This window comes from Plecotus auritus, assembly GCF_963455305.1.
Source record: "Plecotus auritus genome assembly, chromosome: 1".
NCBI lineage: Eukaryota > Metazoa > Chordata > Mammalia > Chiroptera > Vespertilionidae > Plecotus > Plecotus auritus.
Window position 1 is genome coordinate 174,097,167 of NC_137770.1, and position 144,179 is coordinate 174,241,345.

A 144,179-nucleotide genomic window follows, 5' to 3' on the forward strand; every position below is an offset into this window, starting at 1 on the left:
TCAAAAATGAAAGAGGGGGCAATGCTAGTACTTTTGAGAAAAGGAAAAGATTATAAGGGAAGACTATGAACAACTGTATACATACTAATAAAATTAGATAACTGAGATGAAATGAGCAACTTTCTAAAGAGAAATGACCCAAAAAACACTAAAACATTTGAATAGAAGTGTACAAATAGAGACTGAATTACTAATTTAAAAACCATCTCATAAAGTTGAGTCCAAACCTGATAATTTCAGTGAATTCTACCAAATACTTAATTAAGAATGAATGCCAATTTTTGAGAATTACTTCCAGAAAACATACTGATAGGGTTCACTTCACCACTCATTTGATGAGGCTAATATCATCCTGAAGCCAAAACTAGACAACAAATCTATCTACACTAATAAAAGAGAAACATGCAAATTGACCATTACTCCGCTACACCCACCAGCCAATCAGGAGTGAGTATGCAAATTAACCCAACAAAGATGGCGGTGGCCACGGAACTGGAGTGAGCAGGAAGCTTGGGTTGCCCCCAGTGATGGAGGAAGCCAAGCTTCCTGCCCGCCCTGACCAGCCCTGGCCTCTGCTCAAGGCTACAAAGTTTCAATTATAGAAGATTAAAAAATCCCAGATACCTGCTTCCAGCTGGCACTGGCCTCCACTCAAGGAGGTGCTTAAAAAAAAAAGAAAAAGAAAAAAAGGAGGGGCTGGGAGCTTGGGTCACTGGTGGGTGTGGCCAGCCTGCAAACAGCCCTCAGCCCCTCACCCAGGCTGGCCAGGCACCCCAGTGGAACCCCCCCACCCTGAAGGGGGTGTGGCCAGCCTGAAAACAGCCATCAGCCCCTCACCCAGGCTGGCTACACCCCCATGGCTCAATCCATGTAAACATGCAGTCAAACATCCCTCAAGGGGGTCCCAGGTTGGAGAGGGTGCAGGCTGGGCTGAGGAACACCCCCCTCCCCCCGTCCATGCATGAATTTCATGCACCGGGCCTCTAGTATATATATAAAGAGCCAGGGTCTGTAACGTCCAAAACGACCGAATACACAACCAAACACCAGAAGTCAGTGGCTGCTGACCCAGCACTGACTGCTGCCACTGCACTGACTGCCAAGGGGGCTGCGGATCAGGCATGGAGAAAGGCCCGGAGAGAGAAGCAGGGTCTGATCCGCAGCCTCCGTGGCAGCTGTTGATCAGTCCTTGACTCTCTTTCTCTCTGGGCCTCGCCAGCAGCTGGGGAGCTGCTGATCAGCCCCGCCTCTCTGATCAGGCCCAGAGATAGGCCCAGAGGTACTGACTGTCATAAAAACTGACTAATCAGAATCAAATCTGGGTGAACTGTGAGGAGCCAGTGGCTGCCTAGGAGGTGGAGCTTTTGACACTGACTGGTATAGAAACTGACCAATCAGAACCTAATCTGGGTGAACTGCGAAGGCAGAACCTAAGGTGGATTCAGAGGAGGGCTTTTAAGGGCAACAGCTGTTTGATGTAAGGTGTAAAAAAGTGGTTCAGTTTTTTAATGACTGGTTTGGCAGTATAGTGCATATGGCTGGCTATCAATCCAGATATAGGGATCATGCATTTTTGTCTGCCAAGAGCATCTCCTTCTGCTGGAAAAGGCTTCCCCTCACCCCAGTTTAAGCAATCCTATCCTATATAATCTAACTATACTAATAAAAGGATAATATGCTAATTAGACCAGGTCAACTGGCCATCTTCCAGACGTCCAAATTCCTTCTGGACAAAGCCATGGTGGTGGGGGCCAAGGCAGAGGCAGTTAGGGGCAATCAGGCTGGCAGGGGAGGGCAGTTGGGGGTGAGATCAAGCTGGCAGGGGAGGGCAGTTAGGGATGATCAGGCAGGCAGGCAGAGGCAGTTAGGGGCGATCGGGCAGGCAGGAAGGTGAGCAGTTAGGATCCAGGGGTCCCCAATTGGAGAGGGTGCAGGCTGGGCTGAGGGAACCCCCCCTCCTTGCATGAATTTCATGCACCAGGCCTCTATTCTATAATAATAAAAGCAAAATATGCTGATTAGATCAGACCAAGCTGGGGCTGCAGCTGCCTGGGCTGCAAGGGAGGGATCCAGGCAGCCTCCATGGCTGCAAATGCCTACTCTTACATGAATTTCATGCATTGGGCCTCTAGTCAGATATAACATACTATAAAGCAGTGGTTCTCAACCTTTCTAATGCCGCGACCCTTTAATACAGTTCCTCATATTGTGGTGACCCCGAACCATAAAATTATTTTCGTTGCTACTTCATAACTGTAATTTTGCTACTGTTATGAATCATAATGTAAATATCTGTGTTTTCCGATGGTCTTAGGGCCTAAGACTTAGGCAACCCTGTTGCTGTAGAGCCTAAGACCATCGGAAAACACAGATATTTACATTATGATTCATAACAGTAGCAAAATTACAGTTATGAAGTAGCAACGAAAATAATTTTATGGTTGGGGTCACCACAATATGAGGAACTGTATTAAAGGGTCACGGCATTAGAAAGGTTGAGAACCACTGTTATAAAGCATAATTTATGAATTTCATGATATTAAATCAAAATAAAATTCTTAGAGTGAAATCAAAATGGAAACTTACCTTGTAGAAAAGAGCCTTTGTAACAGGAACAAAATTATGATAAAACCAATTGAAATGGTTTATGAATCTCATGAAGTATCTTTTAGAAAAAAATTCTGCCTTTGTGCATTGTAAGTTATGCTAAGAATATGATAATGTCAGTTCATGTTTTATTTGTAATTCTGACACTGTATTATGGCATTTAAATAACCCAAAGTTTAAAATATCCTGTTTTCTGTTAAAAATTTTTTGAAAAGAATTTTCCCTAAAATCTTTGCCAAGAGTTGTGATATCATGGGATTCGTTTTACCTGCTGAGGGAGTCATAGACTGTCCCTCTATTCAACCTTACATGACACTATAATAATTCTCCCAATTGTGACTATCTGCTGGATGCTTGTCTTTGCTATGCCTTGTTCACCACTGTATCTCTACCACACCACATAGGAGACATTTAATAAATACCACCTGAATTAATGCAATGATTCAATGAATGAATGCATTGTAAGACTCACTCTGAATTGATACAATTGAATAAAACTAATTTCTTCATTATTACCTTTTGAAAATTTTGACTATTTTAGGAACAATAAAATCTTTCTGTCAAGAAGTCTTAGATTTGTAGAACTACCACTGTCAGAACATTGTAGTTATTTAAATTATATTCAATGTCTGTAAAAAAAAAAAGAGTAATTATGCAAATAACTTCATTGTAAATAATTATAAAGTTCCTAAATCAGCAGTACTTAAGAAAACATTAACAAGAGCTTTATTACATTTTTAAGTTCTTTAAATGATGATTTAGTTAGACTAAATTATGATTTTGCTTATTCACTATTATCAATAGACCAATCTTATGTTACACCAGAAGGCCAAAGACATGTTACCCAGGTTATCATTTGGAATCCTTTCACTGCCCTGGCCCTCTTTGTCTTTCACCAGTTATCTCTAATGATTAATAGTAATAATCCTTTGTGTTCATACTATTAGTCCATATTCAACACTAAAGAATAATTTTGTTCTTCCCTTTTAGATTAGTATATATAAAAACTTACTGGAAATGCTTTATTATAATGAGTTATTAATGCAAATGGAGAGAAAATTATAGTTTAGAGAGCATCCTATATAATAAAGAGGTAATATGCACAGTGACCATCACACCCTCGCATAAGATGGCCACCCCCATGTGGTCACAAGATGGCCACCCCCATGTGGTCACAAAATGGATGCCACAAGATGGCTGGCAGGGGAGGGCAGTTGTGGGTGATCAGGCCAGCAGAGAAGGGCAGTTAGGGGTGACCAGGCCAGCAGGGGAGGGTAGTGGGGGATGACCAGCCCGGCAGGGGAGGGGAGTTGGGGGCGACCTGGTTGGCAGCGGAGGGCAATTGGGGATGACTGGGCTGGCAGGGGAGGGAAGTTGGGGGCAATCAGGCTGGCAGGGGAGAAGTTAGGCATCGATCAGGCAGCAGGGGAATGGTTAGGGGGTGATCAGGCTGGCAGGCAGAAGCAGTTAGTGGCAATCAGGCAGGCAGGCAGGTTGGGAGCCAGCAGTCCCGAATTGTGAGAGGGATGTCCAACTGCCTGTGGGATCAGGCCTAAACTGACAGTCGGACATCCCCTGAGGGGTCCCAGATTGGAGAGGGTGCAGGCTGGGCTGAGGGACACCTTCCCCCAGTGCACAAATTTCATACACCGGGGCTCTAGTTAAGGAAATAAAGTTTCATTGCAGTGGGAAGAGTCTGGGGAAGACTGATGGGAAAGAGTAGTCTGGTTTAATTGTCCAAACGCAGTGGGAATAAAGCTTTCCACTTCAAAAGTAAGACAATTGTCATATGCATGCCAAGTGGTGAAATCATTTCTGCCTCATCCACCACCTTTAACTTAAAGTCCAAATGATATCCCTAATATCAGTTCTAGAGAAAATGGGAACAGAGCAGCTGATTTAAAACTGGTTATTCAGACAAATGTTCTTGTTGAAACTTCACAACTATGGATATCCAGTATCTTCATTTACTGCATCTCTGGTGGGAATGTAAATCAGTAATATCTTTCAATTTATGGATTTTTAAAATTTCTTACAGATGTAAAACTTAAAAAAAAGAAATTAAAATGAAGTAAATGTAAGCTAATTTCTCACTCTATCAAAAATATGTAATTGTGTGTCCTGGTTTTTATTATGAAATGTATATCAACATTCTTCTGAAACTTTGCCTTTGAACATTTTTTATATGTAATTTTATTTTTCTCTCTAGGCACCTATTAAGTATTTGAATTGATGTTAACAATAAAGTTTTTTACTAATAATATTTCTCCTTGTATATGCAATAATCATTTGTCATTTTTTTCTAGAAATCCTGTTATATATTAACAATAAGTCTATTAGGAATACAAATAGACAAAAATATAGAGAAAACTTGTAAGCATATCCATGTTGTACAGAAATAATACCAAAGTCTCTCAAAGTCTCTGACAGAATATTGCTTAATGCTCAGTGACAATTTTAAATGAGTTTATGAGACAAATAAAGTAACTACAGGACATAAAGCAGCCTCTATAATAAAAAAAATATATAACCACATGATATGTTTTCTTTGGCACTTCAGTTTCATCTATCAGAAATTTTATCAGGGCTAACTGTATTGTTGTGGTGGATGACTATGCATTTGATGTAGTTATCACCTGTCTCCAATTCACCTCATTTCTATGTTCTGTGTCCAAATTCCCTTACCTTTATGCTTGGAACATATGAATACATATTACCCTATCTAATAATCCTATCTATTAGGATTGTAATATGCAAATTGTAATATGCAAATTGACCGTCACTCCAACACACAAGATGGATGCCGTCAAAGATATCCGTCCCCATGTGGACACAAGATGGCTGCCACAAGATGGCCAGCAGGGGAGGGCTGTTGTGGGTGATCAGGCCAGCAGGGGAGGGCAGTTGGGGGCAACCAGGCTGGCAGGGGAGGGCAGTTGAGGGAGACCAGGCCTGCAGGGGAGGGCAGTTGGGGGGGACCAGGCCTCCAGGGGAGGGCATTTGGGGGGGACCAGGCTGGCAAGGGAGGGCAGTTAGGGGCAATCGGGCAGCCAGGGGATTAGTTAGGCTTAGGTCAGGCTGGCAGGGGAGTGGTTAGGGGGTGATCAGGCTGGCAGGTAGAAGCAGTTAGGGGCAATCAGGCAAGCAGGCAGGTGAGCGGTTGGGAGCCAGCAGTCCTGGATTTTGAGAGGGATGTCTGACTGCCCATTTAGGCCTAATCCCACAGGGCCTAAATTGGCAGTTGGGCATCCCTCGAGGGGTCCCAGATTGGAGATGGTGCAGGCTGGGCTGAGGGACACCCCCCCCCCCATGCACAAATTTCTTCCACCGGGCCTCTAGTCCTATATAATAAAGAGGTGATATGCAAATTAACCCTCAAGCCATCACAAGATAGCTGTGCCCACAGCAGAGGCAGGGTTCCCGTAACGAGCGATCAGCAGGGGACCTGAGGCTGCGCCCCCCATCTAGCAGGGCTTGACTGGAGATCTGAGGCCATGACCCCCAGTTCTGGGCCAGGGGACCTGAGACCGTGCCCCCAGCCTGGGGAGCTTGACTGGGGGCCTCAAGGCATGCCACCCACATCAATGCCAGGTCAGGAGACCTCAAGCTGCACCCCCCTCCCTGGCGCAGGGCCAGGGACCTAAGGGTGTGCTGGGAGACCTGAAGCTGCGCCCCCTGCCCGGTGTGAATCAGGAGACCTGAAGCTGCATGCTCCCATCCAGTGGGGCTTGACGGGGCCCTGAGGCTGCATCCCCCGCCCAGTGGGGCTAGGTGGGGGTGGGACTGACCAGGTCTGGATCTCGCCCACTGCGGGTGGGGCCAGCTGGGTCTGGGTCTCACGTGATTTCGAGGTGCATGCAGGTGGATAGGGACTTGACTCTGGGTCCCGGGGCATGCCCCAGACTCTGACAGGACAACAATTTTCATATACATTTTATTAATTTTCTTTCATCTCTGACATTCTATTATAGAGAAAGGACAAATAGCAATATTAAAATATTTCCTCTAATTAATTCCCTTTTAATGTGCACAAATTTTATGCACTGGGCCACTAGTCCTTATAATAAGGTTAGGTTAACAACAAATCTTGTTGCTAGGTCAATCAAAGGTAATAATACCTGTGAAATGAAATATCAGCTCACTACCACAAGACATAATAAACTAAAGGATAAAAAAATTGGACTTATACTTAAAAATGGTTTTATGTATAGTCTTGTCTAAGTAAATACCCTATGTGATAAAATTCTGTATACACTTTGCACTGAAATTTTTAAATCTGAGCTTTCAGTAATAAAAGTACTTCATAAATGAAAATTTTTTCTTACTCTATGATTTAGTCTTCCAGTGGGATAAGACTCTAGTCACCATGAATGTGCTTGAAAAGTAAATTAAAAAAGCACATAAATCTTCCTAATCTACTTCCAGTTTCAACAGCAAGTAGGTGGAGGAAGTAATTTCTTCTGGCCACATACCCTGGGTTTATCCTGGTACTGCTGTTCACTCTCTGTGTGACCTAAAACAAATTATTGTTCCTTCATTTTCTCATGTACAAAATAGAAACATTCCCTCTGAAATATTATCTAATATTTACCTCACAGTCTGAAGAGCTAATAAAAGACGGAACACATGCAAAAGAATTAGAAAGAGATTGGCACATAGTAAGTTTTCTATCATTCCAGGTGTTATTATTTTGTCATTATTATTATCATTAACAATTTTTTGATGATCAGCTACCCAGCATTTTGTGAGTTTTCCTATCTGAAGTTAATGGATCCTCTTTACCTACCCTTGGAAATTAGAATGAGTAAGTATATGCTCATATACTTACATATATCAATGCTCCTTAGACTGGCACTCAAGAGAGGGAGTCGAAAGCACAGGATGAAAGACAAAAGAAAATAGAGCACAATCTAGTTGGATTTGAGCATCAAATCCCAATCTTAGGGATAATGTAGATATGGACTTGAGTACTGGCCTAAATAGGAGATTTAAGGAACTTCTCTCCCTTCTTGGCCTTGAACTGAATTTTTGAAATTTGCCAGAATCTTGTTAGTAACTCTGAAGAAGAGAGTAGAAGATAAATAAGATGGCCGGGGATTGTCCTATGTGGAAACAGCCTGGGCACTTTACATAAAAGAAAGCTCCACGCCTTTGAGCATGACCTAACTGAGCAGCTCCACCAACTTGCAATCACGGCCTAATCAGAGGCTTCACATCTAAACAATTTGTAAAAAATTATCTTTAGTTAGCAGAAGGGCTTTGAATTGGGTAGAGCAAATATCCTCTCTCATCTGCTACAGAAGACTACATAGGAATAAAAGAATTGTAATACATTTCCCTTTCCTTTCACAGTGTATTATATAACTTAAAATTGTTCAAATTACTGGTATTGTATAACAAAGTCCCTCAAAATTTAGTTATTTAAAAAATTAATTTTTATTCTCATAGATTCTATGGATGAGGAATTTGTATAGGGCATAGTAATTGTTGCTTGCTTCTTCTTGGAAGCCGGGGCTGGAATCAACCAAAGGCTTATATACTCATGTCTAGTAGTTGATTCTGGCTCTCGGGGGGGGGGGGGGGGGGGGGGGCGGGCTCAGCTGAGACATCCAAAGGGCCCTTTTTCAAAAATTTAATTTATTTGGGTTACATTGGTTAATAAAATTATATAGGTTTCAAGTGTACAATTCTATAATGCATTATCTATATACTGTACTGTGTGTTCACCATCCAAAATCTAGTCTCTTTCATCACCATTTATCCCCCATTTACCTTCTTCTACCCACCCACCCCCATTCCCTTTTTCCTTTGGTAATCACCATACTGATGTCTGTGTCTATGAGGTTTTCTTCCCCTTTGCTTAATCCTTTCACCTGTTTCTCTCAGCCCATTAATCCCCATCTCCTCTGATAGCTGTCAGTCTGTTCTCTGTATCTATGACTCTGTTTCTATTTCATTTGCTTATTTTGTTCATTGGATTCCACATAAAAATGAAATTATATGGTATTTATCTTTCTCTGTTTGGGTTATTTCACTTAGCATAATACCCTCTATCAGGGGTCCTCAAACTTTTTAAACAGGGGGCCAGTTCACTGTCCTCAGACCGTTGGAGGGCTGGACTATAGTTTTAAAAAAAAAACTACGAACAAATTCCTATGCGCACTGCGGGCCCGGGATGAGTCGGCTGCTAAGCAGGACAGGCAGTGGCACCCGGCGGGCCGAATAAATGTCCTCAGCCGTTTGAGGACGCCTGCATCTAGGTCCATCCATGCTATCTCAAAAGGTAAGATTTCCTTCTTTTTTTATGGCCGAGTAGTATTTAATTGCATAAATGTACCACAGCTTTTTACCCATTCATCTACTGATAGGCACTTAGGCTGCTTCCAAATCTTGGTTATTGTAAATAATGCTGCAATAAACATAGGGGTGAATATATTCTTTTTAATTAGTGTTTCAGATTTTTTGTATATACTCCCAGAAGTGGAATCACTAGGTCATAAAGCAGTTTCATTTTTAATATTTTGAGGTGACTCCATACTGCTTTCCACAGTGGCTGCACCAGTCTGCATTCCCACCAACAGTGCACAAGGGTTCCCTTTTCTCCACATCCTCGTTAGCACTTGTTTGTGGATTTATTGATAGCCATTCTGACAGATGTGAAGTTCTATCTCATTTGGTTTTTAATTTGTATCTCTCTGATGATTAGTGCTGTTGATCATCTTTTCATATATCTATTGGCCATCTGTATATCCTCTCTAGAGAAGAGTCTAATCAGGTCCTTTGCCCATTTTTTACTAGGATTATTTATTTTTGTTGTTGAGTTTTATAAATTCTTTATAAATTTTGGATGTTAACCCCTTATCAGATGTATTGGTGAGTATGTTCTCTCATTCAATGGGTTGTCTTTTCATTTTGTTGATGGTTTCCTTTGCTGTGCAGAAGCTTTTTAGTTTGATGTAGTCCCATTTGTTTATTTTTCCTTTTGTTTCCCTTGCCTCAGGAGATATATCAGAAAAAAATATGGCTTCTTCATGAGACCTCAACATCCTCACAACATGGCTGCCTCAGAATGATCAAACTTGTTAAGTACTGGTAGTATTTCAGTGCTCCAAAAGCAAGTGTCCCAGTGATGAGTTCATCACCTCTTCTGATGTAGACTTTGTAGTCATGCAGCATTACTTCCACTGCATTCTATTGGTTGTAATTGACCCATAAGCCTACCTGAAATGCAAGAGGAGGAAATAAGTAGAGTACCAAAATCATATTGTCATAAAACATATAAGATAAGAAATATTACTGCAGCCATCATGGTAAAATATAATCTGCCACAAACATATAACATTAAAATCTACATATATAAAAGCTAAGTGACCGGAATGGCAGAACAACCAGAAGACCAGAACGACTGGTCACTATGATGTGCACTGCGGTGGCCAACCAGCCCGATGGGGGCCCTTATTGGTCCTCCCCAACCATCCATGGCCCCTCCCCCAAGATGGCCAAACGCCTGCAGCCCCTCCCCCTGACTGGCCCCACCCTCAATCAACCTTCCCCACCCTGATCAAGGACGGGGCCAGCCAGCCAACCTCCCACTTCCCCTCACCTCCAGCAGCCCACCTGATTGGCCCCATTGGGATGGCCAGCTGGATCCCATCCATGCACAAATTTGTGCACCAGACCTCTAGTGTAACAATAATAGGGATCATATTAAAAAACAAACGAATTCATTGTCAAATTTTGGTGAATATACTCTATGCATAAATAAACTTAAGGAATTGAAGATATTAGTGAAAGCTACTCTAGCAATAAATAACCTATGGAAGAGACTGGACCTGAATTGACCCTTAAAATATATGTAATATGCTTTAACAATCCCTATATCCTTAAGAAAAAAACATATTGATGCCTAGCTAATCTCCATTTCCCATGAAGAACCAATTATGGTCTGCCAATTTCTTATTAGAGTTAATGTTTAAAAGCAGAAGAAACTTTGATAATATTGACAATGACAAATATAAAGTAAAAACTTTTAAAACAGGCTGGGACATAGCTATTAAATTAAAAAGCAATTAATTAATTGCTTTCTTGTGCAATTATATCTTTCAACTATATCTTTCCTAATATAGCTAGTGCAAATTTTTGTTTAATTATGAAAAGAAACAAGATTATAGGTAGTTACAAAATCCTAAGTTTAAAAAAAGGTGGAAATTATAAAGACGCCTCATTGAAAAACATCAATAAATGTATTTTTCTATTAAATACATTTTGAACAATACCTTTGAGCATCTTTAAACATCTTGGAAAGTAAGAGAAAAATGTCTTGCCTACCTAGCCTGATTTTAAAAAAATTCACTTAAAAAAGGTATTTTCTGGCCCTAACCGGTTTGGCTCAGTGCATAGAGCATCAGCCTGCAGACTGAAAGGTCCCAAGGTCAATTCCGGTCAAGGGCATATACCTTGGTTGCAGGCATATCCCCAGAAGGAGGTGTGCAGGAGGCAGCTGATCGATGTTTCTCTCTCATCGATGTTTCTTACTCTCTATCTTTCCCTCTTTCTTCCTCTCTGTAAAAAATCAATAAAATATATATTTTTTAAAAAGTATTTTCTGGATATCGGTTGGTAAAAATAGCATTCTTTCTCTGAAAAACTAATTTTACTTTCAAAGATTAAGTTAGTTTCAAAAACCAATTTATAATAAACTACTGTGAAAATTATGAATATACTCAGTTCAATGGCTAAGAGTATTATTAATTAGAAGATTAGTAGCAATCCTATATAATAAAGAGGTAATATGCAAATTGACCGTCACTACAACACACAAGATGGCCACCCCCATGTGGTCAAAGATGGCTGCCCCCATCTGGACACAAGATGGCCACCACAAGATGGCCAGCTGGGGAGGGCAGTTGGGAGGGACAAGGCCTGCAGGGGAAGGCAGTTGGGAGGGACAAGGCCTGCAGGGGAGGGCATTTGGGAGGGACCAGGCCTGCAGGGGAGGGCAGTTAGGGGCAACCAGGTTGGCAGGGCAGTTAGGGGTGACTAGGCTGGCAAGGGAGGGCAGTTAGGGGTAATTGGGCTGGCAGGGGAGGGCAATTAGGGGCAACCAGGCTGGCAAGGGAGGGAAGTTAGGGATGACTGGGCCAGCAAGGGAGGGCAGTTGGGGGTGACCAGGCCTGCAGGGGAGGGCAGTTAGGGGCAATAGGGCTGGCAGGGGAGCAGTTAGGCATCAATCAGGCTGGCAGGGGAGTGGTTAGGGGATGATCAGGCTGGCAGGCAGAAGTGGTTAGAGGCAATCAGGCAGGCAGGCAGGTGAGCGGTTGGGAGCCAGCAGTCCTGGATTGTGAGAGGGATGTCCGACTGCCCGTTTAGGCCCAATCCTCAAGGGGTCCCTGACTGGAGAGGGTGCAGGCTGGGCTGAGGGACACACACACCCCATGCACAAATTTCGTGCACCAGGCTGCTAGTATACATATAAAAATTGAAATTATATTAAACCTTTTACAAATAAGAATGCCTTACATTAAAAATTGATATTTGTGTACTGAATAGTTTTGTTGCTTGCTGAACATATCTAAGCCACAGATATGATGGTTTTGGCAACAGGCCGTTTTTGAAACATTGAATCTTCAACAGTGTGGACTTTATCCATCAAAATCTAATATAATTTTCTCTTAACCATTACAGTCTTTGTTTATAACCTTCTTGCTTCTAACCTTCTTGCTTCTAACCTTCTTGCTTTCTTGTGCAATTATATCTTGCATTCTTCTACCTGGCATAGTCTTGTCAAAATGTTACCCAAATAATAGAACCTCATTTACTACCTCTGGACTACCACATCTGCAAACTCTCCTTATATTTCTCACTGAGCAACAATTTCTTATTTCCTTCCTTGCCTGGCAAATACAACAAAATGTTAAAACACCCAGTGCCTTTGCAATTTCCATTCCAAAGTTCTACATAAGCTTTCTGGAAGCTATTTCTTGATTTTTAATAATCCTATATGAAATGTAGTCTATTCCAGTTTCACTTAATCATTTAATGCATGACAATATTTTATTGAATAGATAATAAAATACTTCAATATTGATATTTTGCATTCCTTTAAAGACAATACATAGTGAGAATCATTATTTTGACAGCACACAAAAATATGGAAGAAATATATGAAATATACATTCTAAAAATTCATTAGAAAGCTTCTAGTCTTAGCTCTGTCATATAAAGATCTTAGACGTCTTTATTCCTATCTTTACAATGGAAAAAAAAATTGGACAAACTGAAAATCCATGACTTTGGTTAGACTCATTATAGAATTGAGGTCCTAGGGAAATAGCCACCCCAAAATTTGAAGACAGAGGCACATTTAGAGAGACACAACAACCAAGATTTGTTTACCTGGAGTAGAAGCCTATAGAACCATAAAGTTGAAGAAATATATAGTAATTCTGATGAATTTTTAGAAACTGGGGATGGGCTAGCATGAGAATAAGCGTATAGTCTTAGAGGAACTTATTCTTTCATGGGCTTCCCCTCCAAAGAATCCTATCAGGAATTTGTTACGAGGACCCAGGAAAGATCCCCTTGTGGCTCTGTCTGGTGAGAGGAAGAATAACCACTGTGAAACACCACTCCTAACCCTTTTCCCATACAAAAGCCAGCTCATGGGGGGGGGGGGGGGGGGCAGGGGGGCGGGGAGGGACGACTCTGCCTGAGCACAATTTTGAAACCTGTCTCATCTGGGAGAAAGGGATTCCTGCCCACTCCAATCTCTTCTACCTTCCTGTCTCACTTACAGAGGAAAACGGCAGCATTGAGGACTTTAAGGATACAAGTTAGAAATGCTGCAGACAGAGAAGTGAGTGGGGGACAAGGTAAAAAAAATAAAAATACAAAAGGCTATATAAACTGAAAGAAGGCTGTGAAGGCCACAGCCTGAGGCAAAATCCCACTAAAAGACTGAGATTTAATCAAAACGTAATAGAAGTTTTTCCCTCTCCTACAGTTTACCACCACAGCACATGGGCTCCAGTATAATAATAGTGGTTACAATTGAAAGAGCTGCAAGGCACTGAAACAATACCTGGAGACGCCTTTAGGACCAGGAAAAAGGCATAAATAAGGGCAATAAGGAATTTGAAGCCTCTGGTACTTATAGCTACAAACACTAAAGACAGTCCAACTTCAAGGCAGGGGAACATAAATCCTCACACTAAAGGCTGATTAATTTTATTTCCTATTACCTAATATAACATGTACAGCTTTCAACAAACAACCCCAGGTATTCAAAAAGGCAAAAACAAACAGCTGACAAAGACAACACAATTATCTGAACTAGATTCAAATATGACACACATGTTGGAGTTATCAGAAAGGAAATACTAAATAATTATGATTAATAGGTTAAGGGCATGTGACAGTGTCCCCTTGACCATCGCCAGGCTCAATGATTCACCAGGACTCACAGACCTCAGAAAAAGCTGTCATACTCATGATTAAGGTTTACTACAGTGAAAGAACACAGGCTAAATCAGCAAAAGAAAAAGTACATGAGGCAAAGTTCAGGAAAAAATACAAATATGCTTCTAGGTGTATGTCCTAAGGGAGTCACACAGAAATGATAGGTGAGAGCACATGACTGTATTGCCAACCAGGAATCTCACCTGAGCCTTAATGTCTACAGTTTTTATTGGAGATAAGTCACATACCCACATGACCTACCTACTCAGACTTCAGATCCTCCTTCCCCAAAACGAACCACTATATATAGATTAGAACAACTATAATGTAAAAATTAACAATACAAATTGCTGGCAAGGGTGCAGAACAACAAAAACTTTCATGGCTGGTAGGAATGTAAAATGGTACAGCCATTTTGAGAGAGAGTTTGGCAATTTCTTACAAAGCTAAACATAGTAATACCATGATCCACCAATGACATTCCTAGGTACTTACATAACTGATTTGAAAACTCATGGTCACATAAAACCAGCACATAGAGATTTATAGCAGCTTTATTCATAATCACCAAATACTTGAAGCAACCAAGATGCCCTTTTATAAGAAAATGAATAAGCAAGTTGTAAAACATTCACACAATTGAATAATATTTATAATAATAAAAGCATAATATGCTAATTAGACCAGACAGCTGAACGACCTTTCAGCCGTCATTCTGGACATCCTTCCAGATGAAGCCTCTGTGGCAGGGGCTGAGGCAGAGGCAATTAGGGGCGATCAGGAAGGCAAGCAGAGTGGTTAGGGGTGATCAGGCAGGCAAGTGGTTAGGGGCAATCAGGAAGGCAGGCAGAGGTGGTTAGGGAGGATCAGGCAGGCAAGCAGGTGAGCGATTAGGAGCCAGCGGTCCCAGATTGTGAGAGGGTGCAGGCTGGTCTAAGGGACCTACATGTGTGAACTTTGTGCACTGGGCCTCTAGTTCAAAGATAAAAAGGAATAAGCTATAAAGCCCCACAAAAACATGAATGAATGTAAATTCATATTGCTAAATAAAAAAAGTCAGTCAGAAACTGTCATGGAATTCAATTGCTGTGATATTCTGGAAAAAGTAAACTATAGAGGTGGTAAAAAGATCAGTGGTTGCTAGAGTTTTGTGGAAGGGGTATATTTTTATAGTGGTTAAGCTCTTATATATAATACATAATGCTGAGCCCATGACACTTTGCATTTGTCAAAACCTATGGTAATTTACAGCCATAGAGTAAACCTTAATATATGTAAGATTAAATTTAAAAATCATTTACAAGGTTGGGTGGATCCCAGAATGGAATACAGACTGTGACAAAAAGAAATCTAACTATATTAAAAATATATTAAACTAGAGGCCCAGTGCACGAATTCATGCACCAGTGGGGTCCCTCGGCCTGGCCTGCAGGATCAGGCCGAAACGAGCTCTCCAACATCCTCTGAGGGGTCCCAGATTGAGAGAGGGTGGAAGCCAGGCCAAGGGACCCCACTAGTGCATGATCGGGGATGGGGAGGGACGTGGGAGATTGGCCAGTCAGGGAGGGACTGTGGGAGGGCTCCAGGGCCTGTCTGGCCCATCTCACTCAGTCCCAATCGGCCGGACCCCAGCAATAAGCTAACCTACCGGTCGAAGCATCTGCCCCCTGGTGATCAGTGCATGTCATAGCGAGCAGTTGAGCGGCATTAGCATATTACACTTTGATTGATTGAACTGCAGACTGGTTGACCAGACACTTAGCATATTAGGCTTTTATTATATAGGATAGCCTCATTTATGAGGGTAGAAGAGAAAGTTCTAAGCTAAGTAACTTTGGAAATGATTGGAGATTGTAGATTTAAAAGCAAAAGGAACTACATGTAAGTACTGTACTCTGGTACATTTTCTCTTGGAGGTACAAGTTATCATGGCTAAAATCATTATACATGTATAATGGAATCAAACAGTTGAGTAAATTTGTGGCTGATGGTGAGATCCAGTTTTATCACAGTTGGAATGGAACATTATAAATGAGCAAAGAAAAAGCTAGAAAGATCTATGTAGTATTAGATTAAAGACATTAATATTAACGCATGTTAAGCCTAATAGAGAGTAAGATGGATACACATAAAAATATTTGCATATGTGAGTATTTACATAGGCTAGTACAGCTGTGGGCAAACTACGGCCCGCGGGCCGGATCCGGCTGTTTTATCCGGTTCTCTTGCTCTCCCCTCCGCTCCTTTACTTTGAATTTATATTAGTTCACACAAACACTCCATCCATGCTTTTGTTCCGGCCCTCCGGTCCAGTTTAAGAACCCATTGTGGCCCTCGAGTCAAAAAGTTTGCCCACCACTGTGCTAGTATATACATATGCTTCCTTGTTCTTTCCTTTGAGAGGTCCTAGAAGTAAGAACAGCCCAATAGCAATGAGAACACTTAGAGTCCAGATTTTGGTTTCTAATACCACCCTCCAATCAAAGAAAACAAGGCTCCTTGGATAAATGTCTAATTCTTGAGCTGGGGCAGGAAATACCTTAGATGAAGATGAGGCTACAGTATCTTATAGTGCTAGAAAGTAAAAGCAAAAAACAAACTAACAAAAAAAGCTAAAAATAATAACACAACAATGGCAATTTGTCAAAGGGACACAGAAGCCAACTGAAAGAACTCCCAAGAGCTGATGCTGGAATTATTTGAGCAAGAAAATAAAAATAAAGTAGTATTAAATTATAACTCAAAGTACAAAATAAATATCCCTGAGTCTATATTGATATAAATAAATGAGTAATTTTAAAGGTTTTAAACTTGACAAACAGTACTTTAGTCAAATGATCAAGGCCAACATCAATAGTGATAAGTCATATTGATAGCTTGTACTTTGAGACTATGTGATAAGAATAGCACTTTATTTTTGTGGTCTTTTCTCCCAAAATACATAACTTCAGTCTAATCATGAGAGGAGTATCCAGTAAACCCTATTGGACGTTTGCATTTATAAATGTTATTTTATAAAATAACCTGATCAATAGCTCTTAAAACCATCATGGGGTCATCAAAAAAAAGCAAAGTCTGAAAGACTGTTACAGCCTAGAGAAGCCTAAATAATATAATTAAATGTATTATGGTAGTCTGGATGGCATTCTGGAACAGAAAAAATGACATTAGGTAAAAACTAAGGAGACAAGTAAAATATATACTTTAGTTTATAATAATGTATCAATACTGCTTGATTAGTTTTGATAAATGTATCATTATTATGTAAGATTCTAACAGGAGGAAAACTGGTTATGAGATACATGTGAAAACTCTATATTATCTTTACAGCTTTTCAGCTAATTTAAAACTATTCTAGAAAAATATATTATTTTTAAATCGTTATAATCATGAATTGATTATACTCTTAGGGAAAAATAGGCAAATTATTAAATTTTAAATAAATATATTTTTCTAGAGAGTGTCCTAAGAATAATCAGTATTTACATTGATTATCAATATAGTTATTGCCAACTGTATTAATTGCCAAAATGTACATTCTTTATATTTTCCTGAACTTACATATAGATGTAGATAAATTTAGGTACTAAAACTCCATCTTTGCTTCAATAATTCAGTGCATGTCATTGATCCCATTATTAATTCATTTTACCTTTGTTCGTGATGAGTGGTAGCATATTTACATATTATTCAGACTATCTATATTTAAAACTAAAACAACTGATATCACAGCATGTGACATTACTTAAAGTTACATAAATATAGATAAGATTACATAAAATTAAAATTGCATAAAGTTATACTTAATTTGGTTAGGAACACATTTCTGTTTTATAAAAATATAGTAGTAGTCCTTACAAATTTGGGTTTCATATAAACTGATAGTAGCATCAGCATTAATAGAATGAATCTTCTGCATCTTGCAATCTATTTTTAATGTATTTTGAGCCAATCACTAGATTATAACAAGAAAGAGAAAGAGAAGTCATAAAAATTCATGAGAGGAAAATAGAATAGATGAACAGACAGCAACCAATTGTTGAAAGAGAAAATGTACCTCAACCTAAGATTCAGGTTACAGTAGATTCTTTTTTTAAATCCATTTTCCACTCTTTCTCATCTTTTACACCTATATTAAGTGACGAATATATAATATTGACTCCTAAATATATTTCCAACATGAAATTTATGTGATATAAATATAGTAAGTATCAACTCTAACCCAACAATCCTAGCGAGCAGGTCATAGTACTAGCTCCTTTATATAAATTAAGAAATTTAAGCAAAAAGAGATTGAGTGATTTACCCAGAGGTATACAACTAATAAATAAGAATATCAAAATACAACCGAGGAAGATCATATCAAAGACTTTGTACCTCTAAACAACTGTGGGAAAATTGCTACTGCTTGTTATCTCTGTCTTCTTCAAATATTTTTTTTAATCTGTTCCCTACACACTGTCTCCAACACTGTCTAACCACTGCCTAAATTTACTGAGTTCAGAGCCCAACACCTTGCATCCAGATTCATAGTAGCTTGTCATCAGCCCTTCCCCAATTATCTCAGCCTTATTAAAATAATTTGTTTATAAATATGATTAAAAATTGCATGAATTATTTCTTTTTATCTATTAAATATAATGTCCTTCAAAATGTATTTTATTGCAACAATAAACAATGGTTGCAATTTAAACAATAATTATTTAAAAAATTAACTATAGCTTTCAATATTTTAACTTAATGCTCAGTTAACTTGGTTACTGGCTCGCTTATTTAAAATTTCAGTGAGTTTATATAATACAAAAAGGACTTAAAGTTAATTGACATATTACTTAAATAAAAACGATTTGTTCTATAAAATGTCTAAACTATCTTTCTGCTTCATAAATTGTAGCTCTATCCAAGGCTCCTTCCTTTTGAAATAAATAAATGCAATATAAGAGAATATAACTGTCACATTTCATTAGGCAATTTGACAATAATCATTTTGTGGGGGTTTTTGGGTTTTTTTTTTTTTTTTGAGGTTGAATGTAGCTATTGTCCTGGTCTACCACAGCTCTCCACAGAAGCTGAATAGTCATTAAATAACACCTCTCTCAAATCAAGTAGCTCATAAGGAATCAATTATATGATAAAGTAAACAGAAAATGCCCTAAATATAAGAAATTACTATTGTTGTTGTTGTTTTCATTTATCTTTATTGTTGAAAGCAGCTCTCATATTATTCATTTCTGAGTCTTAGTCTCAAGCTTTTCCATTAATGTTGTGAACCCAATAGGCTTTTAAAATAAACATATAAGGCAAAACAAAACAAAAAACCTTGCTTAACTTAGAAAGAATTGGTTTTGTTGTAACAAAAGAATCTGAGTCAAGTTGATAAAAACCAAGTATCCATAAAAAGACCAGTTAATATTCCCTAGTTACTCACATGCTTTTTTGTTGTCCTACTCACACATGCTATTTCCTCCATCATAAATTTCTTTCTCTGAAATAACAACAGACCCCACAAAAATACAAAGGATTGTAAAAAAAATAATAATAATACTAAGAAACTCTATTCCAACAAACTGGTCAACCTAGAAAAAATGGACGTATTCCTAAAAAAAAAAAAAAAAAAAAAAAAAAAGAACCTTCCACAATTCAATCAGAAGAAAAAAAAATCTGAATAGAATGATAACTATGGAGAAAATCGAAACAGTAATCATAAAACTTCCAGCAAACAAAAGCCCTGGGCCAGACGGCTTCACGGGGGAGCTTTACCAAACATTCAAAGAAGAACTAAAACTAATCCTCCTCAGACTATTCCAAAAATTCAAGAGGAAGGCACACTTCCAAGCTCTTTCTATGAAGACAGCATTACCCTAATCCTAAAACCAGATAAAGACAACACAATGAAAGAGAATTACAGGCCAATATCTCTGATGGACATAAATGCCAAAATCCTCAACAAAATTCTAGCAAATCGAATCCAGCATTATATTAGAAGATCATACACCATGACCAAGCGGGATTTATGCCAGGGATGCAAGGATGTACAATATTCGCAAATCAATAAATATGATACATCACATAAACAAATTGAGAGAAAAAAATCACATACTCATATCAATAGATACAGAAAAAGCATATGACAAAAAAAAAAAACAACCTTTTTTTATAAAAACTCTCAGCAAAGTGGGAATAGAGGGATCATACCTCAACATAATAAAAGCCTTATATGACAAACCTACAACCAACTTCATACTCAATGGGAAAAAACTAAAACCATTTCCCCTAAGAACAGGAACAAGATATGGATGCCCACTATCACCACTCCTATTTGACATAGTACTGGAAGTGCTAGCCATAGCAATCAGACAAAAAGAAGAAATAAAAGGCATCCAAATTGGAAAAGAAGTAAAACTGTTCTTATTTGCAGATGACATGGTATTGTACATAGAAAACCCTAAAAACTCTATCAAAAAACTACTAGGTTTAATAAATGAATAAGGCAATGTAGCAGAATACAAAATTGACACCCAGAAATCTATGGCTTTTTTATACACCAATAATGAACTCACAGAAAGAGAAACAACAAAAACAAACCCACTTACCATTGCACCAAAAAAATTAAGATAACTAGAAATAAACTTAACTTAAGGAGGTAAAAGACCTGTACTCGGAAAAGTACAGGACATTGAAAAAAGAGATAGAGGAAGACATAAACAAATGAAAGAATATACTATGTTCATGGATTGGTAGAATCAATATCATTAAAATGTCCATACTACCCAAAGCAATATATAGATTTAATGCAATAACCATTAAAATACCAACGGCATATTTCACAGACCTAGAACAAACTCTCCAAAAGTTCATATGGAATAAAAAAAGACCCTGAATAGCCACAGCAATCTTGAGAAAGAAGAACAAAGTTGGAGGGATCACAATGCCAGATATCAAGCTATATTACAAAGCCACTGTTCTCAAAACTGCCTGATACTGGCACAAGAACAGACATATAAACCAATGGAACAGAACAGAGAACCCAAAAATCAACCCAAGACATTATGCTCAATTAATATTTGACAAAGGAGACATGAACATACAATGGAGTCAAGACAGTCTCTTCAATAGATGGTGTTAGGAAATTTGGACAGATATATGCAAAAAAAAATGAAACTAGACCACCAATTTACACCATACACAAAAACAAACTCAAAATGGATAAAGGACTTAATATAATATGGGAAGCCATAAAAATCTTAGAAGAATCCATAGGCAGCAAAATATCAGACATACGTCGTAGCAATATCTTTACTGATACAGCTCCTAGGGCAATGGAAACTAAGGAGAAAATAAACAAATGGGACTACATCAAAATAAAAAGCTTCTGCACAGCAAAAGAAACCATCAACAAAACAACAAGAAAGCCCACTGCATGGGAGTATATATTTGCCAATGTTATATTCGATAAGAGCCTAATATCCAAAATTTATAAGGAACTCATACATCTTAACAAAAGGAAGATAAACAATCCAATAAAAAAAAAATTGGCAAAGGACTTAAATAGACTCTTTTTGAAAGTGGACATACAGAAGGCTAAGAGACATATGAAAACAAGCTCAAAATCACTGAACATCTGAGAGATGCAAATCTAAATAACCATGAGGTACCATCTCACACCTGTCCGAATGGCTATCACCAACAAATAGACAAATGACAAGTGCTGGCGAGGATGTAGAGAAAAAGAAACCCTCTTGCACTGGTGGGAATGCAGACTGGTGCAGCCATGGTGGAAAACAGTATGGAGTTTCCTCAAAAAATTAAAAATGGAACTTCCATTTGACTAATTAGTCCCACTTCTAGGAGTATATCCCATGAAATCAGAAACAACAATCAGAAAGGATATATGCACCCCTATATTCATAGCAGCACAATTTATAATAGCTAATGTTTGGAAACAACCTAAGTGCCCATCAGCAGATGAGTGGATTAAAAAACTGTGGTACATCTACACAATGGAATACTACGCTGCAGTAAAAAAGAAGGAGTTCTTACCATTTGCAATAACATGGATGTAGCTGGAGAGCATTATGCTAAGTGAAATAAGCCAGGCAATGAAAGAAAAATATCACATGATCTCACTCATTTGTGGAATATAATGAACAACATAAACTGATGAACATAAATAGATCCAGAGACAGAGAAGCATTGAACAGACCACCAAACTTCAGAGGGAAGGCAGGGGACTGGGTGGGAGGTGGATAAGAGATCAACAAAACTTGTATGCATGCATATAAGCATAATCAATGGACACAGACATTAGGGGGGCGAGGGAATGTGCTGGGGGTGGGGGTGGCTGGGGAGAGGTCAATGGGGGGAAAAGGAGACATATTTAATACTATATGTAATACGTTAAACAATAAAGAACTTACAAAATTTATTTCTCCCAATGTCCAAAGTTAAATGTATGGTTGCTGAAGCCAGACTGCTGAGTTTGGATTCTTTTGCATCCAACTAAATAGCTATGAGTTATGTCACTGTCACCTATACTCTTTTATCCTGAATTTTCTCATCCTATCTAATAAAAGAGTAATATGCAAATTGACCGTACCTCTGCTACACCAATAAGCCACACCCACAAGCCACGCCCACCAGCCAATCAGGAGCAAGTATGCAAATTAACCCCAAACCAAGATGGCTACGGCCACAGAGAGCAGGAGGGAGGCTTGGGTTTCCCCAGCAATGGAGGAAGCCAAGCTTTCCGCCTGCCCTTGCCGGCCCAGGCCTCCACTCAATGCTACAAAGTTTCAATGATAGAAGATACATAAACCCAAACAGAAATGGCGGCAGTCACGGAGCTGGAGAGAGCAGGAGGCTAGGGTTGCCGTCAGCAATGGAGGAAGCCAAGCTTTCCGCACACCCTGGCCAGCCCAGGCCTCCACTTAAGGCTACAAAGTTTCAATTATAGAAGATAAATAAATCCCAACAGAAATGGCTGCCACCAGGGAGCGAGCAGAAGGCTTGGCTCCGCTCCAGGCTACAAAGTTTCAATTGTAGAAGATAAATAAATCCCAGATCCCAAGGCCTCCGCTTGGGTTGCCGGGGGGGCGTGGCCTGCCTGCAAACCACCACAGGCCCCTCGCCCAGGCCACCCCATGCCCCAAGGGAACCCCCAGCCTGATCCGGGACACCCTTCAGGGCAAACCAGCTGGCCCCCACCCATGCACCAGGCCTCTATGCTATCTAATAAAAGAGTAATATGCAGATTGACCATCACTCCAACACACAAAATGGCTGCCCCCATGTGGTCAAAGATGACTGCCCCCATGTTGACACAAGATGGCCACCACAAGATGGCCTGCAGGGGAGGGCAGTTGTGGGAAGTTAGGGGTGACCAGGCCAGCAGAGGAGGGCAGTTGGGAGCCAGCAGTCCTGGATTGTGAGAGGGATGTCCGACCGTCTGTTTAGGCCCACTGGGATCGGGCTTAAAAGGGCGGTCGGACATCCCTCAAAGGGTCCCAGATTGGAGACCCCTTGAGGGACACCCCCCCATGCACGAATTTCGTGCACCGGGCCTCTAGCTTGTTAATAAATGTAAAGCCTTGGAATAGTACTTGACATGCAGTAACTGCTTCATGAATGCCACGAAGTGTAATAAACCAAAATGCACGTGAGTTTCTGCTTCCCTGACTCCTGTTGAGATCTCTCTTAGCGTATAATATATTTGGCCTTTTAATATTATACTAAAGGCCCGGTGTTTGTGCACCAGTGGGGTCCCTAGGCCTGGCCTCTGGCTCTCTGACATCCCCCGAGGGGTTCTGGATTGCGAGAGGGCTCAGGCCATGCCGAGAGCCCCCACCGATGCACGATCCAGGCTGGGGAGGGACCATAGCAGGGCTCCAGGTCATTTCCGGCCCATCTGGCCCAGTTCCGATCAGCCAGACCCCAGCAGCAAGGTAACCTAGCGGTCGGAGCATCTGCCCCTTCGTGGACAGTGCATGTCATAGTTACCAGTCGAATGGTCAAACAGACAAACAGTCACTTAGGCTTTCATATATATAGATTTTCTAACACAGTGCCACACAGTGCAGATGCTCAAAAAATATATATCATAAAAATGAATTCATTGTGTATTTGATACAGTATTTAATTTTTACTTCCTTGAAGGAAAGAGTTTGTGTAATATGCATAATTATTTTCAACAATACTGTTAAATTTAATTAATAACTAGAGACACAACAGTGCTGTATATTGCTCTGGTGTTAGCCATTAATATTTTGTATCCTTGTAAACAGAAAGGATTTTGTCATTTTGGCAAAAATCTCAGAGTAGATTGCTCATATCATTTAGTCCATTCTAGGCCTGAAAATTTTGGCTCTAATAATCAAGTAGAGTTCACTCAGTTCAATATCTGAAAGATGTCTTATATGGAGAGGATTAAAAATAGCATAATATTTGTTGAAAATGACTGAACCAAATTCTAGTGTTTGAGTTATACAGTTTCTTATGTGTGTATAAAAATTAATTATGAGTGGATTCTTGCATACCCTTTTTCTAGTCCCACAAACAGATAGTAATCAATTACCAACATGTCCTTATTGTTTCTATATGTAATCAATATAAAAATATCAAGGAGACATTTTTACTTACTTTCGCATAGTAAGTGTTTGAAGTCTGGTGTGTATTTTACACTTACTGCACATTTCAAGGACTCACCAGCCACATGTGAGTAGTGGTTACTATGTTGAACAATGCAGACTTGAGTCCTAATATTTGCTTAACTTTTTGCTCAAAGTTAAGCAAGTACTGTTTTTATTTGTTTGCTTGTTCTACCCATTTATATCTACTGAATTTTGCTTTAAACTAAGAAACTCTTCAATTCAAGATGGCCAACTTCTTGGCAATTAATGAAATTATGTTTGCTGAAGTTCTCTGCCTATCTAACTCTGAGAGTTCTGTCTTATATATGGACTACTCTTCAGTGGATGTGGCATTCTCTGTAATTTGTGTGTGTTTTTTACCTACATGTTTTGGAAAGAAATGACAATTTTAGTGGGAAAAAAAATGGCTCAATCCTATAATGATCCCAAGAAGCACTTCTAAATAACAATGTTTATTCTCCTAGAAGAAAGAGTTAATTAGTATAACCTTGTAATAATTTTCTAGGATGAATAATATAATCCAATTTGAGTTCATGTAACTTCAACTTTATAATTTAGCTTTGTAGTGTATTCAGGCCAATTAATGTGTACTTCTGACCCGCGGGTTTTGTTATTTACTCAACACAATCAGGACAGTCTCTTACTGGAATTGGTCATCATGGCTTCTCTAATTTGAGACTACCAGGCCCTCTTAAGCAGTTGTTTTTAAACTTTTTAATGATGATTTTTCTTTAAATAAAATCTCTAAATATTAAATATGGTTTTATTTAAGAGAGAAAATAAAACCTCAATTTAGTTTCTCCTATTTTGTCCTCTGAGACCTCAAAGCATTTCTCTATGGCATCCCTATGGTGGTTGAAAATCACAGTGAGAAAACAAATGGAGCAATTAAGAATGTAATTACAGTCAAATTATGAGTTAGGTTTCACTCTTACTTCATCAACCGTAGACATCCATGTACACAAAGGGAGAATATCCATCTTATCCCAAATCCCCCAATAGAAATGTAACTTACATAAGGTATCCAAAATTAGAACCTAGCCAATTAAATATAAGTATAATCTGTAGTGCTATACTTACATTTTATCATGTAATGTAGCCACAAAAATTCACATGGAATATCCTGAGTCTTTACAGAAATAGAGGAAGTCCACATGGCATTACCACAAGTTTCTTCTTGCTTTTTGTGGTATAGCTCTTGTTATATTGCTTTTCTGTGATGTGCTTCTGAAAACTAATGAGAAAATACCTCTTCACTATAAGCAAGCTATGTTCAGACTCTTTGGTGGCTACTAACTACAATGGGAGCCATCTCACACAAATGGTTTGTAAAATACTGTACAAAATCGGGAGATAAAGTTGGCTATAACTAATGCCAAGGATAGCATGCATTCTGAGATCACAGACTCTAGTTCCAAGGACATTGAATACTATTTCTTTCCTCCACTATTTGACAGATGACTCCCTTCAGTACAGCTATTGTAGTAAGTTAGCAGAAATATGACTTTGTTCAAAATATTGTTTATTTCCAATTCCATGGATCAAAAGTATCTTTACAGAATTAACAGATTTTTTAAAAGTCATTGGAATTAGTATATTTTAAATATCCAGTTCATTTTCCTAAGAAAATATAGAAGACTATTTCTTTTTATTCACATCACTAGAGGCCTGGTGCATGAATTCGTAAAAAGGTGGGTTCCCTCAGCCTGGTTGACAATCGAGGCCTATTGGGGGATGGCCAGCCGGGGGGAGGGACCACAGGAGGTTGGCTAGCCAGCGCCCCTGATCAGGGCTAATCAGGGGAGCCAGCCAGATGAGGTGGGGAGGGGCTGTGGGAGATTGGCTGGCGGGAAGGGGTCATGGGAGGTTGGCTGTGGGAGCACACTGACCACCAGGGAGCAGCTCCTGTGTTGAGCACCTGCCCCCTGGTCAGTGCACGTCATAGCGATTGGTCGACTGGTTGTTCTGGTCATTCCAGTTGTTTGCTTATAATGGTCACTTTAGGCTTTTATACAGTATATATGGAATAGAGATGGTATGAATTTAAACCCCCAAAATACATTTTAAATACATTTTTTTCTTGTACTTTTTGTTGTGCTTTGGAGCAAAAAATTAGACTACAAGTTCTCTATGTATAAATAGTTGTTTATATGTACAAGTTTCTTTGAAATTGTTAATCTCTCATAAAAAAAGAAAAGCAAAATTAAAGGGATATACATTATATGAGAACAAAATTTATATGGGGTAGCAGAGGCTTAACAAACAAGTTTTTAAATGATAAAACACAATGATGTTTTGATAAGCTGGCCTCTGCAATCAATTGAATGTTTAGCTCTTACATTGTACACTGTATATCGCCTACATTCCCTGCTGAAGAGACTTAAAAATAGTACGAAGCTCAGTCTCTGCCCTCTAGAATATTATCAGCATATTCTCAATTTTATATTTTACATTTCATAATAATCATACAAGTTTACAAATAGAAATAAAAACCTTACCCATCAAAAAATCAACTTTATAATTAGAATTCATCATTTATAATACTGGCAGCTAAAAACAATAGAACAGTATCTACACACATTTATTCAGTAATGCAGCCATCTTTTTAGTTCCTTATCACTTCTCAATATAGTTAGTAGTTGTTTCCATTGCCCATTCCAAATTTTAATTTTACACTATTTTGAGGGTAAGATGTGTGTTTTTTCAGGGCATTGTTTCACTGCACCTGCAGTCAAATCATGAATAGGTTCCTTGATCAAATGCTATGTAAACAGTAGGTCCAAATGGAGCTATTTTCTGCTTTAGGCATTAAATAGTGTACGAGGTATTTTTTCAGTTAGTGGATAAATAAATCCAACTATAGAATAAGTGTCTAACCTGATCAAGGTTTTTTGGTATCCATCCAAAGTCACGGGTAATAAGCCAATGTGATCTGTAAACTATGGGTCTGCCTGGATCTGCTCAATATTCAGCCCATGGGTTCTTTCAGCTTCTGATGTTCCAGTTGACAAACAAGCAAATGCTGTAAGATTCACATGGTTCCTCAGGTTGCATGTTCTTGAATATGCCATTTCCACTTACTGGGGAAAGTCTCTTAGTGAAAGGAGTGTTTAGGGGTAAAATAGGCAGGTTTAGGGAGTTTTAGGAATTAGAGGGCCCATGGGGGAGGAAGGCATAGTTGGTTGGGGGCTTGGAGCTGCCAAAAGGCATACATTCACAGAGAACAAAAAGCGCCACAGGATAAGGGGAGAGGAAGACATCCATTCACAGAAGATAGGGAAAAGACACAGGGTATGGGAGAAAGAGGGAAACGGATTTTCACAGGAGTTAGAAAATTCTTCCACCAAAAGGGGAGAAAGAGATGGGGCACCACGTCTCTGGCACCAGGCCAGGGGACCTGAGGCCATGCCCCCTGCCTGGTGGGGCTTGACAGGGGACCTCAAGGTGTGCTTCCCATCCTGGTGCTGGGCCAGGGGACCTCAGGCTGCGCCCCCACCAGGTGGGGCTTGACAGGGGACTTCAGGCCCCGCCCCCCATGCCGGCATCAGACCAGGGGACCTCAAACCGCACGCCCCACCCAGCAGGGCTTGACGAAGGACCTCAGGCCGCGCCCCTGCGCCTCAGCACCAGGCCAGGGGACCTGAGGCTGCGCCTCCCTGCCTGGCTGGGCTTGACAGGGGACCTCAGGCCATGCCCCCCACCCAGCAGGGCTTGACAGGGGACCTCAGGCTGTACCACCACCCAGTGGGGCTTGACAGGGGACCTCAAGGTGCACCCCCAGTGCTGGGTCGGGGGAACTCAGGCCATGCCCCCCCACCCAGTGGAGCTTGACAGGGGACTTCAGGCCGTGCCCCCCACCTCAGCACCAGGCCGGGGAACCTCAGACTGTACCCCCCGCCCGGCGGGGCTTGATGGGGGACCTCAGGCCATGGCTCCCGCCCCAGCACTGGGTCAGGGGACCTGAGGCTGCACCCCCTGCCTTGCTGGGCTTGACAGGATACTTCAGGCCGTTCCTCCCATCCAGCGGGGCTTGACAGGGGACCACAGGCTGTGCCCCTCACCCAACGGGGCTTGACAGGGGACCTCAAGGTGCACCCCCAGTGCTGGGTCAGGGGAACTCAGGCCGCGGCCCCCCACCCAGCAGGACTTGACGGGAGACCTGAGGCTGTGCCCCCCTGCCAGTGGGGCTTGATGGGGGACCTGAGGCTACGCCCCCCTCCCAGTGCTGGGCCAGGGGACCTGAGGCTGCGCCCCTCCCTCCCCCCGCCTGGCAGGGCTTGATGGGGGACCTCAGGCCATGCCCCCCACCCAGCGGGGCTTGATGGGGGACCTCAAGACATGTCCCCCGTCCTGGTCTGGGCTGGGGGACCTCAGGCCATGCCCCCTGTCCTGGCGCTGGACCAGGAGACCTGAGGCTACGTCCCCTGTCCGGTGGGGCTTGACAAGGGTGAAACTTGCCGGGCCTGGATCTAGCCCAATGCGGGGGGGGGGGGGGGTGGGCGGCTGGGTCTGGGTCTCACGCAATTTTGAGGCACATGTGGGTGGGTGGGGACTTGACTCTGGGTCCCGTGGTGCGCCCCAGACTCTGACAGGAGGAAGGTTTTCATATACATTTTACTAATTTTCTTTCATCTCTGACACTTCTATTATAGAGAAAGGGCAAATAGCAATATTAAATTATTTTCTCCAATTAATCCCCTTTTAATGTGCATGAATTTCATGCACCAAGCCACTAGTTTAACCATAAATGATTTGTAACTCCTGGTGACTTAATTGCTCCATCTCTAAGGAATTTAGATTAAGTGATCTCTACAGTCCCTCAAAAATAAGAGGCTTCTGAATATCTTGAGATAGTTTTTCCCTCCTTTAATTTTATTTCCTTAGCCATCCAAGGAAATTATTTATGTAGATGAAGCAATCGACCAGTTTCTTTCTAAAACCATGGAGAACAATCAGTTCTACAAAAATTTGTCTGAAGAGTTAGTTCTACAAATAAATTGCATTGTTTTATGTTTACTTTATGAGATTTCAGAAACATAGTTTTAGTTACAGCTCAGCAGATAACATTTTTATTGCCAAATAACAAATCATGCCATCAAAAAGAGCAGTGGTAATTATTGCAAAGCTAGGATCAGAACGTTCCCATTTTAAGAATGATTTACTCATGTCCCCACCCTCCCCCAAAATATTACTCCTGATCTCTCCAACACAATAAGATAGAAAAATATCAGTAAGTCTATTAATCTAGTATTTCCAGAAAAATAAGTTTAAATCTCTGGATAAAGATTAATATCTGCTGAGTAAAATGCAAGACCTTAGGTTGAATTAAAAGTCTGCCATGTAGAGTGGAAATTATAAGCACAATCTCCTAAGATTAGAAAAAATCCGTATGTAACCCCACTTTTCACACCACTACTGGGATTCAGGAGGAAGGCAAAAGCAGAGAGCAAATGTGGTCTTCTGCTACCCCAGCATTTTTATAGTCCTGCCAGCAGTTTCTGACAACAGGTGGGGGAGGGGAGAGGAAGAGGGAGAGAGAGAGAAATATCGATTGGCTGCCTCCTGCATGCCCCCTACTGGGATCAAGCTCCCTACCTGAGCATGTGCCCCGACTGGGAATCAAACTGGTGACCTCTGGGTGCATGAGATGACAAGCAACCAACTGAGCCACAATGGCCTGGCAAAACCTTCCCCTTTTTTAAGAAAAGTTGACAGAATCCAGAATCCAGCAAGTACAGCATCCTTCCACTCAGTCACACACTCCATTTTTCTCTTTTCTTCCCTATTTACTACTCATAATACTTGCTTGAATGTCAAAAATGCTAATAGACTGTGGGCTCTAGGACAACAGGATTCATATCTGACTGTTTCATTGCCACATTCTTAGTACTTGGCACAGCTCCTGGAAAGAACTCTGCTCAATGCATACCTGAGGAATGACTGAAACAATGAATGAACAATGGCTACCCCTCACTACCACCCTGGGATACAGAGAGAGTCTCACCATGTAAGGCAGATATAGAAGGAAAAGCATGACCTGGGTTCCTCTCTTCTTCTGAAAGGAAAGATCTCTTTAATTCCCTTGCATTGTAACTACAATTTCATAATGATCATGTATTTTTTTGTCATATCATTTCCACCCACCTGTAAGTCCAAGGAAAACAGAATCACAGACTTATGATACTCTATATGGATAAGTAAAGCAACAGTGTAAACTGAATGAATTTCTATACAACCAAGTAATTTTACAACTTAAAACATTTGATCAAAAGATACATAATTACCAAACCACATCCCAGGAATGTGCCCTGACCAGGAATCGAACCATGACCTCCTGGTTCATAGGTGACACTCAACCGGCTGGGCAATCCATTTTATAATTTTAATAAATGGTGTTTACCATACAAAGAAATTTTTAAAAATTTGTGATTTGATTAGGGAAGAAAGGCTTTCATTTGTAACTCAAGTAATTTCTAGATGATAAATTGGCAGAAAGAAGTAATTTGCCTTTAAAATCTGTTTAATTTAGAATTAGTAAGCAGGAAATCTGAAATCTCTGTTAACTTATAATTTATCATATATTTTCACAGGCCTCTCTGGGAAATAATAACCCTTGATAATTATCACTTTCAGCATGCATTTACCTTGAAGCAGGATTTTGTCGATGTAATTATCAGGTTGCCTCGAACTTATTTCTATACACTACTGTTTTCATCATAAAAAATATGAAATGGAAAACACTCCATTAGTCATTACCAGTCACCCTATGTTTGTTTGTGCAATAATCATTGCAGGATTTTTTTTTAAATATATTTTATTGATATTTTACAGAGAGGAAGGGAGAGGGATAGAGAGTTAGAAACATCGATGAGAGAGAAACATCGATCAGCTGCCTCCTGCACACCCCCCACTGGGGATATGCCCGCAACCAAGGTACGTGCCCTTGACCGGAATCGAACCTGGGACCCTTCAGTCCACAGGCTGACGCTCTATCCACTGAGCCAAACCGGTTTCGGCCATTGCAGGATTTTTAAAGAACATATTCTGAACTGGGAAATTAAACAATACAGAATAGTCACAAATTACAAGGTACCTCCTCTTGAAGTAAAGCAAACTTCCTAAGATTCATTTTACCTGAAAACATTTAGATGAAATGCACAACAATAACAAGAGGGAAATAGCTAACACTTCCTGAGGCCTCAATCTTGCCTGGTGTTGTTGAAGGAATCTGTTGAAACCACTCATCCTTATAATTACCCTGTAACATTTTCATTTTCATTTGAGAATTTTTCATTTTCAAATGAGAAAACTGAGGTTGAAAGATTTCAAATGTTTTCAGGAGATTGCTAAGTTATGTTTAACATGAAATCCCTGCACACCTACCCCAAGAAACTAATGAAGGAGAGCATAGCCTCTGGAACATACTGATACATTGTCTATAAAATCTATCTAATCACAGACTATTTCTCCAGCTCGCCTTCTACAGAGCACTCCAGCTCATCTGCTCCAGCCAAAGCTCAGGAGTCAGGCCTGCCCACCTGCTCAGGAGACTAAGGATATTGCTGTTCATCTTCATCACTTGTGTCCTCACAGTCAGGCCTTGAAAACCCAAGGGCCAAATGTGCAAAACTGTATAACCAAGTGTATGCATTTAGATTGCTTACAGGATATGTTTATACCAGAGAAATAAAGAAATCCAATTCTTGTCGTGTTGTTTCCCCCCCCCCCCCAAGAAAATACAGCTCGGGGGGTTCTGGTTTAATCTCTGTGCCATCATGGCATTCCACCCTGGGCAGAATCCTCCAGGGGAAACCATAGTCTGTTGTGGCAATAGAGATTAGAGGAAGAGGGGGACTGGATTTAAAAGTGGGAGCTAGAGGAAAGGGGATCTGAGAAGTGATAACATAAACACACGTGCAGAAAGTTGAGTGAAATTCCAAAAGCCAGTAACACAACACACAGGGCATGGCTAGCTGTGCCCACAGCCCACAGCCCTCAGCAGCTACCGCCTCCCCGCCCCCCCCCAACACACACACACACACACACACACACACACACACTCTCTCTCTCTCTCTCTCTCTCTCTCTCTCTCTCAGAAAAAAAAAAAAAAACAAAAACACCCTGAGGTGTGCTTTTGATTTACCGGTGAACGGTTTAATTGGTTTAGAAAAGGAACAGTAAATGTCTAAGAGCAGGGACCTCAGCAAAATATCTTGAAATTAAAAGTGGAGAAACAATCTTGGAGAGATTTTAATTACATCTGAGACAGTGCAGCCCCTCCTGGAGCCCATCCTCCTGCCAAGCTCCAGCTGCTTGGGGACCAGTAGCGAGTGAATGAACTCTGAAGGGCGGGTGGAGGAAAGCAGTGCATCCAAGGGGTTGGTGAGCTTCGCAGCCCCCACGACGTCACCAAAGAGGGGGACCAGGAGACTATAAAGCGCGCCAGGCGCCGGAACCTCCGTGCTCTAGCCGGTGCGCGAAGCTCCCGCCGGGGCGAATCCCGAGATCCCGGCTGGTGACAGCCCTAACATCTCCCCAAGATCTCAATCCTGCCAAAGTCCCAAACTCCTTGGAGGAAGTGGCGCCCGTCCTCCCCATCACTTGCTGGCTCATAGCATCCCTTCACCAGCAAGGGGAGCCGTACCTTCCCTGCGGTGCTTCCAGCGACCAGGAGGCAAAGAACTTCAGGAGGCGCGGCTCGGGCTGGCCGCGGGTGAGTGGGCAGGTCCTGGGCTCCAGACCCGCGGCGATGGCCTCTCTCCCCGCAGCCTGGAACTGGACGGTAGGCGCGGGAGGAGCTGGCGCCGGCGCCCGGAACCTGAGCGAGGCGCTGGCGGCGGGGGCAGCCGCCGGGGTGGCTGAGGCTGAGTGGCTGCAGCTGCTGGCCCAGGCCGGCAACCTCTCCAACGCGTCCTCCCCCGAGCCTTCGCAGTCCCGGGCCAACCTCACCAACCAGTTCGTGCAGCCGACCTGGCGAATCGTACTCTGGTCCCTCGCCTACAGCGTGGTGGTGGCCGTGGCGGTCTTCGGGAATCTCATCGTCATCTGGATCATCCTGGCCCACAAGCGCATGAGGACCGTCACCAACTACTTCCTCGTCAACCTGGCTTTCTCCGACGCCTCCATGGCCGCTTTCAACACCTTGATCAACTTCATCTACGCGCTTCACAGTGAGTGGTACTTCGGCGCCAACTACTGTCGCTTCCAGAATTTCTTTCCCATCACAGCGGTGTTCGCCAGCATCTACTCTATGACGGCCATTGCGGTGGACAGGTGAGGAGATAACAGGAAGGAAGGAAGGACAAGGGAGAGAGGAGAGCGGGGCTGGGGGACAAGGTTACAAAGGAAAATGGTGACAAGATGGGTTTGATAAAAGGAACGAGTCTGGGAAGGAGTTCTTGGAGAAGGGAGGTCAGGGACTCATCTGTAGTCAGCCCTCCAGGGGTGAACCAGTTTCTGTTTCTATGGCCGCCCCCACGCCACCCAACCCCTTGATCCCCAAGAAGGGCATCCAGAGGGACTGAAAGGAGGCCGATGAGGGAGATGAGAAAATCTGCCATTCCAAGTAAGACAAAATCAGCTAGAAACAATACTAGCGACTTTATCAAATGGCTTCAAACTACTGCAGCAAAACTTATATCCCTGTGAAGTGAACTTTTGGGCCTTCCATCTCTCTGTTAGAGAAATGGACAAAGAGTCAACCTCTACTCTTCTTTCTGCTCTCTGGTTTGCTGTCCACATCCCTACCCACCCATTCCCTATCTTTATGCCCGGGCTATCACCGATTTGGCCTCCCAGTCATGGAGCATCCATCCATCAGAGGAAAGAAACTCCTTCCCACAGATTGCCACCAGCCAATGTCTCGGGTAACATGTTGCTTCCAGCAGTCTGTGAGACTATGAGCTGGGTAAATCCTGCCACAAACATCACATCCAAATCTTTCAGATAAGGAGTAACAACAAGTTCAAGGAATAAACGGTTAGAGAACAGACTGGCAGCTGTCAGAGGGAAGGGGAGTTGGGTTGGGTAAAAAAGGGGAAGGGATTGGGCAAAGGAAAAACAAAACAAAACTCATAGACACAGACAGCAGTGTGATGATTATGAGGGGTTAAGGGAGCTAGACGAGGGTGAAGGGGGTAGAAATGGTGATGGAAGGAGACTTGACTTGAGGTGGTGAATGCAATACAATACACAGATGATGTATTATAGAACTGTCACCTGAAACCTATATAATTTTATTAAACAATGTCACCCCAATAAATTCAATAAAATTTTTTAAAAGAAATACTAATTTATAGCTGTTTAAGGTAACGTTTAGGTTGTTCGCTCATCTACAGAGGAGATTCTGAGATGCTCAAACCATTTTAAAAAGCTGGATGGGCCTCCACCACTTGTTCTCATATTTAAGTTGTAAATGTTTCTGTGTGCATTTGCTTTCTTATATTGGACATCATGAAATATGCATGCTTGTGTTAGAACAATGGTAAATTCTCACCCGTTATTGAAGCTGGTTACACTTTAATTCAACATTATGCTAAAAAATGAACCACGCCAGTTGATTTCAGGCTCAGTTTTGTGATTGACAGCTGCATGGAGTATACAGGGGATGATTTCACTTTAACAGCAAGTCTCAATATTCTCACCGGTGGAAAGGAGCACTTTTTTGACATTAACAAGACTGTTAAACTGGAGGAACAGTGGTTACTTGCCACTAAATAGGAGAAATAAGCACAAAATCACTTTTTTTGTATTACCTCTGAAACTATCAATCATCCCTTCCCCTTTATCTCTGATTTTCTACATGTGTCTCAACCCTTCATTTCTGGAGGGGCAGAAATAAAAAGAAGCAGCAATATCAGTCCCAAATTGGGGAACAGGTAAAATTGCTTCAAGATAGAAAGGAATCTTGCTTTGGCTTGAACACCTTTCTTTTTTATTTTATTTATTTATTTATTTTTGTCTTTTATATTTCTTGCAAGCACATGATTTTTTAATGTGATCAGGAGGAGAGGCATTAGCATATCATGTTAAGAAATTCTCACTATATTCTTTTTTATTATTTGTAAATCAGTGTACTTTATTTTTTTAATTCTTTATTGTTGAAAGTATTACGAGTCTCCTTTTTCCCCCATTGACCTCTCCCCAGCCGCCCCCACCCCCTAGCACATGCCCTCACCCCTCTACTGTCTGTGTCCATTGGTTATGCTCATATGCATGCATACAAGTCCTTTGATTGATCTCTTGCTCTCTCATCTCCTCTCCCCACCCCGCTGCCCCTGCCTTCCCTCATAGTTTTGACAGTCTTTTCAATGCTTCTATGACTCTGGTCCTGTTTTTGTTTCTCACTATATTCTTGAAATTTTAATAGTGCATCATGAAATTTGATGAAAATTTAGTGTGCGTGAAATTGGTATTGAATGGCACATGTCATAAGTGAATAAAAGTGACAATATTTTTATTATATTATCTGTTCTATTAATACTTTTCTAACATCTACATTCTCAATTAAGATATACGTAACATGTATTAAAGATGAGTTATACATACATGTAATATATATAGCATAAACAAGTCCTAAATTCTAATTTAATTGCAGGAAGAACTTTGTCTAATTAAACCCTGCAGTCATCACAACTTCTTAGGAGCCATCATAGTGTAGAAGCATAGGAGAGCATTGGCCTGGGAGTAGACTGCCTGCAGTGATTTGGATCTTGGCTCTATGGCATGATCCTGGAAAAGCTTAGCATCTTTTAGATGTTATATTTAGTTGTTACATTTCAAAATGGCAAATTTGGGGACGGTGGTGGGAAAAGTGATTCTTCATTGTGAAATAATTCCACTGTGTGTGTGTGTGTGTGTGTGTATGTGTGTGAATGTGTGTGAATGTGCCATTCAATATATGGGGATATTAGAAAATAAAAAATATTTTCTTATATTTTCTAAGTACATTTTTAGTTTAAGTTAGAAACTCTAACTTAACATAGAGTAAAGGACAATTTCTGGGCACATGGTCCAGTATTGATTGGAATATTTAATTACAGAATTTTGAAGATGACATTCACTATTTCTTACCTAAAAACCTTAAGTAATGTAATATATCTTATTTTATAGTTCAAAAACATTAACAAAGATAGAAAAAATAATTTACATTATTTAAACATAGGAACATACCTGACATGAATAATTATTAAAAAATATTTAATCTAACTAAACTAAGTTATATTTTTTTAATTTATTTATTTTTAAATATATTTTTATTGAGTTCAGAGAGGAAAGGAGAGGGAGAGAGAGACTGAAACATCAATGATGAGAGCGAATCATTGATTGGCTGCTTCCTACACATCCCTTACTGGGGATCGAGCCCACAACCCAGACATGTGCCCTTGACTGGAATCGAACCTGGGACCCTTCAGTCCGAAGGCCAACGCTCTAGTAGCCACTGAGCCAAACCGGCTAGGGCCTAAGTCATATTTTTAGCCAAATAGATAAAACTCTATATTATAAACTACTCTTTGTTTTCTTAATTTCTTTAGGAAGATTATTTTTCATAAAGCTAACTGTTATGTAACATATTCATAGAACCGCTATTTTTTTGGAATTTATTATGGGCAATTAAAAAATACAGTTATAAAAAATTGTGAAGCCTGAATCTCACTCCAAGTAATCTCATACAAATTTATGGGTTTGTTTTTCAGTTTTGAATAGAGAGCTCCAATTTATTCTCTTATCTAATTGGTTTTCTTCTGTATGATACAACATAACAATTTATACAACAACGTAGATATTATAAGTAAATGAAATTAGTTCAATATATTGTGGTAAATGTTACAATGCTATACATATTATGGATATAAAAACTTTGGTCAATTTCTTAAACTACTTTATCAGTCTTTAGTGTGCTGAGCCAATCTCCTCATTTCTTTATACTTTAGAGAAAGGCATTGCCCCTGGAGTTAATATTCTTTGTTAGTGTTACAGTAAGACTTGACTTATTTTTTAGCCCAGATGATGAACTTTAACTTTGCATTCTTTGCAAAATAGTAACTAAAACTATGTTTTAGGAAAGGTTACTTTTAGGAAATTTATGAATCACTGGTGCTTTCTACAATTTGTACTTCTTATTCAAAGATAGAAAAATATCATGTTTGAATATAACATCAATTTTCCCAAGTCTCCAGATACATGTGTATAAATGTGGCAACGTTAATAATGAATATTTTTTTATTCCATAACCTTTACTTATAAACCATTTCTTGCTATTCTCCCAATTACTAGTATTTCAAAGAGCCCTAGGGAGATCTGATAAGAGTTTATCAATAGTCATCCTTAGCACTTCCATTCTCCCCACCACACCCTGGCCAGAGAGAAGAAGAGAACAGAGGAGAAGAGGAAAGGAGAAGAGAGTAGGGGAGGGAAGAGGTGAGGAGGGGAGGAGAGGGGAGCAATGCCAACACTTTGGTACAGAGCAAGACAGTTTCTTGGGAGGAAGAAGCCATCCCCTGCCCAGCCTGAGTTGCTCAGTGGTTGAGTGTCAACCTATGAAGCAGGAGGTCACGGTTCGATTCCTGGTCAGGGCACATGCCCGGGTTGCAGGCTTGATTCCTGGTGTGGGACATGCAGGAGGAAGCCAATCAATTATTCTCTCTCATATTGATGTTTCTATCTCTCCCTCTCCCTTCCTCTCTGAAATCAATTAAAAAAAAAAAAAAAAAAAGCCATGTTCTTCTCCAGATAGCTGTTTAGGAACATTGTTACACCCAAATCTGCAAAATTCCTAAGTTACAAACTTTGCCCTATGCCTGAAATATTGGTGATGTCTATTTGTGTTCCAAATAGAATTTGGAAAAAGGATCTTGTTCCTTACCTTTGCCCCATTAACAATTTCTTAATGACCAGTGTTCTTTCATCTTCTACTTGCAACTCTCACTTGCTGGGTCTTAGCTCTGAACCATCTTTCCAGAACGGCTAACTGTCCATACCTCTTTTATTGAAGCTTGATCACTGGTACATTAAATAAATGCTGTAAAACAGACGACTGGGGTGTGCAGCCTCACCACTTCATTAGACACAGTTGGAGTCTGAATGCCATTCTAGACTCAGCAGGATCTCTAACACATGAGGAATTTTTGGATCAGGGATTTAATAGTCTGATATAATTCTGTATGTGTAATAGGTTGATGTAGATTTGATTTGCTCTGAATCATGAGACTTTGGATAATTTTCTTTTCTTTTATATTTTTTCCTTTTATGACTATCTACAACAAAATGCACATTTTTACATGAAACCAAGTAAAGTTTTAATTAAAGTTCTGAAGATGGATGGTGCTGATGATTGCACAGTGCGAATGTCCCTACAATGGTCTGTAAGAATTTATAGTAACTGGTCACATGCTATTTTCTGACCTTATTGCCTGCTCACCACTCCACCACTCTGCTCCACTATCACTGGTCCCCTCAATTTCATCAACATATTAGGCATATTTCCACCTCAGGATCTTACATCTGTGTGAAACACTCATCCTCCAGATGACCATGTTACTCATTCCCTGAACTATTTCTAGACTCTGAATACTCTATTTTAAATTGCTTTATTTTTTCTTTATCACGTGTATCACTTTCTAGGATATTAAATAACTAGTTCATAGGTAATGTTTATTGGTTGTTTTTTTGTGTGTTTTATTTTGGTCTGTCTGCCCATGTAAGGTCTGTGGGAACAAAGAAGAAATACTTTTGTTTTTTCATCTTTATTGTTGAAAGTATTACATATGTACCCTTTTTTCCTCCATTGATCCCTCTAGCCCAGCCTCACCCTCCACCCCAGGCTCCATCACCCTACTGTCTGTGTCCATGGGTTATGCATATATGCATGCAAGTTCTTTGGTTGATCTCTTCCCATGCACCTCGCCACCCTCCCACCCGCCTCACCCCTGCCTTCCCTCTGAGATTCGTCAGTCTGTTCCATGCTTCTATATCTCTAGATCTATTTTGTTCATCAATTTATTTTGTTCATTAGGTTCCATATATGAGTGAGATCATGTGATACCAGTCTTCCTCTGACTGGCTTATTTCGTGTAGCATAATACTCTCCAGGTCCCTCCATGCTGTCTCAAAGGGTAAGAGATCCTTCTTTTTTACTATTAGAATAAAAGTATCTTACATTTGTAGGTTTGTTATAAGAGGACAGAGAAGCTATTCATACAAAGGAATGAATAGTTATCTTTTCATTTCTCAGTATAGCTCATGTGTGAACTGATTATTGTCTAAAACAGTAGCCTCATATCATTTCCTATCTACTTATTCTGCTTTTTTTCTTCTATTTACTATTACCTGTTTTGTTTACTACTCAATTCATAGCATCTAGGATAATGACTGCATACATTTGACACTCAATACAAGTTGTTTTCCTATCATTTTCTATCACTGAATAATTTGTACTCAAATTACTTTATTAAGATATCATGAAAATATAATTTAAATTTTTAAATTAGATATGAAAATAGCCTCTATTTTCCATCCTTATTTTCTAAGTGTAGAGGTTATCTATCACCTAAATTCTTCCATTAATAGTTAAATAAGTATTTACTCCATCACAACTTAAATACTCAAATATTTAGACATCATCTGCTTGATGTACACCATCATCTCTATGAGTTTAAGAATAATACAGTGGACCTGCTACCTGCCACTATTTACTTCAGGAAAAAGTTTTACCTGATGTAGATCCACATTAGACAAAATTGAAAGCAATTAACTCCTAGTTTACCCAAAGAACTTAGAGTCTCCAACTGTAACATTAAATATTTTTATTTAATCACTGAATCACTCAGAACAAGTTGTCCTAATTAAAGTTGCATAGATCTCATTACTCATTGCTTTCATACAGGAAATTGTTTTAAAAGGAGAGAATTAGAAGAGAAATAACCTATACTCTAGTGCCCCAATGGACTAGGTTTCTGTTGAAGAGCTAGAAACAATATCAAAAGAAGCTTTTTAAATTCTTACATCAGAATTTTGGCATCAGCTTATTTCTCTTTCCATGCCAATCACAAATACCGAAGAACCACTTAAAATAAGTTATTTTTTGTTTGCTTTTGTCTCAAGCTTATCACTATAGCTGGTTTCTTGTTGTTGTTGTTGTTTGTTTGTTGTTGTTTTTGTCATAAGTGTTAATTTCATGTTATTTGACATAGTTTAGGATAATTTAGATCATCTACTGTGCTTGACATTGTCTGTCTCTTTGTATATATTGTCATTTAATGTCATTTTTACCTTCTAATCATACTCTACGTTTTGTTTATTATTTCCATTTAGCAATTTAAAAATTTATATATGTGCTGAAGTTCTCATTTGTAAACAAACATTCAATAACCATTTGTGATCACTATTCAACAATTATTTGACTACTACAGATACTTTTTAAGTGCCAAAGAACATAGAGAAGAATAAAATCAGTATCTCCAATGAGCTAAAATCAAAGTAAGTGCATAATGTGATGGAGCTCTGAAGAGGTAAAAATTAACTGGATGTAGAGAAGGGAAGGAATCCACAGTGAACATTTTGTAATCTGAGTGGAGCTCAGTTGTGGAACTTTAGAATAAGGTGTGAGCAAGGGGAAAATCATTTCAGTAAGGAAACGAGCATGTGAAAAACATGAAATTGTTAAAGGATATTTGAGCTGGGTGCTTTCCCTCTTTCAGTTCAGATCTACTCTCTACTTATTGCACTCTTTTTTCCTCCTCCCCCCCGCTCACCCCATCTGGCTATTTCTATGGACTAACTGCATGGATGGGGTCCTTTGTTGTCTGGCCTCTTCTTAGCTTTGCCTAATGGGAGACACCTGGAAGCTATGGGTGGAAGAGAGAATAACTTTAGGATATATGAACCACACCCTCCTTTCAGAATTGCTGCAAATTTGCCCAATTGTAGCCATATCTCTTGACAAGAACTTCTCTCCTAAGGCTTCACCTCCTCACTTCTGATTATAGGATTCTTTCATCCTTTAGGCCGGGGGCAGGGGACACCCACTCTTTGCTATTGCTAATCCTAGGAACATTCATTTCAACTCAGTTTCCTTTCATCATTTGAAAATGGGGCTTTCAAATGGCTTCTTTATTAAATTTTGTAAATGACCTATTTATTAAACTGTCCTCAGTTTTCTCATTTGAGTGTGCCTTATTTTCCCTGGAGCTCTGACTGATGCATTATAGTCAATTTGAGGAAAGGGTAAGATATTTAGTGTCACTATAGTAAAGGGTGTGCAGAATTGCAGTTAATTCTGTTGAAAGTGAAGAAACAGTAAAATAATTTAGAATGAGAACTTTGAAGACTATGTGAAGAAAGTTGGAAAAGTGTAGCATCAAAGAAACCCACTATGATAGTATGTCAGTAGCCCAGGCATTGATAGTTGGAAGGGAAGTAAAGAACATAACGGGTAATGTCAGAAATTGGGCTGATAATATTTATGACTGTACAAAGGAAATGAGAAAAAGGAAGAGGTTCAGAATAACTCATATGTACATATGAATAATATTTACAATAAGCATGCTCAAAGTAGTATTAGTTTTCCAAGAGTAAAAGAACTTATTTATGAAACACACATATTCTCAAATACGTTAGTAATAGTCACGTTTCTTCTGAAGTAATTCATACTGAAGAAGAGTAGATATAACATTGTTTCCACTCACTTTCATAGAACTCAGTGCTGCTATTGAGTTAAGAAAAATGTCTGCCAGAATTTGACTTGTAGTGCCAAATATAATATGTAGCTTTATTTAATCACATGCCTAGAAGGCATATAAAAAGGGAAGCCAAATCATGAAGTTGATGGAAGGGGATGTGGTCTCATACTACTTGCTGTATGAGTCACATTTGTAGTACTCTGTAATTACAGTTACAATTACTTGGAACATATATAATTTTCAACACACTAGCTTGTCTTCATCAATCTGCTTCCTGTCATAATTCTGATTATAATTAGCTTTCAGACAACCTTTCTCTGATTAAATTTGGAATTTCAAAGTTGTGATGGAGTCTACTTTCATCTATTTCAACAGTTCATTTGAAAGTTTATAGTCTTTTAATTCATCCAAAAAATTGTCACTCATTCTATTCCTGAGTACTTTTAACAACGGAGCCAAAACAAAAAACAAACAAACGACAACAATCTTAATACCACTGAAGACAATCCATATACCCTTGGAGCCTTGGAAAGTATATGTGACTCATCTTTCTCCAGAAACTGAGCTCTACCCTCTATAGTGATATCAAACTGCTCTAATATTTGTTCTATATTATAGCACTCCATATATTTGACTAAAACTAGCAAGTGTCCTGAGATTCTTCTGTTTAAAATTTTCACTTCCTTTACCCATTTATTATTATATAACATGTCCATTGATCTTACCTGAGGGTTTCTTTAGCTGTTATTCTCCCTAAAGCCACTTTGGGCAACATCTTGAATTCTTTCTTCATCTAAAAACTGTTCCCCTTATAAAATGAGGTAAAATTGATTTACCTTTATTATGTATTGCCATGAAAAAGGGCTTTGTATGCATATTACCTTATATACAAACTAGAGGCCTGGTGCATGAAAATTTATGCACTCGTTGGTGGTGGTGGGGCTTGTCCCTCAGCCCGGCCTGCACCCTTTCACAATCTGGGACCCCTTGGGTAGGGTCCCTAGGCCTGGCCTGAGATCAGGGCCTATCAGGGCTTTCCTTCCCCAGGCTGCAGGCAGCTGGCCCCACCCCCGCCGCTGCCACTGCTTGCCATCTGTGCAGAGCTGCCCCCCCTCCCCTGCCACCAGTGGCCTCCCTCTGCAGGTGACAGGCTGGGGTGCAATGGCTTGGCTGGCCTGGGCCTCCCTCTTTCTTTGCTGGGGGGTGGGGCTAGCCTTGTGAGGGGCCATCTGCCTACCTGATCGCCCCTAACTGCTCACCTACCTACCTAATCACCCCTAACCACTGGTCTGCCTACCTGATCACCCCTAACCCCTCTGGCTGCCTGCCTGATTGCCCCTAACCACTTGCTTGGGGGAGGGGCCAGCCTGGCAAGGGGCCATTTGTCTACCTGATCTCCTCTAACCACTCGTCTGTATACCAGATCACCTCTAACCACTGGTCTGCCTACCTGATCACCCTTTAACCACTCTGCCTGCCTGCCTGATTGCCCCTTGCCGCTTGCTTGGGGGCGGGGCCAGCACTGACTTCTGGTTGGTCAGCCTCCGGTCATTACTGGTCGTTAGGACCCAGGGTTTTTATATATTAGGATAGAATATCATGTACAGTTATGCATACTGCACACTGTTATTTATAGTAATTTGTTTTATCTTTACAAAACATTGGATACTGGAAATACCTATAAGTGAATGTGAACTTTAAATATATTTTTATAAAGGCATTACTTCCACAAAGATAATCTGCCAAGAGTTTTAATAGATTTCCATTGGAAATTAAGATCTTAACAAATTTAAGTATTCAATATATAATTGACTTTGTGAAAGCAGGGCTTTGGAAATGGTATATACAAGGTTATATAACATATCATATCATTAATTTCCTGACACGGTATAGAGATGATACAGATAGTAAATTATATTACAAAAAAGGTGACTTAATATATAATATATAATATATAATATAACTAAATAAAATAACCTATTATATTCTGATTTTTAAATTATTTATCATCAGAGATAGTACAAGAAGCAGAAAATAATCTTTAGCAGTAAGTTTTATATTGTCAACATAGAAAACCACTTATAAATCGGTGTCTGAAATTTTGTGAAGAAACTGTTTTATGTAATGTTTATCAATAAGGTAGCATTTTTTATATAAATTGTTTTAAGGTTGATATAAATAATTAGAATTTAAAGTTTAAATGGTTTCTATATAAAGCTTTTAGAACAGTCCTAATACATAGTAAATATTTAATGTGTTAGCAGTTATTGCTTTTTTTGTTAAAAAAGAAAATCTAAATTGATATTGACTATATTATATTGATGAAGTTATCCTTCATACCTACATCTCCAGCTCATTTGATTCTTCTGCTTTTCCCTCTACTCTGGGTTGTAGAAATCTGGCCTTTTTTTTTTTTTTAATATATTGTTACTGATTTCAGAGAAGAAGGAAGAGGGAGAGAGAAATAGAAACATCCATGATGAGAGAGAATCATGGATCAGTTGCCTCCTGTAAGTCCCCCACTGGGATCGAGCCCACAACCCAGGCACGTGTCCCTGACCAAAATCAAACCTGGGACCTTTCAGTTTGCAGGCTGACACTCTATCCACTGACCCAACCAGCTAGCTAGAGCTCAGCTGGCCTTCTTTTGTTCTTCAAATACCTCATGCTTTCTCTAACCTCAGGACTTGCTGCTCCAGTTTTTCTTCTAATCCCACCTTCATTCTAATTAATTCTGGGAGGTCACAGAATGTCTCCCATCATTTCAACCTATACCCCAGATTAGGTCAAATTCTCTATTTTAAGCTTTATAATTACTAATATATCTCTTTATAACATCACAGTGTACACAATGAGAACAATTTTATTCAGGAGAATTCCCAAAGTATTGGGCTAGACAAAGTAACCTGATGATGAGATGGGGAACTGGGCTAAATTTCTCAAAGGTTATAAGTGACAGGATTACTGATGGTGCACATAAGGTTTTAGAAAATGACAGAATAACAGGTTAGTATAACAAAAAAAGAAAGCCAAGTTTGGAACCATCAGATGGAAAAAATGGTGATCTAGTTTTTCCTCCCCTAAACATGTAAATCCAATAAAATTGTGAAATCTGAAATGCTTTCTATAATTGGCTTTTTTTTTTTTTTGTGGAAATCGCGTGACAGTACAATTTTGCATCAAGATTTAAATTCCTGTTTTTTTAAGCTTAAATTTACTTCTAAGCAGCATTCTTTTTGGCTAGTGCTCATTTGCATATATATGCAAATTTTACTTTGAACTTTACTAGAACCAGTTGCTCATAAAATATTGGCTTCTCCTATGAATGAGTTTATATGAGACTTTGATTATATTGTGAAAAGCTAACTTATCAAGCAATTAAAGTATTCTCCTTCATTGAAAAAGCAAAGTAAGCAAACTTATATATTTGACCTATGAAGTACAGATGCCTCCCCCTGCCCCCAGCCAACGTGAAGAGCAGGCTTGGTGGGGGTCAGAGGCCCTATGCACACTCCTGTCGTAAACGTCCACTGCTGAATATTCTGGTTTAGCTTAAGAAGTATCCAGCAACCTCGTCCTGCCAGCTTCTTCGGTGGCCTGTCCCAGGAGGCCTGGGAGCTCCAAACCAGATCCAGAGGGCAGCCATGCTAGACTGGCTGAGGTCCGACCCGGAGGGGCCAGACTGCAGTCTGATTTCCAGTGGCCTCCCCTTCTGCACCTTGGGCAGGGCCCAGGCAGGGGTCTCAGGTTTGAGCAGGACTTGGCTCAGTGTCCTTCCTCAGTGTCCATTTGAAGCACGGGCCCGGAGGAGGCTTAGCCCCTGACTTACCCACGGTTGGAGGACCAGCACTTCATCTGGGTTTCATGAGAGTGCTGGCTAGGAGCTGGAAGGCCTCCTTCTAGGCGTCAGTCTGGCCTGATCTCGCCTTTGTTTTTTGATTTGGGTCTCCTTGTCTCTATTATTAAAGACCTTAAAGGCCAGGTTAACGAGGTCTTTTTTAAGGGGTTTGAGGGCCTCTGTTTATTTTTCAAAGTTTGTGGCATATGTCGGGGTCTGGTTAGGATATAAAATGTGTTCAGAAGAAGGGCTCCCTCTGGAGAGGTGGAGTCTAAGGTGGTAAATTTCTGTAGAGGAGGACAGGGGGACATAGATGTTGTGCCAGGTCAGGGCACAGGACTGGGTCAAGGCACTCAAATTCCTTAGTAAAGGTGGTCGGGTTAGTGGAAAAAGACCTGAGATGCCTCTCAATCTGTGTGAGGTCAGACATAGAGAATGGGGCATGGACACAGACTGCGCCCTCAGTTCCTGCTGCCTCTCTCAGGGGTAGAATGGGCACGGGAATAGAAGAGGCTGTTGAGGAGCGTGGTCTTTGGGTGACCCGAGAGCAAGTGTTAGGTGGAAAAAGGCTGTTTTGGAGCTTGTATTCTTGGGATTTGGGCTCTCAGGGGCCAGGGAGAGGGTGGTTGCTGGTTAGAAGGGTCTCGGTTTTGGGAATCTATTGCAGGTGAGGGAGGGGATGTGTAAGGAAGTGGAGATCAGTGGTCTGCTGGGTCAAAAGTAGATTCAGAATCAGAAGTGTTAGGGGTAAGATGTTTTGTGTGAAGAAGAAAGATCTGATGGGTAGAGCAGAACTGAGAGAGAGGATTGGGACTGAGGGGTGAAAAAAGGCCTGGACGTAGGGAATCTCTGACCATTTTCCATTGCAGTGACAGCAATTATCTAAATTGCTCAGTGTGTTAAAATTAGAAGTGCTGTTTTCAGGCCATTGAGACTTATTATCTAGTTTATGTTATGGCCAAACAGTGTTACAAAGGAAAATGAGGTGGTTGGACATGATTTTCCCTGTGAGTGTGCAGGAGTGTGGTGTGGCCCATGAGAGAGGAAGGGTGACAGACCACAAATCCAAAGGTGACTGTTTAGGGCAGGTGTCCCTGCTGCTAAACAAATCACCACAAGAAACGAGAGGTGGCCCTCTGGACTGGGCGTCCCCAATCCAGAAGGACCTGAAGCTGAACAGCTGAGGAGTCTTCTGGCCTAGCGCTAGGACTTTCGAGATGAGAGACTTCTAAGAAGTCAGAGAGAGAGTGGGCAGAAGACCCGAGAGAAGGGAAATTGTGGGACGTCTCTCACCTAGAGAAGATTGGCCGGTGTGGGATGGAGGGTCAACAATGGAGAAGGAGAGATTCCTGGTCTGCGGCCTCCTTGGCTGGCTGGGGAAGGCTCTGTAAGGGAGGAGGCCTGATCAAGGCTGGCAATTGAGTCACCCGAGTAGGATTCAGAGGTAAGCCCAGGACGAGCTGCCGTTGCCTACTGCTCTCTGAGTAGCAAACTCAGGGTGACTGAAGCCAGGATGATGGCTCCCCATCCCCATGGAACCCTCCCGGGTTTTGGCACCAAATGTTAGATCGCTGAAGGAGGAACACGAAGCCAGAATGGTGAGAGATTATGAATTTATTTGATCACCAGGTGGTTGAGCCTGGATGGCTCCAGCACCCAGTGAGGGGAGTCAGCGGCTTTTAAAGGACTTTTGCCGGGCTTTTTCTGGGCGGAGACTTCTTGATGCATACCCGGAGGGGATATAATGGAATGTGGTCACCACAAGTGAAATGTGGCCTCAACAAAGGAAATTTCCATAGCGAAATGACCTGAAAAGTCAGTTCCCAGGGGAAGGGTATTGATTCAATTGCTCCATCAAACCTAACAGTTTACACTGGGTGAGATGAATGTATGTTACACATATGCAAAAATGAAAACAGAGGGCACCAAATAAGTCAGGGAGCAGTTTTTAGAAATCAGAGGGGTGTGTGCTGAACTCACATAGGCACTCCACTAAAACTCCAAGGAAAGTTTACCTAATATTCAAGAGGTAATTTTGTCCCCAACAACAATTAGGTAATAATTTCTTACCTATGTTCTGACTATTTTAATAATATATTTCTTCTACATTAGACTCCGACTCCACAAGATTAGGAACAACATCTATTTTGTTTATCAACAGCCAAAGTATGTCACACAATCCTGAAAAATTTGTTGGCATTTAAGAAATAGTTGAAAATAAATGCTTGATATTTAATAAATATAGTTAAATACATAAACCTAATTGCTAAATTTAAATTGAAAGCATATGCAATGAAAGTCTAATACTTTCACTATTTTGATAATTTATTCTTTAAACATAATTTTCCTCAAATGCCAGTGTATACATTTTATTTATATAAATAAAAAACATGGAATAAATAAACAAGTGATTTATTTTTTGCTGGATAATATTTTGAAGTCCCTATTATATATGTACATTCATATGCATATTTATATATAGGTTTATTTTCATAAATGCTCATTCACTTCAAAATTCACTGACAATAATAATTCATTCATTCTTAAGTTCATTTAGAACAGTTATAGAAAAGTGCACAATAAAATTTGTCTAAAAACTGCGGTTCAAGAAAGGTTGTATTTCTAGTGGTTTGTCCAAGCAAAAAATGTTCTAGCACCATAGGCCAGAAGTTGAAATTTTATGGGTCATGAGCAACTGTTGCAACTAATCTTTATTTTGCATGGAAGCCAAACAGCAATTTATATTTGTCTTTTACAGGCTAAAACATTGTCTGCTGTGGCCAGAATCAAACTGGAAAACAGTAAAATCAATATCACTTCCGACAAATATTCTTTGCATGATTAATATAAACAAGTAATCATCTGAAGATAGCACTCTGTCTTCATTTTGAAATGTGTAGAAACAAGTAAAGATCCAGAGAGTTTAATAAAAATATTATCAAAAAAAGAATTATATAAGATACCAAGAACAATTACAAAATGGAAAATGCTCATTTATTAAGTAAAGTTATATCAAAAATAGTATTGTGCAATATACCTCAAAGAGAAAAGAACCCCTCAGTTCTATCAGAAATATAGTAAGTGGTAAAGCAAAATGGTCTAATAAAGTATAAAAGAAAACTGATTTTTAAAATGTCAATAAAAATATGAGCTTCCACTCTGCCCAGTGCTGGTCAGTGTTAGCCCACACACCAAAGGGTCACAGATTTGATTCTTGGTCAAGGGCATGTACCTGGGCTGCAGGTTCGATCCCCAGTCCTGGTCAGGGTACATGCAGGAGCCAACCAATCCATGTGTCTCTCTCATATCAATGTTTCTCTCCCCACCCTCCCTCTCCCCCCCTACTCTCTCTAAAAATCAATGGAAAAAATATTCTCGATGAGGATTAACAAAACAAAACAAAAATAAATAAATAAATAAATAAATAAATAAACAAGTTTCCAATGGATGCATCTGAGAATTTCAGTCTCTATAAAAAGTGACTTTGAAACTTTTTTAGGTGATGTCCTGATTGGTACAATAAAAACCCAGTCTTAGTTATTATTCATGAAATAATCATACTCAGGAGACTAACATATTTGAGAGTCTGTTTGGTGAGGGAAGAATGGGAGTGAGAAGCTCAGAAAAACACCTAGGAAAAGCTAATGTGACTACATCAAAGATATATATTTCTTTAAAGGAAGAAAAGAGTACTGATATTTGAGTGAGTTTACATCTGAGATTCGATCATTTCTTCTTAAGGTCCAGAGAATGTTTATCTGGATGAGCTTAAGCAGCCATCTTCTTCATGCCTGCTGTTGAGCAAGTTATTATTACTGGAGAGAGTCACAGAATAGGAAATAATGCCACAATGGATTCCAAATCACCAATTTCAAATTGGTCTTCAGCAGTGCCTGGCAATTCTACCCACTACCAGGTACTTTGGCCAACTGGCTCTCTCTTTCTGCAATATTTCAACATTTTTTTACTTTCCTCAGACTATTACCATGTAGCAACACTCTATTTCAAGCATCAATCATCTCTCACCCAAAGCAAAACAACAGTCAGGTAACTCATTTCCCTACTTCATTCTTTTCATCCTTCAGTCCATTCCCCAGACTAAAATCTGATTATTCTCCTTCCCTAATTAAATTGCATCAATTACTTTTTATGAGACAAAAAAAAAATCTGTAACCTGCATTACAAGTTTGTCTCAAACCATTTTCCCCCTTCACTTTCTGTGTTTCAATTACCCTTTAATTACTCAAGTGTATAATGCTTCTCTCACCCTGACTCATCATGTGGATTCCTAGGGCTGCTGTAACCAAGCACCATAAACTGAGTGACTTAGAACAACAGAAATCTATTGTCTCACAGTTCTGGAAGCTAGACTCCGGAAATGAAGGTGTTGTCTAGGGCCATGATCCCTCTGAAAGCTGTAGGAAAATCCTTTCTTTCCTCTTCCGAGCCTCTGGGGATTTGCTGGCAGTCTTTGGAATTCCTTGGTTTGTAATGCATCACGCAGTCCTCCATCTTCACATGACCTTCTCCATGTATTTCTGTTTCCAAATTTCTCCTTTGTACCAGTCACTGGATTAAGACTCACCCTCATGACCTCATTTTAACTTCATTACCTATATAAAGACTGTATTTCCCAATAAGGTCACATTCTCTGATACTGGGAGTTAGGATTTCATTGTATCTTTTTTAAGGGAACACCATTCAAAACTTAAAAGCCAACCATTAGCATAGGAGTTTTTCACATAGTGCTTGTTATCCAAGAAGTCTTCTTTGCAACTTTCACCCTTCTACCACCTTGCATAGCCACCCGTCCAACTTTCAACCTAGAATGACCTTTCCTAGGGAAGATTGGTTCACAATCTAAATATATTTTCTCAGTAAATGAATTCACATGATCATATATACCTGGCCTTGGTAACACTTACCATATCTATAATTTTACATTTATTGGTGAAATTATTTGATTAATATCTATCTACTTCAGTAGACTGTGAGCTCTGCCATCTTTCCTCATGGTTGTATCACTAGTGTTTGGAATACCACAGCAGGCATTTAATAAATGTATGGCTGAATGAATAATAGATCAGATCAGAAATGACAAAACTGTCAGCTTGAAGTTTCAAAATTACTACTTTTATTAAAATGTTAGTGAGAACATAAATTGTTTCCATATAATATTCTACCTGCCAGGGAAAATTTTCTCTATCATTAGACTAATTGTCTAAAAAAAATCTATAAGAAATTTGCAGTTTATTTTGAATTATCCATGCTACAGTAGCTATACAGGATTCTAACCCTACTCATGTCACTCAATTTCTCTTTTTAATCTCAAAAAAATCAATTGTTTAAACATCCAAATTGTGTTTAGAAATTCCAGTGCAGATTATAATAGAGTTTGAGAAATATTCAGTTGAGTAAAACAAAATTTATTGATAAATGCTGTGGTTGACTCTGGGAACACCCAAAAAACAGCAATTTAATACAATGAGAAATATTATGGTGAGTTGTGATCAGCAACAGTGGAAACAGAAATGCCCAACTACATTTATTATCTTTATATGTTTGACTTTCATTTTTTATGTTGCACATGAATACTTTTGGATTCATAAAGCAAAATGCAACTTCTGATTCTTTGGAAGGTATCTACCTTATATATATTATTTTCTTTCACAATTTCTTACATAAATGGCTATATTCAAAACCATAATCTGTATCATATGGACTTTGAAGACTGGCGGAACTGGTTTAGAATTCCAGCTCTTACCATCTGAGTCATTTTGAGAAATTTACTTAATTTTTTTTTATATATATATTTTATTGATTTTTTACAGAGAGGAAGGGAGAGGGATAGAGTTAGAAACATCGAAGAGAGAGAAACATCGATCAGCAGACTCTTGCACACCCCCTACCAGGGATGTGCCCGCAATCAAGGTACATGCCCTTGACCGGAATCGAACCTGGGACCCTTCAGTCTGCAGGCTGACGCTCTATCCACTGAGCCAAACCGGTTAGGGCTACTTAATTTTTTTAAGCCTCGGTTTTCTTTTCGGCTAAAAAAAAACCCCAATAATATTATTTTATTGATTGGGTTATTCTAGATATTAAATATGTATATATGTAATTGTAATAAATAGCCTGGTAATGATTGGCAATCAATAAATGTTGCTATTATCTTCATCAACATAAGCATGAGAAGTAAATTTGAAAGTTTTCATTTTACATTCTTTTTATGATTCACTTTATCTTCTTAAACCAAGATACTGTTTTGATAATTGTTTATATATTCAACATTCACTTTTACCTATTGACTGTCATATATAATAAATTAAGAATATTTCCTTTAAGTAAATTATAACAAAAGTTAATATTATGAGTGGTATATAGATAAGTTCCAATATATCTACTGCAGATCAAATGCCTAATAATTACAAAAGCACAAAGCAAACCACAAATTAATTAATTATCTTTATTTTTATTCTCATTTTGAGGTATTTATTCTTAAAGTTAAAATGTTTTTGCTTAAGTAATACTAACTCTTTGATAAAAATGTTGCCTTTTAAAATTTGCATAAATCAGTATATGTTTGAGACACACAAAATGGCCAACAGTAAAAATAAAACCATTTAAATAATGTGATTTATAACTAGAAATGCAAAAATGTAATTAGTTTGTTGTACATTATTTTCTGCTCTAGTAGCCAAAATTTGGCAATTAGCCATATTACTCAATTTAAAACCAGAATTTGATCCTTCCAGGCATATTGTCACTATTTTACTAGGTGAATAAAACTTGACTTTGGTTACCATATTCAGAGATTTGACAACTTCTAAAAAACTACACTCTAAAATCATATGTAAGTGTGATTTTTAGAGCCTCAAAGATATTTTTATAAAAATTATGTATATTTATGTTAATGGATACTATGAAAATTTTCATGATGCAGTATGAATTCAATTTTGGAGATAGCAGGAAAGCATAGCCTCAATCACACTTGATTTATTCATCTTTATCTGAATCCTGAGCTTGTCTCTCCTTGCTTTTAGATGGAAATGTTGATGATATCCTTTATAGGGGTTCTTCATCTTCATCAATCGTGTAGGTATTACCATATTGTCTCTAGAATTATCTTTTAAAAACTTAAACATACAAAAGAAAAAATGGAGGTCTTGAGGTACTGAATTCATTTTTTTTTAAGCACTTGTTACTCACATTTCCAATTCCATTCAGCAGACATTTATGAATTCTGATAATGTGCGAGGCACAGCACCAAATAATCAAGGCCTTTAACTTACATTATTTTTATTGATCTTGTCTTCACCCATAAGAGGTGGATGTTCTTATTTCTATTTTTAAAATAATGAAGTTGAGGTTCAAAAAGGTTTAAAAAATGACAAAATAGGATTTAAACTTACATTTGTCTGATTCCAAAGACTATGTTGTAAATATTACCTTATGCTGCCTCTACCCAAGCAAAGTCCTTATCAACTTGTTTACTAGAAGAGAAAGAACCCTGGCCACTGAAACTCCTTTGAAACTACTTTTTAAACTTCACTAACAAGAGACTGACAACATGGTTTATTTATTTTCATATAGGTATATGGCCATTATTGATCCCTTGAAACCCAGACTATCTGCCACAGCAACCAAGATTGTCATTGGCAGCATTTGGATTCTAGCATTTCTACTAGCCTTTCCTCAGTGTCTTTACTCCAAAACCAAAGTCATGCCGGGCCGTACTCTTTGCTATGTGCAATGGCCACAAGGTGCCAAACAACATTTCACGTAAGTTAATTCTCTATTATAATTTTCAATTCAATTTATTGAACAATTAAGGAACTGTAGGTTGGGAGCAACAATTAAATAAATAAGACATAGGCATTTCCCTCAATGTCTCACATATTACTTGGGACGACAGACACCTACAAATATTATAATACATTATGATATGGTCACTAAGTTGGTGTAAATTACAAAGATTTATAACTGAAAAATGTAATGACTTCTGTATGGGACAGCTCTGGAGAATTTACTAGAGGAGGTGATAAGCTCATTGGAGATGAAAGCAATACCCAAAGGAGGGCAGGGTTGTTATTGACAGAGAAATGAGTGAGAAGCGAGAAACTAGAGGCCAAATGTGTTGATTGCTCTTTTAAGAAACCTGGTTGAAGGGAAGCGGAGTCCTGGTAGGCTCTTGGTTGTGTTCCTTTGTTTTAACATTAAAGAAATTTAAATACTAGCTTGAAAAAAAAAATAGGAATGTTATATGATAGAAGTTGACATTTCATATTTTGGACCCACCTTTAAAAAGATGAAATACTGCTATTTATGACAACATGGATGGGTCTTGAAAATATCATGCTAAGTGAAATAAGTCATAAGGGAAAAAGTCAAGAACAATATGATTTAACTCATATGTGGGATATAAAACTGAAAGCAACAAATGAACAAACAAGACAAAGAAATAAACAAAACCTCATAGACACGACAATAGTATGGTGGTGATCAGAGGGAAGGGAGGGTGGGGAAAGTAGTAAAAGGTAAAGAGAGTAAAAAAAAACATAACAGAAAAACACGGGCATTGAGAATATTAGCATACCAAACTCCATTAATTACTTTAAAAGCTCTTAAGAAAGAGGAAGCCAAACAAAGTTTATACAAACTCTAATTGGGCTGTTATATTATTGTTTATCTACTATTCCTCCCTAATTGCCTCCTTATAATTTTGATTGAAAGCTACGAAATCCTAGAATTTTGTTTGATAATGTATAGTGTCATGACTTTGTTGTGACTGACACGTCTACATATTATTTACCAAATTAACAATACAATCAAATGTTCCATGACTTTGAAAAAATACATGTAAATATCTTTATTTGATTTTTAAAATCACTGTCAAATAGCTTGTGAATTCAATGTGGCTCACAGTATTTCGTAACATTTTTTTTTCATTTGGATGAAAAATAATTTATTTCAAATATGAATGATGTCACAGGATATATAGAATAGATTTACATAGGAGAAAATATCATCAGTTGATTACTTTATTCTACCTCATCTCTTTTCTTCTGATGATACATTTAATTAGGTTAGCCCAATAATTACCAAGCAGAGGAAAGGCATTTATCCTGAACCTCTCTAGGCAAGGGGGTGGGGGTGGGGAGAGGTGTGGTTTAAATTAACATTGCAGCTCAGCTATGTTTTTCATGTATAAAGTAAAGATGGATAGAAATCAACTGGTAGCATTTGGACAACTGTAGGTGACAATATCATGGTATGTTAATGAGTGTGAAATGAAGACTTAGAGAAAATGTGGAAATAGTCTTTAGCATTTTAAATTATGATTTAAAATGGGATGAATTCAAATTCCCACTATTTCATCCCAATATGCTCTTCAGCATGTGAGTTTCATTGTTGTTTTTATTTAAATTTCAGGTACCATATTATTGTCATTATACTGGTGTACTGTTTCCCATTGCTTGTCATGGGCATCACATACACCATTGTTGGAATCACTCTCTGGGGAGGAGAGATCCCAGGAGACACCTGTGACAAGTATCATGAGCAGCTAAAGGCTAAAAGAAAGGTACTGTTACATATAATTTACCTAGCATTTGTGTAAGTTGTGGCACATCAGAGATGGAGAATACCTACCTATGGTATTTTAATACTGTATAATATCATTTGATGCTTTGCTTCTACTTTTATTTGTCTAATGTTTTCTTTTAGTCCAATTTTTCTTTTGCTTTTTTTTTTAATCTTCTACAAGCCAGTGATGATGTGCAATTTCAGTTTGTGATAGAATAGTCACTTCCCTACAGAAAGACTTTTTATTACCTTGTTCAGAGTATCTTCAATTACTCCACAAGAAACTTATGAAATTTTACTTTCAGTGGAGTCCCATTTACTATATTTCTGAACTTCTAGCTATGTTTCTTCTTTATTTAATAGAATCCTCTGATGCACTCTATAATCTTCCAGAAGCTTCTTTGATCCCAATAATGGCATCTCTTTTAATATGTGTTATAATTTCCTAATATCTATTTACCTGTCTCTCCCTCCCTACCTTCCTGACACCTCTCCTCACCCTTTCCCTCTCCCCACATTTGATTTCTACACAGCCATCATGCATATCTGATTAAAAGATGAGAATTGCATTAATACTCTTCTACAACTTATTGGGTGACATTATAAAGCCAACTTCTGAATATTCACATTAAACAAGAAATGCTCTAAAATTATAATATTGACATTTACCAGGATTTAAAATTAAGATTTTACTCAGACTACCATTATGTGACTCGGTGAGTGAGATTTTTGATAAGTTTGTAGAGTTAAAAAGAATCACAGTCACCTATCCCATCTTCCTCTCTCCAATTGATGTGTACCTATGTTGTGGAGCGAGCGCGAGTGAATGACCACTGGAGCCCAGACCAAATTAAAATTTAGGGAGCCTTTATTAGCCGGCCAGCTGGCTGGCCAGCCGGCCGGCGACTGCTCTGCCTTTCTCCATGCAGGGAGTTTAGAGAGCAGCCCCGACCCTTTGTGCAAGACCACTTTTAAGCACATTAACCACATCCTGTTTTTGCAGAGCAAGTAACCCAAGACAAAACAGTTTTTCCCAAGCAACGTCAGGATCATGCCATTGACGACCATGTTATTCACAGGGTCATCCTGTTCTTCAGAAAGCTGACAGCGTTCTGTGAAAGAAGGCCTACGTGCTGGGAAGGGGCTATGAGACCGTATTTCAAGGCCTGGCCTGGTGTCAGCACTGACAACTCCATCTATGGCATAGTCCATGGCCTCAGTAGTGCTCAAAAATTCCCACTCTCCAACACCTAATGCAAGTCTGAGAGATTTTTCCAAGGATAGGAGTCATGCTAATTATGCCAATTATTATTTATTCAATTTATGATTCACTTATTTATGTAGAACTACCAACTACATGGATACTTTCCTTAAAAAACCCTCAACAGCCCTAATCGGTTTGGCTCAGTGATTCCGGTCAAGGGCATGTACCTTGGTTGCAGGCACATCCCCAGTAGGGAGTGTGCAGGAGGCAGCTGATAGGTGTTTCTCTCTCATCGATCTTTCTAACTCTCTATCCCTCTCCCTTCCTCTCTGTAAAAAATCAATAAAATACATTTTTTTAAAAACCACACTCAACATCTTAAAAATCCCTTACCTACAAACACTCACTTAACAACAATAAAATTAGGTTTTAAAAATTTAATGTAGAAAATTGATTCCATTTTAATACTAATATATTTTTCTTCTGTTATTGACAATAATGGTAGATAAGACTTATGTTCAGTTAACAATTTATTATGATCTCTAGTATTTGAAAACAAACAGTATATATGATCTTTTCTATATCACTTACTAATTTCAGCCTATAATACATATTTTTATTTATTTTTATTTTTTTTAAATCTTAAAAATGAAGTGCATAAACAACCACATTATGCTTTTAGCATCTAAGAAAGAATCCTAAAAGTAGGATAATTTCAATAACTTGGTCGTCTGAAGTGAACAATTTCTCTTTTGCAATTTCAACCTTCATTTCATAACATCCTGTTCACATTGAAAGGTGATCTTTGGGGGGATATTTCCGTATAGCTATGTTTTAGGCAACATCACATAAAATAACTGATGTGATGTTCTACATATTTCAGAATAATTTCTGCCTTTCTGTTACTCACTGAGTTTCCTGTCTTTTGTTTCTTATTGGTTTAGGCATCTTTTTTTTTCCTTAGCAGTTTTCCCCTGTTCACTCCTAGGAAAATTTAAATAAGTCCAATAATTGTGTATTATAGCTCCTTTTACTTCATATACATGTAATATTTTTCTAGCAAGAAATTAAAATTTAATGAATGTTACTTTTTATTTTTGCATTGAGTCCCACAAGAAACAATAACAAGAGGGAATACTCTGCCTTTGCCTCTGTATAACTTATAAAAGTAAGACATAAATATTTCCTTATGATTTCATTCTGTAGTTTTAAAGTATAAATATCAATTTAAATGGAGAGTATAATCCTTCTGGAATGTTTCAAAAAAGTAACACATTTAAATTTTTTAGTCCATATGTCTTTCTCTCAGATTGTGTTCTAGGTTGAAATAATACAAAATGACATTTATGTTATGACTTCCTATAATAAATTACCTTATTCTTGGAGTTCTTTCACAGTCACTTATTAGTATTACTGTATCTCAAAAGTAACACTTTTTTCCAAAAATTTAAAATTTCAGAATATAGCTAGCTCTCCTCTAAATTGCTTGCTTTATATCCAAAATTAAAATATTATCTGGTATGTTTGGAAGAGTTATTTCTAGTAACTGTGTTATACTTATGCTTTAATATGTCTACTTAGGGCTAAGATATAAGTCCTTCTCTGAATGGGCCAGGTAACTATATGCTGTCTCTGAGAAAATACATTTTTGAAATTACAGATTTGACTCCAGAGATAAAATAAGAGAGTTATTGATTAAAATAGTGCAAATTCATTCTGACTGTTGGGAAAAACAATAACTCCATGAACAATGCTGAGCCAATATCCTAGTAATAAAAAACATTGAAGTTGATTGAGCTCCCAAATACATATGAACTAGAATAAATAAAAATTTGTCAAATCACTGAGAAAATCTTTGCAACTATTGAGAAGCATTGCTTTCATTATTCTTTCTCCTACAATCTTTAGGAATTGTGGTTAATTTCAAACCTTATAGATTAAATTCTTTAAAGAACAGCCAGTAGAGGGAGAAAACCAAGATGGCAGCATAGGTAAACACCTAAACTGCTGCCTCGCACAACAATTTCAAAACTACAACTAAAAGACAGAACGGACACCATCCAGAACCACAGGAAAGCTGGCTGAGTAAAAATTCTACAACTAGAAGGAAAGAGAAAAGCTCACAGAGAATTGGAGGTACGGCAAAGGGGCTTTGTGCGCGCAGAGAGGAAGGGCGGCTGAGAGCCTGGCTGACTTTCTCTGGCGGAAGGGGGAAGAAAGCCTCCGACCGCACTGAACCCCAGTTCTGACTGCACTGAACCCCAGTTCCGGGCGAACCCCTGGGGACCCACGCTCTTACGGGGGGAGTCTGGACCCTCTGGTGGAGACTCGAGCTGGGAAAGGCAGAAGTCTGAAGGCGCACGCGGGCCAGTGCGCACAAAGGCTGCGGAGGTTGCCACAGGCTTTCCCTAGTGGAAGGGAGTCAGAGGATCCTGACTGCACTGAGCCCCAGTTCTGACTGCAGTGAACCCCAGTTCCAGGCGAGCCCCTGGGGACCCACGCTCTTGTGGGGGGAGTCTGCACTCTCGGGCGGAGACTCGGAAGGCGGAGGACTGAAAGCGCTCGCGTGCCAGTGCGCACAAAGGCTGCGGAAGTTGCCACAGGCTTTCCCTAGTGGAAGGGAGTCAGAGGCTCCTGACGGCACTGAGCCCCAGTTCTGACTGCAGTGAACCCCAGTTCCAGGCGAGCCCCTGGGGACCCACGCTATTGTGGGGGGAGTCTGGACTCTCAGGCGGAGACTCGAGCTGGGGAAGGTGGAGGACTGAAAGCGCACATGTGCGCAAGGGCAAGGCTGACAGGAAGCCAAGACTGAGACTCCACCCCATCCAAGCTGAGCACAGAGGCTATTGCAGTTTGGCAAGTCTAATCCTATAAGGCTGTCTCCAGCACCGAACTTCTCCCAGCATAGACACAGCTGATCCTTACAGCCAACTGGCCTGGAGGTCAATTCTTCCCAGTGATACCAACAACAATAAAGACTTAATTACAACAAGGCTGTACACACAGTCCACAAAGGGGTGCACCAAGAGTGTCCACCTCAGGTTAACTGGGGAAGCAGACCCACTGGGCCATATTGGAAACCTAGCACAAATATCTACCTTACCAACTCAGGGAATCAGTGAAAATGCGGGGTCAAAGAATCAGATCACAAACGAAAGAAATGGAGGAAAACAAACGACTGGATATAGAATTCAAAACCACGGTTATAAGACTTTTTAAGAATATCCTAGAAAAGGCCGATAAATATAACGAGACCCTCGAAGATATGAAAAAGGACCAACTAGAAATTAAACATACACTGACTGAAATAAAAAATATTATACAGAGACCCAGAAACAGAATAGAGGAACACAAGAATCAAGTCAAAGAATTGAAATACAAAGAAGCAAAAAGCAAAAAAAAAAAAATCCAAAAAGTTGAAGATAATGTAAGAAGACTCTGGGACAACTTCAAGCGTACCAACATCAGAATTATGGGGGTGCCAGAAGAAGAGAGAGAGCAAGATACTGAAAACCTATTTGAAGAAATAATGACCGAAAACTTCCCCCACCTGGTGAAAGAAATAGACTTACAAGTCCAGGAAGCCCACAGAACCCCAAACAAAAGGAATCCAAAGAGGACCACACCAAGACACATCATAATTAAAATGCCAAGAGCAAAAGACAAAGAGAGAATATTAAAAGCAGCAAGAGAAAAACAGGTAATTACCTACAAGGGAGCACCCATACGATTGTCAGCTGACTTTTCAACAGAAACTATGTAGGCCAGATGGGAGTGGCAAGAAATATTCAAAGTGATGAATAGCAAGAACCTACAACCAAGACTACTCTACCCAGCAAAGCTATTATTCAGAATGGAAGGTCAGATAAAGAGCTTCACAGATAAGAAAAAGCTAACGGAGTTCATCACCACCAAACCAGTATTATATGAAATGCTGAAAGGTATTCTTTAAGAAAAGGAAGAAGAAAAAAGTAAAGAGAAAAATTATGAACAACAAATACATATCTATCAACAGGTGAACCTAAAAATCAAGTGAATTAAAAACCTGAGGAACAGAATAATCTGGTGAATATAATAGAATCAGGGGCATAGAAAGGGAGTGGACTGATAATTCTCAGGGGGAAAGGGGTATGGGGGGTTCATGAAGAGAATGGACAAAAATCATACACCTATGGATGAGGACAGTGGGGGGGGAGGTAAGGGCAGAAGGTGGGGTGGGAAATGGGTGGAGGGGAGCTATGGGGGGGAAAAGGAGAAATAATTGTAATAATCTGAATAAAGATTTATTTAAAAAAAAATAAAAAAAAATAAAAAAAAAATAAAGAACAGCCAGTAGAAACAAATTACATATCTGTTATACAGAACCTCGCATGTCTAAAAACTTTCAGATTAACAATCCTCACTTGATCTTTGCATATGTTCTGCCGAAATACGTATTCACTTTGAAAATAATACTAGTAGATCTAGCTAGCACTAAATATTAAAAAGATGAAATATTAGTCTTGAAAAATAAATTAATACCTCTAGAAATATTTTCTTATTATAAAAATTAGTCTGTTGAAGAACCTAAAATTCAATATTAAAATTCTATGGCTCCCAACAACTTACTAAGATCTAGAGGGTAATCTGTAGGATTGACTAACATTTGAGTCACATGTATAGTAGACTTTCAAAAATGTTAGCAAGCACATTAATAAATTTTCTTATATAATGTATTTTATAATTTAAAAAGACTTTGAATACCTCATAACACAGCCAAAGATATTCTCAATTTATAGCAAATATTCTAAGTTTTAAAATTCTACATGTTATATACCCATTTTCTTTAAATATGTCTATTTAAATATGTATATTGAATTAATAGTCTCTTTAATGTAACAAAGTGGTTAACTTAAGAATGCCTGCACTTGAAATAGAAATATCTTCAGAGAGTAACAAAATATAAAATATCAATTAATATCACACAATACTCAAGGTCTTGTCTAAGTAAGTGCTTTTTTTGTGGTAATTACTTAATATTTTTGCCAACATCTTCCTTCAAGAAATGTGTACAGACTACTGTAGGATTGATTTAAAATATTTTTGCAGTTCAAAAAATCTGTTCTAGAATGATAGATTTTATTAGAACCTAAAATTTCATGAATCCCTTGCCTTATTGCTATTTTGGATTAAAATCAAATGCAGTGTAAGGAAAAATAAGTAAAGGGGGCTAACCTCATATTTAGGATGTTTTGATAAAATAAATCAAATATGCTCTTTAATTTTTTTCAGTTTTGGCAATAGCATCTGTTTCCTAAATATCTAGATGTAAACCATAGATGTTGACTCATAAGCCATTGAATGTTTATTTGAATTAGAATCTTATGTATAATTAGTATATCCATATGACTGCAATTTGAACTCATACACTTCGGAAACAAAAGATTTGCCATCTGTCTCTCCTAGTATTATCCCAAACTAAGACTACATTCTTGGCAATTTGGGTGGCAAATAAAAAAGCAGTGACATTAAAATTATTGACAATGACAAAACTTATCCCAAAATACATCTGAGTCTGCCAGCATCTTGGAATAACTATTTAGAACATAAATGCTAGAAGTCCAGTGATTAGCAAGATGGGAAGAAAATAAATTATACTAATTAATAGATATATAAGTTGGACATAAAACATACCTAATATATAAATGATTAAATTATTAAATTTATCTATATGAAAAATAAATTGTGGCTACATAGGGAATAAAAATGGTTAGATCAATTTCAATTCATTCATCAAAGGTTATTTATTAAACGTTTCTATTGTGGAAGTACCATAGACAACATTTTTCTCATATCAGGAAACTGGGACTGCATGCAATTTCCAAAGTGAGGAAATATTTACAAAGTGTACCAATTAATAATGCGGATTTTGTAATCAAAGAAAACACGATAATTTCAAGAGAAACATCAAAAAGTGCTTTATTCAAAGTAATGTCCACCGCTAGCTACACATTTCCCCCATCTTTAGGTAATTTGTCGATACCATCCCAATAGAACTTTTCTTGTTTTGAGGCAAACCATTCAGAGACCCAGTTTTCCACTTCTTCATATGTTTTGAAGTGCTGCTCAGAAAGTGTGTGTGCCATTGATCGGAACAAGTGGTAATCTGAAGGAGCAAGGTCTGGTGAATACAGCGGGTGGGTTAATACTTCCCAGGCAAGACCTTTTAAAGTGTCTTTAACTGGTTTTGAAGTGTGTGATGGTGCATCATCATGAAGCAAAATTACTTTGCCATGTCTTCTGGCCCATTCTAGTCATTTTCCTATCAAAGCGTAGTTCAAATTGATTATTTGTTGTCGGTAGCAATCAGTATTAATGGTTTCCCCTGGTTTTAGAAGCTCATAATACACCACACACCTTCCTGATCCCACCAAACACAGAGCATTGTCTTCTTTCTGAAGCGATTTGGCCTTGCAGTCGATGTTGATGGTTGACCTGGATCAAACCATGATTTTGTGTGTTTGGGATTCTCAAAATAAATCCACTTTTCATTAGTCACAATTCAATACAAAAAAGACTTTCTTTCATGCCATTGAAGCAACATTTTACTGATGTCTTTTCGGTTTTCCATTTGTCTTTCATACAGTTGATGTGGCACCCATTTTCATTCCTTTAACATCTTTCCCATTGCTTGTAAATGATCAGAAATGGTTTGCTGAGCAATGTTTAATCTTTCTGCAAGTTGTTTTTGAGTTTGACACGAATCCTCATCCAATAATGCTTGGAATTGTTGTTCTTCAAACTTTTTCAGTTGACTTTGATCTTCTTTCTCTTTCACATCGAAATCATCACTTTTAAAGCATTTAAACCAGTATTCTCAAATATCTTGAGATGGAGTATGTTCACCATAAGCTTCCTGAAGTATATGATAACTTTCAGCAGCACTTTTCTCCCAAATAAAGTAATGAATTAAAACTTCCCACAAATGCTCTTTTTTTTTTTGGCACAAAATTCAACATTTTTAAGCATAAAAATATCTGTGATGTTAACACCTTCAGCAAATTTGACATATGAAGTTTTGAAGCTTGCTGTCAATGCAACAAAATAGCATACATATCAAATCGCATATATAACAACATATGTATAACTCCATCTATTGAAAAAAATCGCATATACAACAACATATGTGCAACTCCATATATAACAACATATGTGTAACTCCATCTATTGAAAAAAATCATTATTAATCGGTACAACTGGTAGTTTAGATATGTAAAAATGTCCACTAGTATAAAAGCTGTTTTTTATTATTAAAAATTGTGTCACTTAATTAGTTTTTTGTTTTAGTTTAAATGAGTTTTTAACATAATAAAGCTCACTTTAATACATACTGAATAAAAACAATACACAAAACATCTTAACAAATTCTCCTTAGTTAGTATAATACCCTAAAGCATATGGATATTAATTCATGGTTTTGCCACATCTAAAACAATTCCACAATAACTACATTGTCATTGCCAAATAACAGTAGACAAATCTATATAATAAAAGCCTAAGCGACTGTTATGGCAGAACTACTGGAACGACTGGTTGCTATGATGCGCACTGACCACCAGGGGAAGACGCTCAATGCAGGAGCTGCCCCCGGTGGTCAGTATGCTCCCACAGGGGGAGCGGCTGCTCAGCCAGAAGCCAGGCTCATGGCTGGCGAGTGCAGCAGTGGTGGCGGGAGCCTCTCCCACCTCCACAGCGGCAAGGAGCAGCGAGCCTAGCAATAAGGAGCCTGCCACTAAGGAGCATTGAGCCGAGCAGTAAGGAGTGAGCAGGTGAGTGGTAAGGAGTGAAGGATCCTTGATTGTGAGAGGGATGTCCAGGGATCCGGCCTAAGTCAGCTGACAGACACCGCCTGAGGGGTCCTGGACTGTGAGAGGGCGCAGGCCGGGCTAAGGGGACCCCCCCACACACACCCCCCGTGCATGAATTTCATGCACTGGGCCTCTAGTATAAATATAATTGTTTTTGTATTTAGAGAAAAATCTAAAATCCAAATAAGCACAATATTTTGTGTCTACCTGAGAGAGAGAGAGAGACAGAGAGCATTATCTTGTTTAAATCACCACTTTTCTCTGGGTTTAGTCTTATTTATAAAATGAGAAGATTGTACTAAAGTAGCTCTAAGTTTCCTTCTAATTATAAACATCCATGATAGCAATTCATCATATATTCAGTATCTAATGTGTATCAGGCATTGTGCACAATGATTTTACTTAAACCTTATAAAATCCTATAAAAGAAGATATATTTCAGGTCAGAAATATTAGTAGGCCAAACTCATAGGACATTTTCTAATGGGTTTTGAGCAGCTGATTTTGTTTAGAGCCCAAGTTTTCCCTCATACCTTTGATCCCACACACATAACCAGTTACCCATATTATACTGTCATCTACAAGTGGTGGGTTGTGCAGAGGGGTAGGTATAGAAAGACCCACATTTAAGGTCAGTTCATCATGGAACTTCCTTCTCTGAAAAATAAAATTTGTTTTTCTTCTAATGTATGACTTCAATTTCTATACTTCTGTCTTTCCAGTCTCAGACACCCCTCCATCTCCTTCTTCTCCTACCCATAGCCCTATCTAGTTGGGGTATCAGGAAGAGGAATTTCCCCCCTATCCCTCTTAAGTTCTTATGGTTAGACTAATAATAAAATTGGTACAAGACAGAGTAGAGGCGACAAAACAATTAATTTCATGTTTATGGGAGATGATAAGTTGATACTAAGAGAATGACCAAAAAGTAGACAGATCTTATATCTCTTTACACAAAGAAACAATAATTTGTGAGGCTTTAACAGGACAAAGAAACAGGTTGGCGTGATCATTAGTGAGGAATCTACACCAAGTTTGTGCGTGGGTAGTAAATTAGTAAAAAAAATGACAAGGGTCCTAACCAGTTTGGCTCAGTGGATGGAGTGTCGGCCTGCAGACTGAAGGGTCCCAGGTTCGATTCCGGTCAAGGGCATGTACCTTGGTTGCAGGCACATACCCAGTAGGAGGTGTGCAGGAGGCAGCTGATCGATGTTTCTCTCTCATCGATGTTTCTAACTCTCTATCCCTCTCCCTTCCTCTCTGTAAAAAATCAATAAAATATACTTTAAAAAATGACAAGGTTTATATACACAGGCTTCTTGTAGTTCAAAACTAGTTCAGAGTCTGTGTGGAGAGTGTCACAATTCTATAACCTTTTATAGCACAAATTCTATATATTATTTTATTTTATACTCATAATAATGCTCTGGAATAAATAGGAAAGGTGTTATCTTATTTTAGAGATAGGTGGGCAAGAAAGTTGAAGCAAGAAGGTAAAGGTGAAAACAAGGGATCAATGTGAAAAACTTTTAAACTAATCATCAGTGTGTGATGACTGATTAGATATAAACACTGAAGAGGAAGAAATGAAAATTCTATTTAAAGACTCAATTGCTTAGAAAATTAGGACACTATTGACAGGAAATAGGCAGCCTGTGAGAAAATAATACAGTTTTGATGAAGAAGATGAATGCACCTAGGAGAACACAGCCAGGTGGACATGGTGTGTACGCAGCTGACGTTATCTACCAGCAGAGGGAAGACTTTTACTTATGCTGATGGAGGTAACAACTAATGTTATTACTGTAGGAAACACTTCACACTCTGTAATCTATGACCACAGCTTTATGCCAACCCATTCTATATTCTGATTAGAAATTTTCATAAGAACATTCTGTCACACCCTCCGAATGAGATAATAGTGAATACAGACACACCAGCTATAGGGTTTCATTAACCCAAATTCCTCTGCTCACCTCTCAATGTTTCCTCCTCCTAAATTCCACACCCCCAACTTCCTGAAACCCAAGTCAGAGGAGCAGAGACAAATCCCTTTGCCAGAACTGCCAGTTTCTATTTCTATTCATTTTATTATTTCTACCTTGGTTATTTTTAATTTTGTAATAGAATTTCCAACTAATACAAAAAAATTCATTGATAGCATAGTTCCTCTCTAGTAGGGGTTACCAGTTTACAATAGAGTAATAAAATATCCTTTGAAAAATGATGAGTTGCTAACTTACAATTCATGCAGAGAGTAGATACCACCTGTCTTCTATTCCTATTTCATTTTGTGTCTTATTTATGGCCTGTGTTAATAATGATGTGCAGTCTTTTACCTTCTGACCATTTGTCAGTGGGAGATTCAATTGTAGCTGTTTATTCAGCATTGTGATTAATTGGTGCTGACTCATATTCACATACTTTCTCCAGCTTCTTTCCCTCCCCCCACCAGCTTTCTGGTGTTTTAATGTCTAAATTTTTTTAAATTTATCTTTATTGTTGAAAGTATTACAGATGTTCACTGTTTTTCCTATTGACTCCCTCCATCCCAGGCCCCCAACCCCCTACCCTAGGCCTTCACCACACTATTGTCTGTGTCCATGGGTTATACATATATGCATACAAGTTCTTTGGTTGATCTCTTCCCATCCACCCACCCAATTGGATTGTTTGTCATCCGTTTGTTAAGTTGTATGCATTCATTATATATTTTGGATGTATCAGATGTATAATTGGCAAATATGTCCTCCCATACAGTGAGCTCCCTTTTCTTTTCTTTTTTTTATGGTTTCTTTTGCTGTACAGAAGCTTTTTATTTTTATGTAATCCCACTTGTTTACTTTCTTCTTTGTTTCCCTTGCCATAAGAGATGAATCTGTAAACATATTGTTGGAGAGATGTCTGAGATTTTGCTGCCTACATTTTCTTCTAGTATTTTTAAGGTTTCACGACTTACATTTAAGTATTTTATCCATCTTGAGAAAGACCCCATTTGTTCAAAAAAAGCCAATTTAGGGAATCTGTGATTAAAAAATAAAGCAAATACAATTAATTAACCTAAAACCTAAGACAATGAGCTTTAAAAAAAGCAGACTTTTTTTAATGATTCAACTAAAGGAAGAAATTATCTCATTTAAATTCATAGTAAATAAGCTACCCTGGATCTCTGTTACATTATACATGTAGAAATAAGTGACCAGTAAGATTATAAAATCTGGATGTATATTCCTTCAGATGCTCAATCTTTAATTTAATTTTTTATCTTTAATTATAAGACCATATGCCTAAGCATTGTTAGTCACATATGTTATCTCATTTAGCAACCTCATTAACATTCTAAGATATTATTATACTTATCTAACTAGTGATGTAGTCAAGGCTTAGGGAGTTTAACTTGCTTAACACTATTTTTCAAATAAGTAGAGGAATCTGGTTTAGATCCCAAGCTAACATTGAAGTTCAAGAAATAATCCATGGCTTTTTTATATCCTTTTATACAGTTAAAGTGCATTATAGATAATGTCAGTAAAAGAGGTAAAAAAAGGGGGGGGGTAGATAATTCATAATACCAGCATTCTAACACTTTTTTGCTTTTTCTATAATGTATACTCAACACATAAATTTTAAGAAAATAAGTTCCTGCCCTGACTGGTTTGGCTCAGTGGATAGAGCGTCGGCCTGTGGACTGAAAGGTCCCAGGTTCGATTCCAGTCAAGGGCATGTACCTTGGTTGCGGGGTACATCCCCAGTAGGGGGTGTGCAGGAAGCAGCTGATCGATGTTTCTCTCTCATCTATGTTTCTAACACTCTATCCCTCTCCCTTCCTCTCTATAAAAAATCAATAAAATATATTTAAAAATAAAGAAAATAAGTTCTTTTTATAAACTAAATTTCTCTAATTCTGGATGAACGAGATTCCCACTGTCCCTACCTACTATCCAGCGAAACCACAGCCAAGGGAACGGGCTTGGCGGAATCAGCGGGGAAAGAAGACCCTGTTGAGCTTGACTCTAGTCTGGCATGGTGAAGAGACATAAGAGGTGTAGAATAAGTGGGAGGCCCTGGCACCCCTTCCCTGATTCCCCAAGAGGGGGCGGGGAGGGGGGTCCATTGGCCTTGTGGGCCGCAGGTGAAATACCACTACTCTGATTGGTTTTTTCACTGACCCAGTGAGGGGGTGAGGGGGCGCAAGCCCCGAGGGGCTCTCGCTTCTGGCGCCAAGTGCCCAGCCTAGCGTCGGCCGGGCACGACCTGCTCCGGGGACAGTGCCAGGTGGGGAGTTTAATTGGGGCAGTACACCTGTCAAAGGGTAAGGCAGGTGTCCTAAGGCGAGCTCAGAAAGGACAGAAACCTCCCGTGGAGCAGAAGGGCAAAAGCTCACTTGATCTTGATTTTCAGTACGAATACAGACTGTGAAAGCCGGACCTCAGGATCCTTCTGACCTTTTGGGTTTTAAGCAGGAGGTGTCAGAAAAGTTACCACAGGGATAACTGGCTTGTGGCGGCCTAGCGTTCATAGCGACGTCGCTTTTGATCCTTCGATGTCGGCTCTTCCTATCATTGTGAAGCAGAATTCACCAAGCGTTGGATTGTTCACCCACTAATAGGGAATGTGAGCTGGGATTAGACCAGGAGGGGTGGGCAAACTTTTTGACTTGAGGGCCACAATGGGTTCTTAAACTGGACCAGAGGGCCGGAACAAAAGCATGGATGGAGTGTTTGTGTAAACTAATATAAATTCAAAGTAAACATCATTATATAAAAGGGTACGGTCTTTTTTTTTTTATTTCAACAGTTTTATTCATTTCAAACATTTTAACAAGAAGAATGTAAACACTAATTATTATAATTTGAAACTTCAAAAAATGGAGGAATCATAGCACAATAACATACCTTATATTGAAGATGGCAAAGGCAAAATAAAATTGCCTAACAAAGGAAAGGTACAAAAGCCTTTCAAATTAAACTTAAATATAATAAAATAATTTAAAACTAAAACAAATAGAAAAGAACAAAATGTGTTAACAGTAAATTAAACATTTTCTTTAGTGCAACTTCCAAATTATGCCCGGGACGTAGATGTAGATGGCAATGTAGACTGGGTTGAAAGGTTTTTGGTCTTTAAAACATCAACTTCAGTGGGAACAGTGTTGTTGGTCTCCTTTTTAGCTAATGCTCTGATACTGTGCTCTCCAGGGGCGTGTCTCCCTCCATCACCACGATAATGTGTCTACGCATTCCCAGGGTGATGTCGGGGGACGCGTCCGCAGGCATTACAAGGAGCCTCTGGAAGATTGAGAGGTTGTTCCTTCTACTGAATGTGCGGATATAAATCCGCCCACTCAGAAGAAGGAGCTGCGGCCCTGTTTGCCGACGTTGCCATGTTAACACTGCTGCTGGTGAAGGAGCGGAGGGGAGAGCAAGAGAACCCTCCGCTCTTTCGGCTGCGCAGGCCGGATAGAACAGCCGAACGGGCCGGATCCGGCCTGCGGGCCGTAGTTTGCCCACGGCTGGATTAGACCATTGTAAAACAGATTAGTTTTACCCTACTGATGATGTGTTGCCGCCATGGTAATCCTGCTCAGTACGAGAGGAACCGCAGGTTCAGACATTTGGTGTATGTCAGTGGTTGGTAAACTCATTAGTCAACAGAGCCAAATATCAACAGTACAACGATTGAAATTTCTTTTCTAAGAGCCGAAAACTGACTTCTGCGCATGGGCCACGAAATTTCAATCGCACTGTATGTGTGCGCCCACACATGGTATTTTGTGGAAGAGCCACACTCAAGGAGCCAAAAAGCCACACGTGGCTCGTGAGCCGCAGTTTGCAGACCACTGTTGTATGTGCTTGGCTGCGGAGCCAATGGGGCGAAGCTACCATCTGTGGGATTATGACTGAACGTCTCTAAGTCAGAATCCCGCCCAGACAGAACAATAAGGCAGCGCCACGGAGCCTCAGTTGGCCTCGGATAGCCGGTCCCCCCGACGTCCAGCTGGCTGTCGGGAGCGCCCAACTGCCTCGCCAGGCGGCGTGGCGCACTCCGCCACGCATCGGGACCGGGGTCCGGTGCGGAGAGCCCTTCGCCCTGGGAAACAGGGTGCGCCAGAAAGGGGGCCGCCCCCACGCCCTTCATGCAACGCACGTTTGTGGGGAACCTGGCGCTAAACCATTCATAGACGACCTGCTTCTGGGTCGGGGTTTCATACGTAGCAGAGCAGCTCCCTCGCTTCGATCTATTGAAAGTCAGCCCTCGACACAAGGGTTTGTAAAAAGAAAAAAAGAAAATAAAATAAAAATAAATTTCTCTAATTCTATTGTCCATGTAAATCATAGTACATCTCACCCCCTTCACTTATCTATGAATAATCCATTCATAATAGAATAATCCATTTTTATATTTTTATTTAATGCTAAAATTATTCTATATGGAATCTCTTATCTGGAAACAGATTGACCTTTATTCTCATATGTATTGTTTTTTGTCCATGAGCTTTCAGTTAAGCTTTTAGACAAGATTTTTGTCAGAATTTATTTCAATGTCTCCCACTTCTTACCTGATATATTGCCACAAACTTGTGTTTCTTCCCTGTTCTAAGACTAATGCCCATTTCTACATGTTATCCATGTTCTCCTGTTCTACACTGCTTGAGTAGTTTTTATGTAAACTTAAGTAGTTTTAACTAGGCTATGTGTGAATACATGAAGTACTTACTTATGTTCACAAGGATAGATTACCTAATAACCCCTTACAATTCTTCAGTTTAAAAATTAAACTTCATTTAATAATATATTCAAGTACTGTTAGAGTATACAAAAAAAGAAAAGGAAAAAATAAGGAAGTTCAAATTAGGTTAAATTAAATGTCTGTAAGAAATGTGCACATTTTATCTCCGGTAAATTCTCAACTCTGTTGTAGAATACTGAGCAAGAAATGTGCTTTACTCACCATTGTGTTCTCAGCGCCTAGCATAATGCCTTCTGGGTTGAATGGATGGATAGATAAATGGATGGATGGATGGATGGATGGATGGATGGATGGAGAAATGAAGCAAAGAATAAGGTTTTATGAATCAATGACCTTCTCATTTTATACATAAGGAAATTTGCTATTATATATGTGATTTGCTAAAAGTCAAAAATCATTAAAAGGGAGAGCCAATTTTGGAATTTAAGCGTCCTGAGTTCTGACCTGATACTCTGCTCCTCATCCCAGTACAAACAAGAAGACTGAATCTTCAGGTCAAAGGGAATGTCTTCAAAAGTAAACCTCATTTTTAGTCTCAGGACTAAAAACGAGGTTTACTTTTCTATTGCGGAATGAATTAAACTGTTCTTGAAATTTTTCCTTATTTCACTGAATGAAAATATTTCTTCACCTTGCCACAAGAAAAATATATGAGTATTCCTATTATATAGATTATTGATATAGCATTCCAGTAAACAAATAATTCTAGTAAGTAAAAAGTTTGTATTATACATATACTACTCATTATAAAATTCCAAATTTCCTTAACATTAAATTATACTGGAGAAAAAAAACTTCTTTATTTCATAGAGGAGAAAACTACTTCAGTGTTGTGCAGGACTAACTGCGTTAGCATCCCATAGAGGTAATATGCAAATTGACCATCACTCCAACACACAAGATGGCCACCCCCATGTGGACACAAGATGGCCACCACAAGATGACCAACAGGAGAGGGCAATTGTGGGCGATCAGGCCAGCAGGAGAGGGAAGTTGGGAGGGACCAGGTCTGCAGGGGAGGACAGTTGGGGGCGATCAGGCCTGCAGGGGAGGGCAGTTGGGGGGGACCAGGCCTGCAGGGGAGGGCAGTTGGGGGCAACTAGGCCAGCAGGGGATGGCAGTTAGGGGTGACCAGGCCTTCAGGGGAGGGCAGTTGGGAGGGACAAGGCTTGCAGGGAGGGCAGTTGGGAGAGACAAGGCCTGCAGGGGAGGGCAGTTATGGGTGACCAGGCAGGCAGGGGAGGGCAGTTAGAGGCAATTGGGCTGGCAGGGGAGCAGTTAGGCGTTGACCAGGCTGGCAGGGGAGTGGTTAGGGGGTGATCAGCCTGGCAGGCAGAAGCGGTTAGGGGCAATCAGGCAGGCAGGCAGGTGAGCGGTTGGGAGCCAGCAGTCCTGGATTGTGAGAGGGATCCCAGATTGGAGAGGATGCAGGCTGGGCTGAGGGACACCCCCCCCCCCCCCGTGCACGGATTTCGTGCACCAGGCCTCTAGTCAAATATAAACTGCCTGGCCAAATGACACTGATCACTGGATGACAGATAGCATCTAGCACACTCCACAGTATACTCTTAGGTGTAAGTGTTGCAAATCTCCATAGCATATGTACTAGCCTAACAAACATTTCCATGAGTCCCCCAATTTTGCCCCAGACTCTCAACTGATAAAATCTGCTATAAATTGTTTTCCTGAAAACAAAAATCCTTTCCAAAATCCCAAAGAATACACAAAGGACAGGCTTTTCTTTCTCCGCATCCCTTTGGTTGACATCTAGGACACAGGGATTGACATAGTTAAGGGCTGTCTCTGCTGGAAATAATGAATAATATATGCTAGATTAAGTTAGCTATTTCAATGACAGAAGCAGCTATGTGAATTACAGTGTATAAGTGTATGGCTCACCTTGGTTAAGTAACAGAATACAAATATAAGTTCTATGCCATATCTGCCACATATGATTTACAAGTGGATGAGGTGATGAGTGAGGGAAAGTGGAAAGAAGAGACTATTCGTTTGTTAGAGATGCTACACAAGGTACCACAGACTAAATGCCTTAAAAAAAAGAAATGTATCTTCCTGCAGTTTTGTGTGATAGAAGATCAAGGTGTCATCAGGTTGGTTTCTTCAAGGTCTCTCTCCCTGTCTTGTAGATGGCCGTCTTCTTCTAGTGTCTTCCTGTGGTCTTCCCTCTGTGTTTGTCTGCATCCTAGTCTTCCCTTCTTATTAGGACACCAGTCTTATTAAATTAAGGTCCATCTATATCAGTGGTTCCCAACCTTTTTTTGACTATGCCCCACCCAAGCATCTCTAAAATCTTGATGCCCCCCCTCCCCCGTGACATGTAATTCTTATTATTCAAAAAGTGAACTCCTATTCATATGGAGAAAGCCTAAAAGGCCATTAACTTGTTCTAAACAAGCTTCCAAAGAACATGGCATCCATGAAAAAGAAAAAGAAAAGAACGAAAGGACAGTTGAAGTACTGAGGAAGAAATCACTAAGAAATTGTTTTAAAAATAATAATATGAAGTGATATGAAAAAAATAGTAAATAAAGTTTCAAAACATGTAATAGAGAACTGAAATACATAAATATGTCACAATATGTATTTATATACCATACATGAGGAACCTAGAACCATAAGAAATGCAAAAAAAATTCACTGTTAATAACTCATTCTTGAATTGCCCCCCTTAAAAATCAAATTGCCCCCTGTGGGGCGTATGCTCCATGTTGGGAACTACTGATCTATATGACCTCATTGAAACTTAATTGGCTCCTTAAAGACCTATCTCTAAGGATAGTCACATTCTGAAGTACTTGAGGGTTAGGACTTTAACATATGAATTTTAGGGGGACACAATTCAATCTATAACAAAGCCATTACTTAAGATTTTTAGAAATGTATCCCTCTGGGTAAGTCATTTCATGGATTCTGGTAGCTTCCTGGAGCTAAGGAGGATCTCTGCTCTGTTTTGAAGATGCGAGGTCTTGGCAAGTGTGGGTGGCATTAACTGAGGGACTAGGGTCGTGCTTCTCTCCACTCCATTCTGTAACAGTTCAGTCTTTAGCTGAAAGGAAAATGAGGAAACTAATTCTCTGTTTGTTTGACTTGGATATTTTCCTTCTTTTTCTCATCCCTAGTTGGCAGTTAGCTGCTGAGCCCTTTCCATTTTACTTTCTATTCTACCTCTTTCTTCATTCCTGCCTTAGAGGAAACAGTTTCTGTTAAAATTATTGCACCTTTCCATTTTTACATAATCTTTGCAGAAATGGGCAATGCCGTTTTTGAAAGTGCCTAGCAGGACAACGTCCTCCCCCAACATAGTGCCTATACGTAACTTTTACCCCTTCGGTTTTTTATGATAGCCAGTTCCCAGAAATCTACAGTTTTTATTTACCATTATTTTTTGTGACCAAGATTTTAGCAAACCTCATGTATATCACTGTTTTTCGTGTTTTTTTTTGTGTGTGTCCTGAATGAAAAATGTGAATTTCACTGAGGATTTTTAGTTCAAGGGGGGTTTGCCTCTCAGAGCTTAATACCCCCCAGGCAATTGTGTGTGTCTTTTCCTCTTAATCTCCTTCTCCACCTTTCCCCTTTCCTGCTTGCAGCCACCTCCTTAATGCATTTTTGTGCTCCAGAAAGACCTTTCACCCACCATTTTTCAAGACAAATTTAGCACTGTTCCTACTATTCAAACTGTAGCCCTGTTATTTAAATAATTCCAAACTTGCAAATTCCCATCTCTATCCATTCCCTTTCTCAGCAAACAAAATATCTTTTATATACTCAATTTCACTTTCCATCATGCCAGGAGAGCTTATAAATAGAAAAATAATGTTGTTGTTTTCTGTCACACTATTTTGCACAAACCCTTTACGTGTGTGATTTTAATTACTTGCTCTAAGTCTTTTCAGATGTCTTTCTATTACTGATTTTCATATTTATTTCATTTCTGTAAAAATTTCAGAGACTTTTCTCTCCTACTTTGCTTAGATAGTAGATCCCAAAAGGACTATGAGTGTCTGTACTTCTACATGCTTTATGCAGTGTATTTCCAAATGTATGGGTTTTTCTAATCATTTGTAGTCCTCTAAACCCTGTCTTTAATCTGTTTTTATTTGGAAATACTTAGAACTGGTGAAATAATACATTGTGAATGCTTCTTACCTTTTTATTCTCAGGTATTAACCTCAGATTATTTCTGCTCCATTATTTCATCATTCTTCAACATGATCTGGCAGCATTTTACAAATCTCTGAAATAGGAATTTCTAAATCCTTTTGCCACAGCCAACTAACCCTAGATGATAATGATTGTCACTGACACTTTAAAGAAATACCAGACATGCTTCACATGCTAAATCTGTAAAGGAAAAGAGCACCCAAAAAGAACTGAGGGTGATGGACAGAATAGTAGTTGCATGCCAATGGGAATAGGAACGCCAATATTAATTAGAAGAAGGCCCTTCAAATGCTACCATGCTGATTAAAAAGCAGAAAATCAATTAGATGATAATTCCCTTCATATACAGTGCCTTGCTGAACATTGAAAACTGATTATTGTAAGAAAATAAATGTCTGTTATTTAAGCCACCACACTATATGATATGTTATTATAGCAGCCCAAGCTAAGACAGTTATTATATTTTAGCTATTAAAACATAATTATAATTTTTATAGTTTTCCCCGGATCCTTAAAAGCATCATTTTAAATAACCTTTATCTCAATGCTATGAGATTCATCTCATTTTACATATGAGAAAACTGAGGCTTAAAAAGATTAAATAACTTCTACAAGATCACACAGATAATTTGCTAGAAAAGTTGTGACTGAAATTCATAGCTCCTGGTTCCTCATCCATTCATTTATCACACCACCATACTTAACTATATGAAGACTCTTATGATCAGCACTATCTATGACTGCTAAAAATATGACCAATGTTATAGACTATAATGCACAGTGCAAAATAATTAATTTTTGCAATATAGAGAGAATCTGAAGAGAAACTTGATAATGTTCTCTCAGTAGCCTGTATGAGGTTGAAGGTGTATTTTATACAAGCTATCATAGCCTTATACCCTATATGAGAATGTCAATCATTACTATATTATTCATGTATTTATTTATTCATTTATTCAAAGGAAGGCCATCCTGACTGAAATGTCCAAGGCCTTCAAAGGATTTACATTCTGGCAGGACACAAAGACCCTCTAGAATCTTCTATATATATAAAACCCTAAGCTACTGATCGACGGCTCGACAGCTCAACCGCACAACCAGTAGCTATGATGCACACTGAACAACGGGGGCAGACGCTCAATGCAGGAGCTGCCCTCTACTGGTCAGTGCACTCCCACAGCAGGAGCGCCACTCAGCTGACAGGTGCCAGATACTGGACTCATGGCTGGCAATTGCAGCTGCCATGGCATGAGCCTCTCCTGCCTCTATGGCAGTGCTACCCAGCGGTAGTGGCAGGTGCAGTGGGGCTGGAATGAGCAGAAGCGGAACGGCACTGGGCCAAGGGTCCTCCCCGGCCTCTTGCCACTTCGCACACTATTACAACCCTCAGGGGATGTTGGACTGCCAGTTTTGGCCTGATCCCCGCAGGGCCAAAACTGGAGGTCCGATATCCCCCAAGGGGTTCCAGATTGCAAGAGGGCACAGGCCAGGCAGAGGGACCCCACCAGTGCATGAATCCATGCACCAGCCCTCTAGTAACAAAATAAGGACCAATTGTGCTCAGAATGCTGAACAAAATAGAGTAATATGAAAAAGAATAACTGCAATGAGGGTCACCTTTAAACCAGGTGATAGGACATACCTGCTGGAAAATATATCATTCTGGCTGAGCTTTTATCAGGTAGAAGAAATAAGGCAAAAAAAATAATAATAATAAGACCTGGATGAAGAATACCCCAGGCAGGAAAGACTACGTGAGCAATGTCTGGAAAGGGAATGTGACTGATATGTTGAAGGATCAGAAGCAAGAGTGCTGGAGCAGAAAGAACCAAAGGGAGTATGTGATGGGTGAGACTGGAGAACAAGGCAGGAGAAGCAAAATACAGCAGAAGTTTCGAGCAACAGTAAAAAGATTTGGTTTTATTTCAGAAAGTCACTTTAACTGCTGTTTGGAAGCAAAGTCCAATTAGGGGGTTATTGCAGTTGTCCAGGAGAAAGATAATGATGCTTTCTTAGAGGTTATAGCAATAAAGATGAAAAGGCTCAGACATATTTTGGTGACTTGGCCATTAGGATTTGCCTAGATATTGAATGGGGCAGTGAAAATGGGGGAATGCAAAGAAACAAGTATGCCTCTAAGTATCTAACTTCAGGTATTGGATGGGTGGTGGCGCCACTTACTGAGATTCTCTTCACAGAAAGAAAGCTTTGGGGTGGGCAGATGGACAAGAGAAGGAGCTTGTTTTAAACATGACATTTTGAGATGTCTTTGAGACAGCCACCTATCGATAGACAGTGGTGGCTTTAAAGGGGTTCTTTTAAAGTTTTGCTTTTTCATCTGCCACTTGGCTAATTTTCTGGAGTGATGCAGCATCTGCAATAAGACAGTGGGCAGAGCTCAGAGGATGTGTGAAGTGTGGAGGGTGCTGCAGTGCAGGAGAAAAAGACACTGTTTTACTCATCTCATTGTTCCTAAGACTATGAGAGTTTCAATGCTTTGCCATCCTCTGAGGACACATAGCTGGCCAACAGGAGAGCAACCTGCTCGCTCTTTATAATTTGCAGATTTGTAGCCCTGAAAAGAACACTTTCAGAACACTTTCAGTTTAAAGGTACATGCAGCCCTACCCAGTTTGGCTCAGTGGATAGAGCGTCGGCCTGAGGACTGAAGGGCCCTGTGTCCGATTCTGGTCAAGGGCACATGCCTGGGTTGCGGGCTCCATTCCCAGTGGGTGGCCTGCAGGAGGCAGCTTACCAATGATTCTCTCTCATCATTGATGTTTTTATCTCTCTCTCCCTCTTCCTTCCTCTCTGAAAATCAATAAAAAATAATAATAATTTTAAAAATAACAAATAAAAAAATAAAAGTACATGCAAGGATGAAGAGTTTAGAGTTGGAAAAAAAAATAAAAACAAATCATAGGAAAACCAGTTGCTAGAAACAAGACAAAGAAGGAGAGAGCCTAGAATAAGCTGTACTTTGTGAACTAAACACAAAAGACAAAATCACTTAGTTATGGCAAGAGGATTATGGGACTAAATAAATGATATTTAAATGTTAAAACTCCAATTGTTGAAAAAGAATGTGTCACTGTTGAGAAGTGAAGAAATATATCAAAACACAAACAAATATACAAAACACCTAAGGTTCATGAGGAAAGAAAATAACACAAGGGTAGGGGAGAGGTCTAGATTAGGGATATAAATTCATGCACTTGAATACCCTAGAATTTACTGTACATAAGAATGTTTTATTTACATTTACTTCCAGAATCAGCCTCTTCTATGTCTTGACAACACTATTAGAAGAGAAATACATATCTATTAGATTTTTAACTGTAATTGAGCATGCTAAATGAGGAAAGAAGCAAAGCCTATTTCTAAGGATCTTGAGAAGCAGAATGTATACAAAATGAACCTTGGCTAATCAAGAATTCAAATACCCAGTAACTCTAGCTATAAACTTGCCTTTGGGATTTTGAGAAATCACTATACCATTTTGGTTTTAAGTCTCTCATCCATAAAATGGATAAATATTGTGGTCAAGGGTTTGTAATGAAGATTTAATAAGTTCATATATATATTCATAAGATTTTTAAACGAATGTAAGAAGCACTAAGCCTTTTACTAAAATCTGGAAGCCAGCCCACAAGTCGCTGGGGACCTCAGCTGCAGATCCTCCAGCTGCCCCGTTATGAAATGAATACACTCTGGGGAAATCTAATGTACAGCATAATGACTATAATTAACAATATTGTACTATATACTTGAAAGTCACTAAAAGAGTAAATCTTAAATGTAGTCACCACAAAAAAAAAAAAAAGATAATTATGTGAAGTGGTGGAGGTGTTTGTTAACTAATCCTACTGTGATGATCACCGCATGATATACACATGTATCAAATCATTATATTGTACACCTTAAATTTACATAATGTTACATGCCAATTATATCTCAATAAAGCTAGAACAAAACTTAAATAAATAAAAGGGCTTTGTAAACTTAAAAGAGAATTTTGAGGGGACACAATTCAGTTCATAATAAGCCTAAGTTTTTATCTCTAACCATAATCTCATAACACCAGTTTTTATTCCCTTTGCCTTAATGTGCTTCTTTTCTATTTCATCTTGACTTGCTTTTGATGGCTGCACTCCTTTCTTTTGCTATAGATCGTTGTAAATCTACACACACAAACTCGTGGTTTGGGCTTGACATAATTACTTACAGGTATTACTCAGTCTAAGCTAATGTTAATTAGATATACATCTTGGATTGGGCAACAGTGTCAAATTTCTCAGATAACAAAATAATAAGCCTATATGCTCATCTAATTCTGAAATTACTGGCAAAATTCAACTCTTCTGGAACATTGTGCACTTTTTTTCACAAGTGTTACTACTTAGTTCTTATTTTCTTGCTGGGAATGACATTTTTAACCACAGCCTTTGAAACTGAAGCAGCAAAACCCAATCTAAATAGCCCAGGAAATGTTGCTTTAGATTTTGATGCTTTTCATTAAAGTTTTTTTTTCATATCTTACTCATTAAAATATTTTACTTTGCTAATATGTGGTTAAGGCCTATAATTTTGACTTAAAAAGATATAATTCTACTTGAGAACATTTGGGCTGACAAAAGGTATAGAGAAGTGATAGGGTATGTGTGGTCCATGGGATGGTTCTTCCAATAATATACTCTGAGGAGGTTCTAATCAAAACAAGAAGTTCCTTGTCATGTAGAGTTGAATTTCCAATTCAGGCATTTTAAAAGAATAAATTCTACCCTGAAGACTATAACTCCTAGACTTTTTTTCTAGCTTGCAGTATTTTATTTCATTTCCTAGACTGATGTTTTTTTTTTCTTTTATGTCCCAAACCTCGAAATCATCTATCCTGCACTAACTTAACATGGCAGATAAGAACAGCCGCAGGCATTCCAGTCTAATCTATACAGGGTACAAAAATCAAAGGTCTTGTTTTCCTTTTGATTCGTGAAGAAAAGGTGCCCAAAGCTTCTTCTCACTAACAGATGACATGCATTTCAACCCTGCCTACATAATTAAAATGGATTCTTAACTATGAGAAATAAGCAATACTACTGCAAGTGCTTCTTTATTTGTCCCACCTCCCTTATCCCTCCTACTGGTAAGTTTCTGTGCCAAGGACAATGGATGGCTGCAATGTCCACATTACCATGAAAAATAAATCCCATTGCCTCAGAAACTGGGTAAGTCTTTCAGCTTCATGAATACCCAGTATCAATCAAACTTAAAGAAAAAAAACACATTTAGAACCCTTTTTATTTGAGTAAAGGCCCTAGGGAGAGAAGGGAATGGGGAGGTGTTATTTAATGGGAATAGAGTTTCAATTTCGCCAGATGTAAAGAGTTCTAGAGATGGATGGTGGAGATGGCTGCACAACAATATTAATTTGTATAACAACTTAAAATGATTAAGATGATAAATTTTATATTATGTATTTTTATCACAATAAAATTTTGAAAAAGGTCAGGGGCTATTTTATCTTATCTCTAGATACAATAATTTGCACCTAATTAGATTCAAAAAAAGTCCCAAAAGCTTACTTTATTTTATTGAATCTGAAAATATGAAAGGTATCAAGAGCATAGTGGGTATGAACTATAAAAATACAAATCTCAAGTTACAAAAAAGGATTATTGTATTTATTGCAGATAATCTATCAATCTAGCAATACCACTCTTTGTCAACTGGTATTTCCTTTGTTTGCTCAAAATGAAAACACAACCTTCTGAAACCCCTGCTTAGCCCCCAGAAAAGTAGGGTTTTATATTTACCACTTAATCTGCATCTTGATTAAACCATTAACTGTTATCTCAGTGCATACAGAAGTCAGTTGTGTCTTCTCTACCTCCTTTTCATTCAAAGGTTTTTATCTGAAATTTTAAAAATTTCACCTTTTTAACAAAACTCTACTAAGTGAATAATAAAAATCAAAGCCTGAGATTTATAGATTAGCCTTTTTTCTAATATTTGCCTTTTTTATTTGGCTTATAAAGTTTTTTATTTTAATTATAGTTGGTATACAATATTATATTAGTTATATTAGTTTCAGGTGTATAACATAGTGATTCAACATTTTTATATCTCATAATGTGATTGCCCCACTAATTCTAGTAATCATCTGTCATTGTCAATCAATCTTTATATCAAGTTGTAATAAAATTTGTCAAGGCATGGTGACAGATTTGCATCATCTCTATCCCACTCTCTTATCTTGCCTAAAAATCTCAAGAGTTTCAAGAACTTTATCAACTTTTCTGCTTAGCATTTATACCCTGTCTGTGCTAATGCCATTGACCAGCCATAACCCACACAGGGGAACTGCTCACAGCATTTTCACGTTTATCATTCCTCAAGGTTTGTGCTGCAAAGTACTCTTTTACTTGACATTTTGTGAGGGACAGGATTACAATTTCAATTTAATGATTTCAGCATTTCACAAAGCAAGGCAATTTCATTCACCCAAGAGCTTGCTTTTGCATTTACAGGAAACCTGGGGTCCTAAGTTTGATATATCTAAAATCACTTCACAAGATTGTGTGAGCAGAGGCCTAAGCTTAGGGTCTTTTAGATTTTTTAAAAAGAAATCTTCTAATAAGTTACTAAATGTTTTGCAACAAGATCCTTAAGACCATATATATGTGAATAACAAGTTATCTGATACCTCTGTTCCAGATGCATTTAACTTAATAAAATTCTGCACATTTACTTTAATTTCTCCATGTTCTAGACTTGACGGTTGGAAGTCACTTTAAAAGACTCTGATAGCCCATGTAACTCCTCAGCTATTGTTGGAAAGCAAGTTTAGTATGCATAGGGAGTTTGTGGTTAGTTTGTACAAAAACATTCATTTGCTGATACTATATTTAACATAGTAGCCTGCATTATTCACATTGTCATAGATAGTAATAAAATATGGCTCTTCTATTCTACAAATATATGAATAAGAAAGAGGAGAGATAAAATGCAGAACTCTGAACACAGATCTTTGGGAGGGGGGGTACAATTCAAAGAATTCTGAAAAAATCAAAAGACTTTACATGGTATAGTCAATGATGACATTCTATGAGCTATTGACCTGGATTTTCAGCTCTGGTGGCCAATTTCTCTCAGCTCAGTACTAGTCACCTGGATGGTACAGTGATTAGGCCCTTGGGAAAGCTTTGCCTTCCACACTGATCCATTTCATGCTTTGTCTATTTCTAGAATCATGTCTCTTATGAGCTTCAATCTTGCCAACTTTCATTTGAATCTCCAGCTTGTAGTCAAATGACAAATCCAGCCCTGGCCTGTGTGGCTCAGTTGTTTGGGTGTTGTCCTGTGCACCAAAAGGTTCCTGGTTTGATGCCTGATCAGGGCACATGCCCAAGTTGTGGACTGTACCCCCTGTAGGGGATGTGCAGGAGGCAGCCAATCCATGTTTCCCTCACATAGATACTTTTCTCTCTTCCTCTCCCACCCTCTCTCTCTAAAAATCAAGTTTAAAAATCTTTTTTTAAAATGACAAGTCCAGTACACAGATGATATATTTTCATAGTTCTAAGGTGCTATATAGGACATTTATGTCAAGACTCTCTAGTTTGTGTTCTGATCTAACTGTGGGTAAGCCTCAAAATTATTTTAAGATATTCTAACCATTATATTATTTCTAAACTCCCAAAAGAAGTATGAAAAAATTTAGTAGACAGACCTATTAAACCAAATTTGTTTCAGTTTAATTTAGTGCCACCCATTCACTCAGGTTAGATAAAGACGGAATGGTGACACAAGGATGTTTCCTTGAGACTTATCATAGGCAATTGTCCCTTTGTTACCTCCCATTTAAAAACCTATCTTGACTATTCCTTAGGCATGCTATGGATTTAACTATACTGCCAGGAAAAATATGATTTTCAGGAAGCTATTGAAAGTCATATATTTCATGACTTTTAAATTTTCCAAATATGACCTTTTCCTTCTTTTCTTCTAGGTTGTAAAAATGATGATTATTGTTGTGGTGACATTTGCCATCTGCTGGCTGCCCTATCATATTTACTTCATCCTCACTGCAATCTATCAACAACTAAATAGGTGGAAATACATCCAGCAGGTCTACCTGGCAAGCTTTTGGCTGGCAATGAGCTCGACCATGTACAATCCCATCATCTACTGCTGTCTGAATAAGAGGTAAAAACAAAATTTCCCAATGCAAGTTTCTTGTCACTCCTGGCATCACTGGAAGCGTATAACGTTGCTCCATCTTCTTGGTGTAAATTTAAAATGCAAAAGGAGCCCTAACTGGTTTGGCTCAGTGGATAGAGCGTCGGCCTGCGGACTGAGGGGTCCCGGGTTTAATTCCAGTCAAGGGCATGTACCTTGGTTGCGGGCACATCCCCAGTGGGAGGTGTGCAGGAGGCAGCTGATCGATGTTTCTCTCCCATCGATGTTTCTAACTCTCTATCCCTCTCCCTTCCTCTCTGTAAAAAATCAATAAAAATATATTTTAAAAAAATGCAAACGGAATGGGAAATGGAAAAATTCACTGAGAGGAGCACAGAGCTGGATATTTTTCTAGACTCTCCCCTACTATATAAAACTAGAGGCTCAGTGCATGAAAATTCATGCACTGGAGAGGGGGCCCTCCAGTGCATGATCCGGGAGCCCTCAGGGGCGGGAGGTGACCCAGCAATCAGGAGAAGGTGACGACCCCATCACATCTCTGCTACTGCCACTGCCGGCAGCACAAACCTCAGCCGGCCCTGGTTACTTGAGCCTCGGGCGGCCCTGGGCGGCTGGGCAGCCACCATCCGAGGCTTGCCTGTGCCTTGGGCCAGCCCTGGACGGCTAGGGGGCTGAGGGGACTGGGGGACTCCAGAGGCAGGCGCGCAGAGCAGCCGGACTCACCTGGGGGCGGGCCCGGCCATGCCACGCACCTGCCGCCCCAGTGGGGCAGAAGGGACTGAGCACCACCATCTTGTGGCTATGGGCGCTGCCATCTTTGAGGGCATGGCAGTCAATCAGCATATTCCCTCTTAATTTGATAGGATACCTCACCTTAACAATTACATCCTCAAAACAATGTTCTCAGAGATTCTAACTGGGCAGTTTTTATAGGGGTCACATTTTCCCTCCAAGCCTTTCATAATTTTATATGCCAAGGAAAAAGGGATGCACTTATGATGAAGGGGTGAGCTGAAGATGTGCTCAGGTCCTCAAAGAAATGAAGATACTTCACAGACATGCACAGATGATGGCATATGTGAGTGTACTATACTAAGAGGGGTGTTTTGTAAATAAACTTTTATATAGAAAATGTCGCTGTGAGTGTGATAGCGGCAACAATACAGACAAGGGGAATTCCAATCTTCCTTCCTGCATAAGGAACTCAATGAGTGAAAGAGTACACCATGGGAATGGGGTGTGAAGAAGTTGAGGTGATCAGGGAAAAGCTATTTTTAAAGTGAAGTTAAAAAAAAAAAAAAGGAATATTAACAGTTAAATGTAAGCCTGGAAAAAATTGTAAAATGTGGTTTCCAGGTAAAAATCCCCTTAGTTGTAAGGTCAGCACATGGGTGAGTGGGGTTAATTTCATAGGGCTAATCATTTCCTTAATAAACCAATGTGTTTTGAGCTACTTTGAGGACAAGGAGAAAGGGAACTTCATCTAAGCAACTGCCTGAGCTAAATTCTAAGCTCTCTTTCCAACTGGGCCTCCACCACACTGTGCCTTCAGTTTGTTAAATACTTAATTCTTACTCTTTTTTTAAAAAAATATATTTTATTGATATTTTTACAGAGAGGAAGGGAGAGGGATAGAGAGCTAGAAACATCGATGAGAGAGAAACATCGATCAGCTGCCTCCTGCACACCCCCCACTGGGGATGTGCCCGCAACCAAGGTACATGCCCTTGACCGGAATCGAACCCGGGACCCCTCAGTCCGCAGGCCGACGCTCTATCCACTGAGCCAAACTGGTTTTGGCTTACTCTTTTGTTATTCATTGCATAAGCCATATATCAATTCAAGCCACCCCACAAGCAGTCATCTTTTTTTAACCAACTTCATTTAATAGTTTACAAAGCCAAGGATTTAACACTTTCACATGTGATTAGATAAAAGCCATCATGATTAGGGAGCATTTGAAATCTTGCTCCCTGGTACATGTTGTCAGTTTGGCTCAAATAAACTCTTCTAAAAACAAAAATTAAAAAAATCCATCAAGTTTAGCAACTAATTCTAACATTAAATAAGACTTTAACTTATAAATGTGTAATTATGACTGAAAAAAGCTGTTTCCAAATATGTCATCTTTAAGTGCCTTAAGTGGCAAGACTAATTCAATTACACCTATGCAAATGTATGCAATTATTGAAGAAATGTACACTGTTTCTTTGTTATATTGATTACCTGACGCTGTCCTTTTACTCTTTGATGACTTGCTTCTCCTTGACGGTAAATTAAGATTTCAAGCAAACAAGAAAAACTTAAAAGACTAGTACCAATGCTGTGGCATAAATTCTAAGAGTCTGGCTAGAAAATCAGATTAAAACACTGAGTTGGCTACATGCCTTACAGAGGGCTTTCTGTGGCAGTAGAAAGAAATTTCCTCTTGAAAACATGACTCTTTCTCCCTGTGGCCCACTTCTCAGATTTCGAGCTGGCTTCAAGAGAGCCTTTCGCTGGTGTCCTTTCATCGAAGTGTCTAGCTATGATGAGCTGGAGCTCAAGGCCACCAGGTTCCACCCAACCAGGCAAAGCAGCCTGTACACTGTGACGAGAATGGAGTCCATGACAGTGGTGTTTGACCCCAGCGACTCTGTCAACACCAAATCCAGCCAGAAGAAGAGAGCGACACCAAGAGACGCAAGCTCCAATAGCTGCTCCCGCAGGAATTCCAAGTCTGCCTCCACCACCTCAAGTTTCATAAGCTCACCCTATACCTCCGTGGATGAGTATTCCTAAATGCCTTCCCTGAGGTGGAAGTAGGGTGAGGCCACTGTGGTGGCAGCCTGGGGCCCCTTTCTCCTCACCGTGTATCAGTCCTGTCCTGTCTACTCTCCCGAAAGAGGAGGGCAATTTTTAGGCAGGGATGCTTCAGCGGAGAAAGGCCGCATATAAATATAACAAAGACACTATTAGGATATTTGCCTCCCTCAAAAAGAAATGGGCTTTAAATTTATCCTTTGAAAATTCTAAATTATTACATGTAACAAACTGAAAAATACTTGTAAAGTGCTTTGTTTTGTTTTCCATTTAAAAATTATAATATACATTAGTGAAACTAAAGTGACATATGATTTTTCCAAAAAATTAAAGAAGCTTTCAAATACAATGTTATGAGTGAATACAATCAAAATGTATATAAAATAAAGCAACTTCACCTATAGCTATAACAGAAAAAAAGGTTTAATGACTAATTTTTCCACTAGAATAATGGAAAAATAACCTCAAAGAGTAGAAATTAATGAGCATTTTTGCTCAAGAGAACACATTTTATAGAATGATTTAAAAGTTTTAATTTAAAAATTTAAGATTTAAAAATTGTCTCCTTGAAATGTAACTGAAAAGGAAATCTAGTCAAATCATTAAGCAGCTACATGTCATTCTCTTCAGTTTTTTTCTGAGAAAATCGCTTCAAAAGAAAAATAATAATCATTTACTCTTTGACCATTACATATTTTAAAGTGCCAAACTAAGAAGAGTCAAAGTTGAACCTTAAAATGACAAAGCAAATTCCTATGATACTCTTTATTTTATTTTTCATAAATACTTAAGATGAAAATTTTATTTAATAAATTGGTTAATAAAATTATACAGGTTTCAGGTGTACAGTTCTATAATACATCATCTGTATATTGTATTGTGTTTACCACCCCAAGTCAAATCTTCTCCCATCACCATTTATTCCCCTCTTTACCCTCTTGTACCTCCCACACCCCCCTTTCCTCAGCAATCACCATACTGTTGTCTCTGTCCATGTGTAGATTATAAAACACGAAACATGCCTTCTAATGAAGAAGGGAAGGATCTCACTTATCTCTGAAACTGCCTACCAATTTTTAGGCGAGAATTAAAAATACGAATTCATAGTTCTGATGGCAGACAGGAGCATCTATCTGCTCCAAAGGAAGGTGTGTTTCTCCTCCATAACCCAAGGGAAAAGTTTAAGGTGAACATCAACTTTACAAATTGTACAGACTTTTACCTCTCCTCTCTCCCCAATGAAGAAAAGAGTAAGGTCTGTAGGAAAATATAATATATGCTTAAAGGCAAACCCTTAAGAAAAATTAGTCATTTAACATTTTTTTCTGTTATAGCTCTTTATTTTAAATAGATTTTGATTGTATTCACTCACAACATTGTATTTGAAAGCTTCTTTAATCTTTTGGAAAAATCATATGTCACTTTAGTTTCACTATTGTGCTGCCTGTATGTACAAAACACCTATCAGTAAATCAAGCAAGATGTAGAAAGGTGAATCATCTATTACAATAGAAAGCCAGACAATAGTTTGGATACATATGAACTAATACCCCACAGAGAGAGCTTTCCTTTTGTTTGCTTAGATATTTCAGAAGTACCCCTCCCCTGAAAGAAATGAGCTAATGGTCCTAAAGAAGCATCTGTTTCACTATAAGAAAAATACACTGACACATTTCTGAGAGCCATAACAAAATGAGATGCACCATTAAGTGTGAAATCTATCTTCCAGACATCAGTGCTTATAAATCATCTTTCCTTGAATTAGAGATATTCTCAATCCTGCTCAAGAAAGCAGACACTTTCTGAGAACTTGAAAATAATCAGTTGTATTTTTAAAGCTATCCAGCTAAAATAATTACCTGTAACACCTTACAGAATTGTTATGCCTCCATCAATATAGAACCCACTATTTGCTTTTTGAAGAACAAGATTAAAGCAATTATTCAAGAGCAAATCGTGGTCTTTTGCTGCCAAGACATTAAATTTTTCAATCATCCTCTTTATTTTGGACCCCAAACTAGAAATATCTAATTGTTATAATGTGTTAAAAGTTTAAACAACCCACCATATGTGTTTAAGCTGAATTTCTTCTGATTATACCAATAAGCAGACACACATACATATACACACAGTTGAGTGTGCAGACACATATATTTTAATTTATGTAACAAATTAAAAAACTAAATTAAAAATTGAATGCTGAAATAGTCAATGATTTTTACAGAGTTGTCACAATACTCAGTAAACTCTGAAGTTTGCATGCTTTAGACAAGCAAATGTATTACTATTTAGCATCTAATTGATGAATGTAATGCTTTTAAATGTTCACTTCAAAAAAATGTAAATGCTTATCATACAATGTGAAAGTGTCAAGAAAAAAGTCTAATATTTTAAAGTAAACATTATCTTCTCAAATTTGTGAATGATTATGGGACTAGCATTAATGAATCCTCTTGATACAAAGGACCATATTCAGCTATAGAATGCAAATGTAAATTGTGGCCCTCAGAGTCAATGTGGTCAGCCACCAGCAAAATACATTTGAAAAACAACTCTGGGCCTTCACACATGCTAGGGAAATTCAGTGTAAGTTTTTAAGGCATCTAAGGAAAAATTTGCTCCAGACAGCCATATTGTTTGTTTTCTTTTCTTTCTTTCTTTCTGTTTTAGTAGATTTGTTGTTTTATTTACCAACTTTCACACTTCTGGAATGACAGAAATACCTAAGGTCCAGACAGTATCTGGATATATTTTAAATATATTTTAGAAAAAGACTGACATCATTCACTCAATACTAGTGACTCTTAAAACAAGACTTATAAAATAATTTTTTAAGTTCAAAATTTGAAAAATAATAACAATAAAATAAATGGATACAATACAAAAGAGGTGATATTTTATCCTTTTTTGTATGAACTTTGTCACTGAGAATTATAGAATAATACACATGGAAATCAGCGTCAGTAGGTCCCTCTTTAAATAAAGCTATGCCAGTGTTTTCATGTTTGTCAGGGTTTGGAAAAATTTGCATCCAAAATTCACCCTACCCTCTGATGTAAATGTTCACTGTGAATCTTATTATTGTGTATAGGCAAAGACTGGTTAGAAATACTAGGCAGATAGTTACAATGTTCTAAGATATTTTTGGATTTAGATCAGCTGAAGAAAAAAGCACACTATTTTGAGAGAAATGTGAATGAATAAAAAACTTTGCATTGCTTTAAATATTCTCTTTTTGAAAGACAAAAATGAATAAATAGTAAACATTGTATTTCAGTATATTGCCCCTGTACAAAGTGTTTTTTAAATTACCTGCATGAGGAAAAATTAAACATAAGTATTATAGAATTCAATCTAACAATACCTGGTTTTTAGCTAGCATTATTCATTCCATCTCCCAACTTCACGCTGGTGACATTTCTGACCCAGCAGCCAAATTCATATTCTTTTCCAGATCCTTTCGATCTCTTCTAAACAGAGATCCTCCCAAGTTTACAGTGAACTTCACCCTTACAAAGCACACAGAAAAATGCAAAGAAACTTGGTGTCATAACTCAGAAGCACAAAATAAATGTGAAAAGCCATGGTGGCCAGCTCATAATTTGAATTTGATTTTTGTTAATTCAGGATTTTATCAGAAAACTTCTGATTAGTGTCCGCTAAGCTATTTCATCAACTACAAAGGTTGGAGAGTTACAACAACTGCTCACCCTTTTAACAGTAACAATATGAGTTCCCACTCGTTGATAGTGTGCCAAAAATAAGGCAATCAAGCATGACACTGGCCATATATATATATATATATATATATATATATATATATATAGAGAGAGAGAGAGAGAGAGAGAGAGAGAGAGAGAGAGAGGTAATATGCAAATTGCCCGATACGGTGTCACAGTAACGACCGAGGCTGCACATGCATGGAGCACCTCTAGGTCCTCTGCCCCCCCCAACACCACCACCACCATGGGCGGCGACAGCTCCCTCCCGCCTCCCCAAGCTTGCTGGCTTCCTCCCGCCTCCCGTGGAATTGGCGTGGGTCCCTTCTGGCTCCCATGGAAGCAGCACGGCTCCCTCCCAGCTCCCACGGGCGGCGGCAGCTTGCTCCCACCTCCCACGGAAGTGGCGCAGCTCCTGTGGAAGCAGCGTGGCTCCCCCCTGCCAGCTCCTGTGGAAGCAGCGCGGCTCCCCCCTGCCAGCTCCTGTGGAAGCAGCGTGGCTCCCCCCTGCCAGCTCCTGTGGAAGCAGCGCGGCTCCCACTGGCTCCCACGGAAGCGACGGATGGCCTTCTGCACTCGATATCGCACGCTGGGCTACTAGTATAGAATAATAATGTTGTATTAATTCCCCCCAGGGCCCAGCAGGAATGGAGAATAATGTCCAGTTGTTCTGTACAAGGTCACTAATGATGTGTTGTAAAATAGCTTGGCAAAAATTATTTGAATATAAGAAATAAATGTACATAAAGTTTGTAGCTAGTGAATAAAGTATTTTCGAGTTGTGGTAATTCTACTGAATAGGTTTAATACATTCACACCCTTTGTATATGTGGTATATGTGACAGATATTATTCCTTTCCTCTTTAAAAACATTAAAAAGGATATTAAAAGTGAAAGCATCCCTAATATTTTCTTACTGGCTAGCAAAACATGCTATGGAGGGTGCTATCTTGTCTAAACACAATCACTCAACCATTCCTCACGATGATTGTACTTTCATCCTTATTTTTTCTCACAAAAATGTCTAATTTTTCTAAGTTACCCTTATTTGAAAAAAAAATTATGCAGAGCAAAGGCATAAAAATGTAGAGACACGTTTTGTTCAGGGAGCAGGAGCAGGTGAATTGGCATGCAGAGCCGAAAGTACATGTAGTTGAACACAGAGCACAGCATTTTAGAGCTATGGCATCAGAGCTATATCCACCCACAGACTTGAGTTTCCATCTGAGTCCCACTGCCTGCCAGCTGGGAGACCTGGGCCAAGTGATTCTCTGCTCTGAGCCTCTTGTAACTCATCAAATAAAGAGAGAAAATATTAATTTCTTCAAGTGCTGATGTGAGAATTGAATACTCTAATGCATAAATGGGTCAGAGACAAACAGTAAGTAAATGTCCTAAAGCATGATTAGCATCATTGCATGCATGGGGAGAACATTAGAGAAACCTTTATCATCTGCCCCCATCCAAAGTTCTTTGAGGGGCATATGTGGCATTATAACATCCTATCACTTAGGCTTGGGCTGTTTTCAGAACGCAAACAAGAGCTCATGGGTTCTGTATGATTGTTCTGGGAATTTGCTACCTGGCCCTGGGCCCTGAGTAAGAAAAGCTGTATAGGTGAATGCTGGGGTCTTTCCGAAGCTGCAAGGGTTCAGGAATCTGAAGAAGGGCTGTGCATAAATTGAATAAAGAGACTAGACATGAAATATAAATTTGGGAGACAGGGGGGAGCCAGGGAAGGCTCCACTTTCTAGTGAAGTGGGCTCTCCGAATGTCCGGACCCACGGCTTTTTATTTGCTGGGAAACACATTGGCCCTTTAGGAATGCAAACAGGTAAAATTTGATAAACAGGAAAAGATTATCAAGTTAGGGGAAATTCCTTCAGCTATTCCGACAGCAGCAGGTAAACAGGAAAAGATGATCAGGTTAGGGGAAATGCCTACAGCTGTTCCAGCAGCAGGTAATAATATATGCAGGTTTTCAGCCCTGCTGAAGCCCCAAGATCCATCAGCCTTCTGATGAACTTCTTGCATAATTATGACCTTCTGGAATTAGCCTCCAGCAGGTGAAAAGTTAAAAATGGCCAATTCAGCCCTAACTGGTTTGGCTCTGGATAAAGTGTTGGCCCGCAGACTGAAGGGTCCTGGGTTTGATTCCGGTCAAAGGCATATATACCTCGGTTGCAGGCTCATGTGGGAGGCAACCAATCGATGTGTCTCTCTCAGATCGATGTGTCTCTCTCTGTCTATCCCCCTCCCTTCCACTCTCTCTAAAAGTCATCGAAAAAAATATCCTAGGGTGAGGATTAACAACAACAACAAAAGAAAAGTCCAATTCAGAGGAGTGGCTGTGGAGATGGGAAACTTAGCTCACTTCTTAGGAAAGACACAGCCATCTTAGGTTAAAGAATAAGAAGATAATAAATAAAAGCAGAATTTTGTTCTTTTCGGGTTCCCTTGGCAGCACTGACTGATCTCTCAATGCCTCCCACCCTGAGCTCTGAGGAAGAATGAACAGGGACAGTTCCATGTCACGGGGCAGCAATGACCCATACTGCCTATCCATTTCCACCAGTTATCACCCCACTCAGAGAAAAGCAAAGCATCCCCTACCCTGTTATACCAACTCATTCTACATAAAGGGGAAAAGAGAGAAAGAAGCAGCATATCTTTACCAGCCCATCAAACATCCAAAACACAGGAAGTCCTTTAGGGTCTTAAAGGATTCCCAGTGTTCTGCTGATTGACACTACCGGTATATTCCCTGTTACCAACCTGATCCAAGCCACCATCATCTCCTGCCTAGATTGTTGCAATAGCCTCCACCCCATCCCTTCCCTGAAGTTGATTCTCAATAAAGCAACCAGAGTGATTCTTTTAAAACAGCATCACATCATATCCCTCATCTGCTCAAAACCCTCTCATGGCTTCATTTATGTGGCCCTTTTTACTGTTTTTCCCGTGCTCACTGGGATCCAGGGTGCCATCAACATTGCCTTCTCCACATGTAGCCAAGCATGCTACACCTTTAGGACTCTGATACTGCCTGTTCCTTTTGTTTAGAATGTAGTCCACCAACATAGTTACATGACAAACTCCATTTTCTTCAAATCTTTTCCCCACGAGGCTGATCCTAATTACCTTATTTAATATCACCAATCCTCACTCCCACCCCAAACTATTCCTCCTGGTCCTCCATTCAGCTCTTTATTTTTCATAGCATTTCTCATTTTCTAAAATAACATATAATTTACTGATTCATCATATTTATTACTTATTCCCCTGAATTGATATATAAGCTCTATTAGGGAATGGGTGTCATTCAATAGTTATTAAATAAATGAAAAAAAAAAAGAGTTTTTATGTAAGGTATCATGGAGATTGAAGTTCTTCATATATCTATCATTTCTCAATGTCAGAGTATGTCAGCTATTTTCCAGCTGTATCACCACCAGACCCCCTTGTATACTACTCTTCTCCATAATATCGGTGATGGGACTTCATGAAAAACACTCTCCAGACTTCCTTGTTACCTGACTTTTCTGCTAGGTTCTGTAATGGGAAAGAAATCAGAATGTAGCCCTGGCCGGTTTGGCTCAGTGGATAGAGCGTCAGCCTGCGGGCATGTACCTTGGTTGCGGGCACATCCCTGGTGGGGGGTGTGCAGGAGGCAGCTGATTGATGTTTCCCTCTCATCAATGTTTCTGGCTCTCTATCCCTCTCCTTTCCTCTCTAAAAAATCAATAAAGTATGTTAAAAAAAAAAAAAGAAATCAGAATGTAGACGGAGAAAAACTTTGGTAAATGACATCCCAGCAACAGCAAACCATTGACACCTACCACTAGCTCTTTCAACACCCCCGCTCCCCCTCGCACTATCCCTTCCAAGGTAATGGTAATAAATGTTCTGTGGTTCCCCTAGCAATCAGATTACCACCACCCACATTTCCTCACCTGAAGGCATATGACACCTTCATAAAGATGCAAGCATCAGCCCACTGAGGTCCCCTCTCTGGATTCTCAGTCTAGCAATATCTTATCTTTCTTTTTTATATCCAAGCACTCCATATAAGAACTATTGTCTCCAAGTGTGAATCTTTGTGTTGCCTCAGCATGCTTTTACTTTGCTCTTTCAGACTTCTAACATTTATGGGAACAAAATTTCTGCTTGAAATACCTAAGATGACCTTTTTCTAACTAGACCACTGACTGATACAGTGCTTGATACCAGGAGTGGTCACAGGGGATTCTAGTTTATTTAACTCTTTGATCTTGAGCCCTATCTGAACTCCTAATCAATAGGAAATTAGGCATTGATCATCAATAGCATGCAGTGTAACCATGATGACTTAAATTGTCACCTGTGGGTACTTGGGATGAAAGGCCATTGCACCACCCTCATTGGATAGGTTTCCCTGCATCTCTGCTGCTTTGCTTCACTAGCTTTCAATCCAAAGCACGGGCTGAGTTGGCTGCATGGATTGGTGTGGCCTAGGCTGTGTGCTTGCCCGTAGCTCCCAGGTCAGCTGAAAATAAGTATTAGGTTTAGTACGTCTAAAATGGGAAGCAGAATCTGCTTCATAAGGTGGAAATTCCCCAAACATGGGTGTTGGGTGTTCAGAAAGAATGGCAGATGTCTGTTTTAGTTGCCTTGAGTAAATAAAATATATCTAAATGTTACAATTTTCCTTTTGTGTGTTTGTTAACCATATTTTTCATAATAAGCACGTACTGCATAAGTAACAAATTTTAAGTAGCTTCATTCTGAGGAAAAGAAAGAAGCTTTCTGTTTTACCTGAATTCACAGGAAATATCTCCATTTTTTCAAGCTTACTATGACAATGCTTTACAAACATGAAAAACAATAGCTACAGGGTTGTTAAAGGTTAGAATATTTGGCTATTGTTAGGCAGATGATATCACAATTAGGAGAAACTAACATAATTACTCTCTAGATATAATGCCATATTCATAAAGGCACTTTATAAATTAAAAAACAAAAACTCCTGTGTCTGACAAGCCCAACAAGAAATGATGAATGGCCTAATCTTCTAAAGAACTTGAATCTTTGCCTGGTCTGAGATTTCAAGAAAAAGTGAAGACCAATTTTCAAGAAAAAGTGAAGACCAATTAACTTATATTTTATTACCAATGAAAATTTTTTTCAGTGTATAACAAGATGCTCACAGTTCATTCTAAAATGTACAGCAAGGGCTATAGAAAAGGATGCTAGTTTATGAATAAAAGGCATCAGAATATTGTTCTATGTTTTAAGTCAGAATTTTTACCGGTACCAGAGGTCTGAATTGTTGGATTCTCTCTTCCTCTAACCTCTAAGTATCCTAAGGGTGGATCTGTGTGGGCAGTCCTAGGTGGTCTAAGAGGACAAGAGCATTGTAATGAATGCAAACCCTGAGCATGAGCTTATGCACCAGGCTAAGAAAAGCACTAAAACATGCAAAGCTTTACCTTTGTGTTCCTAAAAGGCAGGCACAGAAAGTACATGACCCTTTATTTAGTAGAGCAACATTAAGACTTAGATATGCAAAGACAATTGGCAGGATGCATGGTTAAATGAAGCAATTTCAAAATATGCAATCATAATAGCACCCCAGAAGCCACTGAAAACCTAAACTAGGCAAGGAGAAGCCACATGGAACAGACCTGGTGTGGTTCCAGTGGGGACCTAGAAACAGTGAAGAGGCGTATGAGGATTTTAAGCAAAATAAACGGACTCAAAAATATTGGGTACTAGGGAAAGAACCCAAGCATCTCAAAGACAATGTTTATATATTCAAAGAACTGATGCTAAAATGCAAATATTTACAAATATGGCTAGTGCCTAAAAAAATGAAAGGATTTGGTGGAAATTAAACTTCCCCAGCTTACACAATAAAGGCAAAAAAGGAGCACACATGTCCCAGCCAACACACTTTACCATTTTATTTCAAGGTCTTGGATGTACAGGTCAAAATAACACTATTACTTGTCTTAAGAATAGTCATGCAGGCGAATGTGGTCCAAAAATGTGAAATTTGCCTCCCTACTCACCAAGGTAGACCCTGCAACTCTCCAGGAATTCTATCTCATCCCACTTCATCCCTTCATGTTGCTTCCTATCCATCCCATCCATCCAGCACCACCCCTGGCCAAGTCAGGGTCTGCTTCTATCCTAACCTTTATATTATCCCAAGGTGGGTCTGCAACACTAACAGTGGGAAGGGCAAAGAGATAGTTGTCTGCAAATGCGAAAGCTTTAAGAACATGGGGCAAATGATTCCTTAGTGCTACAACTTAAAGAACAAGGTGATATCATGGCAAACATAGATCCATGATAAATTTATTAAAGTTGATAGCTTAACTACCTCAACAAAAAACACACAACTGAGCAATAGTTTTAAAAATCAGATGTGCTATTCATTTAAAGACAAAACTTGAAAATAGTCCTCACATGTTTGTCCACACATGTAGTCAATTCAGTCACCAATAAATAAAAGTTAAGTGATTTCTTTTGAACATTTGACTTTTAAGTACCAAACATATATTTGCATTAATTTAAGTAATGAACAACTAAATGTATGATGCCTGAAATGTATAATATCTGAAAGAGTTTATTTCTCACATGAGATCCATAGATAGAATTTCTGCTTTAAGAGGATGTGGTTTTCCAACTCTGAGTCAATGAATAGGGCTCTTTCCCCCTGTAAGTTCAGTATCTTCCAAATCTAGCTTCCAATGTGAGTGTGCTTTCTTGAACCAAAGCATGAGGGGGGAAATATTGGGCACACCTGATTTCTAATTGTATTCCACTGATAAGAGCTGGACACATGGTACAGTCTAGATGCAAAGGAGCCAGAGAAAGAGAGACTCTGGCTAGGTAGCTACTTCTCAGCAACAACTTTGCACTATGGGAGGGCAGCATTTACCTCACACAGCCCATCACAGACATAGGAAATGACATTCAGTTACTGCATCCAGCTCAAAGATCACGGTGCCCAGGTGGTGTGCAGCCCTCTCCATCTAACCTGGATGGAGCTGCTTATGGTTCTGCAATCTGCAACCTAAAATGACAAGTCATCTGTTCTATCGCACAACCAATATGTGCTGGAGAAGGTACAGAACAAATATAATTACAAACTCAAATTCAGAGAAGAGAAGAAGGGGAAGCACACAGCAGGCACTGGTCCTTAGCAATGATGAAATTCTAGGAAAAAGTATTATATGTACCTCTCTCCTGGAAGTGGAGTATTTTAATATCTGAATTTATAACTGTCATAACTGCCAACACATGCATTACCACCATATGTCCACACTCAAATGGAAATATGAGGTATCATTAGCTTTCTTTACTCTTGACTATGAATATTAAAACATAAAATAAGTAAATATACTCCTTATGAGTATAAGCATACAAAGTAATCATTACAATAATTTTTTACCAATTATGCAGAAGATTTCTTTAATATTCTGGAATGTAATTCAATCACTTACTCTTACAATCTGAAAGGTTCTGTGTTTTGTCAGGTGATTAACAAATATTTTAATGTCTTATATAAATATTGAAGAATGAAACTTTTAATAGAGAAAGATTTTATAGAAAGTATCCTTCTTTGTCCTTGATTATGGAAAACTTCTTTCAGATTTGGAGCTCCAAATACATAGTGAACTTAAATCAAGCAGCAGCTTTGAAAATTCTTTTAACCCTGAGTATGACAGCTAAAGTACACAAGCCAGATGTTCTCGATTGACAAACCTATCACCTTATCTTCAATTCAAAGAGATGCTGCTTGCTCTCAATAACCTAACCGCTCTTAGATTTCACCTTCTGATTTCGCTCAGGAATCAAAGAAACTTCTGCAAATCTGAATCAGCCATTTTCCTTTTATGCCTGTCAGAATCCATGGAAATTGTGGTAAAAAAAATAAAATATAGTTCACCTACCTCATATGATAACAGAAGAACAGACTATTAAGGACAGCGCTTTTTATTTTATTATTATTTATTTATATTTATTGTTGAAAGTATGTCCCCTTTTTAAATAAAGGTAAGCAGCTAAAATATCTAAGCACTGTATAATTACATTGCTAGTACTCTTTTTTTTTTTCCAATATATTTTATTGAATTTTTACAGAGAAGAAGAGAGAGGGATAGGGAGCTAGAAACATCAATGAAAGAGAAACATCGATCAGCTGCCTGCTGCACACTCCCTACTGGGTATGTGCCTGCAATCAAGGTACATGCCCTTGACCCGAATTGAAGCTGGGACCCTTCAGTTCGCAGGCCAATGCTCTTTCCACTGAGCCAAACTGGTTAGGGCTGCTAGTACTCTTTAGTGATAACATGAAAGCTAATTGTTCAGAATAGGTTTCAGACAATTGTAATGTTTCAAAATTTATTATGATCTTCCTCAGAGAATGTGTGTTTACAAACTCTCATGGCATAGAACATTCACAATAGTCCATAATATTATTATGAGGATATAAGGGTCTCCTTCCCAAGTAGACTTAGAGTTTGCTCAATTTATTTCTCTTATTTTTTCTGTTATTAACAGAAAACATTTGTGTGAAAACAAGAGAAAATCATTTCCAATTTAGTAAGGATTTTTTTAAAGTTAACACATTTATTTCCGAAAATGAAATTCATCACCATCTTGAATCAGCCACCCTCTTTATTATCAATATAAACACTTAGTTTAACTTAATATGTTTTTATTTATTTTAGAGAGAAAGGAAAGTAGAGGTGCCGGGGGCCTTGTCCAGCATCTAGAAAGGTTCAGAAATCTGGAGAAGGGCTGCAGTAAATTAATAAAGATTCCAGAGATGAAACATAATTTTGGAAGGCATTCTGGGGAGCCAGAGGAGACTTAGCTAAAGAAACCAAGTCCTCCTGTCTCTCTGGACCCAGAGCTTTTTATTAACACAAATTGTCCTAAGGCAAAGTAGATATACACATCAAAGGCCGAGGTTTAGTACACAGAGGCTTTATTGGATTGGGGGAACTGCCTAAGGCTGTTCAGGTGTTTGGCCAGCAGGAGGCAATAACATGTAGATTGAAATGCCCTCAGCTGTCTGGCATCAAGCAATCATCTATGCAAATCTTTAAATGTGGGGAAATGCCCTTAGCCACTTCCAGCAGGCAATCCTCAATGTTCCATCAACCTTTTGATAAAACTTCTTGCATTTATGACCTGCTGGAATTAGCTTCCGGCAAGAGGGAAAGAGAAAGAAACATCAGTGTGAGAGAGCAACATCAACATCAATCAGCTGCTTCCTGCACGCCCCCTACTGGGGATCCAGCCCAAAAACTAGGCATGTGCCCTACCAGGAATTGAACCGTGACCTCCTGGTTCATAGGTCGACACTCAACCACTGAGCAACACTGGCCAGGAATTTTTTAAGTTATGTATGGCTTGTTAATGTTTTACACAACCCCATGAAGTAGAGTATTATTCCCATGTTTATTTACTATTCTTATAAAGAAATTAAATTAATTTAACAAAGAAATTAAAATACAGAGATTTTAAGCGTCTTGCCCAAATCACAGTTTGTTACTGGTGAAACTAATCTTGGAACCCAGGGAGTGTGACTCCAGAAACTCCCCATGCCTTTCACTGGTATTTGTGAGATTCAGCCACATAAACTTGGTGAAATAAAGGCTATATTTGTTTGTCTCTCTAATTCTGACAATAATCTTAGAAAACAAATGATCCTGACACTTCAGATATTTTAATCTTTAAAGTGTCACTGTTGTACATTTCAAGTGTAGTTTTAAGCTGATGGACTACTACCTCTAAACATTTCAAAACACGTAGTGTTTTTACAGAAGGTTCTTAGGAGTTAGATGCTAAGATGTTTTTTTAGCTTAGTTATTCTGATGAATTCTGATTATTATTAGAATAAGTCCTGATTCTCATTCTAGGCCTGAGGCTGTCCCAGGATTGATTCCAAACTGGGTCAGTTAAGTAATGTTAGTGAAGTTCACAGGAACTATGCAGAAAATAATCTACACAGGAAACTGGGGAAAATTTCAGAATATTGGCAAACTAACATATTAGCTTTCTACATGCTAAAACAATTATTTGAGAAATTGATAAACATGTACTCAGAACAAGAATTATTATATAGTCACTTTCTTTTATTGGTTTTCTCTGTGTTTCCTTGGACAACAATTCTTATTTATGACTAAGACATATATAGTACCTATTGTTGAATCCTCAAAATGCTAAGCCCCGGTTACATTTTCTTTTTATTTTTTTAAAATATGGGGTTTTTAATTGATTGTTTAGAGAGCGAGGAAAGGACAGGTTGAGAAAATAGAAACATTGATGATAGAGGAACATCGATCAGCTTGCTTCCTGCACACCCCCTACTGGGGACTGAGTCTGCAACCGGGGCATATGCCCTCATCAGGAGTCAAACCAGCGACCTCTTGGTGCATGGGACAACGCTCAATCCACTGACACTCAATCCACTGAGTCACACTGGCCAGGCTACATTTTTAAATAAATAATTTCGCTGCAATATAAACAAAAATTAAAAAATATTATGTAGAAGGTGGGGAGAGCACCTCTGTCTACCTGGAAAAATTAGTAGGAAAGAAGAGATGGATAGAAAATAAGTTTCACAGAAGAGATGAGGTTGAGCTGAATCTTGAAGAATAAATAGAAATTTTCCAAAGAGAAGAAAAAGTTAAGCATAGGGACAAGATTGTACAGGAACAAGGAGACCTAAATAATCCATACATTTTTTCCACTAACTGCTACTTTCAAACTTAAAAGAGTAAAGAAAGTTAGTGGTACATCATTAATCAACACTAAAATTATCTTGAGGTTTGACAAAGCCAAATAATAAATTACTTCTGCCAGACAGAGCCAGTAACCTTTTATAATATCAATTTAGATTCACACAAACCAAGAATTGCTCACATCCACCTCACATTCTCCTAAGGTTCTTCCAGCCATGCATCAAAATTATATGAAAGGACATAAATTTGATTACAAATGATCAAGAACTTTCCTGTCTGTAACATTTCAGATCAAACTCAGAATGAAGTGTGTTTCCTGAATCATTACAACCATGAAAAAAATTTTTTTATTATGTTACACTATTTGTACAACCTACTGGAGTGATTGGGTATATAACACTTTATTTTGATTAAGCACCATAAATGCAATCATTTTTCTTTCAGGAAGACTTTAATATGAAGTATTCAACTTTGTTTTATTATCATTTAATGTTTAAAACAGATGTTTCTACTCTATGTCTGAGATTTACCTCATAATTTCAGGGTTAAAATTAAGGAAAAGATAATGGTCAAGTATGAGTGGAGAGACAAAAGGCTTAATTAAGGTGGAGGAAAAAAATATATGGAGATTAATAATGGAATGGTATCAAGTTAAGAGTTCATCAATGTTGGAATGAAGATTATGTTTGGGCCCCAGCTGGTTTGGCTCAGTGGATAGAGTGTTGGCCTGAGGACCAAAAAGTCCCGGGTTTGATTTTTGTCAAGGGCACATGCTGGGGTTGCTGGCTCAATGCCCAATAGGGGGCATGCAAGAGGCAGCCAATCAATGATACTCTCTCATCATTGATGTTTCTATCTCTCTCTCTCCCTCTTCCTTCCTCTCTGAAATCAATACAAATATATATTTTTACAAGATATATAATTTATTATAAAATAATCATATGTTTTACTTCCATAGAAAATGAGACTCTTTATAACTCTTTCAATGTTCACTTGTGCTATTTCTGTACAAAAATGGTTACTAGATTTAACAGTCTCTCTTGTAGCATTCTTCAACAAATATATTTTTTAAAAAAGATTATGTTTGGAATAAAGGTAATGGACACATGTCAAAATGCCCTGCCACAGAACCTTTTCTACTGCTCATGAGTAGATTACTAATACTTAAACCTATAGACTAACAAACAATAACTGAACCATTAGTCAGTATTAATATTTAACAGATATATGCAATATAAAAATAATAAAAATAGAGGTGATAGATAAATAGATAAATACATGATAGAATGACTGATATATAATGGTATATTAATAGGAAAGTGCTCCTTGGAATTATTATTTTAAATTCAATATTACAGTTCAAATTTTAAATACAATTTTAAAGGGTGAAGTTGAACACAGAAGCCAAATATAAATTCAGCAATACTAGTATTTTGAACAAAATTTTCCATTAAGCTATTCTAGGAATAAGGTAAAATAAAAAATAAAAAATTGCTGCACTGAACCCCAGTTCCAGGCGAACCCCTGGGGACCCACGCTCTTGTGGGGGGAATCTGGACCGGAAAAGGCAGAGGTCTGGAGGCATGCACGCGCAAGGGCAAGACTGACTGGAAGCCAAGACTGTCTGCTCCACCCTGAGACTCCACCCCATCCAAACTGAGCGCAGAGGCTATTGCAATTTGGCAAGTCTAATCCTATAAGGCTGTCTCCAACACCGAACTTCTCCCAGCATAGACACAGCTGAGCCTTACAGCCAACTGGCCTGGAGGTCAATTCCTCCCAGTGATACCAACAACAATCAAGACTTAACTACAACAAGGCTGTACACACAGTCCACAAAGGGGTGCACCAAGAGTGTCCACCTCAGGTTAACTGGGAAGGCCGACCCCCTGGGCCATATAGGAAACTTAGCACACAAATCTACCCTACCAACTCAGGGAAGCAATGAAAATGTGGCATCAGAGAAACAGATCACAAACGAAAGAAATGGAGGAAAACAAACGAATGGATATAGAATTCAAAACCACGGTTATAAGGCTTTTCAAGAATATTCTAGAAAAGGCCAATAAATATAACAAGACCCTCAAAGATATGAAAAAGGACCAACTAGAAATTAAACATACACTGACTGAAATAAAAAATATTATACAGAGACCCAAAAACAGACTAGAGGAACACAAGAATCAAGTCAAATAATTGAAATACAAAGAAGCAAAAAACACTCAACCAGAAAAGCAAAAAGAAAAAAAAATCCAAAAAGTTGAAGATAGTGTAAGGAGCCTCTGGGACAACTTCAAGCGTACCAACATCAGAATTATGGGAGTGCCAGAAGAAGAGAGAGAGCAAGATACTGAAAACCTATTTGAAGAAATAATGACCGAAAACTTCCCCCACCTGGTGAAAGAAATAGACTTACAAGTCCAGGAAGCGCACAGAACCCCAAACAAGAGGAATCCAAAGAGGACCACACCAAGACACATCATAATTAAAATGCTAAGAGCAAAAGACAAAGAGAGAATCTTAAAAGCAGCAAGAGAAAAACAGTTAATTACCTACAAGGGAGCACCCATACGACTGTCAGCTGATTTCTCAACAGAAACTATGCAGGCCAGACAGGAGTGGCAAGAAATTTTCAAAGTGATGAATAGCAAGAACCTACAACCAAGATTACTCTACCCAGTAAAGCTATCATTCAGAATTGAAGGGCAGATAAAGAGCTTCACAGATAAGAAAAAGCTAAAGGAGTTCATCACCACCAAACCAGTATTATATGAAATGCTGAAAGGTATTCTTAAAGAAGAGGAAGAAGAAAAAAGTAAAGATAAAAATTATGAACAACAAATACATATCTATCAACAAGTGAACCTAAAAATCAAGTGAATTAAAAACCTGAGGAGTAGAATAATCTGGTGAATATAATAGAATTAGGGGCATAGAAAGGGAGTGGACTGATAATTCTCAGTGGGAAAGGGGTATGGGGGGGTTCAGAAAGAAACTGGACAAAAATCATACACCACTGGATGAGGACAGTGGGGGGAGGTAAGAGCTGAAGGTGGGGTGGGAACCGGGTGGAGGGGAGCTATGGGGGGAAAAAGGAGAAACAATTGTAATAATCTGAATAAAGATTCATTTAAATAAATAAATAAATAAATAAATAAATAAATAAATAAATAAAATAAAATAAAATAAAAAATTGAATGGGTTTTCTCCTTATCCTTATTACAGAATGAATCCTCTCCATTTCTACTTATGACTGAGATGAAGACAATCAAAGTACTTATATTATACCAGGACTTGTGCCAAGCACTTGAAATATTGTTAAGTACAAAATAGAAACCAGGACTTCATAGAATTTATAGTAAGGGAAGAAGATAGTACTCAAATAATTACATAAATATACATTTAATTATTACCATGGAAGAGATGTGAAGGAAAAGTTCATGATGAGAATGCATAGGAGGAAAACATAAGCTAATTTGAGAAAATGGGGGGAATTTCATAAGAAAGACATTTAAACAGAAACTTAAAGTGGCCCTTATTGAGATTATCCAGAAAAAAATAGTTTTCAGGCAGAGATAAAAGTGAATGCAAATAAGAACACTGTCTTACGAAACTAAAAGGTTAACAAGGCTCCAGTGTAAGCACTGAGAGAGTGTGAGAGGAGAGATTCACCTCCCTGGCAACCCATGAACTTACTCAAACAAGCTACACATCCTCCTGCAGAAACCACAGGCACCTCACCCTGCTGTTACTACAAGGCCTGCCTTGCACAGCCCCTTTTGGTTTACTTTGCTCCCACATGCACCATTTGTATTCACTTCTGGGCTGTGAGAATAGATGACTGATAAACTGGTACCCATTTCATCTGTTTAGTATCAGGTGTTGTGTTTTATATCATCTCCTATGATTTAGGGCATAGGATCCCTCCTCTACCAATGGGCTGAGTAGGAGGTGGTCATAACACCCCCAAAATAACTCTTCCTCTGATCCATATCTAAATACATAGTGCTACCATCCAACAAGTTGCTTAAGCCAATAATCGATCTTTGATTATTTTCTTTCCCTCTTATCTCTTCTAATCAGTCAATTCTGCCTCAAAAACATAACCCAAAACTATCTGCTTCTTTCCATCTGTATTACCTCCTATGTTTAGCTAACATTTCTCACCTGTATTGCTACAATGACACCTTAGCTGGACTCAGCCTAAACAGTTCATTATTTACCCAACAGCCAGTTTTTTTAAACCCCAGTAGTTTTCCATCACACTTAAACCAAAATATAAATTCATTTCCTAGATTATAAAGTCATAAATGATTTGATTCTGCCTCTCTCTTTAATTCATCTTTCCTTATGTTTCACATCATTCACTCTGTTTCAACCACATTAACTTTTTTTCTAGTTGCATCAATACCATTTTTGAAAAAACTGTCATTTGCCCCCTAAATTGAAATGGCATTTTTGTTATACATCACATAGCAATATGAATATGAGTAGGTGTTTTTCTGTTCTCCATTTTATTTCATTGGTATATTTGTTTGTTTTCTAATAATACACTCTTAATCACTGTAGCTTTATAGTAAGTAAGTAGATATATAGTGAAATCCCTCCAATTCTTCTTCTTCTTCAACTGTCGTGTCTATTTAGGTTTTTGAAGTTTTGAATTAGCTTGTTGTTTTCAACAAGAAAATATGTTTAAATGAGATTATATTGAATATAAGAATATATTTTAGGACTATTAATATTTAAATAACATTGAGGTTTTAATTATTCATAAATTATGTTTCAGATGTATTGACAGTATCAAGTTTTTATTTTATCTTATAACTAGGGGCCTGGTGCACGAAATTTGTGCACTGGGGAGGGATCCCTCAGCCCAGCCTTCCTCCTCTCACATACTGGGAGCCCTCAGGGATGTCCTACTGATGGCTTAGGCCCACTCCCTGCTGGGAGTGGACCTAAGCTACAGTCTAGCCTCCCTTTGCGGGAGGTGACCGGGCTGATCAGGGGAAGGCGCCAGCCTCATCACCCCACTGCTGCAGCCTCTGCCAGTAACCGTAGCTGCCAAGGTATTTTCATCAACATGGACTCCAGTCCCTTCACCATGAAAAAATGACAACTTTCTTTAGGCATTTTCAAGACGTGTCTTTCTTAGAATATGACATTTCTTTCTTTATTTTTCTTTTTATCCTCACATGAGGATATGTTTCCATTGATTTTTTCCCCTTTCCTCTGATCGCAGGCTCCGCCCAAGGCTTTAGGCTTGGGAAGGGGGGCCTCCCACCCCTCAGATCGCTGGCTGGGAGTGACCTGGGTGCCGAGGAGGTTCCCGGGACCCAGGTATGTATGCAAATTAATCACCATCTTTGTTGGGTTAATTTGCATGCTCACTCTGATTGGCTGTGGGCATAGCGGAGGTACGGTCAATTTACATGTTTCTCTATTATTAGGTAAGATTACCTGTTCCTGGTATATAGTAGTAAAATGGATATTTGTATGTTGAATTATTTTGCTAATTCACTCATGTTCTAAAAATATATAAATTTTTTGGATAGTCTATAAGTAGAACCATATTTGCAAAAAATGACAGTTTTATTTCTTTTTTCCAATTCTTTGACATTTAATTATTTTCCTTACTTTTCTGTACTTGCTAAGAACTACAGTAAAATATTGAATAGAAGTAATAATAGTGGTCATATTTGTTTGGCTCCCATCCTAGAGGGAATGCTATAGTCACCATTGAATATATTGTGTGGTGTGTTTTTTTTATAGAACTCATGTGATTACATTGGGCCAATGAGTTAATTATGAACAGATGAATAGCTGGATGGTAGATGAATTGACTAACATACCAATAAATAGGATTTTATAAATTCTAGAAACAACTCAAAAAGGTTTTAAACTATAGAGAAACGTTGGCACAAACAATTTCATCCAGCAAAACTCTTTTTACTTATTTTTTTTAAGACATGGGCAATTTGAGAAGGCAAATGATCAATTTTACAATTTTGATTAGCAGCTGATCACAGGATTATAAAAAACCCTTGCCTTTGTGGTAGGCATAGGGACAGTTGTAAGAAAGAAAGGAAAGGAAACAGCTGTTGAAATATTTATTTCTACTTTATTCAAACATACACTACAACAGTTTTGAAAGATGTTGATTTTCAATTAAACCTGTAATTTAACATCCCAAGAATTGATAAAGAAAATAAATAATGTATAACATGTTATAGAAAGATTTCTATATTACAAAATCATTCGATATACTTCTGTCCTAGAAGAAAATGCAAATTCAGGAGGCACATCTTTGACTTATTTTTTGATGGGTTAGCCTACAGTGTAGGCCAGGGGTCCTTAAACTTTTTAAACAGGGGGCCAGTTCACTGTCCCTCAGACCGTTGGAGGGCCGGACTATAGCTTAAAAAAAAACTATGAACAAATTCCTATGCACACTGCACATATCTTATTTTGAAGTAAAAACACAAAATGGGAACAAATACAATATTTAAAATAAAGAACAAGTAAAGTTAAATCAGCAAAGTTACCAGTATTTCAATAGGAACTATGGGCCTGCTTTTGGCTAATGAGATGGTCAATGTCCGGTTCCATATTTGTCACTGCTAGTCGTAACAAATGATGCAAGTGTGCATCAGTTAGTCTAGATCTGGTTGGAGATTTCAGATGTTTCATTCTGGAAAAAGTCTGTTCACAGACATAAGTGCTGCCAAAGATGGTTGCCATTTTTAGTGCATGGTTCCTGAGATTAGGATATGTCTCAGAGGGGAGAGATTCATAGAAATTAGGAAGGCTGCTTGACTTGAATGCATCTTTCAGAGAGTCACAATTCTGCAGTTCAGCCAGTTCCATTTGGTAAATTGTATCCACATTTTCAATGTCAATAGAAAATGGGTTACGGAAAAGCTGTATGTCCTGTTCATGGAGATGAAGCTCTTTAAATCTAAATTGGAACTCCTTTTGCAACTTTTCCAGTGAATCCACACATGTTTTGTTTGGGAATGCAACCAATGGTTTTTCTGCTAACAGATTTTGAGTTGTGGGGAGATGGCAGAAATTTTCCTCCTTCACTTGTTTGATGAGGAGGCCTAATTTAACTTCAAATGCTTTCACATGTGATTGCATATCACAGATGAGCTTCCCCTTTCCTTGAAGTTGCACATTGAAACTGTTGAGTAGCTCTGTTACATCTGTCAGAAAGGCAAGGTGCCATTTCCATTCTGCATCATTGAGCTCTGGTACTTCTTTGTTTTTTGAAAGCAGAAAAGCTGTAATCTGTGGAAGTAAGTCATAGAAATGTTTCAAAACTCTCCCTCGACTCAGCCAATGGACTTCTGTGTGGTACAGAACATCTTCATAGGCAACATTTAGCTCAGACAGAAAATCCTGAAATTGTCTGTGGTTTAGTGCATCAGCTCTAATGAAGTTAACACAAGATACCACAATTTTCATAACAGAGTCCCACTTCAGTGATTTACTACACAGCGCTTGTTGGTGGATGAGGCATTGTATGGCTATTGGATGAGTATGGTTATGTTTGTCCATCTCTTGGTTAATGTGAGCAATTACTCCTTTCTTAGACCCCACCATGCTAGGAGCACCATCAGTTGTCACACTGGCTAGTTTAGCCCAGTCCAGCTCCAAACCATTCACAGTTTGGCAAACCTTTTCATAGATATCCTATCCTGTAGTTGTTCCTTTGATGCTTTGCAGTGCAGCAAGCTCTTCTGTGACTTCGAAATAGTCATTCATCCCACGAATAAAAATTAGAAGTTGTGCAGAATCACGAACATCATTACTTTCGTCGAGTGCCAAGGAAAAATAGGAAAGTTTTTTTGTGGAGTTTTGCAAATGCTGATGCAAATTGTCTCCCATTTCTTCAATCCTTTGTGTAATTGTAGGTCCTGACTCGGTGTACTAAATAAATCGGCCTTCTCTGGACACATCTCTTTGGCAACAGAAAGAAGGCATTCTTTAACAAATTCTCCCTCCACGAATGGTCTGCCAGTGCACGCTATTAGCTTGGCAACTTGAAAACTTGCTCACAGTGATGAAATATTTAGCTGCTTCTGCTTCACAAAAGTATTTTTGCTGAGTTGTCAATGTATTTTTCAGTTTTAATATTTTATCTTTTCTCACTTCTCCTACCAAACAATCATATTTATCTTTATGTTGAGTTTCATAGTGTTGATGCAAATTGCATTCTTTGAACACAGACACTATATTCTGGCACGTCAAACACACAGCACTTTACTCGTACTGCATGAAAAAGTAATCATAAGTCCACTGTTCTTTGAATATCCTACACTCCGAGTCAATTTTTCTCTTTCTTGATATCATTGTTTCTTAGGGATTCCAAATTGCTATTAGTAAAATACCAATATATATACATACAGCGCTACAAAGCCAATATACCAGCAATAACTTTGCCCACACAGAGACATATAGACTGCACTGCCCATCAATGCAGTCTGATCAGTGCCCATCAATGCAGCCTTGCCAGTCCACATCATTTCAGTCTCACCAGTGCCCATATTGGTGGAACTCTGCTTTTACCTCAGGCTCACACTGGTGTGGTGCAGGAACTGGCATGATTACAGAGCCGGTTCCTCCACCACCTTTCCAGTTCACACTACCCTGTGTGAACTGCACTGCGATCTGTGAACTCGCACAGGAATCTGATCGCATGGGTGAGAAGACCAATGCAATCAGATTCCACTGCAGGAAAAAAGAAGGCACGTATGCCTTTTTTCTTCCAAATCTAATGCGAGTTCAGCCATACAAGCATATGGCTGAACTCGCACTGCTCAGAGATCGCAACAGTGTGAACCGGGGCTTACACAGCACACAACATTCAATATCATACACAACTGAATAGCAATCAAAATATAAATGCACTTACTGTCAATTAAATTGGGTTTCCTACTCCTTGGCTGTCTGCAGAGCCAGATTAAGTTCCCATGGGGCCCTAGGCAGATTACCAGTTTGGGGCCCCCATGCGATAACACTGAGCACTAACCATTTGCATTAACACTGACCGCTGACCATTTGCAATAATACTGAGCGCTGACCATTTGCATTACCTCTGAGCACTGACAATTTGCATTAGCACTGAGCGCTGACTATTTGCGTTATCACTGTGATGCAACCCCCCTAGAAGCCACCCCCAACCAACTAACCAACTTAAAAAAAAAGGCTCTCCTAACTTCAAAAAAAAAAGGCGCCCCCTATCACAAAAAAAGACCTCCTAACTTCAGAAAAAAAAGGCCCCCCTTAACCGCAAAAAAAAAAAAAAGGCCCTACTAACTGCAAAATAAAAAAAAAATAGACCTCCTAACTTCAAAAAAAAAATAAATCCTAACTTGTTCTTACCTTGGTCCTCAGGCAGCAGCAGGCTCTGCACAGGCAAGCTCGTGACTCCTCCGATCACACCTGAGACTAGAGGAGGAGTCGAGAGACAGAGAGAAGGAGGGGAGTCGGAGAGTGCAGCGCACATTCCACACATGCGCACTGCGGGCCCGGGATGAGTTGGCTGCTAAGCAGGACAGGCAGCGGTGGGCCACATGTGGCCTGCGAGCCATTGTTTGAGGACCCCTGGTGTAGGCCCTACACCAACTTTCCTAGATCGCTTATTGTCTTAAGCAACTTGTTGGATGGTAGCACTCTGTACTTAGATATGGATCAGAGGAAGAGTTATTTTGGGGGTGTTATGACCACCTCCAACTGTAGACTTGTAGGCCCTACACCAACTTTCAAAAGAAAGAACTTTTGACCAAACTTCTGCAAAAAAATAAGTTTTAGATGATTGCTCCAGGTGAGCATGTGAATGTGTTTATTTTAATAGCAGCCCCTCTACAAGTCTTCTGACTTAACCTTATATAAAAAAACAACACTGCTTATCACTAGGCATTGTCTTAGTTAAGGTTGCTATAAAAAAGTACCATAGACTAAGTGCTTTATAAACAACAGAAATGTATTTCTTTCATTTCTCTAGAGGCTCAAAGTCTGAAATCAGAATGCCAGCTGATCAAGTTCTAATAAGAGCTCTCTTCTGGGTTGCAGACAGCTAGCCTCTTGTTGTAGCTTTGAAGTATCCATCTTATATAAAAACTGCTGTTTGAAATTTTAACCTGCTATTTTGGCTTCTGTAAACGCTTGCTTGCTTAAATAATAAGGAAAATAAGACTACTCCCATTCCAGAGAGGCCATAAACTATGCCCCAGACAGAATTCTCAGTGCTGGTGCCAGGCCAGGCCTTGAGGTATGGTCTCATGGCCCCCTTCCCAGCAAACAGGCTTTCTTTCTCAGAAGGCCCGGAAGTCTCATTCCAAATTTGGGAGACAAAAGACTGGAAAAAGTATAAATAGATAAAGTTTCCTCCATGTTGGGGGGCTCAGAATTTGAAAGACACATTTTTCTCTGGGCCTGTGTATAATCATAATTAAAATGTAACTCCCTTTCTCTAAGCGTGGTTGGTTTTTTCTCCGGTCTTCTGTAACAGCTTCACCTGGTGGACAACAGAGAGCAGCTCCCTTATGTCTTTTATAAGGGAGTTATTCCCATTCATTGTGGATCCAACCTCATGACTTCAACTAATCCTAACTACCTCTAAAAGGTCCCACCTCCTAATACCATCATTCAGTCCATAAAAGGCATTCACTCTATTATTAGTACTTTGATCATGCTTTGAGCATATAGCTTTATAAATATTTAGAGGGTGATTATATTTCCAAATATTTTTCATGATATTGAGTCATACTGCATAGATGGCCCTAATAATTCCCCTCCCATCAAAGGGAGAGCCCCTGAATCTGGGTTAGCCATGTAACTTACTTCACCCAATACAACATTAGCAAACATTATGTAAATTTCACAAGGACTTGGTCTGATTCTAATGCTTAGAACAAGAGTAGAGCTTTCCTTTAGAACCCATGTTGAAAGATATGTGGCCTAGTTGTTCCTCTGTCATTGTAAGCATTAGCCAGACTGTGAATGAGGCCATCTAAACCAGTTAGCCATCCCACCATACCAGCTGTCCCCAGCAAACCCAACCCAGAACTTCCCAGTAGCAATGGAAGTTAAATTTTTATATTAGGCTACTATTAAAGCTATTGGAGGGTGTGTGTTTTTAGCAGAAAAGTTTACTAGTGGATATAGTAGTGGTTGTTCATCTTTGTCTTATTGATTTTTTAAAGAAAAAAATCATTGCAATTAAAGGAATGTATCTGGTCTCTGTCGTGTAGAGTTTTTGTGGCCCTTGAATACTGCCTAAGTGAAAGAATATCCAAAATCCTTTTAAAGTATTTTTCCAAAGAAACTCATAATTTAACCAGAGAAGGGTTTTGAGTCAGTTTGTGAATATGTATGTGACTAAATGTTCTAACAGGGAATCAATACACTAACATTTTTATCCAAGTTGGTTCTTAGGGCTTGTATATTTTCTGTTAGAGTGAACACAGATAATGATGATGCATATACTAGTAGCTATACATACATTAGGGAAAAAAAGAAAAATTTTTGAAAATGAGATAAAAAGATATTCATGTCTCTATGTAATTTTTGAATCAAAGAAAAACCCTATCATCAGTTGTATTCACTGCTTATTAGAGTTACTCAGAAAGTCCTTTGAAGTGCTTATAGCAGGCAAATTATTTACTTATGTTTTTCAGTAAGGGACTTGAATTTCATCACAAAATGTTAAAAATAATAAGGATCTTAAAGGAACCACACAAATAGGTTTAGATACTTCTCAGGCCATTAAAAAAATATCCTTAAAACCTCACACCACAAAAGTGCTAATTAACATGTCAGAAACACAAGGAAAAATTTCAGATAAGTTCAAATCAATTACTTCAACAATTCCACATAAAACGTCTAAAGTCAGAGAAAGACAATTACCATATGATTTCACTTATATGTGGAAACAGAAGAACAAAAAACTGAAACAGACTCATAGATACAGAGAACAACCTAATGGGTACCAGACGGGAGGGGAATTGGAGGTCTGGGTGAAAAAGGTGAGGGGATTAAAAAGTACAGATTGGCAGTTACAAAATAGTCACGGGAATGTAAAGTTTTGCACAGGGAATATAGTCAATAATGTTGTAATAAGTATGTATGGTGCCAGGTGGGTACTAGGCTTAACAAGGGATCACTTCATAAATTATATGAATGTCTAACCATTATGCTGAACACCTGAAACTAATATTGAATATCAGCCCAAATTAAAAATTAAAAAAAGAAAATGTTTAAAGTGATCAGAAAATAAATGAAAAATATTTTAAAAACTTGAAGTATTCATATAATTTCCTCAGCTTTTCACTCAGCTGAATGGGATGGCACTTAACCTACCATCGCACCATTTATAAAAAAAATCCTGCTGCAACATAATGCTTTCACTAATGTTTTTCCAAGTAAGCATACAACAATAAATGAAACTATAGCAGAGATGTATATTAAATTTTCTTTTAGATTAGCAAATATTTGTCAGCCTTACCATAGGCTAATGCATGTGCCTTTGTGTTTGTTTCTGAGGTTAATTATGTGATCTCAGAAACAGAACCTGCTATAGCTTCACTAAAAAAAAAAAAAAAAAAAAAAAAAAAAATGCTTACGATTTGATAATAAAACAAATAAGTTTTAGTGTATAATATTTACATAGTGCTTTATATTTTTCAAAGAATTTTACAAAAACTATTATTTTGTCCCTTCACTACTATGTATAATAGGTATTATTGTCTATATTTTACTTTTAAGCGAGTTAGATGTCATTAAGGTTGAATTCTTTGAAATGTACAAACAGATAATAATATATATTTAAAATACACTTTAAGAAGTGTAGGTGTGATGTCTACCTTATGTGTACATTAGGTGTAAACAGCTACCCAAGATGAGGAGCAGACAGTTATCAGGAGTATGATTTCTTAAAAAGTCATGTGACAGCAGTATGGTGATTAGCAGAGGGAAGGGGCTGTTGGGGGAGGTAGAAGAAGGTAAAGGGAGAATAAATGGCGATGGAAGGAAACTTGACGTGGGATGGTGAACACACTACAATATACAGATGATGTATTATAGAATTGTGCACCTGAAGCCTATATAATTTTATTAACCAGTGTCATCCCAATAAATTCAATAAAAATAATTTAAAATTTGTTTAAAAAAATAATATAACCCACTATATCGGTCAGGGTTCTACTACAAAAATAAATACCTACTCTGCCTAGTTTAAGCAAAAAGCAATTTAATTCCTTTTGCTTTTGAAATCATTGGAACACCTGCAGAACTAGGCCCTGGCCAAGCCTCCAGGAATGACTCCAGGAAGAGAATCACCGGCCCCGCCTGCCAGGATGCTGCCTGCTCTGCCTCTCAACGGCACAGCAGCCAGACCACTCTTCACTATCCAGCGGAGTTCAAGGTTAGCTGGAATACTCTTCCTCTGGGAAGATTTTGCAGACTGCCCCCTCCCCACCACAGGATTTATGACTGCTTTGTAATCTGTATGCTATTAACACAATGCAAAGTTCGTTTGCATTTCATTCCATTAATTTGTTTCAATGTGCACCTCTCCTTCTAAACTCAGATCTTCAGATCTTAACAGTGTATTCTCTTTATAGCTATATCCCCAAATGTCTACCATAGGCTCCAAACTATAGTAGGCCCTCAATAAATTTTATGAAAACATATTTCACATCAGTTGTAATTCTAAGAATTTTACATGAGTTAACTCATGTAATGTTCATAACTTTCCTGCTAAGAAGGTCCAATTGTTATCCTCATTTGGACCTTAGGAGTGCTCACATCCTAACCACTATGCTACTTTTCCTCATTGTCAAGGCAATGTCTCCCAAAGGAAGCAGCTTCAGGAGGTTAGAGAAAAAGCATAAAGAAACCAATGGAATAGGACTAAATAAAAGAAAAACCTGAAGCTCGAAAGATTTAATCAAGCTATGGAGACTTTGAACTTATTTAATGGAACTTTAAAGAAAAGTTTTTTTAAGGGTCATGTAACCTATAGAATAAAAGGGTAATATGCAAATCAACCAAACAGAAGAACAATCAGTCACTACGATGCACACTGACCACCAGGGGGCAGACGTTCAATGCAGGAGCTGCCCCCTGGTGGTCAGTGGGCTCCCACAGAGGGAGTGCTGCTCAGCCAGAAGCCCTGAGCCGGGCTCACTGCTGGAGAGAGCAGCGGTGGTGGCCGGAGCCTCCCCCGCCTCCGTGGCAGTCAGACATCCCCCGCGGGCTCCTGGACTGTGAGAGGGCTCAGGCGGGGCTGAGGGACCCACCCCCTTGAGTGCACGAATTTTGTGCACCAGGCCTCTAGTATTTAAATAATAATCATCTATCACCGTTGACTACTTTTTACAATTGAAATTTTGTAAAAGCTGTCCAATCATCTACTGAAGGACACTTTGGTTGTTTCTATGTCTTGGCCACCGTGAATAATGCTGCAATGAACATAGGAGTGCATATATGCTTGCAAATTAATTTTTTAGATAGATATCCCAAAGCAGAGTTGCTGGGTCATACTGTAATTCTTAAAACTGAAACTCACAAACACAGACAACAGTATGGTGGTTACCAGTGGGAAGGGGGTTGGGAGAGGGTAGGAAAGGTAAAGAGGACTAAATATATAGAGACAGAAGATGTTTGACTTTAGGTGGTGGGCACACAATACAATACACAGATCATGTATCATAGAAATGTATACGTGAAATCTATATAATCTTATTAACCAATGTCACCCTAATAAATTTAATTTAATAGATTAAAAGCTAAAAAAAAAAAAAAAGGTAGGGCCTCTTTATAAACACTTTAAACGTGATATTCTGTGAAAGAACTTAAATATAATAAATCATGATTTAGCCAACCTCTCTCATCAATCCCTGATCCAAAGCCAAACAAGAGCAACTTCAATGCAGGTGGAAAGCTCAGTAAGTGGAACTTTGGAGGAACAACAGAAAACACAGTCTTTCAAGAGTATGGAAAGAAAAGGCTACTTTATTTTAAACAACACTTAAATATTTTTTAGTAAATGTGGATATTAAGTGGACTGACTAAAGAAAACAGCAGCAATAGCGTAGCCAGTTTGCTCTTTCCCCATGTAAAGTATTATTTCAGGAAGAAATGTCTGAGAAGGTACACAGCTAAGAAAGAAGCCAAAGTGAAGAGCCTGCGCAGCCTAGAGATTGGCCCAGGGAGGGCTAGAAAACAGAAACTACTGCTCTGCAATAATTTATGCTGGTTATAAATTTTAACAGTGTATTTAACAGTGGCTTTGTGGGATAGTTCAATATCCCTGTATTCCACTCTTTATCCACTGAAGGACAGGTGAATTAGATGGCTCAAAACTACCAGAACAAGACAGTCAGTTTTGAGACCATTTCTTCGTGCCATTTGTTAGTCCTCTGCATGTCTGATGAGGATTCCTTCTGTCTTAGAAGCAACAAACAATAACCATCACTCAGCATTCCAGAACCCAAATGAAAGTACTGTGAAGAGAATATCTACTTTCCAAAGACTTTTCTAAACCAATCCTTTATACTCGTGTTCTCATAAATATTTTATTCTGTTGTTTCTGTTCAAGATAATTGCACTGGCTTTCAGCCAATAGTAGTAAAAAGGAGATAAATAGTATTAAATCTTTTCAGTTGGACATCTCTGCCAACAAATATATCTCTGCAAAAATACAGTCTTAAATATTTTTCTTCATAATGTAAGTCTATTAACATTATTTGTATTCAATATAACCAAAATAATAATAACAATATAATAACATCAATAATTATAAGTTATGGGCTAAAGAGTCATTCTCATACTTGAGCTTTTGTTTTCATAAAAGAATGTGCTTATTTTGCATGATAGGAATAGTTGTGAAATCTATGTAGAGTAGGAGAATATACTAATAGTAACCACATGTAATTTAGGACTAGATAATGCTTTTAAATTTCATTGTGTATAAAATAGATTTAATTATGTCAAAACTGATGTTCAGAAGTAACTTACTTAGTTACCAAGTGAGGCAACCAAAATTATTATTGCTTAGCCATCACTATTTACCATAGCAAATTCAGTAACTTCAGGAATTTAAATTCTACTGAGTCTTAGGTGAGAAGTATATAAGCTATCATAATATTAACAAATTTAGAAATCTACCAACCTCTCAGAACATACATTTCAAAGATACAAGATGAACTTCCATCCTAGTTTCCCAGTCGCACTCCTTTCACTCCTGATAGGCTCTGTTTAGGTGATAGATTAAATGGCTTCCCTGCTCATTGGTTATACTATTCTATATGCTAATATTGATTAATCACAATTATCTTGCTGAGAATGCCCTAAACCTGAATTAAGACTTTATAAGCTTTGCAGATTCATTTATTCCATTTCACCAGGATCAGTATTACACTAAATTTGTATTAAAACAATTTCTACTAAAAGAATTATATGACAACCTCTTAAACATATCTGGTCAATCGTAGGCATACTACATGGAAATTAACATCTAAAATTTTAATAAATACAAACACAATTATTTCTTTGTATTTAATCAAATGAACTCATTATTTTCTTCATAGAAAGTTTAAAGTTACTATTTTAATTTAAGAAATCAAAACTTTTAGGAAAGTTTATGGGCCTGCATCTTAATTCGAGCTGATATACACTGAGTGGCCAGATTATTATGATCTCTGAAAGCATAATAATCTGGCCACTCAGTGTATATCCTATATAATAAAAGGCTAATATGCAAATTGTCCCCTCGACCAGGAGTTTGACCAGCAGGCAGGCAGGCAAACTGCCCATGTCCCCTCCCCCTGGCCAGGCTGGCTGGACCCCACCCATGCACGAATTCATGAACCAGGCCTCTAATATATATATATATATATATATATATATATATATATATATATATATATACACACACACACACACACACACACACTGAGTGGCCAGATTATTATGTGTTCAGAGATCATAATAATCTGGCCACTCAGTGTATATATTAAAATGTGCTTCTCTAAATAAGTTCATTCTGCAAAAGATAAAATTTTGAGATGGAAAGATGATTAGTAGGGAAAAGAGTTTTGGGGTATGTTTTTTTGTAATTTTAACTTAGTATATATCTAAAGGGATTGAGTAAAGGTATAGTTTATAAACAGCCTTTGGGAGAGAGAAAAACAAGAGAAATGGGAATTAGACAGCCTCGGTAGACAGTCTGAAGTTAGAATAAGTTCCAAATACTATCTATTCCATTTCCAATTAGTACCTTTCTAGAATCATCTTGAATTTCCAAGGATAGAATAGGGATATTTATGAACTATAAAGAGTGACGTTATGGAATATCATTAAACTTAGATATTCATATCATCTCCTAGAGAGTAAAAGTATGATATACATAAGCCCTATCCCCAACATTTTTTTTTTTTTTTGTCAAATTCAACTTACTCTTATTTTAAAAAGGAGAAAGGGCTGAAATTGTCTTGGAAGTGAGTCTTTTTTTCTTTAGTTTTACATGAATATAATGACTAGCTTTTATGTGTTCAATACTACATAACATCTTATCTTAGTAATCCTGTTAAATAGATATAAAAGTTAGATCACATGGTCACTTTGCAAAATAATTTCTAATATTATTTTGAGGAGCTAATGGGAGCTTCATTGTGAAGCTTAACTTGGGCTTTACCCTCAAACATGGTAAATGAGGAATTAGCCAGAGAGAGGAGGGGATGGCAGCCTTGTAGCAAGAGCAAGGTGATTTGAACACATAAAAGAAAAACGGGAGATATCTGTAATACTATCAACACTAAAAATGTATTTAAAAATAAATCTAAGACCAAATCTAAATAAATAAATAAATCCTATATAATAAAAGCCTAATATGCAAATCAACCAACTGGAGGAACAACTGGTGGAATGCCCAGTCATGAGCAGCTCCTGAGTTGAGTGTCTGCCCCCTGAGAGGGAGGCGACTGGCAGCAGCGATCGAGAGGCCGAAGGCGGGGCGGGCCAGTGGGTGGCTCCAGGCTGCTAGTCAAGGCAGGTGCCAGCAGGGGGCCCCCTGATCGCCCCGCCTGCCAGTTGCCCCACAGATGGCCCTGATCGCCGGCCAGGCCTAGGGACCCTACTCTATATATTGGGAACTGTCTCTTAGATTTAAAAATTAAAACCTGGCAAGGCTACTCTAACACTGAAAAAATAGGATGATGCAGCGATGACTTGCATGGACTCAGCTTGCACATTTTGTGGTCAGCCCTGATTCTGACACTTATAACTGTGTGACAGAGCCAATTACTTAACTTCTCTCTGCTTCAGTTTTTCCACCCATAAGATGGGGGAAAATGGTACCAATGCCTCAGTAGGATCATGTTATGTACTACTTTTTATAATCAAGGCAAAAAAATGTAGCTGCCCATACAATAGCAAGATGCCTTTCACCTGTATGAAAAGTATGGCCACTGGTGCATGCAGCATCCCGATTGCAAGAGGGATGTCTGACTGCTGGTTTAGGCCCAACATCCCCAGAGGGGTCCCAAAATGTGAGAGGACACAGGCCAGGCTGAGCCTCCCTGCCACCCCAATGCATCAATTTCGTGCACTGGGCCTCTAGAAAATAAATAAAAGAACATGGAGAATTTAGAGGAAACTGCAATAAGAACTTGTTTTCCTTGAGTGGAAATTTTTCTTCTACAACAAGAGAAAATAACAAAATTGCTACCCCAAGAGTAAAACTGTTTAGCATTATATAAATGTTAACTAATTCAATTAAAGGAGCCCCATGCAATGAACTCTAGTATAGATAAAGCACATTTACATAATTATGAATATAAAAACAGGTTAATATCACTAAAATAGTAGATATTCAAAAGTTCACAAATATCTAATGGTTATATTATTTTAATTAATGTTTAGTATATACACACATTATCTGAATGAAAAAATGTAGATATCAGAAGGAAATTAATGTCTATTGATTAAGATCGTCTTAGTGGCAGTTATGAGCAAAAAAAATAAAAAACCTAAACCATGCATTAAAACGTGTTCTAAGACCAGAATTCCAAGCAGAAGCTTCCTAATGACCATCTCCAGTCTCACTGAGCACACTTTTTTTTAGAGAGAGAGTGGAAGGGAAAGGGACAGAGAGAGGGACAGGGAGAGAAAGGGAGAGAGAGAAACATTGGCTGCCTCCTGAAAGCCCCCTGCTGCAGATCAAGCCCCAAGCCCGAGCATCAGGAATCCAATGAGCAATCTTTCCGCACACTAGACGTGCCCAACCAACTGAGCCACACCAGCCAGGGCGAGCACCCTTTTAGTAAGTTTTATAACATATTGTCCAACATTTGCTTTTATAAACAAGGCAAAGGCTGTCACAGTCAAGCATTGGCTAAATGCCTGATTTGTCATTTATGACGAAGCATAAAGGTGAGAGTCACTTGCTGAGGGCATACGGCATCCTCAGTGGGGCCCTCTGGCAAGTACAACAGAAGTCCTCTGAGCCAGATGGGAGGATGCTTAATCATCCCAGTGGATGATTCATTGAAAGGTGGGAGATCAATGCTGGTAATTCAAAGGCAAACTTCTATTTCTTTTTAATAAATATTCTGTGGCATTATAATATGCCCAGGAAAAATGTAATACTTGAGTACATACTTCCCCTGTTCTTCTGTGAAAATAGCTTCCGGAAATTTTAGCAGGTTTGGAAACTAATCTCTGAATGATCAAATCTCCAACGATATTTAATTTTCCCCTTGCACTTAGTTAGAAAACAGTTTATCACGGACAACAGGGGGATGGGGGCATGCGTGGGGAGGGGTTTGGGATGGGAATGGGGGGATGAGGACAAATATGTGATACCTTAATCAATAAAGAAATTTAAAAAGAAAGAAAGAAAGAAAGAAAGAAAGAAAGAAAGAAAGAAAGAAAGAAAGAAAGAAAAGTCAGTCATAAGGGAAATGACAGAAAAGACTTATAAGCTACTGTAAAAGCAAAAATTACAGCAGACAAATATAAACAGGTAAGGAAGACTTTATTCAAGAATATTGCAGTAGGAGAGAGAAACCAGAAGCCTGACTCTGCTCAACTTCCTGAAACAAAGGGTGGGACCATTCTCAGCATTTGGGTGAGGGGGAGAACACTGACCATCTGTGTCTATTAATTAGCCTTACCCCAAGGAAAAGCATACGTTCTCTTATCTTCATGACTCATGACAGGAGATAGAAATTAAGCTCCTACCTTCCCACAGAGGCTGGGAGATAGGGGCACTATCTTCTGTGATGATTATATTTAAAAAGAAAAAAAAAAATGGCTTCCAGGTCCTTGAAAAAGATAGCCTGGAAACCGCTAAAACTGGCAAGAGACATTTAAAAATATTACATCGCAAAAGATCAAAGAAAGAATTTATAATTACAAGTGTTCTAAATTACATGCTCTAAGAAAAGGGAGGGAAAGGACCTCTGGGGTTAGGCCATGTGCCTTCCGTAAGGGCCAGGGATGAGAGGGAGCTGCCAGGGACAAGAAGAAGCCTGTCTTAAGTTTAGACAAGCTGAGGAGAATATGGAGGTCATCTTAATCACTACAACATCAGTGAGTAACGCAAAAAATACATTTGTAAAATAAAGAGGCTGTATTATTTTTCTCATTTTCCCTTCAAAATTATCATCCTTTTTAACACGTATTCCACTTACACTTTAATTTGTTTTTTTATCCAACTTTCTTCTCACTCCAGTAGTACTTAATATTATTTTTCTTCGATCTGAATTTGCAGCAGCAACAAAACAACTTGTCATCAAAGCCCCAGCTGGAACCCTGAACCTGTTAGTTACTTTCAAGTACATCCCCTCCTCCTCAGTATTGCTTGCCTTTCTAGTGCCCTTGATCTATAACCTACATTAAAAACCTTCCATCAAATATATATCTTCTTCCCAGAGCTAGCAGTGTTTTTTTTAATTCTACATCTACCTATTTTTACTGGAACGATTTTTAAGAAATTTTTCTGATACACAACAACTTGAACCTAACTATATAACCTGGCTCTCCTCTAATGATGAAATTTTGCTCAGTAAGTCCTCAGAATGAGCTGTTAATTCTCCCTGTATTTTATAGTGAGGAGATGTGTTTATATTTCCCTCACTATTTATTCTCACTACATTTCATTCTCATACATTTGCTACTCATCCAAAAATCGTTCCTCATTTGAGCCCCTAAAAATTCACCTGTATCCTCTGCTCCTCATTTTCATCACTGTCATCAATTGACCTCCACTTTCTTATGTCACATTTATTAAGGACTGTAGCATCTGAATTATAGTCTTTCTTTTCACTGATTCCGTCATTATTCTGGAAGAGTATGTCCATATTGGCAGTCATCTAACAAACTTCACTGACATTCTCCTCTGACAAAACACTCTTAAGGTCTATATTCTAGATCTTGTCAACTTCCAAATTTATTTTCTTTTTTTAATTTAAATTCTTTATTGTTTGAAGTATTACATATGTCTCCTTTTTCCCCCATTGACCTCTCCTCAGCCACTCCTATGCCCCAGCACATGCCCTCATCCCCCTCCTGTCTGTGTCCATTGGTTATGCTTATATGCATGCATACAAGTCCTTTGGTTGATCTCTTACCCCCACCCCCAGTCTCCCCTGCCTTCACTCTGAGGTTTGACAGTCTGTTCAATGCTTCTATGTCTCTGGATCTATTTTTGTTCTTCAGTTTATGTTGTTCATTATATTCCACAAATGAGTGCTATCATGTGATATTTATCTTTCTCTGACTGGCTTATTTTGCTTAGCATAATGCTCTCCAGGTCCATCTATGCTGTTGTGAATGGTAAGAGTTCTTTCCTTTTTACAGCAGCGTAGTGTTCCATTGTGTAGATGTACCACAGTTTTCTAACCCACTCGTCTGCTGATGGGCACTTAGGCTGTTTCCAAATCTTAGCTATTGTAAATTGTGCTGCTGTGAACATAGGGATGCATATATACTTTCTGATTGGTGTTTCTGATTTCTGGGATATATTCCTAGAAGTGGGATTACTGGGTCAAATGGGAGTTCCATTTTTAATTTTTGAGGAAACTCCATACTGTTCTCCACAGTGGCTGCACCAGTCTGCATTCCCACCAGCAGTGCATAAGGGTTCCTTTTTCTCTGCATCCTCACCAGCACTTGTCCTTTGTTGATTTGTTGATGATAGCCATTCTGACAGGTGTGAAATGGTACCTCATTATCATTTTGATTTGCATCTCTCAGATGTTCAGTGATTTTGAGCTTGTATTCATATGTCTCTTGGCCTTCTGTATGCCCACTTTTGAAAAGTGTCTATTTAGGTCCTTTGCCCATTTTTTTATTGGGTTGTTTATCTTCCTTTTGTTAAGTTGTATGAGTTCCCTGTAAATGTTGGAAATTAAACCCTTATCAGTGATAACATTGGTAAGTATGTTCTCCCATGCAGTGGGCTTTCTTGTTGTTTTGTTTATGATTTCTTTTACTGAGCAGAAGCGTTTTATTTTGATGTAGTCCCATTTGTCTATTTTCTCCTTAGTTTCCATTGTCCTAGGAGCCACAACTTTATTTTCTGATCTGTGTTTTGAAAATATAATTCACATACCTATTTTTACACCTCTACCACTAACTCTTCCCACTAAACATCCATGAAACCTTATACCTCCTTTACTCAAACTGACCCTAAGGACCAGCACTTCAAGGACACTCACTGCACCATTAACTTCTTGTCATATTCACATATCTGGCAGCCTACTTTGTAAATCTCTATCCTGGAAGTGTGAGAAGCTTGGGTACAAATCAAAGTTCCTCATAATTGTATTTTCTTAAGCCATTTATTTACAGTTCCTGGTCTTCAGTTTCCTCATCTATGAAGTAAGAAAGGGGTTGAAAATATTATACAAAAAAAAATACATGAAAAGTGCTACGCACATACCTAAATCAATATATTGTAGCCATTAGTAACCATTATCATCTCAAAAATGCATTTTCTCTGAAACTAAATAATGCTGAAGAAAATCATAATAGTCATCACTACAGAGCTGTGGTGTTCAACAATTAAAAATTCAACATTGTTAGATATTATTTTTCCTTTTCTCACTAATCTCTCTTCATCACTATTCTTTGTAGCTACCAAAAGTTATACAATTCTTCTCAGTTTTTTTTTTCTGTAACCCCTTACCTTGCTTTTGCAGATATTATTCACAGAGAAAACCAAAGGACACTATTATTATATCAGCTTATTTCCCATTTATCTCTAAGTTTACCCATATTTTCACTCATTCCATCCAGTTATCTATGCATGTATGCATTCAAGAAACATTTACTAAGCATCTACCAAATGGCTGATACTGGGGATTTAGTGGCGAATAGAACTGAGAATTCCCTTACTCCTGAATTTTACACTCATGATAGTCATTGAACAAGTTATTACAAGTTTTCCAAGAGTTACAAAGGAGACAACGACTTTCCCAGGAACGTAAAATGTTCTTAGTTCTAAATAATAATATTTAGCTAGTGAAGAAAAGGATGAAGGCATATGAAGCAGAGAGAGTGTCATATGCAAAACCCTCAGAGAAGAAAACAACAGTCAATGAACTAAAACTCAATGTCTCTAGACAACAGAGAACAAAGAAGGAAAGAACAATAAATGGGACTGAGACTGCCAGGAATACATCAAAGCTCTTCCCATTACTTTCATAGACACAGGATATACGAGTGCCCAGCTCTATTATAATTCCCACTCTCTCTTGCAATATAGTGTGGTGCAGTAGTTCCCCTTATTGGCAGAGGATATGTTCCAAAACCCCAGTGATGCCTGAAACTGTGGGTTATACCAAACCCTATATATTCTATTTTTTTCCTATACATGCATACCTTGAATAATAATATTGATAAACTTGAATTTACAAATTAGGCACACAATAAACTTGAATTTATAAATTAGGCACAACAATAACTAATAATAAAATAGAACAATTTTAACAATATACTTTGACACTTATGTGAATCTGGTCTCTCTCTCAAAATATCTTATTTACTATATTCACCCTTCTTACGATGTGAAATGATACAGGGCCTACGTAATGAGACAAAGTGAGGTGAGGTGTATAATGTAGGTACTGTGGTGTAGCATTAGGCTATACTATAAGGGTTACTTGAACAAAAGCACTGTGATACACAACCATCGATCTGATAACCTAGAGGGCTACTAAGTGACTAATCAGAGGGGAGTGTGTACAGTGTGGATATGCTGGACAAAGGGATGATTCACGTCCAGGGTGCGATGACATGAGATTTCATTACCCTACTCACAGTGATGTGCCATTTAAACATGAATTGTTAATTTCTGGATTCTTTCACTTAATATTTCAGACCTCTATTGACTGAAGGTAACTGAAATCATGGAAATCAAAACCTCAAATAAGGGAGGACTACTATATGTGGCTAAGTTCTTTCCATTGGTGGGGGAGTGAAAATATGTTACACTTCAATGCGCTACTCATAAAATACCCCATACACCCTTCTTTATCCTCTCTATTTCTCTTTCAGGATGACTGTCAGGCAATATCCAGAACAATTTTGAAGTCAAATATTAGAAATTGCTGAGTTCATCAGCCTGGGTTCCAATGTAGATGAGAACATCTATTCACCCAGAACATCAACCCTACAGTGGAAAAATTGGTTAATTAACCAACTAATAGCTGTAGGCCCACCAATAAAATGTTACTCACATAATGTATGTTGAAACTTTAAGTCAACTTCCAGGCTGCTATCTAAAAAGAAATAGGCAACCACAGAACATCATGCTTATGCATGAACTTCCTGGACTTTTGCCTACACCCAATCAAACATGTAAATGTTTCTTCCTTGTGGACTGTGCACCCATCCTGGAGCTTTACTCACTTCACAATTCTTCCCTTCCCCTTTAATTTATAGTCAATGTAAATTGTTTCAAAACAACTTACATAATTAAATAGCGCCCCCGCCCCATCAGCTCCAGGATGGTGGACATGTTCATGCTTTTCACCCAGCCCTGCTGCTGGTGTTTGGACTATATGTCCCAGGACTGGCTAGTACATGCCTCAATAAACCCTTTCCTAAAAGAGCTTCGGCCATGAAGGTTTTTGGTTACTAACTAAGAAAGTAATTTTCAACTGTCCTTTCTATATATGTCTTCCTTTTCAGAGGTCCTTCCCTTATAAATTCATAGTGTTCTTTTCTATGAAAGAAGTCAGCGATCTGCTAAAAGTCATATAAAGATATTGGTGACAATATGTTTATTTTAAAAGAGTGCCAGGAGAGGGCAAGCCTTCACTCCAAAACCAGTACACAATAGTGAGATTCTAGGATCTGGGGATTGGAGATATTTTGGAGAGGTCTTTTGTACCCTCCCATTGCTTTCCAAATAGTGCAAAGCCAGCTGTAAGCACCTGTCCCCAAAGACACAACAGAGATTTAACCTGCCATGTATTACTGAAACTTGTAGTTCAGTTCATTCTCTCCCTTATCATTAATTGCTCCTAAGTGGATGATAAATTGGGACTGTCACTTATCTTTATATTTGTTGGTTTGATACTTTATGTATAGGTAACACACTATACACTCCTATAGGTCAAGATTTTTTCTTCTATTTTTAACCAAATTCTATATTTCTTCTTAAGTCTTGCTAAGTGCATTGGCAGAAAATGTTTCCCCACTCTGCCTTTCATATCTTCTGCTCTGTAGTTTAGTACATATTGGAACTTAGTCTTAATGGGAATAGCAAACTTTCACATCTGTTCCTAAATTGCATTCTCTTCTCCAGTGTGTGTGAAAGAAGGACATTGTTCCTTGATATTGTCTCATCTGAAGTTGTTTTCTGTAGTGGATGCTTTTAGTTGGATAATTGTACAACTCAGAAACTGAGAGAAAATGTTCCTTAAATCATAAAAAGGCACCAATATTAAATATAATAGATATGTAATTTTCATATTATATATTTCAAGACCCAGTCCTAATAATGTCCTCTGGCAAGTGTTCCTTTCTATAAATGAATATAATGCAATGAAATGTTCACAGGTAATAAAATTCACACATCCCAGAATGTTCAGTGGACTATAAACTGGTAAACTACCTAACAAAATGTTCAACTGGACAGTCCCATAATCTAGAATTTCCTCTGTGGTAGGTATAGTAATGGCTCCCACGAAGAAATCCCCAATCTAATTCCTAAAGCCTGTGAATACATTACTTTACATGGCAAAAGATACTTGGAAATGAAATTAAGGTTAAGGATCTTGAGATAGAGAAATATCCTGGATTTTCTTGTTGAATCCAATTCAATCACATGAGTCTTAAAAACAGCAGACCTTTCTTTCCTTTAGTTAGAGAAAAAGCTATATCTATAAATAATGAACTGATTGTGCCTCAAAATCCATATGTTGAAGCCCTAATCCCCAATGTGACTATATGTGTTGATAGGACTTTGGGAGAGGTAATTAAGGTTAATGGGGGCTTAAGGGTAGGGCCCTAATCTGATAGGGTGTTTTTTAAGAATAGAAAGACACACTAGACATCTCTCTCTCTCTCTCTCTCTCTCTCTCTCTCTCTCTCTCTCTCTCTCTTTGTGTGCAAATAGAGAAGAAATCATGTGAGGGCACACAAAGAAGCTGGTTGTCTACAAGCCAGGAAAAGAGGCCCTAAAGCTGAGGGCACTTAGATCTTGAACTTCTAGCCTCCAAAACTTTGGAAAAATAAATTTCTAATGTTTAAGCTACCCAGTCTGCAGTGTTTTGTTATGCCAGCCTGAACAGACTAATATACAGGAAAAGGATCAGAGAGATGCAACATTGCTGTTTTTGAAGATGAAGGAATGGGTATGAGCCAAGGAAGGAATGGGTATGAGCCAAGGGATGTAAGGGAAGTCTAGAAACTAGAAAATGCAAGTAAGTGGATTCTCCCTTCCAGCCTGCAGCAAACACAACTGTATCCACCCTTAATCTTATCTAACCACTAAGATATGTGTCAGTCTTCTGACTTAAAGAACAATAAGGCAATAAATTTTTGTTGTTTGAAGTCACAAAGTTTTGATGGCTTGTAACAGTCACAGTAGAAAGTGAATATATCTTCTAAGACTGAAAGACTGTAAATGCTAGAATCGCTTTAAAAAAATGGACCCCACTAGGTGTGTGACTTATCCCATTACCCGCTCCTGCTTCTACTTATATATGAGGACTATCATTTGGAGGCATTTTGGGAAGAGAGTTGTAGGCCTAGTAGAAATAAAGTGCTAAGGCGGTGGTTTCCCTTCCCTCCTACCTTCTAAGGAAGAGTTGTTGTTTGTTTTATTGGGAAGATCAAAAGGATGTATAGCCTCATCTTCTGACTGAACATTTTGCTCTTACCATAGTTAGCATTTTCTAATTACTTGAGCGCACATAGTTTGCAACCCAGGCCTTTAGCCATGCTGCTCCTTTCACCTCCTAACCCTCTGCCCCTCCATGACATTTAAAGAGTTACCTCTGTGACAGCTTCCCTGACTTCCTCAGAAAGAGTTAGTCAGCCAGCCCTTCCTCTCTGCTCCCACAGCATTTTCTCCACGCCTTGCTTTAATAGCTGACCTTTAAATGGGAAGTTTCTTTTTTCTACCCCTGAAGACTCCAAGCTTTTGAATCTTTAGCATCTGAATAACACCTTACACACAATAGGCACATGATAAATTAAATTGAAAAAATGCATAATAAGAAATATCAAATAATCAAGAAAAGATTTACATAATATAGTTAATACCTTATATTTTACACAGCATGGAAAAATTGACAAAATTATGTAAATTCTTCACAAAAATTCTAAATATAAAAAAATGTAGTATTTAAAGAGAATATAATTAATTCCATGGAAGACTTAAGTGGAATACAGATATTGAAAAAAATAAGTATCATTGCAATATAATTTATTCATTTGTTTTATTTTCATAGTTTTAATTAATCTAAAGCACTTTCAAAAATACAGTTCTACTAAAACTTTTAAATACTGTACATCAGTTTTTAGTGCAATGACTACTGTTAACACATTTCAATAAAATAAAACACATTTGTTTTAGTATTTGCTAGTATATTTTTTGTGCAGTTAGCCAAAAAGTTCTTTGAAGACAACTGGACAAAATACAGGATAATGAATAAAAACTGAAAATTGCTGTCTTTTATAATTATCAAAAGTACACTGCTAAAAATTTTGAGTTTATATTTAATGATCTCTTGATTCCTTGAATAGAATAAGTCTATTTCTGTAGATATGACTACCAAAAATGTATCTGTATTATTTATTAAAATATTTGTGCTTACTACATGAATTTTGGCTCTATCTATGACATTTTAATTTATTCTGTCAGTTTGTCAAGAAACAATTTCAGTGAACATATATAATTTGAAAGGTATAATGTCACATGTTGAAATACAAAGCAAAATTAAGCATGGTCATTGATTTCAAGTTCACCATCTATTGAAAAAGCACTTAATCCAGCAAAGCAGTTACTTTAGGTGCCATAAAGCGATCTGAATATTATGCCAAAAGAACCTAAAGGACTTTAAACTCTTTTTTATCTACTGGGATGGTAAGAAAATGCTAACCCAAATGAGTGATAATTGGACTGAGTCTTAAAAGGTAAGAAGCAGTTTAACATACTGTATAAGAAGGAATTTCCTCCTCTTCCCTCATTTTTCATATCCAATCCATCAACAAGTCTTGATTTTTACCTCCTAAATATTTTTGGAATATTCCACTTCTCACCATCTCCAGTCTGATCACAGTCATTCAGGTAATCAATATCTCTCACCCAGACCAATGCATTGACATACCACTATATCTCATTGCGTTCATTCGCTTCTCCCTCTCCACACCACAGACAAATCTGATCATGTCACATATACTCCTGCCATGGTTAATTCCCTTGAATGGTTTCCATTGATGTAAGAATTAAGGCAAATGTTCTTAACTTAGACACCTTGACCTTGTGCAGCCTGGCCCCTGTCTACCAATCCAAGTCCAATGTTTACTACTTGCCCCCACTTCTCTCTGTGTTCCAACCACACAGATCTCTGTTTCTCAAACAGATCATGTTCATTCCCAACACAAGCTCTTTGCTCATTTTATTTCCCTTTTCAGAAATGCCCATTCCTCAAAATTCTTTACTTAGTAAATTTTCATTTATTTTTATATTTTAACCTTCCTGACCACCTTCTCCTCTCAGGATAGATCAGAAATCTTTTCAGACACTCTGATGGTACAATATCCCTTTCCTTCAGAGTATTTATCTGTTTTTTTAAAAAATCTTTATTGTTCAAAGTATTACAGATGTCGTCCCCCCCGAACTGACCCCTTCTAGCCCACCCCCACTGCCCACCGTAGGCCTTCACCACACTATTGTCTGTGTCCATGGGTTATGCATATATGCATGCAAGTTGTTTGGTTGATCTCTTTCCACCCACCACAGCTTTCTCTCTGAGATTCAATTCAATTCAAGTCTGTTCAATGCTTCCATGCCTCTGGATCTATTTTGTTTATCAGTTTGTTTCGTTCATTAGATTCCACATATAAGTGAGATCATGTGATACTTGTCTTTCTCTGACTGGCTTATTTTGCTTAGCATAATACTCTCCAGGTCCCTCCATGATGTTTCAAAGGGTCCTTCCTTCTTTTATACTGCTGCATAGTATTACATGGTATAAACGTACCACAGATATTTTTGTCCACTCATCTACTGATGGGCACTTGGACTGTTTGCAGATCTTAGCTATTATAAATTGCACTGCTATGAACATAAGGGTGCATATATTCATTCTGATTGGTAATTTGGGTTTCTTAGGACATAGTCCTAGAAATGGAATCACTGGTTCAAATGGCAGTTCCATATTTATTTTTTTGAGGAAACTCCATGCTGTTTTCCACAGTGGCTGCACCAGTCTGCATTCCCACCAGCAGTGCACTATGGTTCCCTTTTCTCCACATCCTCGCCAGCACTTGTCATTTGTTGATTTGTTGATAATAGCCATTCTGACAGGTGTAAGGTTATATCTCATAGTCATTTTAGGTTGCATCTCTCTGATAATTAGTGACTTTGAGCATTTTTTCATATGCCTCTTGGCCATATGTATGTCCACTTTGGAGAATTGTCTCTTTAGGTCCTTGGCCCATTTTTTAATTGGATTGTTTGTCTTCCTTTTGTTAAATTGTATGAGTTCCTTATATATTTTGGAAATTAATCCTTTTTATCAGATGTATCATTGGCAAATACACTTTCCCCTATAGTGGGCTCCCTTTTCATTTTGTTGATGGTTTCTTTTGCTGTGCAGAAGCTTTTTATTTTGATGTAGCCCCATTTGTTTCTCTTCTCCTTAGTTTCCCTTGCCCTAGGACAGTGGTCGGCAAACTGCGGCTCGCGAGCCACATGCGGCTCTTTGGCCCCTTGAGTGTGGCTCTTCCACAAAATACCATGGCCTGGGCAAGTCTATTTTGAAGAAGTGGTGTTAGAAGAAGTTTAAGTTTAAAAAATTTGGCTCTCAAAAGAAATTTCAATCGTTGTACTGTTGATATTTGGCTCTGTTGACTAATGAGTTTGCCGACCACTGTCCTAGGGCCTAGGAGATGTATTGGTAAACATATTGCTACAAGAGATGTCTGAGATTTTGCTGCCTATGATTTCTTTTAAGATTTTTATGGTTTCAAGACTTACAATTAAGTCTTTTACCCATTTTGAGTTTATTTTTGTGTATGGTGTAATTTGGTGGTCTAGTTTCTTTTCTTTTCTTTTCTTTTTTTTTTTTGCATGTGTCTATCCAATTTTCCCAACACCATTTATTGAAGAGACTGTCTTGACTCCATTGTATGCTCTTGCCTCTTTTTTCAAATATTAATTGAACATAATGGCTTGGGTTGATTTCTGGATTCTCTGTTCTGTTCCATTGACCTATATGCCTGTTCCAATCTCTGAGTTTTTGGACTTGCTGTGCCTTTTTCCTTTAACACTTATCCTACATATTCACATGACATTTTCTTGTAATTCATCTCAGAAAGAATTTTTCTTATTAACTTCTCTGAAATAGCATCCTCCATCACTCACTGTACCCTCACTTTCTTTTATAGCATTTACTGTTACCCATCATATTATATAGTTATTTATTTCCTGCCTCATCTTAGAACAGTGGTTCTCAACCTTTCTAATGCCGTGACCCTTTAATACAGTTCTTCATGTTGTGGTGACCCCCAACCATAAAATTATTTTCGTTGCTATTTCATAACTGATCCCCTGCCAGCCTGATTGATGCCTAACTGCTCCCCTGCCAGCCTGTTTGCCCCTAAATGCCAGATTTACCATTTTGGACTTTCCCATATTAAGAAATCCTGTATACAAATAAAAAATAAATAAAACTTTTAATTTAATTTATTTTATCTTTGAATAGTTATGTGGAATATTATAAATTGGAAATATTTTCTATTCTAAAACAATATCTATTCCAGTATATTTTGTTTTGTTTTTGTAGTTGAACATCAAACACAGGACTTTCTTGTTAACTATATAATTGTCTCACTAAAACTATTGTTCATTATCTAGGGAAAAATCTGATAGCACACTGATTTATGCAAAAAAAAATAGAATACTTCCGTTTCTTCAGAGAAAATATTTTATTATTAAATTTTTAATATAGGGAAGCCCAAATATTTGATATTGCTCATTATTTTCATAGGTATCTAGATTATCAGATATCTAGATTAACAGATCCTTAGAATGCAATTTCTAATATTTTCTATTTTAATAAAAATTCTAATATCATTTCTAGTACATAGTACAAAAAGCAACAGGAAAATCTAATAATAAATAACATTAAAATGACTTAGACTTTAGAAATAATTTTATATTGAGCTTTTCATAAAAGGTAAACTTTAATCAAATAACCAGAGTATAGAATCCTTGTGACAGATAAGACCATAGTAATGACATGAAAAAATCTTATAGACATAATCTTTAGTGAAAGAAGCCAAACAGAAAATAGTTCATATGGCATAATTTCACTCACATTAATTTCAAAGTGTTTTTTGGGGTAGGGGGCATGATACTCTTAGTGATTTGATGGAGGCATGAGGAAGCTAGTGACTTCTTTTCTGAAAGACATAGAAAGAATTGCCAGAAATCTTTCATATCTTGATCTGGTTAGGGATTACCTGTTATATGCACATTTTTTAAATGTATTGAACTGTATTCTTAGGATATATGCACTTTATATTCTTTAAGAAATACACCGAACTATACACTAAGATATGTGCATTTTACTGTATGTGTCTATATCACAATAAAAATATGTAAATCCTCTAAATTACCAACTCATTATCAGTCCATTACTGGCTCTGAGGAATTTTACTACTAGTCCTGTCCAATGTATACTGATTCAACCTTTTATTATAAAACAAAATATACTTAGTAAATAGTGCCAAGACACATAAAGAATAAATATTTCTCATATATAATTAGCAGATTTAATTAACAACTAGTATTTGTGCTTTGCTCATAAGACTGTGGATCTGGACCACTTTCAGAGTGACATAGCAACTTTTCCAATCTACAATATCCTATCTAATAAAAGAGTAATATGCAAATTGACCATCACTCCAACACACAAGATGGCCACCCCTATGTGGTCAAAGATGGCCACCCCCATGTGGACACAAGATGGCTGCCACAAGATGGCCAGCAAGGGAGGGCAGTTGTGGGCGATCAGGTCAGCAGGGGAGGGTAGTTGGGAGGGACCAGACCTGCAAGGGAGGGCAGTTGGGGGCAATCAGGCCTGCAGAGGAGGACAGTTGGGGGTGACCAGGCCTGCAGGGGAGGACAGTTGGGGGGAGCAGGCCTGCAGGGGAGGGCAGTTGGGGGGACCAGGCCTGCAGGGGAGGACAGTTGGGGGAGACCAGGCCAGCAGGGGAAGACAGTTGGGGGGGACCAGGCCTGCAAGGGAGGGCAGTTGGGGGAACCAGGCCTACAAGGGAGGGCAGTTGGGGGCAATCAGGCCTGCAGGGGAGGGCAGTTAGGGGTGACCGGACTGGCAAAGGAGGGCAGTTGGGGGTGACCAGGCTTGCAGGGGAGGAGAGTTGGGGAGGACCACATCTGCAGGAGAGGGCAGTTGAGGGGGACCAGACCTGCAGTGGAGGGCAGTTGGGGGGGACCAGGCCTGCAGGGAAGGGCAGTTGAGGGGGACCAGGCCTGCAGGGGAGGGCAGTTATGGGCAATCGGGCCGGCAGGGGAGTAGTTAGGCATCGATCAGGCTGGAAGTGGAGTGGTTAGGGGGTGATCAGACTGGCAGGCAGAAGCAGTTAGGTGCAATCAGGAAGGCAGGCAGGCGAGCAGTTGGGAGCCAGCAGTCCTGGATTGTGAGAGGGCAGTCGGGCATCCCTCGAGGGGTCCTGGATTGGAGACAGTGTGGGCTGGGCTGAGGGACACCCCACCCCATGCACAAATTTCATGCACCGGGCCTCTAGTCCTATCTAATAAAGAGGGAATATGCTAATGGACCCTCACGCCGTTGCAAAGATGGCGGCACCCACAGCCAATAAGGAGGGAATATGCTAATTGACTGCCACACCCTCAAAGATGGCAGTGCCCACAGCCACAAGATGGAGGCGCCCAGCCCCCTCAACCTCCACACGCCTGCCTCCGGAGTCCCCCAGATCCCTCATTCCCCCAGCCACCCAGGGCCAGCCTGAAGTGCAGGCAAGCCACGGATGGCAGTTGCCCAGCCGCCTAGGGCTGCCCGAGGCTCAGGTAACCAGGGCCGGCCGAGGCTTGTGCTGCCAGCAGTGGCAGCAGTAGAGGTCTGATGGGGGCATTGCCTTCCCCTAATCACAGGGTTGCTTCCCACCCCTGAGGACTCCCAGACTATGAGAGGAGGAAGGCCAGGCTGAGGGACACCCCCTCCAGTGCATGAATATTCCAGGCCTCTAGTCTTCTAATAAAAACCTTCAAGCTTCCTTGTTTCTTTCTAAATAATTAGGATAAAGGATAATGTTTTGTTGTTAAAGTAATCAGTGCATCATGTTGAAAATCAGTTCGGAAACTTGAGAATTTTCTCTGAACAAATATTGTTATAAATGTCACCTTAGAATGTTTTTCCTTTAAGGTTCATTTTCTATCTTGTTATTACACACTAGAGGCCCGGTGCACTAAATTCGTGCACGAGGGGGGGCATCCCTCAGCCCAGCCTGCACCCTCTCCAATCTGGGACCTCTTAAGGGATGTCCGACTGCCCGTTTAGGCCCGATCCTGGTGGGATCGGGCCTAAACGGGCAGTCGGACATCCCTCTCACAATCCAGGACTGCTGGCTCCCAACTGCTCACCTGCCTGCCTTCCTGATTGCACCTAACTGCTTCTACCTGCCAGCCTGATCACCCCCCTAACCACTCCCCTGCCAGCCTGATTGATGCCTAACTGCTCCCCTGCCAGCCTGTTTGCCCCTAACTGCCCTTCCCTGCAGGCCTGGTCACCCCTAACTGCCCTCCCCTGCAGACTTCATCACCCCCAACTGCCCTCCCTTGCAGGCCTGGCCCCACCCAACTGTCCTCCCCTGCTGGCATGATTGTCCACAACTGCCCTCCCTTGCAGGCCTGGTCCCTCCCAACTGCCCTCCCCTGCTGGCCATCTTGTGGTGGCCATCTTGTGTCCACATGGGGGCAGCAATCTTGTGTGTTGGAGTGATGGTCAATCTGCATATTATTCTTTTATTAGATAGGATAGAGGCCTGGTGCATGGGTGGGGGCCAGCTGGTTTGCCCTGAAGGGTGTCCCGGATCAGGGTGGGGGTTCCCTTGGGGCGTGGGGCGGCCTGGGCGAGGGGCCTGTGGTGGTTTGCAGGCTGGCCACGCCCCCCGGTGACCCAAGCGGAGGCCCTGGTATCTGGGATTTATTTATCTTCTACAATTGAAACTTTGTAGCCTGGAGCAGCACCAAGCCTTCTGATTGCTCCATGGCAGCAGCCATTTCTGTTGGGATTTATTTAGCTTCTATAATTGAAACTTTGTAGCCTTGAGGGGAGGCCAAGGCAGGCCAGGGCTTCAGAAGCTTGGCTTCCTCCATCACCAGGGGCAACCCTAGCCTCCTGCTCTCTCCAGCTCCGTGGCTGCTGCCATTTTTGTTGGGATTTATTTATCTTCTATAATTGAAACTTTGTAGCCTGGAGTGCAGGCCTGGGCCAGCCAGGGTGTGTGGAAAGCTTGGCTTCCTCCATCACCAGGGAAACCCAAGCCTCCCTCCTGCTCTCTGTGGCTGCAGCCATCTTGGTTGGGTTAATTTGCATACTTGCTCCTGATTGGCTGGTGGGCATGGCTTGTGGGTGTAGTGGAGTGATGGTTAATTTGCATATTACTCTTTTATTAGATAGGATACTAGAGGCCCGGTGCACAAAATTTGTGCACGGGGGGAGGGAGTCCCCTCAGCCCAGCCTGCACCCTCTCCAATCTGGGACCCCTTGGGGGATGTCCGACTGCCAAACCGACAATTGGACATCTCTCTCACAATCCAGGACCAATGGCTCCCAACTGCTCACCTGCCAGCCTGATGTCCCCTAACTGCCCCAGTGGCGGCCTGATTACCCCCAACTGCCGCCTCTGCCGGCCTGGTTGACACTCACTGTCCCCCTCTGCTGGCCAGGTTGCCCCCTCACTAACCCCCCTGCCAGCCTGGTCGCCCCATGAGCCTGCTGGTCAGTCATTTGGTCATCCCTCACTAACCCCCCTGCCAGCCTGGTTGCCCCACGCAGCCTGCTGGTCAGTCATTTGGTCATCCCTCACTAACCCCCCTGCCGGCCTGGTTGCCCCACGCAGCCTGCTGGTCAGTCATTTGGTCGTCTCTCCCTAACCCCCCTGCTGGCCTGGTCACCCCATGCAGTGTGCTGGTCAGTCATTTGGTTGTCCCTCCCTAACCCCCCTGCCGGCCTGGTCACCTCACGCAGCCTGCTGGTGAGTTGTTTGGTCATCCCTTGCTAACCCCCCTGCCAGCCTTGTCGCCCCATGCAGCCTGCTGTTCGATTGTTACTGTGAGGGCATGGTGACCAATTTGCATATTACCCTTTTATTATTATAAATTGTCTGCAAATGAGGATGACTGAAAAGCATAACTTTTTTTAGTAGAGATACTATGTGTTTGATTGGTTATTTAGGGTGAAAATCTGACAATGGCAGTTTACAAGTTCACCCACAATCCTCTTACCAGCCATTTGCATAACCTAAGAGCAAGTCTCAGTGCTAGGAGTAGAAGCAGAAGAACATCAAGAGAGTTCAAGGGCAAAGGGACCTGGGATTTCATCCAGGGATCAAAGAGTAATGGCAAGGAAGCTCATAAGGAGGGCCTGGAAGATTCTGAACCAAGCAAAAAACTGTTCTATATCCTAAATGTTTTAGGAACCTCCTGATGATAATAGTAAGGACAGCACTCTTAGGGTTCATAGCCCACAAGTTCGTCAGTGCACCATGTCAGCAGCAAATCTAAGAGCAGAGTGAAATATATGAGGTAGGAAAATAGAACCAAGTGCTAAGAAAGCTTGAATCTCTCAGAAAAAATAAATATTAGAAACAGGAGTTGTAAAATAATTTAAAGCATTATCAGGGAGTAATTCTGTACCCTGCTCAGCTAAATGAAATTTTGTTATCAAGTTCCATGAATGTGTAATCTTTAAGAATATAATTTTCTGATAACTATACCTCCTTAAGAAGGTAAAGTTATATAGTGACATCTTTTCTGAAAGACACAGAATTGTGTGTGAAAATTCTACTGAGGAAAATATCTGAAAGACAGAAAACATTTTATTGAAAAAAATGTGGATTATATGACAGGTCATCTTAAAAGGGGGACAAAAAAAAGTTGTGGATTTTCTTATAGGAAGAATTTACTCAATTTTTTGGGTAAAATATAATGTCTTTACCTACAGTTCAATCCTGTCATCTGTTTATCTTTTGAATCTGGTATTTTATGTAGAAAAGTCCATTTTTTGGCCTTTTCCCTCCTTTGTTGTCAAGTCTTCCTGAGTCAAAACAGGGGCAATGGACCAAAGAGTGGAGCAGAGCTACAGCAAAACAATATGAGAAAGACATTATCTGCAAGTTTGAAAAGTCCTGGGCCCAGCAGGAAACAGAGAGCTCTCTGCAGCTGGATAATAAAGCACTATTTACAGAAGTCTGTCCAGGGTGCAGGGAAATCAGAGGAGATGGTGCAGCACCTCCAGGCATGGTAATGGCAGGAGCTATTACCACACTTGATCCTAAGGGGCAAGGGAGACAGCAGAGAAGAGAACAGTGGGTGTAGCAATCCAGCCAACAGGAGCTGTGGTGGGGAGAGGCAGCCACATATAAGTGAGACGTTGTGATACTTGTCTTTTTCTGATTGGCTTATTTCACTCAGGATAATACTCTCCAGGTCCCTCCATGCTATCTTAAAGGTTAAGAAATCCTTCTTTTTACTGCTGCATATTATTCCATTGTGTAAATGTACCACAGCTTTTTTATCCACTCATCTGATGGGCACTTGAGCTGTTTTCAGATCTTAGCTATTGTAAATAATGCTGCTATGAACAAAGGCATGCATATATTCATTCTGATTGGTGTTTTGGGCTTCTTAGGATGTATTCCTAGAAGTGGGATTGCTGCCTCAAATGGTAGTTACATTTTTAACTTTTTGAGTAAATTCCATGCAGTTTTCTATAGTGTCTGCACCAATCTGCATTCGCACCAGCAGTGCACCAGGGTTCCCTTTTCTCCACATCCTCGTTAGCACTTGTATGTTGATCTATTGATGTATTTGATTTCTGAGTATACTCTACCCCATAAGTATACTGTTGTGTATAACCCATCATCATTAAGCTGCACCATGAGGTGGTCACTGGCAAGTGTTAAACTAAGTTACATGTTTCATCATGTGCATCTAGAAAGACAATTATGCTGCCAGTCACTCTGACCTACCATGCATCTCCTGGTGCGGTTTGGGACCAGGTATCCTGTACCTCCTTCTGCCCAAGACAATGTTGCTGATCCATCCTTCTGCCATGGTTTGGCTGAGCTTTTTGAAAATTCTTTAGATAGGTGGACCTTGGTTGTAATACTACTAAGTGATGTACACACCTGATTTTTGCCTTTTATTGATAAACCAGGGGCCCAGTGTATGAATTCATGCACCTTGAAAGGAACTGTGGACTGCGAGGCTGCGGTAGGCACAGGCATGGGTCTCGGCCCATCCTCCATGCCCCTGCCCAGCCTCTCCCACTACACGCGCACCCATCCCCCCACCCCCGTTCCCTATCTGCCAGCAGCCCTGCGCCCGCCACCACTGCACCCATGCACTGATAGTGCAGGCCCCGCTCACACGTGCTGATAGCGCAGAGCAATTGGGGCCAGCGCCAGTAGTGGGTGTGAATGGCAACTGCTGCCCTGATTGCCCCACAGGAGCAGGGGGAGGTGGAGAAATCCTCAGGGGTGATCAGGGCCAGCAGCCGCTTGCACCTGTTGATGGCGCTGAGTGATCAGGACCAGCGCTGGGCACCGGCAGCGGGTGCAAGTGGTGGCTCTGGTGCTGGCTGCAGATGCGATAGGGGCTGGTGCTGGCAGCCAGTGTGAGCGGGGCCAGCAGTGGCAGCAGGTGTGAGTGAGCGTCAGGCGGGACCGCAGCACATACAAGCAAAGAATTTTCAGTAACCACCAGAGGTTTGACCCAATGACAGTGACCAGCACCCCGCATTGACCAGCACCCCAGCTCACCTGCTCCACCATTCCGCCATGTTCTGCTCACGCCCCAGATGTGGTCAGTGCACATCATAGCAACTGGTTGTTCGGTTGTTCTGGTTGTTCCACCATTCGGTCTATTTGCATATTAGCCTTTTATTATATAGCATTACTCCACAACAATAACCTTAAAGGATTATAGAATGATCTTTTTAAAAAATACATATTTTTATTGATTTTAGAGAGGAAGAGAGATAAAAATATCAATGATGATAGAGAATCATTGATCCGCTGCCTTTTGCACACCCCCTACTGGGAATCAAGCCCACAACCCAGGCATGTGCCTTGACCAGGAATCAAACTGTGACCTCCTGGTTCATAGGTCGACACTCAACCACTGAGCCACGCTGGTGGGGCTCCGTTTTCACTCTTAATGTTTCTGTCCTAAACGTCAGGATCCAGCCACACCTTCCCCTGTTATCCTGCTCTCCCCAGACTCCTATTTGTGCTTAGATCATTCTAGAAGGTAAAGGGAAATCACTCAGTTCTTTCTACAGCTCTTTCTCAAAACTCTCTTCTCTCTCAAAACTGTTCCAATACTCACATTCCTCTTCTCCCCAAATAACTTCTTCTGAATATTGTGAAATGTCTACTGTGAAAGAAATCGATGCATTTTATCATTGTGAAGCAGTATTATTTCATTTTCTGAGCTTACTTTTCTAGAATCATAAAATTTAATCAACAATAAGGATATGGTTAAAGTAAAGTCCCAGTTATAAACACTCTGATACTTTTATCAATGCCTATATGAGTCCCTTGTTTTGTAACATGTAATTATGCCTACCATCTTCTCTGCATTTGAATATGGCCCAAAATTCATGAATCTCACAAACAAAATCCCTTTGTTTTACTGAAGCCTTTTTCTGCAGGCTTAGATGCAGTTGGTGTATGGGGAAGGAGGGAGCATAGCATGTTCAAATAAAGCAAGAGTTCAGTGTGGGAATGGGGCAGAGAGTGGGTAGGCAGAAGGAACCTGAAATGGGATGTTCATTCATTCATTCATCAAAAACACCTTGAGCAACTTCAATGCACTAATGTGCTGGAGATCATCAGCAATGAAAATTGGGGAGATTATTAAAGGTTTTTTTCTACACAGAGCTAGGTAGTTTAAACTTTTTCTTCTAGCTATTAGAAACAATGGTATTAAAGAATTGCTATGATTTCATTTTTTTAGATGACTGTTTATATTGTGGAGCAGGGTTTGAAGCAGAAAAGATTACATAAAGAGATAATAGTCGTTACAATTTAAAATATCAAAATAGAGGACCAATAAGATGACCAAACAATCACAGTGGCAATGTGATTAATCAGGAAATGTCTAAAAGGCACAATAAATAAAATTGCATGGTTAAATGATAGGAAATTATAATACTGGCAACTGTTTAATGAAGTTCTTATATGAAACTAAGAAAATGACTTAATCCCATTGAATTAAAAATTTTATAACCATAAACTAATAACTATTATAATTTTACAAATATTTTAAATTAAAACGATATGAAACTTTTGGAGGTTTTTTAGTAACATTTACTCTATTTTCATAACTAATAATTTATAACAATAGAGCATAAATAAAATCAAGAGTAAAATTAAGGTTCATTAAGATGAGACATTTATTTGGGGGAGAATTGACAATGTAATCACTGATATTATTATATTCTCATTTAATTATTTTATATAATCAGATCAAGTCTCTTTCCTCCTATTTTTTTACAAATAATTTGTTAGCAAGAAAAACAGTCACTGAGACAAAGTATCTCTAAATATCTCCAATAAATGTAACACTAAATAAACTTACCGATATTAGTTTAAGAACATCTAAAATATAATTTTCTTGTTTTAACTAATTTAAGTAAACTTGTTTTTTAAAATTTAAAATATATATGCTTAAAACATATATGCATCTCTTATCAAAAAGTTTCACCTTTTGACTTCGAAATACCAAATAATTCAAGAATATGTCAGGCAGCTGTGAATACAAATGTTCTACAGACTCAGGAAATTCTTGAAACCTAGCATTGCCTTTCTGAGTCCACACTGATTTGATGCTTTGTGCCAGATACTTTCACAGGCGTTGTCTTGTGTAATCTTCACAACCACCCTGAGAAGAGGATTTTATAAATGAAGAAATTGACATTTTGAAAAATAACGTAGTCTCAGATCACATGACTCAAAATGGTGGAAATACCCTTTTCAAAACTGGCACTGTTCTATATTGCTAAGATATCATTGCACATACTCATATCGCCATGCACAGTGACACAATTGGAGCAAAAATAGGGGGGGGAAGTTGTGCCAGATGTGAAATTTAACAAATGGTTCGGAAGGCAGAATGTTCCTTTCTGAGTGTGAGAAATACTCCACTTTCCTCATATCTAACGTACAGTCACTATGAGGGCCTAAACTGGGTCATCTGTCTTGCAAGTTTACAATCCTCTAACTTATTGCCATGGCCCTCCAGAAGCACTTAGAGCAGGAGCTACTAGATTATCTTTCAGCAAGATAATAGAAATTTCTCAGAAAACATTTCTTCCTGTGCTGTAGAGATATCTCAGAGGATATGGCTGCTCTCTGGCTCAGTTCCAGGTACTTCCTTGCAGTTTAAACCACACTTTGTAGAATTAATCATCAATATTGTTAAAACTGCAGATGGGGCCCTGTAGGATAGAGAAAGCTGAGTTGAGCAGACAAGTTAATAAGCTGGAAAAATACAGGCTGATATTGGTATACTCACAGGCACAGATTCTTTGAGTAATATGACATGGGAAACAGTCAAATTACCAAAAGGTTACCAGCTTATATATTTAACAAATAAAACAAAAAAAATAAAAATTAAAAATAAAGGGAAAGTTTAAATACCTTCTCTTTCCATAATATAAATAAGGTTGAAAAGGAAAAATAAAAATAATTCCTCACTAGAATCTGTATAAAAAGTAAAATAATTATTTTATTTTTAAAATTATATTTTACATTCAATATTATTTTGTATTTTTTGGGGGGTAGATATATTTATTTCTTGGTAACATACATTAAGTGGCACTAATTACACAGTAACTATAAGGTAACTAACATGAAACCACAGAACTGTAACTTTGCCACAGCTGCATCAACTTGGGCCTCTCTGGCTGAGCACATTTTGAAAAAACTGGACGCCCACTCCAGAGGTATGACAATGAAATCTGCTCTGGAGTAAAGCTCTGAAGTGGTAGCTCACCAGAGTAGCTGGCAGCTGACAGATGACAGGCAAAGCATGTTAGTTATGAAGTAGTTACATCCTAACTCACAAAAGTTACCGTTTCTCTTTCCAGAAGGAAGCAAAAGTTAAGGAATTCCTTGAATCGGCGCCTGGTGTGTCAGGTGGGAGCGCAGAGGAGGGCTGTTAGATGCTGTTGGAGGACCTGGTGGGCCAGGTGGGCTGGATCATTAATAATCATGGTTGGCTTCTAAATACTGGTAGCAAGATGACTTCTGATTTGTAATCTTAGGTAAATTATAGATAAATGAAAAAGGCCAGGAGTCATACACTAAGATTAATAAACAGCACTTCAAAATGCACCGCATGAGGGCTGTGCTTGCAGCAGGTTCACAAAACAAGGCACCCAGGTTTTTTCTTCCCACGTCTGGCTTGCAGAGCAGCTCTCGTGGCCATTTCGAAACCTCCCTCACTCCATCTTTGGCCTTTGCTGAACACTCCATGTCCCCAAAAGCGCCAATCCTGTTTGCCATCTCTCTGCCTTCTTCTGGTTTTACCGGCTCCTGCTTCACCTTGGCTAGCTCCTGGCCTTGTGTGCTCATCATTTCCAAGATCCTTCTTGTTCCCAACCAGGATGATGGGCACACTGGGACAGAAATGCTTGACTTCCAGAGTTCATTTTTCTGGGATGTTTTCTAAACTATCAGGGCTGTCAATGGAGAAATTCCTCAGGATAACATCAGTGTCCGGGTAGGAGAGGGGCCTCAAGCAATCATAATCCTCCTGCCCAGCTGTGTCCCACAAAGCCAGCTCGACCTGCTCTCCATCCACTTCAGTGTCTGCCAGTAGTTCTCAACACTGTGGGTACATACACCTCTGAGAACTGGTCCTTGCTAAAATGATGAGCAAGCAAGTCTTGCCA

The 144,179-nt window shown here is 39.0% G+C and overlaps 1 protein-coding gene and 1 pseudogene across 2 annotated transcripts in view; one reads left to right on the forward strand and one right to left on the reverse strand.

Moving 5' to 3' along the window:
- The first annotated feature begins 33,406 nt into the window (after positions 1–33,406).
- TACR3 (tachykinin receptor 3) lies at positions 33,407–90,579 on the forward strand. The gene is made up of 5 exons (XM_080673934.1): positions 33,407–33,983; positions 53,820–54,008; positions 55,659–55,809; positions 83,806–84,002; positions 86,465–90,579. Exons 1-5 carry the CDS (start codon positions 33,460–33,462, stop codon positions 86,775–86,777), a joined length of 1,374 nt encoding a protein of 457 aa, XP_080530060.1. The 5' UTR covers positions 33,407–33,459; the 3' UTR covers positions 86,778–90,579.
- Positions 90,580–143,647: 53,068 nt separating this feature from the next.
- Positions 143,648–144,179, reverse strand: part of LOC308252844 (transforming protein RhoA-like) — a 579-nt pseudogene continuing 47 nt past the window's right edge. Inside the window, exon 1 of the transcript in view lies at positions 143,648–144,179. This exon is cut by the window's right edge and continues 47 nt beyond it. The product of the transcript in view is annotated as a transforming protein RhoA-like (transcript).

Bases quoted from the DNA above. Each gene is read 5' to 3' on its own strand.
- TACR3 (XM_080673934.1), top strand. From the start codon at position 33,460: ATGGCCTCTCTCCCCGCAGCCTGGAACTGGACGGTAGGCGCGGGAGGA. The intron at 54,009-55,658 runs GTAAGTTAATTC...TTTAAATTTCAG, and splicing joins GGTGCCAAACAACATTTCAC to GTACCATATTATTGTCATTA. The intron at 84,003-86,464 runs GTAAAAACAAAA...CCCACTTCTCAG, and splicing joins TACTGCTGTCTGAATAAGAG to ATTTCGAGCTGGCTTCAAGA.